The sequence below is a fragment of the Notamacropus eugenii genome, chromosome 1 (assembly GCF_028372415.1).
Source record: "Notamacropus eugenii isolate mMacEug1 chromosome 1, mMacEug1.pri_v2, whole genome shotgun sequence".
Classification (NCBI taxonomy): Eukaryota; Metazoa; Chordata; class Mammalia; order Diprotodontia; family Macropodidae; genus Notamacropus; species Notamacropus eugenii.
Window position 1 is genome coordinate 433087383 of NC_092872.1, and position 108253 is coordinate 433195635.

General features: G+C 40.8%; 1 pseudogene; it reads right to left on the bottom strand.

The window, feature by feature from the left end:
• Positions 1-6753: 6753 nt before the first annotated feature.
• On the bottom strand, positions 6754-68382 carry LOC140518134 (sodium-dependent lysophosphatidylcholine symporter 1-like; annotated as a pseudogene).
• Positions 68383-108253: the final 39871 nt, after the last annotated feature.

Consider the following 108253-nt stretch of genomic DNA (forward strand, 5'->3'; position numbering starts at 1 on the left):
ATAGTTAGCAAAACTATACTAGTGGGGAACCTCAACCTCTCCTTCTCAGAACTAGATAGCTATAACCACAAAATAAACAAGAAAAAGTTAAGGAGGTGAATAAAGTCTTAGAAAAGTTAGGTATGGTAGACCTCTGGAGAAAACTGAATGGGGATAGAAATGAGTGTGTCTTTTTCTTAGCAGTACATAGCACCTACACAAAAAATGACTATGTACTAAGGCATAAAAACTTCACAATCCAATGCAGAAGGGCAGAAATATTAAATGCATCCTTTTCAGATCATGGTGCAATAAAAATTACATGTAATAAAAGGTCATGGAAAGATAGACTAAAAATTAATTGGAAACTAAATAGTCTAATCCTAAAGAATGAGTGGGTCAAACAATAAATCATAGAAACAATCAATAGCCCCCTCCAAGAGAATGACAATAATGACACAACATACCAAAACTTATGGGATGCAGCTAAAGCAGTTCTTAGGGGAATTTTTAGATTGCTAATGCTTACATGAATAAAATAGAGAAAGAAGAGATCAATAAATTGTTCATGGAAATAAAAAAGCTAGAAAAAGAGCAAATTAAAAATCCCCAATTAAATTCCAAATTAGAAATTCTGAAGGTCAAAGGAGAGATTAACAAAATTGAAATTAAGAAAACTATTGAACTAATAAATAAATTTAAGATCTGGTTTTGTGAAAAAGAAACCCAATAAAATAGATAAATCTTTTGTTAATTTGATTAAAAAAAGAAAGAAAACCAAATGACCAGTGTCAAACATGAAAAATGTGAATTCATCATCAATAAAGAGGGAATTAAAACAATAATCAGGAGCTATTTTGCCAAACTATAAGCCAATCAATTTGTGAAATGGATGAATATTTACAAAAACATAAATTGCCCAGATTAAAAAGAGGAAATACTTTTCAGAAAAAGAAACTGAACAAACCATCAATGCACTCCCTAAGGAAAAATCTCCAGGGCCAGATGGATTTACAAGTGAATTCTAACTACATTTAAAGAACAATTAATTCCAATGCTATGTAAACTATTTGGAAAAATAGGCAAAGAAGGAGCCCTACCAAATTCTTTTTACGATATAAATATGATGCTGATACCTAAACCGTGAAGAGTCAAAACAGAGAAAGAAGATTACAGACCAATTTCCCTAATGAATATAGATGCAAAAAAGTTTAAATAAAATATTAGCAAAGAGATTACAGCAACTTCTCACAAGGATACTACATTATGACCAAGTGGGATTTATACCGGGAATGCAGGGCTGGTTCGATATTAGGAAAACTAATAATTGACCATATCAATAACAAAATTAACAGAAATCCTGTGATTATCTCAATAGATGCAGAAAAAGCTTTTGATAAAATACAACACCCATTCGTATAAAAAAAACCACTAGAAAGCAGAGGAATCAATGGAGTTTTCCTTAAAATGATAAATAATATCAAATGATAAGTAGCATCTATCTGAAACCATCAGCAAGCATTATATGTAATGGGGATAAAGATTAATAAGTCCATTATCACCACTGTCATTCAGTATTGTACTAGAATTGTTAGCTTTAGTTATAAGGGAAGATCAAGAAATTTAAGGAATTAGAATAGGGAATGAAGAAACAAACCTATAACTATTTGCAGATAATATGATGGTATACATAGGGAATCCTAGAGAATCAACTAAAAATTACTTGAAATAATTAACAACTTTAGCAATATAGCAGGACATAAAATAAACCCACACAAATCATTGACATTTCTATATATCACCAACAAAGTCCAGTAGCAAGAGATAGAAAGAGAAATTCTGTTTCAAGTAACTGTAGACAATATAAAGTATTTGGAAGTCTATCTGCCACGACAAACCCAGAAACTATATGAACACAGTTACAAAACACTTTTCATACAAATGAAGTCAGATCTAAATAATTGGAACAATATCAGTTGTTCATGAGTAGGCTAAGCTACTATAATAAAAATGACAATTCTACCTAAATTAAGTTACTTATTTGGTGCCATACCAATCAAACTACCAAAAAATTATATAGGTAGAAAAAATAATAACAAAATTCATCTGGAAGAACAAAAGGTCCAGAATGTCAGGGGATTAATGAAAAGAAATGCAAGGGAAGTGGCCTAGCTATACTAGCTCTAAAACTGTATTATAAAGCAGCAATCATCAAAACTACTTGGTGCTGGGTAAGAAAGGGAATGGTGGATCAGTGGAATAGGTTCAGTACACAAGAAACAGTAGTCAATGACTGTAGTAATCTGCTGTTTGATTAAACCTAAAGACTCTAGCTTCTGTGATAAGAACTCACTATTTGACAAAAACTGCTGGGAAAACCATAAATTGTATTGCAGAAACTAGGCATAAACCAACATCTTACACCATATACCAACACGATAAAGTCAAAAAAGCATAAAGAGAGAAACTATAAGCTAATTAGGAGAGTAAGGAATAGTTTACCTGTCAGATCTATGGAGAAGGGAAGAATTTATGACCAAACAAGAGAGAGAGAACATTGTGAAATGCAAAATGAATAATTTTGATTACGTTAAAGTAAAAAGCTTTTACACAAACAAAGCTAATGCAACCAAGATTACAAGGGAAGCAGAAAACTGGGAAATAATTTTTACAGCCAGTGTCTCTGATAAAGGCCTCATTTCTAAAATATATAGAGAACTGAGTCAAATTTATAAGAATACAAGTCATTGCCCAATTGATAAGTGGTTAAAGAATATGAACAAGCAGTTTTTAGATGAAGATATTAAAGCTATGTATAGTCATATGAAAAAATGCTCTGAGTCATTATTGATTAGAGAAAAGCCAGTTAAATTAACTCTGAGGTATCACATCACACCTATCAGATTGACTAATATGACAAAACAGTAAAATGATAAATGTTGGAGAAGATGTAGGAAAATTGGAACACTAATTCTTCGTTGGTGGAGTTATGAACTGATCCAAATCATTCTGGAGAATAATTTGGAATTATGCCCAAAGAGCTATAAAACTGAACATAACCTTTGATCTAGTAATGCCACTACTAGGTCATAAAAAAAGGAAAGGGACCCACATGTACAAAAATATTTAGAGCAGCTCTTTTTGTGGTGACAAAGAATTGGAAATTAAGGGGATACCCATCAATTGGGGAATGGCTGAACAAATTGTGGTATAATAAATGTAATGGAATACTATTGTTCCATGAGAAATGGTGAGTAGGTGAACTTCAAAAAAAATCCCTGGAAAGACCTATATGAACTGATGTTGAGTGAAGTGAGCAGAAGCAGGAGAACACTGTACACAGTAACAGCAATGTTGTTTGATGATCAACTTCATTAGACTTAGTTCTGAGCAATGTGATCCTGATGAATGTCTGGTCACTGGATCCAGATGGCTCAGGAGGAGAAAGTGAGGCTGGTGACCTTGCACAGGTCTCCCTCACTCAAAACAAAGTCAAGTGCAAGTCATGTCATCATTTCTCTGATGTCATGGTCTTCTTCAAAAGTGAAGGATGAGCACAACTTGTGAGTAGACCGAGCTGCCTGATTGGGGACCCAGCTAGCTGGGTAACTCAGCTCATCCTCTTCCTTCAGTCTCCCTCTCCTCTTCCTTTGGGGCCTACTAGCTAGATGTCCTTCCTTCCTTCCTTCCTTCCTTCCTTCCTTCCTTCCTTCCTTCCTTCCTTCCTTCCTTCCTTCCTTCCTTCTTTCTTTCCTTCCTTCCTCCCTCCCTCCCTTCCTTTGTTCCTTCCTTCCTTCCTACGTTGTCATTCCCAAAATCTTAAACCCAGTGCACTCTGAACTCCATAGGTTGGACAACAATAGGTGCCTACCCAAGCTCACTAAATGGCTGGCTTATAGTGATTATCAATAGTAACAGTTTCTCTTTCCCTCCCACTTTGATTTACTTATTTTTTTCTTTTGCTCATTAACAGGGTCATCCCCTGACTACTTCTTAAAGAGGCCTATTCACTCAATGGTCGTTACCTCCCTTTAAGTGAGTACCTGAAAAGGCCTAGCCTAAAAAGGCCAAGGTCTCCCACTGCATCCTGGGTCATGTCCAGTCATCCTGATGAGTATCTGGTCACTGGACCCAGGTGGCTCAGGAAGAGAAAGTGAGGCTGATTACCTTGCATAGCCCTCCCTCACTCAAAACAGTCAAGTGCAAGTCATGTCATCATTTCTCTGATGTCATGGTCCTCTTTGAAAACGAAGGATGAACAAAACAGCAACAACAATCTGAACAATGTAGTGATCTAAGACAATTCCAAAAGACTCATGATGGAAAATGCTATCTACATCCAGAGAAAGAACTATGGAGTCTGAATACAGATTGAAACATACTATTTTCTTTTTTTGTTAGTCTTTTGCTTTTTCTTTCTTGTGGTTTTTCCCTTTTGTTCTGACTTTTCTTTCACAATATAACTAATGTAGAAATATGTTTAATATGATCATACACATTTATCCTATATCAGATTACATGCCATGTTAGGTAGTGGGGAAAGGAGGGAGGGGAGAAAATTTAGAACTCAAAATCTTATAAAAATGAATGTTGAAAACTGAAAGTAAATAAATTTTTAATAAAGTTAAAGTAGTCCAAGACAGTAAAGTCTATGTTTCTCATTTGGATTAATACTTTGAATATTTATGAGGAAAAAATTGTGTTAGTGCAATAGCCCATGATAGTTGGGAAAGAATTGAGATGGGTTGGGGAGAGCAGTCTTTACCAAGCCCCTAATATGATTCCAGTCCTAGAAAGTGGATCCATGTGTACTTCAGACAAAAAGACTGTTAACATACTGTATTTTGATAGGCATAGCTCTCTAGTAGAAACTGAAAACAAGTTCTTTCTATTTTATTTTGGTGGCCAATGGATAGGAACTCACAATCCTGAAAATATGGCCTGGTTCCCAGTCCCAAAAGGCAAACAATATCCTGTGCTTCTGATTACTTTCTCAGTGGATGGCAGCAGTTTCAGAGAATGGGTCCTGGTGTGACTGTAAATGCCAGGGCAGTGCATATTCTACAGATCAGAATGTGCTTTCCAAGATGTTTTTGTCATCTCAGACCTGGTCACTCACGCCGGTAAACTAAAACTCATTCTCAGTCCACTCAGACAACTTATCAGTCTCTCAAAACAAATGCAATGCGTAGTATTCACTGTATAGGCAAACTCCTTTTCTCTGGACCTCAATTTTATCATCTGGAAAATCAAAGGGTAGAACTAGGGTCTTAGCAAATAGCAAGCTCAGTGACTGCATTTAGCCAAACAATGTAGCTAAAACTGGCTGTCCCAGTTCTGCCACTGATTACTGTATGACCTTGGGAAAGTCACTTAACATCTTGAAGCTTGTTCTCATTTGTAAAATAAAGGAATCAGGGTTAAATAATCTTTAATGTCTATCCTAGCTACTAACTCTATGTATGACTTACGAACTAATGATCTAAGGAAGCCAAGAATCTCAGTCTTGCTTTATATATACCCCCTCTTTCAAAGCTATGAACATGATATAATGGAAAAGTTACTGATAGGAGTCAAGATCTCAGCTTCTCCATTTCCTCTTTGCCCTTAGGCCTCAAGTTTCCTTATACATAAAATAAAGAATGTTGGACTAGGTCAGACCTATGATTTAGAAAAATCACTCTGGCATCTGAGTGGAAGGTGGACTGGAAGGGAGAGAGATCAGACTGGGAGACCAATTTGAAAGCTAATTCAGTAACCCAGGTGAGAGTGATTGAGCTGAGGTGGTGACTATGTGAGCTGACAGCAGGAGACATGTGGGAGAAATATGAAAGTAGAAACGATAAGATCTGGCAACAGATTGACTGTGTGGGGTGAATGAGGAGTCAAGGATGAAAATAAGGCTTTAAGTCTGGTTCTCTGGGAGGCTGATAATAAGAATATTCAGAAGACTTTGGTAAGGTCTGTTTAAGTTCCAAATCTATGATCCTCTAACTTGTTTCTTCCAGTGTTTGCATAGGTCCAATTTTTTCATCCATTCAGTTAAAATTAGATATTGTATGATTCCCTTGTCCTGATTGGCCAAGTCATTTGTCCACTCTTGGTCTGGCTGCTATGCTTGATCCTCATGGAGTCATTCCTTGGTCCCAGGAGTAGCTTTTGTGTGGATCTGTACTACTTGGAAGTTATATTAAAAACTCACAATCATGATTGGCTCTTGGGTCACCTCAGCCAGGACCACTGGTTCCAAATAATGCTTAGGCATCTCCTGGCTGCTCAATGCTTCAATTATATTAATTTTGCTATGCATTACAGAATTTAGGATTTCTTGGACTTGAGGGTGACTGTGTGGCTGATTGGCACATGTTCTTGCCTTGCATTTTTTCCCTTAGTGAGCCACTTGATTTGACCAGTAAGTAGTGAGTGTGGGTGGTTTGTTCTTTGGTTCTGTTCTGACAGTGAAGGGGAATCAGCAGGCAAATGAAATGAATCAACAGTATGACTAGGCAGGCAAAAAAGCACTAATGGAGACTTTAGGCTGCATTCGCTGTCATCTATTGTTCAGTGAAAGGGAGGTAACAATCCTGCATGCTATAATCTGCCCTGAATAGACTGAAATCTGGATTGCATCGTGTTCAGTTCTTAGTGCCACGTGTTAGGAGGGTCATTGACAAGCTGGAATGTGGTTGGAAGAGGATCAATGACCTTGTGATCTATCCCGTGAGTATTGGGTTCTCATAGGAGATTTAATGGAGAAAGGTATCACTCTATGACTGGTATCAAAACATATTTTATTCCCCACCCTTTACAAAGCCATTGTTTTGCAATTCAGAAATTAAGGTACAAAATTAACAACGTCACAGTTTAACCCGACATTAACTGAAATAAGATTTAGGATTAGCTAACCTTTCATTCAAACCAAATTACGTAGTCCACAGATTACAATTTGGGGAAGTCACATGCTGTGCTAAACAGCACCAAATGAGACAAAAATATTAATGTTGCAGTGTTTGGGAGGCCTCTTTCTAACTTGGAAAGATGTACAGAGAACTCCCCAAAACAATATGAACTATTCCTTTGCCATGGGTGTGTCTGGCACAGGAAAACAGCCTGTGTTTAAGAGTGATGCTTGCAGATGTATAAAAGCATGTTGTATTTGCCATGCACTAGAGAACCTGTAAGAAGCACAGGTAAGCTAGATGGGGTTTTTGGTCTCAACACGTAAGTGTTCCAAGATACATATAATACTGGTGTGGCAGCTCCCACCAGAAGAGATGGAACATGCTTGTGGTAAACCAGGTCATGTTTCTCTTTCATTCGAGGCTCAGCTTGGGTGTTACTTCCTTTAGGTTGCCTTCTCTGAGCCCTTCAGCTGAATCCTTTCTTCCTCAAAGCAGAGAATTCTTTCTCATAGTACTGTCTTGTTCACTTTCTATATTATATTATATCTGTGTACTTGTCTTGAAAGGCAATGTGGCTCATTGGCTTAGAATACAGGATTTTGAATTTTTAGAACTTATTTTTTTTTAAACTTTGTTACTACCTGTGTATTTTAGACTTCTGTACTTTGGGTTTTTAAACTTTACTGTTACTATCTGTGTATTTTAAACTTCTGTGCTGCAGTCTCCTTGTCTATAAGTGAATAGTGATATTAGATTTAATGATCTCTAGGTTTCCTTTTAGCTCTAACATTTTGGAATTTATTTTTCCTCCTATCCTAGAGAGGGAAGAACAATTGTCCTAAAAAAATTTCAAATTATTCCTCGACTAAACATTTAGGGGTAGAGAGAAGAGGACTAGTTGGAAGTTAGCAGATCTTTGTTCTTATTTTAGATATGTCATTTACTGGCTGTGTGCCTTTGATCAAGTCACTTCTGTTCTCTGGATTTGTTACCCTTTCTGCAAAATGAAGGATCTGAATTAGGTGGTCTCTAATCCCTTCTAGCTCTGACAGATGTTGGGGATACAGCCCCAGTTATCTAGTGGACTACTAAGTTATGCATGTGCATGTTGATGAATAGGGGAAGATCTAGAAAATGAAAGTTTTAGAGTTGCAGAACTGTGGGGTTGGAAGGAGAGAATAAAATACATGCAGTTCTCAGTTATACACAAGATTGGAGGAGAAAAGTGGTATGAATAATCCAAAAGCTAGAAGGAATCTTGGTCATAAGATCTATAGCGGAAAAGAGCTGTAGAGATTGCCTAATCTTTTTTATAGATGAGGAGGCTGGGACACAGAGAGGTTGAATCAAATTAATAGCCAGCATTCATAAAACAATTTAAAGCTTGCAAAGAGCTTTATAAAGATTGTTATTTTATCCTCACAACAGCTCTGAGGGGTAGGTGCTATTATTACCCCCATTTTACAGTTAAGGAAACTGAGGTAAACAGTTTAATGACTTGCCCAGGGTCACACAGCTAATAAATGTCTGAGGTCACATTTGAACTCAGGTCTTCTTGATTTCAGGTCCTGCACTATGGTGCCACCTAGCTGCCCAAGGTCAAAGAAGTAGGTAATAGAAAATCCGAGATTTAACCAAAGTCTCCTGACTCTGAATCCAGCATTCTTTCTATGTAGAAAGAACATAATCAAAAATTAGAGGAGTGGAAACCCAGGAAAAAAGATATACTAGAAGAATCATTTGCCAGGAAACTTAAGAGAAGGTTAGGTCTTTCAAATAATCTGGGAGTGGAAATGTTTTGAATCCTGCAACCAAGAACCTCAACTATGACACACATTTTAACTTCCCAATTTCCACAGCTTTGCTCATGTCATCTGTTCTCTGCCCCACCTAATTCCTAGCAATTCAACCTCTCCAAGAAGCTTTCTCCCTAGCTGGAAGTAATAGTGGTACATTCTGTTACTCATATAAAACCATTATATTGTGTATTTGTCTACTTAGTAAACACAGAAATACTCATAGAATGTTAGAGCTGGAAAGGCCCTTGGAATGTAAGAAATTTAACAATGTAAGAAAAAAGTGCTAAAATTGGAAGAGACCTTAGAACACAGAATGTTAGATCTAGAAGGGATTTATGTGGACCCCACTTTCCTTCTCTGTGAAATGAGGGGGTTGGATTAGATGATTATTAAAATCCTTCCAGTTTTAAATCCCATAATCCTTTGCCTTTAGAATATAGAATGTAAGAGCTAGAAGGACTCTTGTAATTTAAATTCATTTCATGTATTTTTTAATGGAGCTGGAAATCTAGAAAGTAGAACATAAAGATATCAGAACTGGAAAAGGTCCTAGAACAGAAAACAGAAGGGTAGAGTTTAGAGATCATTTAGTGTAATCCCTTCATTTTACAGATTTTATCCCCCCCTTAGTACACTGTAAATTCAGTAATAGCAGGGACCATGTGTTATTCATCTTTATATATCTGACAGTTCCCAGTGTAGGGGCTTATGCAGATTAAGTGCGCCATAAATATTTGTTAAATGACTGAATTTGATTTTGGATGATATTATGATTTTTAGGGATACAAATTTATTTTGCAAATACCTGGTAAGAGATTGTGTTACTATAAGTATGGAGGATCTAATAGACTCAGATGGTCAGGAATATGCCAATGGGCAGGACTGTACTCTTTAGTGGCAAGTAGGAGCCAAACAAGGATGAAAGGCTGCACAAAGATAATCTCTAAAATTATAATTAAGGACTGATCCTTTTAAGCTAAATCCTTCTAAGATAAATAAAAGTGATCTCCTAAAGTCTCAAGAAGGCACTGAACTGGGCATTATGATGGTTTAGCCACTGGCTAGTTGTGTGACCCTGGGTAAATTATTCCTCCTTTCAGGGCCTCAGTCCTTAATTTAGATGAAATCATCTCTAACATCTCTTTTAGCATTAGTACTATATGTTCTAATGTTCCTTCTAGCTCAAATATCCTGTGAGTCTGAGCTAGTGTAGATGACTTTTGAGGTCCCTTCCAGATTTTATTTTTCTATTAAATGTTTGCAGAAAAGAAACCAAGAATTAAATAGTTAAAATACAGAACAGGAAAAAAGCAGTTTGGAAGATGAGAGATTTGGGGGCACAAGGACCAGAGAGAGCAATAGCTATTCATGGTGATCCTTAGGCTATAAAAAACTAGAACCAGAAAGAAACTTATTTATTTCAAGTTTAGAGAGAGAGACAGCTAGGCTTGTAGCAAAGCAAGATGGAACTAGCAAATGAAATTAGTCTTTTGAGAGGATGTGATTAGAGGGAAATGTGTGTCTGGGAGGAGCTGAACTCTGTAGCCATAAGCAGTGCTATCATCTTTGAAAGCCCTCACTCTGCACTCTAAACAGCCAGTTCAATGTGAGATTTTGATAAGTAAATACTGAAAAGAGGGCAAGAAGAGGGCCAGAGAAGTCTTCCCAAAACCAAAGCCACTAAGAAAAAATCCTTTAAATAATGAAATTCATCTGGAGGAACATAAGGTCAAGAATCCCAAGGGAAATAATGAAAAGAAAAGTGGGAAAGAAGGGAGCCTAGCAGAACCAGATCTTAAACTATACTACAGAGCAGTTATTGTCAAAACTATTTAGTACTGTCCAAGAAATAGAGAAGTCAATCTATGGAACAGATTAGAAGCAAATGAACCTAGGAGAAGTGTTTGATAAATCCAAAGATACCAATTACTGGGCTAAAAACTCACTGTTCAACAAAAACTGCTAGAAAACTGGAAAGCAGCATGTCAGAAACTATATCTAGATTAACATGTCATATTTTATACTAAGATAAACCTAAATGGATACATGACCCAGACATACAGGATAACATTCTAAACAAATTTGAAAAGCAAGGAATTAATTACTTTTCAGTACCTTTCATGTCTATGGATACAGGAAGAATTCAGGACCAAATGAGGGATAGAGAGAAATACAAATGATAATATAGAATTTAAAAGTTTTTGCAGAAATAGAACCAATGCACCTAAAATTATAAGGGGAAAAAAAATCTTTGTGGAAAGTTTGTCTGATAAGGGTCTCTTATAAGATTGGGCCTGGTGGCCTTGAGGTCATCATGATGGTCTCCCCTTAAGAGAGCCTATAAGCTTATAGAACATACTCAAGGGAAAATACTGACAACAATTTTTTGGAGGTTAGCACACTTGTGTGCCCCAAATAATATTTTGTAGAGGACCAGCCTGTTTTTTTCACCTTGATAACAAACCCCGAAATATTTTGCCCTGACCCCTGATATACATACTGACCAGCTCTAAGGGGGGCACCCCAAATCAAAGTATAAGAACCCCACTCTCAGAAGAGCACTTTGGAGGACCCTCCCTCCAGCAGGAGCATACCTTCACACTGCAGCAGTCTCTGTTGAATGGTCTTATGTCTCTATGATCCCCAATGCAGCATTACCCTCATGTGAGATATTTTCTGTTAGTGTGTATGCCTTTGAAAGACTTAAAAACTGTGATCAACACAACAATCAACCAGAGTTCCAAGGAACTGATAATAAAGTTTGCTACCCACCTCCTAATACAGAGGTGATGGACTCAGTGCATATTTATATGTATATAAGTGTATGTGTGTGTGTGTGTGTGTGTATGTGTGTGTGTGTATGAAAAGGTCCTGTAGTTCTTTGAATAATGGGGATAGAAGTGACCAGCATTAAATTCTAGGAGCTCACTGTTTGCAGTGCCCCTAGAATTTTGTCACAGTGTTGTAACTGTATAGAGAGACAGCTAAGAAAATAGCTTGTTCAGTTCAGTTTTCAGTTTCTGACTCTTCATGACCCCATTTGGGATTTTCTTGGCAAAGATCCCAGAGTGGTTTGCCATTTTCTTCTCCAGCTTATTTTACAGATGAGGAAACTGAGGCAAACAGGGGTGAAGTAACTTGCCTAGTGTCACATAACCAGTAAGTGTCTAAGGCCAGATTTGAACTCATGAAGATGAGTCTTCCTGACTCCAGGCCCAGAAACTCTATCTGCTATGTCACCTGGCTGCCCCATTTTACAAATGAGGATCCCTATTAACAGATCTCTGTTTTACAGATGAAGAAACTGAGGCAAACAGAGGTTAAGTAGAAGGAGTACAAGGCTTAAAGACAGAGGACATCAAGATTTTAATCCCAGCTTTGTAACTGTGTTACTGGGCAAATCCTGTTACCCCTCTGAACCTCAGCTTACTTTGATGTCCCCAATTTTTAAGTACTAAATGAAGGTGAATCCTTTTAGAAGAGAGTGGGCTTGTAGAACTAGTCTTCTCAAAGAGATAAGCATTCAGGAAAGCTTTGGTTGTCATGGGCCTACTGGAAACAGGGCTAAAACCATGCTTGTACTCCGCTGTCTGCAACCTCTTTTATGTCAACATATTCCAAAGCCCCCGATGAGCTTAAGATTCAAGGAGAAACAATTCTGTGTCCTGGAAAGCACATAAAGTCAGACTTAGGTGCTAGTTCTGCCTGTGTGGCTTTGGATAAACTAGTCGTTCTCTCTAGGCCTTAGTTCTTTCCTCCATACATAAAAGGTTTGGATTGGATGATCTCTAAGGCTCTTTCCAGGACTGATAGCATATGTTGCTGAGGTCAGGTTTTCAAGCAGGAAGGATGCAAGGAGATATCCTGGAGTTCCTTTGAGTGTATTCTTCCCCTCTGGGTCTGGCACGTATCCACAAATGACTGACACAGCTTGATGAATGACTAAACAGGAACCTTCCCTGGAAGAGTAAGGAAAAGGCCCCACCAGATGTTTATTGTTCCTCTAGCTGCAGCACCATCTTCATGGTCATGAAAAGTGGAACTTGGGCTCCTTCTGGAACTAGCTCCTGGGATCACAACTGCTGGCATAATGGGTCCCTGTAGGAAGAAGAGTTTCCAGGGAGAGGTTAGAAGCAAATGTCATTTCAAACAGCCATCAGAGCTGGTATTATGGGGTTAACTACAAAGCTCCTTCCTTCCTAGAACTGGACTGCTCTCTGGCCCCAGGACCGTGCTCCTTTTAAACTCAGGCTCCTGGATGTCATAGATCTCTCGTCTCCATTTTCAGAACCCTGCATATTCCTGCACCAAAGCTGCCAAGCATTGCTGAAGAAAAATGTCAAAATTGTCTTGAATATACTATAAATTTGTATTATCTGACTTCACCTAGACCCTCACTTTTCCATGGCAAACCTTTTACCCATCTTTTATGGATTCTTTTTCATATCCCCCAGAGTGGTTATTTCAAGCCTTCTTTCTCTTCAAGACTCCAAGCCCATTCTCCCTACCACTAGCTGCCCACAGCAGATGATTTGGCCTCCTGCTTTACTTTGAAGATTGAGGTTATTCCACATTATCAACCTCATCCAAACCCTTCCATTCCTCTAATCTTCCATGTCCTCACTAATCCTGTCCTTCCTTCCAGTCTCAATGGAAAAGACACTCTCCTCCTTGCTAAAGCTAAAACTATACACTTAATATATACTGTAAAGTTACACATTTGATCTCATTCTGCTTTGAAATCTTGCTCTATAGATCACTTTCACCCTATGTAATTCATCTTTAGTATTTCCCTCTTTGCTGGCCTTCCCCTTCTCAAGCTACAAACATGCTTGGGTCTCCTTTTTGTGGTTGTCATTCAGTTGTCTGACTCTTCATGACCCCATTTGGGGTTTTCTTGGCAAAGATATTGGAGTGGTTTGCCATTTTTTTCTCCAGCTCATTTGACAGATGTAGAAACCGAGACAAACAGGGTGAAGTGACTTGCTCAGGGTCAAACAGCCAGTGAGTGTCTACCTGGACTGAACTCATGAAGATGAATCTTCCTGACTCTAGGCCTGGAGCTCTGTGCACTATGGCACCACCTAGCTGGGTCTCCTCTAGCCTTAAACAATGCCTTTCTTTATCTGGTCACTATTTTAATTCACTGCCTCCTCCCCCTCACCACTCTCTCCTGAACCCTCTGGAATTTGGCTTTTATCCCTCCACTCTGTGGAAACTGTTCTTTCCTTATCATCCAGTTAATGGGTACTTTTTTCCTGTTTTCATCTTACTGGACCATCAACAAACACACAAATCTTTGACCTGTGGACAACCATTGTCACTGTGGGATGCACCATCCTTCTGGATATAAATTGGCCTGCTAGTCATTTCTCAAACTCAACAATCCATCTCCCATCTCCATTCCTTTGCACAGACTTGGGAATACTACATGCCTAGAATGTGCTCCCTCTTTCAAGAATCCCTACCTTCCTTCAAGCTTCAGTTTAGGTCCCACCTCCTACTCAAACCCTAAAATTAATCTCATTGTTAAATGTGCTCTCCCTTTTTCATATATCTGGTATTTACCCATCTATATACACATTCTATCATCCCAGTAGAATGTAAGCTCCTTGAGAGTTTTTTCTTTTTTTGTTTGTATTCCTATAACCTATCTTCTTATCTCTTACTTTCCTTTCTTGGTCTCTTTTCTGGCTCCTCACTTTCCTCCTGACTGTTAAAGGTGAGCATCTCCCAAGACTCTATTCTGGGCCCTCTTTTCTCTCTACACTGTTCTCCTTGGTGATTTTATCCACTTCCACAACTGTAATTATAACCTTTATGCACATGACTTCCAAATCTATAACTCCTCCCTAAAGCTCCAATCTGACATTGGCACACTGGATAGAACACTGAGCCTGGAGTCAGGAAGATATGAATTCAAATACAGCCTTAGATACTTACTAGCTGTCTGACCCTGGGCAAGTCACTTAACATGTGTTTGCCTCAGTTTCCTCAACTGTAAAATGGGGATAACAATAACAAATATGCCCCAGGGTTGTTGTGAGGATCAAATAAGATACTATTTGCAAAGTGCTTACTTAGCACAATACTTGGTACACAGTTAGTAAGTGCTTAATAAATGCCTCTTTCTTTTCTTCCTTCAGTTGGGTAGCTCCTGCCTGAATGTTCCATTGGCATCCAAGAATGGAAACTCAATAGGACCAAATCTGAACACATCATCTCCATCTTCCAAACTTGCCCTCCCTCAATTTCTCTGATATTCACAAAGGGCCCCCACTCAGCCTTAAAATCACCCAAAATTCTAACCTTGAAGTCATCTTGACCCCTCCTGTTCTACTAATTCTTAATATCTCCTCTCATCCTGTTTTCCTTTCCTCTAGTCTTAGAAAAGTGGCAGCCCTTGAATCCAAATAGATGCCAAATTCTCTTGTTTTTCTCTCTCTACCAAATATTTTGAATCAAGTACTCCTTTCATTTTGTACTAAAATAATCTGTTACCCCCTTTTGCCTCCTATAACTGGTTCCAACTGGTCTTCCTACTTTCAGTCTCTTCCCATTCCATATTGACCTCCAATCAGTTGCCCAAGTGGTTTTCTTCTCCTACTGTAAGCCTGTCACAGCTCTATTCAGAAATCTTCAAGGGCTCTCCCTATAGCCTCCTAAATGAAGAAGGAACTCTTAAATCCTGGTATTCAAGACCCTTTACAATTTGACTTCAGCTAACCTTTTCAAGCCAGCCCCAGTACTCCTTTTCATGTATTCTGAATTCCTTATTTTAGTTCTGTCTTCTCCCATCTCTGTACCTTTGCTCACATCATATTCCATGCCTGGAATGAATTTCTCCTATCTTAATCTCCATTTTTTTTTGTACTGCTCAACTTGGATGCCAGTGCGATGAAAGCTTTCTCTGACATCCTTATTTTCTCTCTCCACTGAGATGGAAGCGTCCTTTTCCTCATCTAGTTCCTTAGAGTGCATCTGGATCTTCAACAGTACTTAATCTCCCTCTCTCTTGTATCATTACTATTTGTATACTCATCTTTCCCTGAGTGATAAGCTCCTTCAGGAGATCTTCGAGAAAACAGGATCATAGAAGTCAAGGCAAGAGAGTACATGTTATATACATGTTATGCTGGGCATAAGGTCCTGTACATAAATGATAATGAATAAATGTTTGTTGATTGAATGAATGGAGGAATAAGTTGGCTACTGTCTTGATGCCTTGTAGAAAACTTCCTCCTAAATGCTTTCTCTGAAGAAGAGGCCCCCCCTATCCTGGGAAGCCTTCTGGGATTTCTCCAGGTCATATCACTCTCTCTCTTTCTTCTCTAGACTCTTATGTCAATATTATCCAACCCAGAACTGAATTAGATGTCCTCTAGAATGGCAACTATTTGTTGCATGTGTGGTGGGACAGCATGGTGCAGAACAGAGAGCCCTCCAGCTTTGGAATTAGGAGACTCATATTTAAGACCTGACTCTGCTATTTACTAGCTATATGACCTTGGACAGGTTATTTCTGGTTCTAGAACTCAGTTTTCCCATCTCTCTTAGTCTGTACTCTGTCTCCTTGACAAGTTTTGGAGACTATAAAGTACTCTAGAAATAGAAGCTATTGTATATTGTGAATTTTATCTCCTTTTTTCCATTCTCCTAGTCCAGGGACATTCTCTTTCTACTATTCCAGGCTGTCTAGGTGAGAACAGACCCTTCCTTTTGTTTTATAGAGAACCTTGGGGACTCACTTTGCTGCCTCCATCTTTGCTCTAATCTCCTTCATCTTTTCCTCATCAATGGAGTAGAAACAGAAGATAGTCAGGTCAATGATCAAAAAGGTGATAGGAACAGGGGCCATGAGCACATAGAGAGCTGGTGTGACCATAGGGTTTGGCTCACAGCTTCCAGCTTGATAGCCTGCAAAGCTAAACACACAGTGAAGAGTTATGATATTATGCCCAAAGATATCCTTGTGGATCAACTTCCATGCTGTCTGCTGCATGACAACAATTCGGGGTGGTCAGAGTCAGAACTCATATCAACTCCTCCTTCAAAACAGGATTGAGGTTTTATAGTAATATTCCCAATATCCCAGCATTTTCCTAAAGCCCTTCTCACCTCCATGCCACTTCTGGCTACATTTTTTTGGTGACCTCTCCTTCCTTTATTTTCTCATTTGAGGATAAAAATATACAGTACAGCTTGGGTCAGACCTTGGAACCTTTAGGACTGACCTGGACCTTACTTTCCCCAAGGAACATCCTTGGGTCCTGAAATTGCCTCAGGGATACTCTAACCCCTAATAACCCCTAGTGACAGGCCCAGACCTTTCATATCCACAGTAATAACCTTCTAGGGCCATCACTGTTAAACCTTAGACCTCTCGTTTCTTCTAGGAACACCCTAGATCTTTCATCCATTATAGGGAAAGCCTTGAAACCTCACACCCAAAAGTCACAAGTGTAAGTTCCTTACAAGAGTCACTGAGGTCTTCGCGCTCCCAGGACCTGTCAAGTAAATGTAGCCATCTACCTGAGTGAGAAGCAGGATGTCAAAGCAGCTGCTTCACAGAGAGAACCAAAAATGCCCTTATTAACCAACTATAAACAAGAAAAGTAAAGCAAGTCCTACTGTAAACTCATGGTAGAGATCCCCAGGGCCAGACCACCTCCAAACTTGTTGACAAAGATGTAGAAAGAGTAGAAGAATGCTTCCAGGTTCTGGCAGCTGGGGTTCTTTAGCTGGAAATCATCCATGGCATCTGGGAGCATGGACCTATAGAAAGGAAGGCAAAGGCTAGAAATAGTGGAGATGAATTGCTTGCTGGGTAGAGTGACTTACTAGCAGGTCATTTCCCTTCTCTGGGTCTCAGTTTCATCTGCTTCAAAATGAGGTTAGAAAAGATGAGTTCTAAGGCCCTTTCTAGCTCTAAATGCTATGATACCTGCCCAACTGGTCCTGTATTTTTGACCTAGGCAGTGCCAAAGAAGTCTGGCAAGTCAGACAGTGTTACCCTGCCCCCTGCCCTTGAAGGCAGTGTGCTTTCATGGAAAGCATGGAAGACTATGATGCCAACACACATTGTTGATATGCCCTCATATTTCACCTTTCCGAGTCTCTGTTTCCCAACTTGTAAACTATTACTTAGAATCATGTAGTGTTGGCAGTGGATAGGACCCCAGAAATCACCTCCTTTAACCAACCCCTTCCTCTTACAGATGAGAAAACTATGCCTCCGAGGAGGATCACAAAGTGATTCAGTGGCAAAGCCAGAATGCAAAGCCAGATATCCTGATTCCCAGGTCAGGGCCTACTCTGGCTTGTTAGGAGGTAAGCAGCAGCCTTAATTTAGGAAGTGAGTGGTGCTAGAACGATGAAGGTCTCTTAATAGCAATAAGTGTTTCCATGGTAATAGTCTCTTCCTAGACATCTTTCCTCTTTCCAGGCCCCAAGTGTACTTCCCTTGTCTTAAGATGTCAGAACTGGTTGACTTAGTACTTGTAGAGATAGCCCTTAGCCATGACTCCCAGAGGTCAATGAGTAGGGAATCCTTCCTGATACATCTGATTCCCACACTATACAACAAGGTATTTTTGTATTGCTAAAGCTGAGACTGTGATCTGAGGCAAGTCACTCAATATCCTTGGGCCTCAGTTTCCTCCTCTTAAAGATGAGGGAGTCAGTCTAGACCAGTGGTTCTTAATATTTTCCCCTTTGATAATCTGGTGAGGTCTGCAGACCCCTTCTCAGAAGGTTTTAAATGCATAAAATAAAATATATAGGATTACAAATATCAATTATGTTAAATACAGTTATCAAAATTTTTCAAAATATTTTTCAAAACCAAGTTCATGGACTCCAGATTAAGAACCTCTGGTCTAGATGATCTCTAAGGTCTCTTTGCGTTCAATGTTTAATGCTCTAGGGCCTTTTCCAGCTCTGGTCTTCTGTTTTATATTTTTAGAGCCCTTTTCACCTCTCGTTTTTTGACCCCAGAACAATTTTAATTCAATTTCAGTGAATCCTTCCTCAATGCAGCCCTGAGCCTGACTCTGCAGTACAAAAGTCTCCTTTCCTCCTGCCATCCCACTCCCATCTCTGTTTGAAGTCTAGGAACAGTCTTGGCAGGAACCCATACTCACCATGGCAACAAGAAGAGCACGGCTGTGCTGCAGCCCACCAGGATCATGGTGAGAGCAAAGGTGAGGAAGTTGTGTGTTACTTGGATAAGAATAATGAAGGCCGGGATGATGAGCTGGAGATCAAAGCCAGTAGAGTAGGGGACAGTGAGATGGAAGGCAGCAAAGGGGGAGTTCAAAGGGACAGCACTACTGACAATGGGGAGAAGGAAGGGGAGAACTGTGTCCTTTTCTCTCCTCTGCCACCAGGTTTGGTCCCAGGCAGACTCCCTGGCAGGCAGTGTGGAACAATGGGAAGGGCAGGCGTCTAGAGGTAGAGGTTCTGAGATGGAATCTCAGCTCTGTTGCTTACTTCCTAGCTGACTTGTCTTGGCTTCAATCTCTTCCTCTGTAAAATAAGGAGGTTGAACTACGTGACCTTTGGACTCTGAATCTACTATCCTATGATATCTAAGGTGATCAGAAGACTTGGGTTTGAATCCAGGTCCTGATACGTTATTTGCTGTCTCAGCTTCAGTATCCTCAGTATCCTCACAGATAATACTGTATGTTTTAGCTGCTCCTCAGGGCTTTTATGGGGAGGTTTTTGCAAATCCTAAAGTACTACTGGGACTGTTAGATGGCACAGTGGATAGAAAGCTGAGACTTGATTGAGGAAGACCTGAGTTCAAATCCAGCTTCAGATACTAGCTGTGTGAACCCTAGGCTATGTAAGTCATTTAATCTATGCCTCTCTCCACTTCCTTATCTGTAAAATGCGAATAATAGTAACACCTTCCTTCCAGAGTGCTTGGGAAGATAAAATTAGATAGTATAAAGCATTTGGTAAACCTTAAAGTTCTTAGCCATTATATGCTAGCCATGGGTAGAGAAATGTGAATTATTGTAGCTCTTGATGCTATAACCTTATTTCCTAAACCAAGGTTTCTTTCTGTGACTAAAAGGGAAGCGAGAAGGTTCTTCTTGCTCTGTCACTTACTTTTTGTGTGACCGTGGGCAAGTTGAAGAATCTGGACTAGATAATATTTAAACCTTCCTCTAGTGCTGTTTCTCTATACCTCTGAAACTGAATAGCAGCAGTACTCCCTACAGGAAGTGTTCCTGAAGTAGTAAGATTCCAGGAATGGAGGAGCCAAAGGACTTGGTCACAGAAAGCCAGTTGAGTTTTGATTCCTTTTCCATGATCTGCATTCCCCTCCTCCCCCTTAGCTTTCCCCCCACCTCTTTGCAGGGTGTATGGCATCTTGGCCAGAAGCATCACATGAGAAGGTCAGCAGGCAAGGCCGCAGTGGAATTAAGAAAATTAGCCAGGAAAGCCCAGCAGACTTACTGGAAGCCCAACAAAAATTGCACTTTTCTTTCCAAACTTCACCAGGAGCCATTGCCAGAATGGAATGGAGAGGGAGGCTACCACCTGAGGGAGGAAGCAGAATGGGCAAGAATTAGTACTGGCCCTTAGGAACAGAACAGAATGTCAGAGCTGGAGGGGACCATAGAAAATAGGTCATCACAGATCAGGTCACACAAAGCTGGGATTAGAACTCAGGTCTCTTGGCTGTCAGTGCAACCCTTCTGAAGTGCTAGGATCATTTCAACTAGTGCCTTATTTGCCTAGAGGAGAAAAAAGGGATGGGAGACCAGCTCAGGCCTTAGCTGCCAGAAGATGGAAAACAAGAGAGGAAGAAAAAGTTGCTTCAAATAATAATGTTTCAAAGAAGGAGAAGAAGGAGATGGAAGAGGAGATAAAGGAGGAGAAGGAGATGGATGATAGATGATAGTTGGCACACCACGGCTGCTGATCCAGGTCAGTACTGGTTAGACATGGGAAGAGAAATAGAAAAGCCATGTCACAAAAACACAAGAGAGGAGAGAGGCTGTTCCTTTATTCTTTGTGGCTTTACAGCAATAGGATATTTGAGATCTATGCAGCTATTTTACAATGTTAACATTTAAAATGTTAGGTTTGTATTAAACATTGAAACATTACAGTTAATAGTTAAAAAAGAAAAGGATACAACATGATTAATGTGAAAATATGTTTAATATGAATGTATATGTAGAGTCTATATCAAATTGCACACCATCTTGGGAAGGGGGGAGAGGAGGAAAGGGGAGAAAATTTAAAACTCAAAATCTTATGGAAGTGAATATTGAAAACTAAAAATTAATTAATTAAAAAGAAAAAGAAAGGGAGGGGAGGACAAGAGTAAGGAGTGGGAGGACAGAAGGAAAAAAGAGAATATAAAGTAGAGACCAGACAGGACCTAAGTAATCCCTGGTCTAGGTGGCAAAAGGTACCAGGGCTATACTAGGCTCTTCCCTTGAAACCGAATCTACTCTGAAAAACAAAAACTTGTAGTTCCTTCAAGGCCCAGCTCAAATCCCATTTCTTTCAGGACGTCTTCTCTGACTAATCCTGCTCTCCCACAGACAATACAATAATACAAATTTGGTTACAATAAGCACAGAAGAGGCATACACAGTTCTCAGAGGTTAGATGATGGAGGGATTATTTCCAGGAGATGGAAGACTGGGTGCGATGAAAATGGAGAAAGTTTTATGGAGAAGGCAGCATGAGAGCTGGGTCTTCAAAGACAGGCAGAAAGTGAATAGAAATGTTTGTTTTTTTTTAATGATTAGTAACATTTCTGTAGCACTTTAAGGTTTACAAAACACTATTCTGACAACATGCCTGTCGGGTAGGTTCTGTATCATCTGTGTTTCATAATTGATGAAATTGAGGCCCAGAAAGAAACAGCTAATCCAGGTTCATGTATAACTAGTGTTGAAGCAAAGATCAGAACCCAGGTCTCCCAAGGTCAGATCCAGTGTCCTCTCTTTGCCCCCTCTCTGTTATGTAAAGCTTGTACTTTTTAGAAGTATATACATTAAACTCATTAGTTTCATTGACCATATCTTCCTTTGAAGTTCTTTCTGTTCTCAGAATTTAAAAGAATGCCTCAGTGATATTTTTTCTTCTTTTTTTTTCAGGCGTCACTCTCACCATTCCCCATTCTCCCTCCAAAAAAACCCCAACAACCCAAAAAACCAAAAGCAACCAAACAAACCTCTCTTACAATAAATAAGCATAAGTCAAGAAAAAAAGGCTTTTTTGAAACACATTGGCCATGTCCAAAAATATATAGCTCATTCTGCACCTCGTCACTTCTCTTGTTAGTTTGTCATTCACCCTCTTGATTCATATTTGATCTTTTATTGATTATCATTCTTAAATCTTTCAAAGTGGTTTTTTTCCTTGCAATGTTATAATCATGTATAAATGGTTCTCCTGGATCTACTCACTTCATTCTGTATTAATTCATACAAGTCTTCCAAAGTTTCTCTAATTCCACTGCTTTTGTTGTATTTTAGGGCACAATAATATCCCATTATAGTCAAAGACCATAATTTATCCACCTAGTCCCAAACTGATAGGCAATGCTCCAGTTTCCAGTTCTTTGCTACAATGGAAGGAGCTGCTAGAGATATAAATATATAAACACATTCACACATACACGTATATTATCGCCTTTCTTTTATCTCCTTGCGATATATGGCTAGTATTGGTATTACTAGGTCAAAGGGCTTAGACATTTTGGTGACTTGTGAGGCCTAGTTCTAAATTGCTTTTTGGAAGGCTGAAGCAATCCATAGCTCCATAAACAGTACATTAATCTGCCTGGTTTCCTACTCCTCTTCAACAACTGTCACTTTGCTTTTAAGTCATCTTTGAAAATCTGACAGGTGTGAGGTGGAAACTTAGAGTTGCTTTAATTTGCATTTTTCTAAGGGATCAAGATCTTAGAAGGAATTTGGTAGGATCCCTTCTTTGTCTTATTTTTACAAACAGTTTACGCAATATTGAAATTGCTCTTTGAATAGTTTATAGAATTTGCTTTTAAATCCATCTGGTCCTGGTTTTTTTTTCCCTTTGGTAGTTCATTAATAGCTTGTCCAACCTTTATAAAAACTGACACTGAGCTACTAAACGTTTCTACTTCTTGTTCTATTAATCTGGATATTTATGTTTTTGTAAATATTTCTATATTTCATTTATCAATTTTGTTGGCAATTAATATGATAAATTTATTGGCAATTAATATAATAATATAATAAAATAGTTACTAATTATTTCCTCTTCATTTGTTATGAATTCTTTTTCATTTTTGATGTGTGATTTGGTTTTCTACTCTCTCTTAAAAAATCAGATTAGCTAATATTTAACTTTTTATTAGCTTTTTAAAAAACTAAATTTATCAGTTCAGTTTTTTTGCTTTCAACTTAATATTTCTTTTACTTTCAGAATTTTTGGTTGTTTGAGTTGATTGCTTTTTAAGTTGTTTCTTTTTCTTTTTAGTTGTATGCCCAACTTTTTGATCTGTTATTTCCCTCTTTAGTTGATAAAAAACTTGTAGAGATAAATGTTTCCCTTAATGATTTTTTGGCTGCATCCTAAAAGATTTAGTATATTGTCTCATCATCATTTTCTTGGATGAAATTATCTAGTGTTTCTAGGGTATTTTTTGACTCATTGATTCTTTAGCATTAAAAATTTAGTCTCCACTTAAATTTGAATTTTTTCTTGAAAGGCTGTTTATTGATTATGATTTTATTGCATTATAATCAATGGATGTTATGTTTTATATTTTTTTGCTTTTGTGAATTTATGAGGTTTTTATGCCATAGCATAATGGCACATGGTCAGTCTTTGTAAGAGTGACATGCAGAATTAAGAAGTATATGTCTTCCTATTGTTCCTATTTAGTAATTTCCAGAAATCTATACTTTCTAAAATTCTATTAAGGTTCTTAACTTCTATCTTGTTTTCTTTTTTTGTTAGATGTATCTAAGTTTAATAATTTCATTGATTGCCCTGACTGTTACAGTTTTGCTGGCTATTTCTCCCTGCAGCTTAATTAGCTTTTTACCCAAGGACTTAGATGCTATGATATTTAGTGCTGATATATTAAGTGTTGATATTATGTATTTGTACATGGTGCCTTTAGGCATTATGGAATTTCTCTGTTTTAACCACGTATATTTTTATTGTCTTGTCCGAGATCATAATTGCTATTCCTGCTTTTTTTTTTTTTTTTGCCCTGGCACATATTAACTTTTGCTCCAGCTCTTCTTTAATGCTGTGTGAATGTTTCAAGTGTTTTTTTGCATAAAAAACATATTGTTGGATTTTGCTTCCTGACCTTATTCTACCCACTTCCAGTTTTTGGGTGAAATCATCCCATTTATGTTTATGGCTATGATTGTTAATTATATATTTCTCTTCATCACATCATCTAATGGTTTTCCCTCTCTTTGCCTCCCTACTCCTCATTACAAAGACAGTGATGAAAGAGAAGGAATATGATCAACACTAATGATCTGTAACTGAAGAGATCCACTTCCTTACTTGCACCTTTCTTTTCTTCTTCTTAGCCAGCCTTTGATAACTAATTCTTTCCCTTCCTTTCTTTCCTTTTAATCCCCTATATATGATCAGAACACCAGTGTTTAAGTTTCTTTTGCATGTAGCTATTCCTTCTTTGACTCTATCTTTTCCCATAAGTAGCATTCCCATGCCCACATCTCCCGGTCTTTGCTTATTTCTCTCTGTTGGGTTAACTCTCCTTTGTCTGACTTAGATAAGTATAAGTTCATGTGATGCCCACTTTACCCATCCCCTTCTTCCATGTTTGTATATTGTTCTTAAGAATCCTAATTATAAAAAAAGAGAAAGTTCTATTTCCGTTTCCCTCATTTCTTCCGTCGTATATTCCCTTCTCCCTCCCTTTTTTCCCCTCTCTTAAGACTATCAAAACAACACAATCACCTCCAGACCATCTGTTTTATGTAACTCCCAGTGAAGCTACTGGGGTTCTGCAAGGACACCTGTCTCGATCTGTTCTATTAGAATATAAGCATTTCATCACCATTTAGCTCCTTTCAATTATGCAAATACACTTACTTTTCTAGGTTTCTCTTGACTACTATATTTGCATTTCAAAGTATCTACTCAGCTCTGGTCTTTTCATCAGGAATGTTTAAAAGTTTTCTATTCTACTAAAACTTTTCTCCTCCATTTTTATAATTATATTCAGTCTTGTGTAAGACTCCACCCCATTCTGTACCCTTAGATGGGATGATAAGGCCCTGTTAGATCCTGACCTCAATTACCTGGGCTAGTAGCTTCTTCTGTCTTTCCCAGTATGCCTGTTCATAGAATACTGGCAAGTTTCAGGATCATCTGTGTTCAGAGTACAGAGGTTTTCAGGACCCTCTAGAACATCTTGCATAAGATATTATATACTTCCAGCTTTTCAGGGAGTCACAGTCAGAGGTCTGTGGGTTTCTGACCCGCTTGGCATTTCTCTGTTCAAGCATTCCAGGCTTCCTGTCCTCTGGTACAAAGGACTGCAGACTTTAGGGCTCTCTGGGATATTTGGTTAGAGTGGGCTTCTGCACCCACCCCTTCTTCTGCCACATCATAGTCAGAGTTCTGCCTGCTTGTGTCCCTGATCCACAGTTACAGTGATGCAGGATTCAGAGGCACTTTATGCTTTTGCAGGTAGTCATTTTAGGCTTCTTGCCTCCTGAGTAGAGTGCTACAGGCTTTAGATAGAAGGGCTATCTTACTATTAGATTTGTATTCCTCATGCTTTGCACACAGTAAGCACTTAATAAATGCTTCCTCATTCATTCAAGTGCCCCTGGAATGCGTCTGGTCAGAGTGCTTGTAAGTTTCTAACTCGTCTATTCAATCAGCGATAGTTTCCCTGGTGGAAGGCTGTCTTTTTGTATAGGGCAGGGTTGGGTAGTTTCTTTTTGGATTTCTTGATCATTATTCAGTCTTGTTCTGTTTTTATATTTTTGCTGGAGATATGAGAGAGCCAGGATGGCTGTATGACCTTTCCCGTAGCCATATGAACTTGAATTGTCCGGTATACTTTCAAAGACTGCACTGCTTCCCTAACGTGCCAAAAGTGTTTTGACAACTTTAAAGTGAAATATAAATGTCAGTTGTTATTACACTCCAGAGAGCTCCCAGGAACGACTGAAAGTAGGTCTTTTGAGAGCATGTGAATTTCCTTCTCAGCCCAGACCTGTCTGGAAATCCCTAGCTGGGATCCAGAAAATGGGGGATTAGGCCCACCCAGCTTCTCCCCAAATGATAAAACTTTGTTCCAGCAGGATGAGCACCAAGTACTGGAAGCTCCCAGCAAGCCCAGCAGCATGGGTACAAAAGAAGGCGAAGATCCGCTGGGCCATCTCTGGGAGAGAAAGGAGATCGTCTTCAGGCAGGTCCAATTACTTCCAGGGCTAGAGGAGCTAATGGAGGAAGCTAATTGTACAGGGTTGGCTAGATCTCCTCAAAGGATTTCATGGAGCCTCTGACAAGGATCTTAGAAACTGAAGTAGCAATATCATGTAGCAAAAAGGGCATAGTATTTGGACTTGGCATCAATGCCCATCTCTGACATTTGTAGCTGCTTTTCATCCTACCTCTCTGAGCTTCAGTTTCCCCAACTATAAATCAGAGAAGAAAATATACTACCTGGCAAGACTGTTTTGAGGAAAGTACTTTATTAACCTTAAACTGTTATGTAAATATTAGTTTTTATCAATATTCAGTTTAGTCCTTTGTTTCATAGAAGAAGTGATGTGTTAGTGGTGACAAAGTGAATTATTGCCTTAGCTAGGAGTAGATCTCAGGTCTCCTGGGCTTCTCTCACCACAGTACCATGAAATCCAGCTGTGGCCTGGATGGGGTGGGAAGGGCAAACAGTAAAGTAGAATTGGGATCTAGGGTTAAGTTCTAGTCCTCTCCACTCTAGGTAGGATTTATAGATGTTAGACTCTAAAGACAATCTAGTCCAACTCCCCATCTTAAAGATGTGGAATTGAGTCCCAGAGACACATCAGTGATTTGATTTAAGGTCACAAAGGTAGTAATTGGCAAAGCTGGGATTTGAACCTAGGGATTTTCTTTAGAATCCAAACCCAATGCTATTCCACGATACTAAGCTATCCGCATAAACATTTGGGGTGGATTCTTTAAATCTGTGTATCTCACATTTCTTTTGAGCTACTGCAATTCTGCTTTGCTTAGAGAGCACAGCGCCTTCTTTTATGTGGGCATGCCATACTGGGCAGCCTTTTGCCAACATCTCCCATGTCATGCCACCAATTTTAATGCTATTTGATAAAAGTTTGTTGAAATGCATTAAATTCCCTCAAGTGGGCAGTTCCTGCACAAGACCTTATCAGATGACCAAGGGGCATTAGGGGTTCAGCAAAAAAACCCTACAGAAAACCATGAACTCAGAGGCATAGTGACAGGGGGTTCTGGGCAAGACTTCCTCCTACCTCTCAACACTCCCCTTCACTAGCCTACATGGTTCTTCAAAATGCTTCCAGTCTTCTGCTGATTCATGGTTCTAGCCTCTCAGTTCCTGATTTGGGACTTTGTTCCAGGGCCAGACTTCTCCCACATTCTATACCCATGGATGGACCTGTTTGGTTCTGGCTTCAATTACCTGGGGCTCCCTGATGCATCTGTGCTCTGAATGCCAGCAGGTTTCATGAACCCTTGGCTCATCTATGTTCAAAGAAGAAGCATTTTGGCCTTTAGGGTCCACTGGAGCATCTCATGTGTGGATTTCTATTTCTTTGGTTAAAGGTTTTGATTCCTATTAGAATGCAAACTTCCCTAGATGGTTCTTAGTTACCTATCAGCGTAAGTGAATTAAGATTCTTTCTTGGGCATGCTTTTTTGAAGGAGAGACAACCTACAGTTTGAGGAGCCTGGAGGAGTGGGAGCTTGGAGAGAGAAGGAGATTTACCAAGGTGCGGAAGGCAAAGAAGCAAGGGGCAAATCTTGTGACTTTGCCTGGGTTGTCAGGCCAGTTTAGTGATCTGAAGAGACTTTGAGGTCCCCTGGTGTTCCAAAGCCCATGTCCTATGGCATATAGCAGTCAAGTGAGATATGGGGGGAAAGAACCCTGGACTGGGGTTCAGGAAACTTAGGTTTTCATAAAATCATAGAGAGGTCAGAAATAGAAGGGAACTTAGTGGTCATCTAGTCCAGCTTCCTCATTTTGCCAAGAAGGAAAAGAGGATATGACTTGTGTAGGGTCATACAGCCGAGGTTCTGCTCTTTCTAGCTGGGCCCAGCCAGATGTCCTCAGTGTTCTCACCATGCTGCTCCTTTACCCCAAGGACAAGGACTGCACAGGACAAGCAGTAGAGGGACCCAATGACCATGGCTGCTGTCAGATACGCCATTCACTACAGAATAAAGAGAGACATCTCTCAGTTTGCATTCCTCACTGCTCTTGCAGGCACCAGGGTTTATCCTTAACTCACGTTTTTTACTCATGCTGTACCCCCCGCCTGGAGTGCTTTCCACCATCTCCATTGTCATCTTTATAATCCTATCTATCCTGCAAGGCTCTTCATGTAACACTGCTTCAAATATAGCCTTCCCTGATCACCAAACCCCACCATTTCTCCCTTCTCAGCAATCCACCTATCTTATCTAATCTTTCAATGGACAGATCCAATCTGACCTCTGATAAAAAGCTTTCCCTGAGAAGCCCAGGACTGGCAGGGAACCTAAAATCTGAAATCCAAAGACCTGAGTCCTGTTCATGACAGTGTGAAAGTCACTTTTCTATCTATAAAATGGGAATACTTGTACTAGTCTATACCATACTAACTACCAAATATCATCAAAGAATCAGTAAAAGTGAGAAGAGGAAGACACCTTGAAATAATGACAGAACATGGAATGTCCAAACTATAAGGATCTTTGGAATACAGAACCTCCAGCAGAGATGCCTCGGAACATAGCGTGTAGAAAACCAGAACTGGAAAACAAAACACAGAACTTGAGAAGTGGAAGTGTTCTTAGAACACAGAGCACCGGAGGCAGAAGGGCTCTGAGAAGGAAGAATGCGAAACTAGAAGGGATCTTATCTGTATTTATCACAAACTTTTATAGATTTAGATCTATTTTATAAATGAGGAAACAGGTTCAGAATGGATAAGGAATTTTCCCTAGCACAGGGAGATGGGATGAGCTCTGGACTCACATCCAGGTCTTCTGACCCTTGGCCCAATATTCTTTCTACCTTCCCCCTCACCCATACTCAGCTTCTTTAATTATTCTCCAATGAATAAAAATAATAACGATACTAGCTAAGATTTACGTGCCAAACACTGTGTTAGGGACTTAACAATTATTATTTCTTTTGCTCCTCAGGACAACCCGGAGAAGCAGGTGCTATTATTATTTCCATTTTAAAGATGAGACAACTGAGGCAAACAGAGGCTAAATAACTTGCCTCAGGTCACACAGCCCGGTGTGCATATTACTTCCCTAGCTAGAAAGTGAGCTGTCTCCAGCGCAGAGACTGAGCCTGCTCTCCTCTGGTGAGTCTCCTGTGTTATGATGAAGTACGAAGCTGGGCACAAAACGGGGAAATCCAGAATCCCTCAGTCTCCCAGGCCCTGGGCCGATGTCTGGCTGTCAGCCATCAGAAGAGCAGAAGGGGAGAAACTGGCCAGCTCTTGCTGATGACTCTGTGGGTTTGGGTTCTGGAGGTTTCTTTAAATTTTGAATTTAGCCAACGCCAAATAAGATGAACATTTCCAAGGACGAATCAGAACAGAAAAAGAAGATACACATGCAGTCGTGAATCTGTACCACAGATGGCTTCCAAGTATAAAACAAATTCCCTGTGTTATTTTCAAAGCTACCCTGCCTGCCTGGCCTTCTTACTCACCTTCCTTCTGTTCTTTTCTGTGCATTAAAATAAATGCTTCCATGGACCTTTTTTAAATTACTTTTCTTTTTCTTTTTTTTTCATTTTGGCAACGATACTGCTTACCTCTACATTAGCCCCCTCTCCTCCCTTAACATGAAAACAGTGAAAGAAAAACAGAACTTTTATATCAAAAAGGCATAGTCAAGCAAAACACATTCCCACATCGGCAGTGCCTGAAAATATGTCTCATTCTATACTCTTGAGTTCATCTCCTCATTGTCGGGAGGCAGGTAACGTACTCACTGTGTTTTCTAAGGTGTCAGTGAGTGGGGAGGTGCTGTTGCCCATGGTTTCATTAGACAGGGATCCACTGAGTCCCTGGCAGCTCAAAGTTATGCTGGCATGATATTTGCCCACAATCAGCCCCTGGAGGCTAGTGCCAGTGAGAGTACTCAGGACCTCCATCCCCATCCCTGTGGGTAAGAGACACCAGAGTTAATGGGGCCCCAAATGGAGCTTCCTTGGTTCATCAGTCCCCTAACTTAGTCCCATTTAAGCAAATCTTCCCTTACTCCCTTCTAAGTGAGTGAGCCCCAGCCTTAGGACCTTTACTAAACCTTCTGCTTGACCTTTGTCATAATATCATCTAACTCCTACTTTCCAAATGAGAGAGAAAAACAAGGACTGCCGCCCTATTCCCTTATGACCAAAGCTTTCAGAGCATCCTCGAGGGAGGGTAGAACAGATGAAATAAGTGGGCTCTGGCAGAAGCACCAGGTCTCAGACTTGCCAGTCTGGCCCAGGGGTGGGGGGAGCAGCCACCTGGGAATCTGAAGATGGCAAAAAATGGATATATAAAGGTAGCTGTGACAGGTAGGGTTAGAGGAAGGAGGGAGCAGTGAGAGAATGTAAGAAAGTCTGATGTAGTGATACCCCAAGGTCACACAGTGATTCAGTGACAAAGGGGAGGTTGGTATCATATCCTGATACCCTGATACAGTACAGAGCATAGGCAGTACTGGACACAGACTTGTCCAGGACCGGATCTGCCTCTTACTCAGTTGTGTGACTTTTGGCAATTTTGTTGTTTTTTCAGTCTGTAAAACTGTGCTGCTAATTCTTGCTCTGTCTCTTTTCCAGGGTTATCCTGAGGATTAAAGGAGGTACATGATTTCAGTGTTTTGTGAATTGCAAAGCATTATAAAAATGTGCTATTATTATAAGATAAGGTATTATATGGTGATTATGGAGGCATGATGGATGGAGAGTTGTCTTAGAAGGAAGATGTGGGTTCAAATCCTACCTGACACAGACTGACTACATGAGTCTGGGGAGGTCATTTGACTTCTAAGTGCTCCAGTAAACCCTCTCTCTTTTAAGACAAAATATTGCTATCTTTTGGTTTTATATCACTCTATTTCCAAACAGGCCTCTTCTATTCCCTAATCAGGGAACCGTTGCCCTGTAACAAAGACTGAAAAAGAGTCATGCTGCATATGCTATGTTTCATACCCATAGTCTCCCCCCTCTGCATGAAATGGAGGCTTAGGAAACTCTGCTCGACTTTAAATTAATGAAGGAATGTTCTTAGGATGCCAGAGCTGGAGAGAGACTATGTAGGCCAAACTCTTCATTTTATAGATAATGTCCTGCACTGATCCTCCCAGCTCTGACATTCTGTGTTCTAAGGTTCCTCCCAGTTCTAATATTCTGTGTTCTAAGGGTCATCCTAGCTCTGACATTCTATGCACTATGGTCACTTCCAATTCTGACAATTCTATGTTTGAAGGGCTCTCTCAGCCCTGAAATTTCAAATTCTAAGGTCCCTTCCAGTTCTGACATTATGTGTTCTAAGGCCTCTCTCAGCTCTGACATCATGGTGCTGTAAATACAGTGCAGGCTGTGGTGTGGGTGAGGGATGAGGCTCAAAGGAGCGGCTGGTGGCTCTGGGTTGGAGGTGGGGTGTGGGGATGACATTGCCAAGCCACCAGACAGCTGGGATCTGTGGAGTGTGTGGGCTTCCATGACTCACCCTCAACTCTCTGGGGGCTGTACGGCTCCTGGCTCAGGTGAGGTAGCTGTGAGTCACTGCTGTGCTCCAGGAGTCTTCTGTGACTCAGGCTCCCACTCAAAGAATCTACACGTGGGCCTGGGACATGTGGGGGCCTTGCTCTCATCCTAAAATCTTATCTTATCCCACTTGATTCTATCCACAGACTCACAGGCTACATATAAGTCCCTTTACCTACAGACACCTCTGCAAAAAATACAAGAGACTTGGAACAGGCTCATGAACTCTATTACTTTATAGAATCTATTTCATCTAATGTAAAAAGCCCTGGGCAGGAAGTCAGGAGACCTGAGTTCTAATTGCAGCTCTGCCATTTACTTGTGTTATCTTGGATAATTAACTTTTTCCTCTCTGGGCCTCAGTTTCTCTAGCCATAAAATGAGGTGCCTAACAGCTTATTCTATATTCTAAGGCACCTTTCCACTCTACTATGTTCTTAGGTCCTTTCCAGCTCTGACATTCCATGTTCTAAAGTTCTCCAGCTTAGACACTGCTTGATGGGCCCTTTAAGATCTAAGGTTCTCTAAGTCTATAATTCTTATTCGTAGTAGTCCCTAAGTGGGGCAGAAGCCAATATTCTCATTCTAGGCAGCTGGGTGGCACAGTGGAAAGAGTATTTGGCTTGGAGTCAGGAAGATCTGAGTTCAAATTTGACTTCAGATTCTGTTGTCTACAGAACTCAAGGACATTCCCCTTCCTTTCTCAATGAGTTCAGTGCTTGGCTCATAGTCTTTCCCTCCTCCCCAGCTCCTGCCCTCATACTATAAATACCCTACCCTTAGAGTCCCTCAGGTTACTCATTTCCCATGACCACCTCCTCCACCCCATCTCAGCCACACACAAAGATGGCCAGACCTTTGATCACCCACAAATGCACCACCACTATCTTCATGAACTCTGGAATTCTCTCATCTGATCACAATCTATTGTCACTCCATCTCTCCCTCTCCCTTACTACCCCAAACCTTACTCTTCATTCATACTATGACTGTCCATCCCCTAACTCCTCAGTTCTCTCTCAGGCTATCATTCCTGCACTACCTATATTTCCCTCCCTTTCCCATCTTGAACTCTTGGTGAACCAGTTTAATTATACACTTTTTTTCTGAAGTTAATCATACCCTTATATTGTCAACTGTGCCCTGCCAAATCTGAACCTTAAATCATTCCTACCATGTGCCGCTAAACAAAGCTGGAGAGAATTATGAAAACATGCTGATTGGGTTCACTACTAATTTACATTATATAACCTCAACTGGACCCTCACTGCTGCAAGGCAATCCTTGTGTACCTTCCTAATTAACTGACTAGCCTACTCTCCATAGCAGGCTCTTAAAAAAAACCTTTTCATTCCTTCATAAACTTTACCCCTTCAGCTGAGAGCCTTGTCTCATATTTTACTGAAAAAACTGAGACCATTAACTGAGAACTCCCTCTTTTCTCCTCATCTCAAATCACTCAGATGCCTCTCCTCTGTCTCATGTGACCCCTTTTCCTTGTCAAGGCAAATCCCTCCATATGCCCAAGTGATTCCATTCCCAACAAACATTTACTTATTGGCTCACTCCTCTTGGCTTATGGACTTTCTCATCAGCATTCCTATCTGCTCTAGCATATTGCTCCCACCACAATCCCCACTCACTTTTCTTTGATTTCTCCTTCATTATTGGTTAATTCCCTACTGCTCAGAAACATGCCCATGTCTCCTCTATGCTCAAAATATACTCCCTTGATCCTTCCATCCCCACTAAATATCATCCTACATGTCTTGTGCCTTTTGTGGCTAAACTCCTTTAGAATGCCATCCCCAATAGGTGCTTCCATTTCCTCTCCTCTCACTCCAGCTCCCGACATTCTGCCTAATCCAATAGCCTCTTCTCAATCCTCATCCCTCTGGACCTCCCTGTACCTTTGACCATGTTGATCCTCTCTTCTCCTTGGTGCTCTCTTTTTTCTAGGTTTTCAGTACACTGCTCTCTCCTGGTTCTCCTGTTACCTCACTCACCGTTTCCTCTCAGCTTCCTTTGCCAGATCTTCATCCAGGTTATGTCTGCTAACTGTGGGTGTCCCACAGGACTTTATCTTGGGCCTGCTTCTCCTCTCCCTCTATACTTTTTCCCTTGGTGATCTCATCAGCCCTCATAGATTCAATTCTCATCTTTATGCTGATTATATCTCTACTTATCCAGCCCTAATTTCTCTGCTGATGTCCTCTTTGCACCTCCAACTTTCTATTAACATTTTTGAACTGGCTTTCCATTTCCAAAAATGAACTCGTTATCCTTCCCCCAAAACCTTTTCCCCTTCCAAATTTTCTTGTTATTATTAAAGGTACTGATGAGGTTCAGACTCTGGGAACTTCCTTGAACTCCCCTGGAATTTCCTCACTTAACCTGGCTTTTCATACTCAAATTGATCTCTTCCTGTATCTCCTCACAGAATCTGGCCTTTCATACACAAATCTGTGATCATTGTCTGTTATCCCTTGATTGCCCTACCTGTTTCCCACCCAAACCCTCCATTGTCTATCTCCTGATAGCCTCCAGGTGTTTCCAGTCTTTGACCCTCCTTGGACTTCTCCTCTAGACCCTTCCTAAACCCCTCCTCCCATCACCCTGGACTACCAGACCCCTCCCCCCCCCAGATCCCTCTTATACTCTTTTCTGTATTTAAGTCCCACCTTGCCTCCATGAAGGCGCTCAGATGCAATCCAGCTCAGACTGTCTAGCTGGGATTGTGTCTGGCCTGCTTGTGAATACAAGCATTACAAAAGCTTAGGCTCCTTAAGAGGCAACCCAATTAGAAGAATCCTTAATAACTTTGTTTTCTTTGGCTTTAAGAAGTCTTGAGTCGAATTCATTCGAGCATGACCCGGACTGTCAGTATTTTGGGGTTCCCCTCACCATTAACCTCATCATTTTTGGTTCCCTGACCGGGAATTGAACCCGGGCTGCGGCGGTGACAGTGCCACCACCCCTCCTTGGGGACCCTACCTCAGTCCCCAACTATGGGCCTTGCTGGTGTGCCTCCCTCTGCAGCCCCTCTCGCTGGGGCAATATTCACTCAGGCCTTAGGCTCCGCTCCCGTGGCATTCTCTGGGGCATCTCCCCTTTTGATCCCTACTCTTCCTCAGGCACCAGCAGATCTTTCCCCTTGCCAGCCAAATCCCCTGGCCCTGCAGCCTAATCCAGTTCAGCAGGCATTCCCCAACCCCTCCCTCACAAGAAGTGGGACTTCCTACCTTCCTCCACAAGCCCCTGTCTCCACTGGGCCGTCAGGGCTGTTTCCCTTGAGAGAAGTACCTACCCCACCCAGTGGGACAACCAGGATGCGTGTTCCGTTCTCTCTTTCGGATCTCCCCCAGATTAAAGAGAAACTGGGGAGATACTCAGAAGACCCCACTAGGTGCACTGAGGGTTTTAGGGACATATCCCTACAGTTTGAACTTTCTTGGAAGGATCTGCATATTCTTTTCTCTGTCTGTTGTACCTTTGAGGAGAAGGGGAGAATTTGGGAACATGCCCAAAAGTTTGGGGATCGTATGGCTAGCAATAATCCCATAAAATACCCCCCAGGAACAGCTGCTGTTCCCATGAGTGACCCCAGATGGGACTACCAAAAGAGTGAGGACAGGGAAAAGAGAGACTTTATGGTAATTTGCCTGATAGAAGGCCTAAAAACTGCATTTCAGGGGGCGGAGCCAAGATGGCGGAGTAGAAAGACGCACATACACATAGCTCTGAACCCACAACCCATAGAATGGCTACAGGGAAGTAACTCACGGCGAATTCCGCACCCAGAGGCCACGGAACATTGGAGCGAGGGAGATTTCTGTTCCAGAGAGACCTGCAAACCTCTCGCGGGGGGGTCCTTCACGCTGCGGACTGGGCGCCGGGACTGGGAGCTGAGTGCAGCCCTGCCGCGGCCGCGGCACCGAGAGGAAAAGATCCGAGCAGGCTTCACAGACAGGATCTCCAGCGGCCACGCAGGTCCCTCCACCCACAGAGGGATCTGCAAACCTCTCGCAAAAGGTCCGTCGCGCTGCAGACACAAAGCCCAGCCCAGACCTGCTGCGGCCACGGCTGCGGCACCGAGAGAAACAGATCCGAGCAGGCTTCAGGGACGGGATCTCCAGCGGCCGCACAAGTCCCTCCACCCACAGGTGACAGGGGTGGGTGAGAGAGTCTCTTTGGCGGGTCGAGAGGGGAGTGGGGTGCCCCCATAATTCAGGCCCCCCCCCCCCCCCCCCGAGGTAGAAGCTGAGAGGCGGCTGCAGACAGGGGCTCCCCAAGCGGGCGGGAGCCTGAATCTGAATCTATTGCGGAAGGTCTGCGCATAAACCCCCTGAGGGAACTGAGCCTGAGAGGTGGCCCTGCCCCATCTCAGCACCAGATCATAATCTCATACTGAATAGCAGCCCTGCCCCCGCCAAAAGCCCTGAGGCTGGAAGCAGCATTTGAATCTCAGACCACAAACACGGGCTGGGAGGATCAGGAGGTGAGGTGGGTGTGAGGAAAATATTCAGAGGTCAAGTCACTGGCTGGGAAAATGCCCAGAAAAGGGAAAAGAAATAAGACTATAGAAGGTTACTTTCTTGGCGAACAGGCATTTCCTCCCTTCCTTTCTGATGAGGAAGAACAATGCTTACCATCAGGCAAAGACACAGAAATCAAGGCTTCTGTGTCCCAGCCCACCCAATGGGCTCAGGCCATGGAAGAGCTCAAAAAGAATTTTGAAAATCAAGTTAGAGAGGTGGAGGAAAAGCTGGGAAGAGAAATGAGAGACATGAAGTCAAAGCATGAACAGCAGATCAGCTCCCTGCTAAGGGAGACCCAAAAAAATGTTGAAGAAATTAACACCTTGAAAACTAGCCTAACTCAATTGGCAAAAGAGGTTCAAAAAGCCAATGAGGAGAAGAATGCTTTCAAAAGCAGAATTAGCCAAATGGAAAAGGAGATTCAAAAGCTCACTGAAGAAAATAGTTCTTTCAAAATTAGAATGGCACAGATGGAGGCTAATGACTTTATGCAAAACCAAGAAATCACAGAACAAAGAGAGAAGAATGGAAAAATGGAAGATAATATGAAATATCTCATTGGAAAAACAACAGACCTGGAAAATAGATCCAGGAGAGACAATTTAAAAATTATGGGACTACCTGAAAGCCATGATCAAAAGAAGAGCCTAGACATCATCTTTCATGAAATTATCAAGGAAAACTGCCCTGAGATTCTAGAACCAGAGGGCAAAATAAATATTCAAGGAATCCACAGAACACCGCCTGAAAGAGATCCAAAAAGAGAAACTCCTAGGAACATTGTGGCCAAATTCCAGAGTTCCCAGGTCAAGGAGAAAATACTGCAGGCAGCTAGAAAGAAACAATTCAAGTACTGTGGAAATACAATCAGGATAACACAAGATCTAGCAGCCTCTACATTAAGGGATCGAAGGGCATGGAACAGTATATTCCAGAAGTCAAAGGAACTAGGACTAAAACCAAGAATCACCTACCCAGCAAAACTGACTATAATACTTCAGGGGAAAAATGGTCTTTCAATGAAATAGAGGATTTTCAAGTATTCTTGATGAAAAGACCAGAGCTGAAAAGAAAATTTGACTTTCAAACACAAGAATGAAGAGAACCATGAAAAGGTGAACAGCAAAGTGAAGTCATAAGGGACTTACTAAAGCTGAACTGTTTACATTCCTACATGGAAAGACAATATTTGTAACTCTTGAAACATTTCAGTATCTGGGTACTGGGTGGGATTACACATGCACACACGCTCACATACATAGAGACAGAGTGCACAGTGAATTGAATAGGATGGGATCATATCTTTAAAACAAAATGAAATCAAGCAGTGAGAGAGAAATATATTGGGAGGAGAAAGGGAGAAATTGAATGGGGCAGGTTATCTCTCATAAAAGAGGCAATCAAAAGACTCATTAGTGGAGGGATAAAGAGGGGAGGTGAGAGAAAAACATGAAGTCTACTCTCATCACATTCCACTAAAGAAAAGAATAAAGTGCACACTCATTTTGGTAGGAAAACCTATCTCACAATACAGGAAAGTGGGGGATAAGGGGACAAGCAGGGTGGGGGGGATGATAGAAGGGAGGGCATGGGGAGGAGAGTGCAATTCGAGGTCGACACTCATGGGGAGGGATAGGATCAAAAGAGAATAGAAGTAATGGGGGACAGGATAGGATGGAGGGAAATATAGTTAGTCCTATACAACACAACTATTATGGAAGTCATTTGCAAAACTACACAGATATGGCCTATATTGAATTGCTTGCCTTCCAAAGGGAAGGGGTGGGGAGGGAGGGAGGAAGAGAAGTTGGAACTCAAAGTGTTAGGATCAACTGTCGAGTAATGTTCTTGCCACTAGGAAATAAGAAAAACAGGTAAAGGGGTATAGAAAGCTATCTGCCCCTACGGGACAAAAGAGAAGATAGAGACAAGGGCAGTGAGGGATGATAGAAGAGAGAGCAAATTGGTCATAGGGGCAATTAGAATGCTTGGTGTTTGGGGGGGGAGGGGATAAAAGGGGAGAAAATAAAAAAAAAAATAAAAACTGCATTTCAAAAACAAGTAAATTTTCAAAAAATTAGGGAAATTACTCACGAAGAAAAGGAAAACCCAGCCCTTTTTCAAAACCAGCTAGTAGAAGCTATTAAAAAGCATACAAATTTGGATCCTGACTCTGTGGAAGGGGCAATGATCCTTAGCATGTATTTTATTAATCAGTCTGCCCCAGATATGAGGAGGAAACTGAAGAAATTGCCAATGGAACCCCAAACACCTCAGGCCCAGTTACTGGAGATGGCCTTTGGAGTCTTTAACAACAGAGACCTTGTTGCAGCAGAGGAAAGAGAACGAAGGACAAGGGCCAGGGCCAGGGAGCATACTCAATTCCTGGCTGCTGCCTTGGCCAGGAAGAGACCCAGGGAGCACCCCTCCAGGGCACCCCCTTGGAGGAAGGCTGGCTACTTGGGCAGTGGGGAAACCTGCTTTCGTTGCCACAAGGAGGGTCACTGGTCCAAGGAGTGCCCCTCCAGGGCGCCCCCCAAGAGGGAGCCCCAGGAACCAATGCCTGTGGAACTGTGCCCATGTGACCAGGAGGGACACTGGAGGAAGGATTGTCCCCAAGGTTGGAAAAGTGGTGGAGCCGCCCCCCAGTACCCCATCCTCCAGTCTTCTCAAGACTTGGAACGACAGGAAAACCTGGGTGCTGGTAGTGCTCCCACTTTCTCTACCTCTCTCACCAAGCCCTGGGCAAAAACGAAGGCTGAAGGTAAGGTTACCCACTTTAACATGGCTAAATTCTCTGCTTTAACCAGTCACTCTGGCTCTACCTGTCCCTTGACCCCTCAGGTCATAGGCATTGAAGGGGAAACTAAGGAATGTCTCCAGACATATCCCCTCCCCAGCCTGCTTGAGAATCTGTTGTTTAAACGCTCCTCCCTTATGCCCTCTTCTGACCCTGCCCCCTTGTTGGGAAGGGACCTGATGGTGAAATTGGGAAGTGAATTTTCTCTAGTTAAACCTCCCATCTCCCTTTTGCCGATGTTCACTATATCTTCCCGGGTTTGCTTGAGAGTGTGGGAGACAGTCAGGCCAAATATTTGGGACCCTGGAATTCCAGAGAGAGCTACTTCTGCCACCCCAGCCATTGTTAGTCTCGCAGACGCTAAAGTGCTCCCCCATCTCAGCCAGTATCTGATTAAGCCTGAGACCTGGGAAGGACTACACCTTTAATTGAAAAATTCCTTAAGTATAAAATCCTTGTTCCTTGTTTATGTCCATGCAACACTGCAACCCGTCCCACAAAAAGGGCTAATGGAGAATACTCACAATTTATTTTTGCTTTTGAATGTACTTTTCCTGGGGAATCGAGTCCATATAGGCTGGCACGGACTGTTTTGCCCCAAGGCTTTCGAGATAACCCTCATTTGTTTGGCCAGGCTTTGGGAAGGGATTTAAGGCGCCCAAAACTAGCAGGCAGTAGCTTAATTCAGTATGTGCATGATGTTCTTATTTGTAGCCCCACCCAGGCAGGTTCTTTGGCTGCTGCCACGGAAGCCCTTAATTTCTTAGACATTCGAGGCTATAGGGTCTCTTCGAACAAAGTGCAGATAGCATGCCAGTCCATAAGGTATCTGGGCCATGAACTCACACCCACCTCTCTCTCCTTAACCTCTGAGAGAAAAAGGACAATCCTGTCTATCCCTGTTCCAGCTACTAAGAAACAAGTTCAAGTGTTTTTGGAAATGACTGCATTTTGTAGACTCTGGATTCCTAATTTTGGTTTTATTGCTAAACCCCTTTATGACCCTCCTCAGGGCATTGACTCAGACCAGGCTAAAGTTTTTGAGACTCTGAAAACTAATTTGACCACCACCTCAACACTAGACCTACCCAATCTGGGAAAACCTTTCACTCTGTACATTGATGAAAGGAGAGGACAGGCTCTGGAAGTCTTAACACACTCCTTAGAACCTGATCCCAGGCCAGTTGATGTTTTTATTTACTCAAAATATGCTTTCCTTGTTCTACATACCTATGGAGCAATTTGGAAAGAAAGGGGATATCTAACAGCAAAAAATTCCCCTATCAAACATGCCCTTCTATGTTTTGGCCTTGCCACAGTCATCTTTAATTCTCTCCAGAGAAATTATCTTTTATGCCAGGGAAGTTGTCTTTTCTTTATACTCCTTTTGTACCTGTTTGGTGTGTGTTTGCCTAACCTCTTTGCCAGGTTTCTCTTTTCCAGAGTGCAAGCCATCAACTTCCAGATGACAGCCCAGGCTGTCTGAATCCTAGGTCTCCAGCCCACTGGACCCGGCACCACCCAGATTCTGAAGTCTGACCCCTTGAACAGGACCCATCGAGGCAGGGACAGCTCTACGCCCCTTGCCAGCAGGAAGAAGTTTCAGAAACTGAGACCTTCGCCCCTTACCCCAAAAGAATTTGGGTTCAATCTGTGTGAGGGGGGAATGATGAGGTTCAGTCTCTGGGAACTTCCTTGAACTCCCCTGGAATTTCCTCACTAACCTGGCTTTTCATACTCAAATTGATCTCTTCCTGTATCTCCTCACAGAATCTGGCCTTTCATACACAAATCTGTGATCATTGTCTGTTATCCCTTGATTGCCCTACCTGTTTCCCACTCAAACCCTCCATTGTCTATCTCCTGATAGCCTCCAGGTGTTTCCAGTCTTTGACCCTCCTTGGACTTCTCCTCTGGACCCTTCCTAAACCCCTCCTCCCATCACCCTGGACTACCAGACCCACCCCCCCCCCCCAGATCCCTCTTATACTCTTTTCTGTATTTAAGTCCCACCTTGCCTCCATGAAGGCGCTCAGATGCAATCCAGCTCAGACTGTCTAGCTGGGATTGTGTCTGGCCTGCTTGTGAATACAAGCGTTACAAAAGCTTAGGCTCCTTAAGAGGCAACCCAATTAGAAGAATCCTTAATAACTTTGTTTTCTTTGGCTTTAAGAAGGCTTGAGTCGAATTCATTCGCGCACGACCCGGACCGTCGGTATTTTGGGGTTCCCCTCACCATTAACCTCATCAGTACCACCATCCTCTCAAATCACCAAGGCTCACAACCTAGGTGTCATCCATGACTTCTCATTACCTCTAACATCCCCACCCTCCATTTCCAATCTGTTGTTAAGGCCTATTGATTTTATTTTTGTGACATCTCTTGTATGTGCCACTCTCCCCTTTCCTCTGACACTTCCATCATCTTAGCACAGGCCCTCATTCCTCATGCCTGGACCATCATGATAGCCAGCTGGCTGGTTTGCCTGCCACAAGCTTCTCCCCACTCCTTCATTTAGTTAACAAAGTGATTTTCCTAAAGCACAAATCTAACCGTGTGGCCCATGACCCTAGGAAGAACACTTAACCTCTCTGGGCCTCTGTTTTTCCTTGTAAAATGAGGATAATGGTCATGACCATGCCAAGGAGTTGATAAGATTAAGTTAGATAATGTCTGTAGCACGTGTAAATGTTAAAGTCCTATGTAAACGAGTGCCATTATTATGCTCCAAGTAGCAGGGCTTCAAATCAAACATGTTTAATAACTATTGGGAGAATTGTAAGGAGCCGTCCTAGGTTTACTTGGCTTTGGGACTTCTCTCAGATGATTCGGAATAGAGGTAGGCTATAAAGGGATGGGAATAAAGGCAGCAGTGTCTAGCCTTACTACATGCATATAATTTAGGGAATAATACTCAGTTTTTAAAGATATGTTGTTTCATGTGTAGTTAATACTGTACTGTTCTCAGATTTATACGGCTTATTCCTTACAACCCTGGGAGGCAGATAGGACGAACAGCATCCTACACCATTTGACAGATGAGGAAACAGAGGTTTATCAAGATGGAGTGATTTGCTCAAGAACAAAAAGACTCTGAAGGTATGTGGTTTAAGTATCATTATCACCATTTTACAGAAGGGAAAACAGGTTGGGAGAGGAAGAACAATTGAAGGTCACATAGCCAGTGAATGTGACAGCATGGATTTGAACCCAACTCTCCTGATTTCAGTACCAGTGATGAAAAATGGAGATCTGCTTGTTGATTTTTTCAACAAAGGTTGCAGTAAAATTCTATGTAAATTTAAGAGGCAGCCACTATAGTCTGTGGGGCCACTGGGGGAGAAGGTATAATAAAGGTGGAACATTGTGAGGTTCTCAGTCAGTATGTATTTGGGGGATGCCCAGGGCCATCCTAGATCTAGAAAAATGCACCCCCACCCCTTTCTGGGGATCTTGACACTTACTGTAGGCAGTGGCAGAGTCTTGGTCACTCTGGCTTCCTCCCAGGAACATGGTCATTGAAGTGTATGGCACATGGTAGCACTGCAGAGGCAAGGTCCCATGGGTACTAAGGTCTTGTAACTCTGCCATATGCCCTTTGCACCGTTCCCCTTCCCCTGGGGCCCACAGCACACAGGTAGTAATAAACACTTCTGGACACAAAACAGATGTGCTTCCTGATTCTTGTTGGGATGCTCTGCCAAGAGAGGACCCCAGATTGCTAGTGTACATACAGTTAATGAGCACAGACAACTCCATTAGCCAGTAGTAGTTTGCTCATTTTGCTTTTTGTCCCAATGGCCTTTTCCTCTCCACTTTCCCATCCTCATCTTGCCTCCCTTCACTTAAAAATCTGCCCTTTATCTCAGAATGGTGGAGCTGGAAGGAACCTTAGATACCATCTAATTAAAATCTTCCATCCTTCGTGACCTCTGTAACATTTGACCCTCTCCTTTAGGATACATATGATTTTTTTTTGTGACACTTGGTTCTCCCATCCATCTGAAGTCTCCTTAGTCTCTATTCCTGGATCATCCGTCTAACTATCCATCCATCCATCATCCACCCATCATCCATCCAATGATGAATATTCTCCAAAACTCTGTTTTGGGTGCTTTTCTCTTCTTACTACATTTCTGGGGGCCTCCTCAACTACCATAATTTAATTATCATCTTTATATAAATGGCTTTCACTTCTACATATCCAACTTTGGATTCTGTCTGGGCTCCAGTCCTACATCGCTAACTGCCTTTGGGACATTTCAAACTGAAATGTCCCATAGCTATTTCAAACTCAACATATCCAGAATGGAACTCATTATTTTTTCTCTCCCAAACACACCTCTGTTCTAAATTTTCATGCCTTCTGTCCAGGGTACCACAGTCCTTCCAGGCCCACTGAGGCATTCCTTGGGTTCTCTTGTGGGTCTCTTGGACTCACATATCTAATCAGTTACCAAGTCTTTTCAGTTCTACATCTACAACATTACTTGTCTGACCCCTTCTCGTCAGTCATATGGTCACCACCTGAAGACATGCCCTCATTATCTTTTGCTCAATCTGTTGCAATAGCTTCCTCATTGGTCTCCCTGTCCCATCTCTCTCATCTCCAATCCACCCTCTAACACAGCTGCCAAAGTGAGAATCTGGAAGCACAGGTCTGACCATGTTGGTTTCCTGCTTAAGAAACTCCAGAGGTTCCCAGTTTCCTCTAGGATCAAAAACAAATTCCTCTGTTTGACACTTGAAGTCCTTTACAATCTGGCTCCAACCCAGGCTTATTACAATTACTCCCCTTCAGTTCCTCTTTGGTCCAGTCTTGCTGTTCCTTCACACACCACATTCCAGCTCTGTGTCCTTGCCTTCTCCTAGCCTGGCCCCTCATATCTGGAATATACTCTCTCTTCACCTCTGCCTCTTAAAATTCCTTCATGTGTCACCCCTTATATAAGATCATTCTTGATTCCCCTAGCTGCTAGCACCTCCCCTCCAAAATCACCCTGTAGTTTACTTTTTTATATTTATCTGGTTAAAACATATATGCACATGTTGTTTCTCCAGATAGAATGTAAATTCCTTCAGGACAGAAATTGTTGTATGTTTTCTTTGAATCCCCAGCATCTAGCACATGGCAGGTGATTTAATAAATGTCTCTTGATTGACTGATTATAGATGAAGGGACCCGGGTCCCAAAAAGTGTAAGTGACTTGTTCAAGGTCACATAGTAAATCAGTGGCAGAAATGGGACTGGAATCTAGACCTCCTGACTCTCACTCTTGCATCCATTATGGTGCTCTTAGAACGAAGACTATCATACTCCGTGCTCTGAATCTCCCTCTCCCTCTCTCCACCCCAGCCCCAGTTCATACTTTAGTCCAAATTTTGCATCCCCAAGATCCCAAGTGATGCCCAAGCCCTAGAGCTCTTGGAACTACCTTACACTCAGACATGTCTGGAAGAAACAGTAGGTGGTCAGGTACCAGAAGAACTTCCAGGAGGTGGGTAGGGTGTCAGAGGGGGTGAACCAGAGGAGGCAGTAGAGCAAGATGGCAAAGGGGGTAGAGCCCCAAACCCTATGAAACAGAGAAAGAATGGGGGGGGCGCCCCATGAGGCAAGGCACAGAGGTCATGTTCAGAACCCCACACCAGGAGCAAGAGACCTAAGTTCTTGTCCTGGCACAGAAAATAACTTGCTGTGTGACCCTGGACAAATCATTTCTCCTCTCTGAGCCTCATTCTCATCCTCTGTAAAACATACTTCTCCTAGCACTTAGTACAATCCTTTACACACAGTAGCTATTTAATTTTGTTGATTTGTTGTTTTTATTTGATTTAAAAGAAGAAGTTGGATGATTTCTAAGATACCTCTCATCGCACATATTCTACTATCTAAGGTCCCTTCCAGGTCTGACAGTCTATGTTTTATATTTCAAGGTCCCTATCAGCTATATCATTCTATGTTCTAAGGGATCTCCTGGTTCTTACACTGTGTTCTGTGATCTGAAGTGGGAGGAAATCTGATGATACAACTGACTTCCATTTGTTCATCGTAGAATGAGTGGGTGTTTTGGGGACACAGCCTGGTACCTCATTTAACTAGAATCCAACTAAATGGCAGCTCAAATAACTGAAATTTTCTTCAATTTAAGGATTTAAAAAAAATAAGTCACTACAAAGTATTCCATTGTCTGGGATTTACTAAAACACACCAACTTCTGGAGATTTCCACCACTCTCACTCCTGAATCCCTGAAGGGAGCTCATAAACTGCGAGATCCAAGTAACATTAGCATCCTGTCCATAATAAATTAGAAATATAAAATTTGACATTTCTGAGAACTTTGGATGGGCAAAACCAGAAGAGCTGCCTCTCAGGCATTCTTCCAAATGCTGTGTACAAGCCCCCTACCCCTCTGCGCCCCCTAAACAAGACTTGAATGTTCCAGATCATCGTCCTTAAAGCTAGAAGAGACAAGAGGTTATGGGTCCAGGTCCCTGCCTTAGGGGCAGATAAGACACAGTTATCCTCGTTTTGTAATTATGATTACAATCTTAGCACTAGACTGTGCTCCAAGCTCTGAATCTTACAATCATTAGATTGTGAGCTCCTTGAGGACAAGGAATGTCTTTTGCCTCTTTTTGTATCTCCAGTGCTTAGCACAATGCCTGGCACCTAGAAAGTGGGGAATAAATGCTGACTGACTGTAGGTGAGGCAGCTGAAGTTCAGAGGAGGGAAGCAGCCTGCCCCAGATGCCACAACTTTGAGCACAAAGCTCCTCAGGTCCAGAGCTGGCTTTATGAAGATGCTATCCTTGGTCAGGGGACTTTGAGAGTTCTAATATTAGAACATCTCTTGGAATTTGGCCAGAAACATACCCTTCATGAAAACCCCACTGGGATTTTAACTTACACTTACATTTCTGTGGTTTTAAAATGCTCTGACTATTGTGTTCCTCACAACAGTCCTTCAAGGTGAGCAGGATTATTATCCCCAATTTACAGGCCAGAAAACTGAGACCCAAAGAAAGGCTATCTGACCTGGTAGGGATCTCAAAGCTCATTTAGTTTAACCCCCTCATTATTAATAATAGCTAGTATTATGTAGCACTTTAAAATATATTATCTCATTTGATCACCACAATAACCCTATTAAGTAGCTACCATAATTATTCCTATTTTACAAATGAGGAAACTGAGAAAAGTTAAGCGACTTGCCCGGGGTCCACAGCTAACAAGTGACTGAGACAGAATTTGAATTCAGATTTTGGTGACTCTAAGTTCAGAATTCTAGCAACTATACCACCTAGGTGCCTCAATTTATAGAGAGGGAAACTGAGGCCCAGTTTCAATTTAAGTCCACTTCAAATACTACCACTTCCATGAAATCTTCTTTGATCTCTTTAATCAGGAATAGGCTTTCTTTTCAGACCTCACGATACACTTTGCTTTGTACCTTTCCAATGCAGTTATCATGTAATACTCTCTGGACTTATCTCACAGTCCTTCCCTACCTATACCCTGGGTTCTAGTGAAACCGTACTGCTGTATTTATCCTTCTTGAAGCTGTAATGACCCTGTGTCCTATGTAAACCTGTATCATCTCTTAGAACCCTGGTGTGTTTGGCCTATGGCAGATGATTAATAAATATTAATTGAATCAAGGAATAAAGTAATGATGAGAACTCATTTCTCCTGACTCCTAAGCCAAAGTGAATCAATCAAGAATATGAAGGGACAAAAGGGGCCCAATTTAAGCATGCAGCTTCAGCCTGCCATGTCCCTGTTCGGTGAAATGGCTTATTCTGGGGAAAGTTTGAGTCTCTCTCCTGTGGTTGAAGAGTAACCTGGGTCCAGCCCAGAGAAGGCATCCTTGATTACACACCTCAATTAGGAGGACCTCTGAATGTGACACGCCATCTCCTCATCCCCAACCACGGCACAAGCTGGTCTTCCATCCTCACCTCTGCCTCTTAGAATCCTTAGCCTTTTTCATGACTCAACTCATGGATCACACTTTCCTGATCACACTAACTGTAAAATGTTCTCCCGCCTTAATTCATCTTGTATTTATATATCTGCTTCCATGTTACATCCTCCAAAAAGAATATAAGCATCTTGAGGAAAGGTGCTATGTTCAGTCTTTGCTTTGTAGTCCCATCACCTAGGACAGGAACTTGAACATAGGCATTTAATAAATGTTTGTTTAATTGAGTTTTTTGAAATAGTGTCAAAACTGAACTCAAAATCCTTTACTGTTTTTCTTCTGTTTACTGATTAAAGCTCAAACTCCTTTGCCTGGTATTCAAAGATGTAAGTTCAAACTCATTTGCCTGGCATTCAAGGCCTTCCACAAATTGATTCCACACCCTATCATTATGTGTTATCTCATAGCATTCCCTTAACCACACTCTATGTCCCAGCTGAACTCTCTGCCCCTATATACACCCTCTGCTCTTCAACCTTTGTTTGGGTTTCCATTCTGCTTAGAATATGCTCCTTTTCCACTTTGCCTACTTAATTTTTCTTTTTCCTTTAAATCCCAACTCAAATGCCAGCTCTTGTGAGAAGTCCTCCCTAATCCTTCTGGTCAATAATTGTAGCAATATGTCGAGATCCTTTCTAACTCACTTAACATGTCTTATTATGTTTATTTTTAATCCCTCTTAGACAGGGCGTAAATCTCATCTAAAATTTTTATATCAACTAAGGGCCTGCTTAGTGTCCTCCCACATGGTTGGTGCTTAATAAATGTTTGCTGAATGACTCAGTCTTTGCAGGGAAGGACCTGAAATCCTGCTTTTCCCAATCCACAGGACCCAGTTCACTCACCATGGAATCAGTTTGCTACACTTTCTCTGGGGGCTCCTGCTCACCAGGAAGCCAACAACGGGGTCAGAGACTGAGTCCCATGCTCAGCCAATGAAGATAACAGAGGAGGCCCAAAAGGGATCCAGCTGGAATGAAATGAAGAGATACCAGGGTTGGGTCACTGGGGGACAACCAACATAGTTTAGAATAGACAAGAGAGCTGGCCTGGATTGCTGAGTGGTCATGGACAGATCACTTCAGTTGTCTGAGCCTCAGTCTCCCCATCTTTAAAATGGAGATGACAACCTACTTTTTTTTCTCTCGTGAGTGAAAGTGTTCTGGAAAGCTCTGTCATACAAATGTTATAGAAATTAGAGGGATGAGATATGGGAAGGAGAGGAGATGGGAGAAGGGAAAGGTCAAGTTTCTATTCCTGGCTGTCACTGACTTTCTAGTTGACTTTTGTCTCCTAGATTCACTTTGTCTCTCCAGCCTCAGTTTTCCCATCTGTAAAAGGACAGGATTGGACTAGCGAGTTCTTTTCTGCTCTCACATTCTAAGGCAAAAGTCCTTCCAGCTTTGACAGTTTGTTCTGTATTCTAAGGTTCCTTCCAAGTGGATGAGATAGAAGAAGCTGAACTAGCTCTAAAAATTACAATTCTGTGATTAAGCATAAGTAGACTGTGCTGCTGTTGGAGGTGTGTGTGGTAGAGGATGAAGCTGTTAGAATAAAAAAATAGCAGTCAGTTTGGAAGGAACTCCTTATCCTGGAAAAATCTACAAAGTGGGAAAAATTCCTCTGGATGATGGGGAGTTGGGTGTATTAAGTAAAGTTGTAGTCATACAGAGGCCATGGAAATTACTTGATCAGAGAGGGAAAAAGGGAGAGAGGAGGACAGGGAAAGGGAGGGAGAAATGAGAAAAAGAGAAGAAAAGAAGATAGAAAAGGAAAGGGAGGTAAGAGAAGAAATAACAAAGAAGTGGAAAAAGGAAATATAGAGGACCATGGGAGGGAGAGAGGACATAAGGGATACAGCAGGAGTTTTATCCTGTGATTCATAAATAGATTTCTAGGACTGGTATGAGGATAAAAATTGCAGCTTTATTTTCACTAACCTCTAAATGAATTTTAGCGTTTTCAACTATTTTTTAAGAACAACTTTTGGGAGGCGACCCGAGGGGCCCGAGAGTGGCGGGCGAGACCAGCGGAGCAGGAGATAAGCCAGGCCGAGCCAACGATATCAGCGCAACAGCCTTTGAAATCTTCAGCCTAAAGACGGGACTTCAGTGGGTCACTACTTGAACATCCAGAAGCTGGGATGCCGGAGTGATCAGTAAGTGCTCTCCCCTCCCCCCCGATGACCGTGAGGGAACCATAAAATTCTTCCCCAGATTGATCCTGGATCAGTGGGAGCAGCAGAAAGGGGCGAGTGGTCTCGTAACACCAGAGGCTGGAGAGGTGGCAAAGGGGGATTCTTCCTACCGTGGTGGAGGCTATCTGGAGGGACAGACGACCCAGGGCAGAGAAAAATTCGCACTGAGACCCAAGCAAGCCTCAGCCCGGGAGACGAGCCCCAGGAGGGGCGGGAACACGCATTAGCCTCTAGGCGTGCCCCAGCCCTCCAGGGGAAAAGGGAAGACAATAGGGAAGCTGGGATCACCATCCCCCCCCCCCCCCCCCCCCCCCCCGGACCTTGCCTTTGCCTCAGGCCAGCTGAGGAGATAGCCTGAGACCAGACCACACCTCCCACACACCTATCAAGCTAAACCCAGGGTTGATCTGGGAAACAACAACAACAACAAAAAAAAAAAGCCTGCTTTTAGCCTAGACAAACATCAACTCAACTTAAAAGATCTGTATCTTCTGACTGAAAGAACCAAAAGCTACAACACTCAGCCAACATCATGAATCGGAAAAAGCAGACGAAAAGTGAAAAAACCATAGAATCTTTCTATGGGGATAAGGACCAAAACACAAACACCAAAGAGGTCAGAGCTGAGACTGTACTTCCATCTGAAACCTCAGATGGGACTATGAATTTCTCGCAAGCACAACTAGATTACCTGGAACGTCTGAAGAAGGATATAAAAGAAAAACTGGCCAATGATTTTAAAACCATAAAAAAAGAATTCACTGATGAGAACATCAATCTGAAAAAGAAAATTGAAGAAATGGAAAAGGAAGTTCAAAAATTAACTGGAGAGAATAATTCCCTAAAAGGAAGAGTTAATCAAACGGAAAAGGAAACTCAAAACCTAATAGGGAAAATTGATCAGATGGAAAAGGAAACCCAAAACCTAACTGGGAAAATTGGTCGAATGGAAAAAGAAGTACAAAAATTAAATGGAGAAAATAGCTCCTTAAAGGGAAAAATTGGCCAGATGGAAAAGGAGATGCGAAAGCTAACTGAAGAAAACAATACGATCAAGATTAGAATTGGGCAAGTAGAAACTAATGACTCAATGAGGCAACAAGAGTCAGTCAAACAAAATCTAAAGAATGAAAAGATGGAAGAAAATCTAAAATATTTAATTGGAAAAACAACTGACCTGGAAAATAGATCCAGGAGAGAAAATCTAAGAATTATTGGCCTGCCAGAAACCCATGATGAAGAAAAGAGTCTGGACAATATCTTCCAGGAAATCATCAAGGAAAACTGCCCAGAAGTACTAGACTCAGAGGGCAAAATAGTCATCGAAAGAATCCACCGTTCCCCACCGGAAAGGGATCCCAAACTCAAAACCCCAAGAAATATAGTTGCCAAATTCCAGAGCTATCAAGTGAAGGAGAAAATACTACAAGCAGCCAGAAAGAAACAATTTAAATATCAAGGTCACACAGTCAGGATCACACAGGACCTTGCAGCTTCTACATTAAAAGATCGAAAGAATTGGAACCCAATATTCCGTAAGGCAAAGGAGTTGGGACTCCAACCGAGGATCAACTACCCAGCAAAGTTCAGCATAACATTTCAGGCAAGGAGAAAGTCATTCAACGAAATAAGGGATTTCCAGAGCTTCCTGACCAAAACACCAGAACTCAATAGACAATTTGATCTTCAAATGCAGGTCTCCAGAGAATCATAAAAAGGTAAACAGAGGGGAAAAAACAAAAACAAAAACTTGCAACTCAATTAGGGCAATCTGTTTACCTCCCTGTAAGGGAAGATGATACCTGTTAATCTTGAGAACTGTGCAGCTATTATGATAAAAGGGATATATGTAGAGGGAACGGGCATAAAGTAAATGATGTCATGGCAAAAATATGATTTAAGTATGAGAAGGGAATGTAATAGGAGGTGTGGAAAGGGGGAAGCAGAAAATGGCAAATTATATCACAGGAAGAAGTACAAAACCATAGTAGAGGGAAGGAGGGGAGGGAGATGAGCATTGTTTGAGAGGTACTCTCATCTGATTTGTTCAAAGGAGGGAACAATAACCTTAAGCAGATAATCCTAACTAGCTCTATAGGTAGTAGGAGGGGAAGGGGGAAGAAAGGGGAGGGTGGCTAAAAGGGAGGAAAGAAGCAATAAGAGTAAAGGGGACTAAAAGGGAGGGGGGCTAAAAGAAGGAGGGGAAGGCTGCAGGAGGAGGGGGAGAAAAGTGAATACTATTGAGGAGGGGAAGGGAGACGGGAGAGTTAAAAGCACAAATGGTGGGAAAGAGGTTGGAGGGAAATACACAGATTGTAATCATAACTGTGAATGTGAATGGGATGAACTCTCCCATAAAACGGAGACGGATAGCAGAATGGATTAAAAGCCATAATCCAACAATATGCTGCTTACAAGAAACACATTTGAAACGGGGGGATACACATAGGATAAAGGTCAAAGGATGGAGCAGAATATATTGTGCTTCAGCTCATGTAAGAAAGGCAGGAGTAGCAATCCTAATCTCAGACAAAGCAAAAGCAGAAATAGATCTAATCAAAAGGGATAAGGATGGAAACTATATCCTACTAAAAGGCACCATAGACAATGAAGCAATATCATTACTAAACATGTATGCTCCAAGTGGTATAGCATCCAGATTCTTAGAGGAGAGGTTGGGGGAGTTGAAGGAAGAAATTGATAGCAAAACTATACTAGTGGGGGACCTCAACCTCCCCCTCTCTGAACTCGATAAATCCAACCTTAAAATAAACAAGAAAGAGGTTAAGGAGGTAAATAAAACTCTGGATAAGGTAGATATGATAGATCTTTGGAGAAAATTAAATGGGAATAGAAAGGAATATACCTTTTTCTCAGCGGTACATGGAACATTTACAAAAATTGACCATGTACTAGGACATAAAAATCTCACAATCCAGTGCAGAAAGGTAGAGATAATCAATGCATCCTTTTCAGATCATAATGCATTAAAAATTACATGTAATAAAAGGCCATGGAAAGAGAAACCAAAAATCAATTGGAAACTAAATAATCTAATTCTAAAGAAGGATTGGGTTAAAGAAGAAATCATAGAAACAATCAACAACTTCATTCAAGAGAATGACAATAGTGAGACAACGTACCAAAACTTATGGGACACTGCAAAAGCAGTTATTAGGGGAAGTTTTATATCTCTGAATGCTTACATAAATAAAATAGAGAAAGAGGAGATCAATGACTTAGGCTTGCAGTTGAAAAAGCTAGAAAAAGAACAAATTGAAAATCCCCAAGTAAATACCAAATTAGAAATACTGAAAACCAAAGGAGAGATTAATAAAATTGAAATAAAGAAAACTATTGAATTAATAAATAAAACCAATAGTTGGTTTTATGAAAAAACTAATAAAATTGATAAACCTTTGGTTAATCTGATCAAAAAAAAGAAAGAAGAAAACCAAATTACTAACATTAAAAATGAAAGGGGTGAACTCACCTCCAATGAGGAGGAAATTAAAACAATAATTAGAAACTACTTTGCCCAACTTTATGCCCACAAATTCGATAATCTAAACGAGATGGATGAATATTTTAAAAAATACAAATTGCCCAGATTAACAGAAGAGGAAGTTGAATACTTAAACAACCCCATCTCAGAAAAAGAAATTGAACAAGCCATCAATGAACTCCCTAGGAAAAAATCTCCAGGGCCAGATGGATTCACAAGTGAATTCTATCAAACATTTAAAGAACAGTTAATTCCAATACTACATACACTATTCTTGAAAATTGGGGAAGAAGGAGTCCTCCCAAATTCTTTCTATGATACAAATATGGTTTTGATACCCAAACCAGGAAGAGACAAAACAGAGAAAGAAAATTATAGACCAATTTCCCTAATGAATATAGATGCAAAAATTTTAAATAAGATTTTAGCAAAACGAATACAGCATCTAATCACGAGATTAATACATTATGATCAGGTAGGATTCATACCAGGACTACAGGGCTGGTTCAATATTAGGAAAACTATTAGCATTATCGACCACATCAACAACAAAGCTAACAAAAACCACATGATTATCTCAATAGATGCAGAAAAAGCTTTTGACAAAATACAACATCCATTCCTACTAAAAACATTGGAGAACGTAGGAATAAAGGGAACTTTCCATAAAATAATAAGCAGTATCTATCTAAAACCTTCAGCAAGCATTATATGCAATGGGGATAAGCTAGATGCATTCCCAATAAGATCAGGGGTGAAACAAGGTTGTCCATGATCACCACTATTATTCAATATGGTACTAGAAATGTTAGCTGTAGCAATTAGACAAGATAAAGATATTCAAGGAATTAGAATAGCCAAAGAAGAAACTAAGTTATCACTCTTTGCAGATGATATGATGATTTACCTAGAGAATCCCAGAGATTCAAGTAAAAAATTACTTGAATTAATAAACAACTTTGGCAAAGTTGCAGGGTACAAAATAAACCCACACAAATCCTCTGCATTCCTATATATTAGCAACAAAGTTCAACAGCAAGAGATAGAAAGAGAAATCCCATTTAAAGTTAGGGTAGACAGTATAAAATACTTAGGAGTCTACCTGCCAAAACAAACCCAGGGACTATATGAACACAATTACAAGACACTTTTTGCACAAATAAAGTCAGATTTAAGTAAGTGGAAAAACATTAGTTGCTCATGGGTAGGCCGTGCTAATATAATAAAAATGACAATTCTACCCAAATTAATATACTTATTTAGTGCCATACCAATTAAACTATCAGACAATTACTTTCTAGAGCTGGATAAAATAATATCAAAATTCATTTGGAAAAACAAAAGGTCCAGAATATCAAAGGGACTAATGAAAAGAAATGCTTGGGAAGGTGGCCTAGCGCTACCAGACCTTAAACTGTACTATAAAGCAGCAATTATCAAAACCACTTGGTATTGGCTAAGAAACAGAGAGGTAGACAAGTGGAATAGACTTGGCACTCAAGATGCAGTAGGCAAGGAATATAGCAACCTTCTGTTTGATAAACCCAAGGACCCCAGCTTCTGGGATAAGAACTCATTGTTTGACAAAAATTGCTGGGAAAACTGGATAACAGTGTGGCGGAAATTAGGCATAGACCCATACCTGACACCATACACAAGAATAAAGTCCAATGGGTACATGATTTAGGTATAAAGATTGATACCATGAATAAACTGGAGAAGCAAGGAATAGTGTATTTATCAGATCTATGGAGAAGGGAAGAATTCTTTACTAAAGAAGAGATAGAATGCATTATGAAATGCAAAATGGATAACTTTGAGTACATTAAACTGAGAAGTTTTTGCACAACCAAACCCAATGCAACCAAAATCCGGAGGGATGTAGTAAATTGGGAAAAAATTTTTACAGCTAAGCTCGGGGATAAAGGCCTCATTTCTAGAATATATAGAGAACTGACCCAAATGTATAATCATACAAGTCATTCCCCAATTGATAAATGGTCAAAGGATATGAACAGGCAATTTTCAGAGGAAGAAATTAAAGCTATCTATAATCATATGAAAAAATGCTCTAAATCACTATTGGTTAGAGAGATGCAAATCAAAACAACTCTGAGGTACCACATCACACCTATAAGATTGGCAAACATGACAGAACAAGAAAATGATAAATGCTGGAGAGGATGTGGGAGAGTTGGAACACTAATTCATTGTTGGTGGAGCTGTGAGCGCATCCAACCATTCTGGAGAGCAATTTGGAACTATGCCCAAAGGGCTACAAAAATGTGCATACCCTTTGACCCAGCAATATCGCTACTAGGACTATATCCCCAAGAGATCATAAAAATGGGAAAGGGTCCCACATGTACAAAAATATTTATAGCAGCACTCTATGTAGTTGCCCAAAACTGGAAGTCAAGGGGATGTCCATCAATTGGGGAATGGCTGAATAAATTATGGTATATGAATGTAATGGAGTACTATTGTGCCATAAGAAATGATGAACAAGAAGACTTCAGAGAGGCCTGGAAGGACTTATATGACCTGATGCTGAGTGAAAGGAGCAGAACCAGGAGAACTTTATGCACAGCAACAACCACAGTGTGTGAGAGTTTTTTCTGGTAGACTTAGATTTTTGTAATAACACAAGAACTTCTGAAAAAAAAAAAAAATCCCAATGGTGGACCTCAAGGCAAAAAGCCTTCCACACTCAGAGAGAGAAATATGGAAGTCACTCACATAATGTAGCAGATCATGTTTGTGTATGTGTATCTGTTTGTGTATCATGTTCTGATTTGTTATACGGATTCTTTCATTTATCTTAGTCTGACTACACAGCATGACGATAGTGAAAATATACTCAATAGGAAAGTTTATGTAGAATCTATACAGAATTGTATGCAGTCGTGGGGAGGGAGGGAGGTAGTGGGGGGTGGGTGGGGAGGGATAAAATCGCAATTGTATGGCAGTGATTGTTAAACATTAAAAAAAATAAAAAAATTAATAAAAAAAAAAAAAAAAAGAACAACTTTTACTGAAGATTTTCATCTTTGAAAACAAAACATTGGTGTACAGTGACTCTCAGTGGTCTTATCACAAAGACACAGTCCTTTCTCCTTTTGATCTAGATTTTCCTTTTCCTTTTTGTACATAATTTCAAATCAGCCTAGCCTTGTAATTTATATAGCATATTCTTCTGCTTGTGAGATTCCAATTTTGTTGCCAAGTAGAAATAGTGATTACTTTTACCTACTGTAGTATGAGTTTGCAGTGGGCTTTGAGGTCAGAATTATAAGTCACATGTTTTAGAAATTGTTTGTACCTTATATGAATTTAATGGACAGAATTAAATACACTACATCAGTCCCTGAAGTTTGGGATATTTCCCTCCTCTCCAAAATTTCCCTGAGATACTGTGATATCTTCTACTAACAGTTAAGGGGATAATGGACTACAGTATATCTATCTATCTATATCTCTATATCTAGATATAGAGATATAGATATATATAGATATAGATATATAAATCTATCTCTCTATATATAGATATGTAGGTATGTGTGTATATATGTAACGAACTCTGCTAGTATGGTAAAGGAGAAATTAGTCTACTTGAATATTAATGAAAAGTATATCTTTGAGTCAGGAGTGCCAAAAAAAAAAATATCAGTAGAACAACTAAAACATAAAAACTCTTATTTTAACTGTACCCATAACTTACATACAAGATAAAATAAAACTCACAGAAATTTACAAGTCTGAGGCTAGTATCTGATTGTCATAGTAATTTGAAGAATTTCCAAGAAAGCTGTCTCTATTCCGCAGCTTTCTCTGTGTATATAGCTACATTATTTCCACAAAAAATTTTAATTTTTAAAATTTAGATTTAAAACCAGTTCTTGCTATGTTCAGACTTTCATCTAAGATGTTACTAAGATCATGATTAGGAATGATCTTTGGCAGTTAGCATATTCCAATCTAGTAGCAACACATAGATACTAATAAATTCAAGGACATTAAATTAGTGTTATTGAGATTAAGGACCCAAAGCTTTGAGTGTTTAAGAGAAATTACAGCAAATTCTATATTCTTTGTCCTTCTTTTCTCTGACTGAACTTAAGTCAAGGAGAAAAGATTCACCATCTAGCACTTTCACCTATTTTAAAATATGATTCTGAGGTGGAGTGCATAGGTTTCACTATACTTCCAAAGGGGTTTAAGAAATGCTGGGACAAAGGAAGGAGGGGAGGGGAAAAGGGAAGAAAGAGCAAGCATGAGAAAAAGAGTAGGGAAAGGAAAATGGTAGAGGGAAAGGAGGAGAGAAGAGGAGGATGGAGAAAAGAAGAGGGAAGGGGAAAGAAGAGAAGGGGATAATTATGGAAATGAAGAGGTGGGAAAGGAGGAAAGAGAAAGGAGGAGAAGTGGGAATGAAGCGGAAAAGACAGAAAGGGAAGGGGAAAATAAGGAAATGTGGACACTAGTTGGTGTCCATGGAAGCCATCACTCCATCAGGGTATAGTGTAAGAACAAGAATGAAAATTTTTTGCTTGCTAGAGAAGGAACTAAACAGATCTCAAAAGCCCCTGAGAAAGCATAGGTCCTTGCTCAACCAGGGAAGGCTTGGGACTGTAGACTGTGCCAGTGGTCTGGAAGCTACACGGATGGAGATGACAGTCTATGTATTGTTTCTGGGTGGTGATAAACTTTTGAGGGGCTCCTCAGTGATCAGAAACGAAAAAAGTCCCAGCAGAATTTTGCTAGGTTCACATCCACACCCTTCTCCTCCTCCTCCTATCATTCAGTAACCTTTCCTCCTTTGGGGTTCACTCAATCCATATCTACCACCTAATCAAAACTGGTTAATGACCTTCTGACCTCATCATCCACTGACCCCCTAAGACATTCCCCATCTTTCCTCAATGAGTTCAATGCTTGGCTTTTCATTTTTCTTTCCCCCTCAACTCCTGTCCTCATAATATGGGACCTTGATGCACACACTAATACTCCTTCAAACATTCTCATCTCAGAGCTTTTCATAATATAGGATAGTTCATCACACCTACAAACACCCTAACCTCAGAGTCCCTCATCTCACATAACCTACTCCTCCATCCTAACTCAGTCCATACAAAGATGGTCATATCTTTGATCTTGTCATCACCCACAAATGCACCACTTCCATGTTCATGAACTCTGAATTCTCTTCTTTGATCACAATCTATTATCATTCCATTGCTCCTTCTCTTTCGCAACCCCAAACCCCATTCTTCGTCTATGCTATCACTGCCAATCCTTTGACCCCTCAGTTCTCATACAGGCCATCACTCCTGCACTAGCTACACTCTCCTCTCTTCCCATCTTGACTCCTCAGTGACATGCTTTCCTTTTTTCTTAAGTCTGCTGCTGCCTTACCATACATTGGGTCTTGCCCTGTCAAACCTTAGCTTTGGCTCATTCCCACCACGTGCTGCCTTTGTTCCTAGACACGTTGCTAAACAAAGCTGAAGAAAATCACGAAACTGTGCTGACTGAGCCCACTAGAAATTTCTTATATAACCTCAACTAGGCTCTCACTACTGTAAGGCAATTCTTTTACATCTCCCTGACTCACTTTATCACTCACCAGCAACTCTTCCAAACCTTTTTTTCATCCTTCTTCAAACCTCCCATGGTTCCCGTCTCCCACCCTTTCAGCTCAGAACACTGCCCCACATTTTACTAAAAAACTGAGTCCATTTGCTAAGTGGTCCCTCTACCCCCTTCCTCCTCATCTCATTTCCCCCAGATACCTTCTGCCACTATCTCCTCCTTCATTTCCATCTCACATGAAGAGGTGGTTCCTTTCTTTGTTAAGGCAAAGCCCACTCACTACGTAGGCAAGTAACCCCATCTACTCTAGCAGATTGCCCCCCTCTATCTTCTCTACTCTCTCACTTGTCTTCAATCTTTTACTGTCTGCTGGCTCCTTCCCTACTGTTTACAAACACACTCATGTCTCTGCTATCTTCAAAAAATCCTCGCTGGATCCATCCATCCCTGCTAGCTATTATCCCATTTCTCTCCTGATCTTTTGGGCTACACTCTTTAAATGGTTGTCTATAATGGGTGTTTCCAATTCCCTTTCCCCGTGGCAGCTAGGTGGCACAGTAGATAGGGCACCAAGCCTGAAGGCAGGAAGACTCATCTTTCTGAGTTCAGATCTGGCCTCTGCCACTTTCTAATTGTGCGACCCTGAGCAAGTCATTTAACCCTGTTTGCCTCAGTTTCCTCATCTATAACATGAGCTGGAAAAGGAAACAGCAAACCACTCCAGTATCTTTGTCAAGAGAGTTGGGTGTTTCTATTTCCCTTTCACTCTCTTTTTAATGTTCTACAATCTGGCTTCTAACCTCATCATTCAACTGAAATCGCTTCCTCCAAAGTTATTAACAGTCTTTTAATGGCCAAATCTAATGCCCTTTCCTAAATCCTCATCCTTCTTGACCTCTTTTCAGCCTTAGTCAATCACCTTTTTCTCCTTGATACTCTCTTCTCTCCTCATTTTTAGGATACTACTTTCTCCTGGTTCTTCTCCCACCTATCTGACCACTCCTTCTGAATCTCCTGGATCTTGATCCAGGTCACATCCACTAATCATGGGTGTCCTGTAGGGTTCTGTCCTGGGATCTCTTCCCCTGTATACCATTTCACTTGGTGATCTCATCAACTCCCAGGGACTCAATTATCATCTCTGTGCTGATGATCCTCAAATCCAACCTGTCTGCTGACTTCCAGAGTCACATCTCCAACTGCCTATTATGTCTAATGTCTATTAGACGTTTCCAACTGGATGTCCGGCAGACATCTTAAACTCATCATGTTCAAAGCTGAACTCATTATTTTCCCCCTAAAACCTGCCCCTCTTCCTAACTTCCCTTTTAATACTGAGGGCATCATCATCTTCCCAGTCACCTAGGCTCACAACCTAGGAGTCATCCTGAACTCTTCACTTTCTCTCCCCTCCTCTTCCTCCCCCCATATCCAGTCTGTTCCAAACACCTATCCATTTTACCTTTGTAACATTTCTTAAATAAACCCCTTTCTCCTCTGACACCGCCACCTCCCTGATGCAGGTTCTTATCACTTTATGCCTGGACTATTGCAATAACCTGCTTGTTGGTCTGCCTGACACAAGTCTCTCCTAACTCCATCCATCCTCCATTCAGCTGTCAAATGGATTCTCCTAAAGTGCAGATCTGGCTATCTCACTCCCGCTCCCCCCCACTTCCATGCCACCCTCAACTCAATAAACTCCAGTGGCTCCCTGTCATCTCTAGGATCAAATATAAAATTCTCTGTCAATCAAAGCCCATCATAACCTGAGTCCTCCTCCCTCATCTTCCATTCTTCTTACACTTTTCACCCTTCCTACCTCCCTATATTCCTCGATAAAGTGATACTGGCCAATTTGTTGCTTCTCCTACAAAATACTCCATCTTTTGACTCTAGGTGTTTTCTCTGGCTGTCTCTCATGCCTGGACTATTCTCCACCCTCATCTTTACTTCCTGGCTTCCTTGACTTCCTTCAAGCACCAGCTAAAATCCTACTTTCTACAGGAAGCCTTTCTCAATCCCCCTTAATTCTAGTGTCTTCCCTCTGTTGATTATTTCCAGTTGATCTTGTATATAGTTTGTTTGTTTGTAATTGTTTGCATGTTTCCCTCATTAGACTGTGAGCTCCTCAAGGAGCATAGACTTTTCACTTTTGTTTTTGTAATAAATGCTTTCTGATTGGTTGACTCTTTGAGTAACCTTGGGCAAGTTATTTCCTTTTCCCAGGCCTCAGTTTCCTCATCTGTAAAATGGGGAGAGGTGGTGGAACTGGATGATCTCTAAGGTTCCTGGTACGTCTAACAGTCTGTGACTGAATGTGAACCGGGCTTCATCACAATGGCAGTTACAATACTACTTAAAGACAAGAGCCACATCCATCTCGTCCACTCTCCAGTTGCATCTACAACCAAATTAAAAGTTCTATATGACTGATTCATAGCTTACCTCTTTCACCAGAGAAGTCACAGAAACACAGAACTTCAAAGCTGGAAAAGACCTCTGAACACACAATATATGAAAAGGAGGAGACCTTTGAACACAGAATGTCTGAGCTGGCATGGACCTTAAAATAAAAAATGCTGGCAATGAGAGTTCTTAGAGTTCATTGAGATTCATGGAGAGATTTCAAGGAGTTTGTGAACTTAGAACTTTAATATCTTAATAGTTATGTTTCAATAGAATTGGTTTTCTTTGTAATCTTATATATTTATGCATTAAAAAAAATTATTCTGAGAAGGCATCTATAGGTGTTACCAGATTGTCAAAGGTGTCCACGAGGCAAAAATAGTACACAGAATGTCAAAGCTGGGAGGGTCTTTGGAACACAGAACGTAGAATTTAAAGGTGGGGAAAATGAGACCCAGAGAAGGGTAAAGATCTGTGTAAGATTACACAGTGAGTCAGTGCCAGTGTTGGGACCTGAATCCAGGTCTCTAGATCCCCAGTCCAGGACTCTACATTTCTGCATACCTGGAAACCCATCACAAGATGCCAATACTCGACATCCTCAATATATAGAGTGCCAAAGGGAAGGCAGGGGACATTTATTCACATCCTTCCTCCCCTTTGGGAACCTCACTTGTACTATGTCCAAGAGGAAGATCTGCAAAAAGAAGGAAATGGCATTGCCAGTCAGCTGGTATGGGGCTCCTCCTAGAGCATAGCAGATCTTTCTGGATGTGGGTAGCCTTGGTTTCCCCTGGCACAGACATGAAGATCAGTGAACACAGGCATTTGCCACCCACCAATATTGCTTTTCCTCACCCCATGCCTCCCAAAGACTACTGCTCTCTGTTGTTGTTTCCTCTCCCCTCCCTAGACCTGTTTGAGCCACCTGGCACCACCTCAGTATTTCTTTCTTTCAACCAAACTTCTAATTTGAGAACCACAAGGCATGGGAAAAGGAATCTGATCATCAACTTGCCCCTTACCTTGGAGATGCCCTTCAGATTGGAGCCAGTAGTCTCTCTTATCCTCAGAAGGAAATGAGTAAGACTGAGCTAAGAGTAAGGAGACCTGATTTCTAGTCTAAGTTCCACCACTTACTGTGTCATTCTGGATAATTCATATCTCTTTCCTGAGTCTCAGTTTCATATCTGTACAGTAGGGATGATACTTGTACTACCAACATAGCCTTGTTGATTTTGAGGATACAAACCCAAGAGAAAAACAGGTCTAGAGAAGTGACCTGCCCAAGATCACACAGATTGCATGTGGCAGAGCCATGGTAGAGATTTAGTTCCTGTGACTGTGAATTCAATGTTCTTTCCACCCTGCTTTCAATGCAAGGCTATCATGAGGACAGCACTGTGTACCACAAAGTATGGTAGGTATGTAAGCTACTGTGATAACCATTCCTCCAACCCCAAATTTAGCTAAAATGTTGAGAAAAAAAGTTGATTCCCGTGGAGGGTAACAAAGGTGTGTGCCCAGGAAACCTGTTCCTATGACTACTTGTTCCAGCAGGCCAGGTCACCTTCTTGTCCTTAGCTCCCAATATGTACTTTCCTGCCTTCTAGACTTTAATTATGGGGCTGAAGTATCCCTTTATCCCAACTCTTTTTCTAAGAATCAGTTAGTCTCCATCCCCTCCAGAAAGCTTTCCTGGATCCATCTACCTCAGAAGGATCCTTCCTTCCTGTCTGCCTCATACAATCCACCCTTAATTATCTGTATGTCTCCCCTTAAGGTCTGGTGTTTCTAATGGTCTTTGTCTGAATGTGTCTTCTATTTCCACAGCCAGACTATAATGTCCAGTGGCCAGCAAGGTACCCAACAAGAGATAGGGTAGTCTGTGGAAGGAGCAGTTTGGCATCAGCAGACCTTGTTTTGACTTCTGGTCCTGGTCAGAAGCCGTCTGGAGGACTGATCATTTCTGAAGGTCACATTTTCAAAGGAAGACTGACAAGCTGGGGTACATTCAGAGGAAGGTGAGAAGGAGGGGAAAATGTGACAAGGAACGATGTCACAAATCTGTGGAAGAAACTGGGGATGTTCAGCCTGGAGAAGAGAGGATGAGGGAGAATGTGTGGAAGTGGGGATATGTCCTAACTTCCCAAATAAAATATAATCCCCACTTCCCAGCTCCAGGGATTAAAACCAAAGGGGAAAGAGCAGAGTATAATGAAGGAAGCTCTGGCTCTGGAAACTGAGGACTTTGGTTCAAATTCTACCTTGGGTGTTCATTATCTATGTGATCTTGAGGAAGTCTGGTAACCTATATGGTTCTCAGTTTCTTCATCCTTAAAATTAAGGTGTTGGACTAAATGGCTTTTGAAGTTCCTTTGGCTCTAATTCTGTGGTCCTAGAGGCAGCAAGGTGCTGCATTGGATAGAGTACTGTACCTGGCATCAGGAAGCCCTCAGTTGAAATCCAGCCTCAGATACTTACTAGCTGTGTGATCCTGGGTAAGTCACTTAAACCTTTTTTACCTCAGTTTCCTCATCTGTAAAATGGGCTAGAGAAGGAAATGGCAAGCCACTCCAATGTCTTTGCCAAGAAAACCCTAAATGGGATCGTGAAGAGTAAGACATGATTGAAATGGCTGAACAACCAAGCTAAGTTAGAAGAAAGCAAACTGACTCAATGCAAAGAATTTCTGAACCTCAGAGATGTCCCAACAGGGGAACTGGCTGCCTCCTGAATGCTCTGTCTTTGGAGTGTTCGAGTAGAGTCTGTATGACGCTGGCCAGGGCTGAAGTGGAGGGGAGTCCTGCTTTAGTGGGGGGTTAAAGTCACTCTCTAGAGCTGGAAGGACTCTCTCAAGTCTCTTCTAACTAGAAGATTCTATGACTACCAGTTACTGTGTGACCTTGGGAATATGACTTGTACTTTCTAGGCTTTAGTTTTGTCTTCTGTAAAAGGGGAATCATAATTCCAGCTCTGCTTCCCTCCCACACAGGGGTGCAAAGGGGAAGGGCTCCATAAGAGAGAGTGTATGGGGAGGTACTTTGGAACCATAACCTCTGTGGTAAATATGAACAGTTCTTAATATTATTGGTATATCCTGGCTGTACTGAAGAGGTTCAGTCAGCCAGTGAACAGATTATCTCTTAAGCACCTTTGATGGGCCAGGCACTAAGGGGAAATAACATAACTACGTGTACAAATAAACTGTAGACAAGATAAATTGGAAAAAACCAGGAATATAGCAGTAGGATTATGGGGAATCAGGAAATGAAAGGCTTCCTGTATGAGAAGGGATTTTGTCTGGGACTTGAAGGAAATCAGGGAAGTCAAGGGGTAGAGGCTCTTTCCTGGTAGGAGGCAACGGCTCAGTGACAGGGAGAGCTCCAGCCAACTCAGGGGACAGTGTCCCCTTCCTGGAGGACAAGCCACACCCCAGCCCTTTTAAGGCTCACTTTATGAGGCCACAGCATAGGGACAGGGTGAGCTGCCTGGCATCACACAGGATGGGAGTCCCCCTGCTGCTCTGGTTTCCTGGGTGTGTGGGCATGTGTCTTATTCCTTCTCTCCACCCCATCTGGCACCCCAGCCAATTTCCCTGAGGTGGCCCAGTTTCATAAGGAGGGAGATATAGGCCTGAATCAGCTACCTCCACTCCAACCTCTTCTTACTCACACACACAGACATGTGGCTGAGAAGACTCCTGTGTCTTGTATATCTGTTCTATTACCCAATCCTGGCTCATCCTGTCAGGCTGGCCTATATATATGCATGCTCACACACATCTACACAGGGCCCCAGATATGCACGGGCATATACTTGAAAGCACTCATAGACAGAGCCAGCTCAGTGTTATAGAAAACACATGTGCCCCAATTGATAAATGGTCAAAGGATATGAACAGGCAATTTTCAGAAGAAGAAATTAAAGCTATCTATAATCATATGAAAAAATGCTCTAAATCACTATTGGTTAGAGAGATGCAAATCAAAACAACTCTGAGGTACCACATCACAACTATAAGATTGGCAAACATGACAGAACAAGAAAATGATAAATGCTGGAGAGGATGTGGGAGAGTTGGAACACTATTTCATTGTTGGTGGAGCTGCGAGCGCATCCAACCATTCTGGAGAGCAATTTGGAACTATGCCCAAAGGGCTACAAAAATGTGCATACCCTTTGACCCAGCCATATCGCTACTAGGACTATATCCCCAAGAGATCATAAAAATGGGAAAGGGTCCCACATGTACAAAAATATTTATAGCAGCACTCTATGTAGTTGCCAAAAACTGGAAGTCAAGGGGATGTCCATCAATTGGGGAATGGCTGAATAAATTATGGTATATGAATGTAATGGAGTACTATTGTGCCATAAGAAATGATGAACAAGAAGACTTCAGAGAGGCCTGGAAGGACTTATATGACCTGATGCTGAGTGAAAGGAGCAGAACCAGGAGAACTTTATGCACAGCAATGACCACAGTGTGTGAGAGTTTTTTCTGGTAGACTTAGATTTTTGTAATAACACAAGAACTTCTTACAAAAAAAAAAAAATCCCAATGGTGGTTCTCAAGGCAAAATGCCTTCCACACTCAGAGAGAGAAATATGGAAGTCACTCACATAATGTAACAGATCATGTTTGTGTATGTGTATGTGTTTGTGTATCATGTTCTGATTTGTTATACGATTTCTTTCATTTATCTTAGTCTGACTACATAGCATGACTATAGTGAAAATATACTCAATAGGAAAGTATATGTAGAATCTATACAGAATTGTATGCAGTCGTGGGGAGGGAAGGGGGGAGCGGGGGGTAGGTGGGGGGGATAAAATCACAATTGTATGGCAGTGATTGTTAAACATTAAAAAATAAAAAAATAAAAAAAAAAAAGATTACCAATTATAAAAAAAAAAAGAAAAGAAAAGAAAAGAAAACACATGTGGATTCACCCGGGCTTAAATCCCAGTTCTCCCATTTATTGTATGGCCATGGTAAAGGTCAACCTTTTTAGCCTCAATTTCCTCACCTATAAAATGAAGTAGGTGGACTAGATGATCTCTAACGTCCCTTCTAGCTTAGAATATAGAATATATATGTATATACACACATTTATGATAATGATATATATTACGTGTATATAAACACAAACATAGAATCAAATGGACACAGAATCATCCTGTTTGTGTTTGGAAAGAACTTTTAGAGAATTGTAAATGTTCACTGAATTATATCTGATCAGCCTCTTCACTTCACAGATGGTAGAACTGAGGCTTAGAGAAATGATTTGCCAAAGGCCATCCAAGGAACCTAGTGGAGGGATTAGAACTCAGCTCTTCTGACTTCCCATCTACTCGGGGAATTTGTAGACATGGTGTTGTTAGCTTTAGAAGATGGACTCAAATCCCACCTCAAACTAGCTGCCAAAGTCAATCTCTTTAAGCCTCAGTTTCTCCATTTGCAAAACAAGGATCATAATACCTACCTGTCACCATTACTGTGAGGATTAAATGATACATACAATTAACATGGGGCAGCTAGGTGACTCAGATAAAGCACTGGGTCTGGAGTGAGGAAGACCATAGTTCAAATCTGGCCTCAGATACTTACTAATTGTATGACCTGATCAAGTCATTTAACCGTTTGCCTCAGTTTCCTCATCCGTGAAATGAGCTGGACAAGGAAATGATAAACCATTCCAGTATCTTTGCCAAGAAAACCCCAAATGGGCTCACAGAGAATTGGATACAACTGAAATGACTGAACAACAAAAACAAATTTAATGTAAAAGATCTTACAAACCTTATAGTGCTATATAAATGTAATTTGTTACTCCGCATCCTCTTCCTCTTTCCACTCTACTGTGTAGCCTCCTCCATACAGACATAAAAACACATAAACGCATACTTAGATATACATGCATGGACACCCATATACAACAAGGACAATGGGATATACACACAGGACACAAACATAGACACACACAGTATATATCTTCATGTTCTGATGTACTTTGATGCACATACACAGTTAATTGATTGTACTGGAATATACACAAACTTCCCTGCAGCAATGTTAAACAGACAGTGAGGAAGACATTTATCGACAACATTTATTGACCCATTATGTTATAATAGGCTAAATATTACAATATTATATATTCAAATAAATTAAATACATAACACATATTTAGGCTAAATATTGTAAGCCTGGTGAGTCCCTTGTCCTATGATGGAGACTGTAGGAAGCTGGGAGAGGGGAGACAAAGGAAAGAAGAAATCAAGCCCCAGTTTTGGAGAAGCTATTAGTGTTACAGGTCAGGCAGTACGGCCCCGGGTGATTTCATAAGCCAAGAAAGGATGGGAAAGGAGAAGTCCTAAAAGGCTTTGGCCTTAGTCTGAGGGGGCTTCCTGGAGGGGGTGAGATAGGACTGTTTTCAAAGGCATCAAGGGAAGAATGAGCAGAGTAGACAGAAAGGAGGATCAGGATGGAAAGGGATAATGGGGAGATCCATGTCCTCTGCTTCATTTCACTTCCCTTCAGGTCCAGGCCTTCTTTGGGGGCTACAGTCCCTTGAGAAGCCTATTCCAGGGATCTCTTTGGGGAGAGGCTGCACTATCCATCTGGAGACCTGAGCTGGAGTATCCGCTTTGCTCCCTCTCCTTGCGTGAACTTGGCTACTTACCCTCCTTGGGTATCTTCTATAAAGTACAGATAATTAATTTCTCATAGGACAGTTTTAGAGGCTATGGAAATGTTCATTATTATTGGCAGGAGTGGTAGACAATCTTTGTCTTGTTGGTCTGCCTGCCAACTAATGTTAGGGATGGGGAGAGGGTGGAGGGAAGCATAGGAACAATTCCTTTGGCCAACAATGGTCCTGTGCCCATTTTGGAATTCCCATTTCGGATTTTGTGGAACCGAAGCCTGATCAGATAAGAAATTTACCCCATTGAGTCAGCAATGGGAGTGCGTCCTGGGTCTCAGTCTCCACCACTGCCTCTCCTTCCCTTTCAAATGTAGCTGGGGAAGGAACTCAACAAGGGGGCTTAGATCTTCTCCAGGTCGGTATGGGGTAAGCCACAAACGGAGCAGGTTTTTAACTCCTAGGAGCTGGCAAAGGTGGATGTTATTGGCAGCGTCCCTAGTGACACCTTCCCCAGGGCTGGGTTAGGATTCTGTCCCCCACCTCTCATCCTGCTACTACTGCCCAGGAAAGACAAATACTGCCAGTCCATCCTAAGGGATCCCATTCCTTCCTTCCCTTTCCACCCCTCCCCTGGGGAGGGTATCTCAAGGCTTCCTGCTCCTCTGGGCACCAGCCCCCTGGGGTCCCTTTCTGCGAACCTCGCGCCTCGTCTCAGAGCCCCTGGGGATGGGATGCTAAGGTTCAAAGAAGACATTCTCTGGGTACTCTGGGCCCCAGATCTTGCCGTCCTCCGGACCCCCCTCCCCTCCTCCAAACACGATGGGGCTGGAGGAGACTCGCTCCCCATCTTCCCAATGCTGAGAGGCGCGAGGATGGGGGGAGGACGCCTCTGTGTCCCAATCTTACCTGGCGGCCCCCCGAGTCCGGCCCCGCGGGGCTGCGTCCGTTCGGCAGGCTGGCTGCATACTCCCCGCCCCCGGGGAGGTGAGGAGGGAGAGGCTGAGGGGGCCGGGCAGGCAGGGGCAGCACGGAGGGCATCCCGAGCGGCCGCGGAGCTCCGGGCGCGGGATGGGGCGGGACCAGCCTGCGGTGCAGGGCGCCGGCACCAACCACTATCCCGGGCCTCAGGCTCGGGGAGGAGCGGGAGCCCCCGCCCCAGCTCCCCGGCCCCAGCTGTGCCCCAGCCCGCCCCTCCTCCCCCGGTTTCAGTTTCCGCCTGGGGCTGCTCCGGTCAACACCCCGAGCTGCTGCTGCCCCGGCATCCCCAGGGGGCCGAGAGGGCCGGGGCCGGGGCGGGGCTGGTGGGGGACTAGGACTGTCTGTCTCTAATGTAGCTGGCTTGGCTCGGCCCTCCCTGAATCTCGGAAGACCCGGGAAGGTGCCGGAGGGGGCATGCCGAAGGGGCCGTACAGGGAGAGGGAAGGCACTGGGGCGGGGTGGTAAGGAGTGGAAGATGAGATGGACAGAGAGGAACAGACGTGATGAACTGGGAGGGGTGGGGGTGGGGGCCGAGGGAGGTTGCAGTAGAGGAGGGGTTCTGAGAACTGGAAGCAAGAAAGTGATAGGTAAAACTTTGGAGTAGGCACCTTGGATCACCTGGGCGGATCTTTCAGGAACTTTTCCTACCTGGCTTCTCATCCTACAACAAGAGAAAATGGAGAGGGGGCAGCATTCACCCTGGGCGCAGTGGGCACTGGGGATAACGTTGCCCCAGCAAGGGTTGTAGAGGCTCTCAGTCATTCCTGGGTCCCATCCCCAACCTCCACTCTGGACGGATCCCAGGGGTGTAGGTAGTGTTGACCTGAAAACTTGGTTAAAGAAAAGGCAACAGGCTAAAGGCATACATTTTATGATTTAATTAATTGATCAATTCCCTATTAAAGAAAATGGCAACATAATGCATTATGAAGCCAGAAAAATGTTCTGGCTACCCAGTACAGAAATCTTCTGGCTTATGTACATTTTGCCTTGAGAAAGGAGTTCTCTTTGATAAGCATACTGTAAACAAAGTAGCGACAGTTGGGTTTTATGATCCCAAGCTATGGGCATCTTCTTTCGTAGCATGTCTCTGTGATTTAAGATAAGGAAAAAGTCCCCATCACCCAGATGACAGATATCCTGTCCTAAACAGGCCTTTGAAGCTGTGGTATCTTAACAGAGTTGACAAAGCTGAAGTTATAACTCAAGGTATCAGTGTTTTTCCTTATCACTAAGATGCCAGAAGAAGGGTCTGGTAAGGAGGTCCCATTTGTTTGCCTGACATCAAAAGGTGTCCTCTAAGTTAAACAAAGGGGACTGTTAGGTCCAGGCTCTTCTTAATTCAAACTTTGGCCCTTATTAAAGTCTAAAATTTATATTAAATATTATCATTAGGAAACATTCTCCTCACGTCCCTATCCAAGTTCAAAGACTTCAGAGACCTAGTCCTTGAAGCCTGAGCTGGGGAGACCTGAATATTCCGTCAGGGCAAACAAGGAGTCCTTCCAAGGTCTAAAACTCGGACAGAGCGCTAGACCTGGGGTCAGGAAGCTCTGAGATCAAACCCAGCCTCAGACAGTTATTAGCTGTGTGATCCTTGGCAAATCACTTTAGCCTCTGTTTGCTTTAGTTTCCTGATCTGTAAAATGGGGATAATAATAGCCCCTACCTCCCAGGGTTCTTGTGAGGATCAAATGAGATAATGGTTGTAAAGCACTTTGCACAATTCCTGGTACAGAGTAAGTGCTATAGAAGTGTTAGCTGTTTTTGTTATGCTTAATGCCTTCCTTAGGACTTTTCTCAGGCCTTCTGAGAGATTCAAGGGCCCGATTCCTGTATCTGAGAAAACAGGGAGAAAAACACTTCAGTTTTCAAAGGGATATGTACCTTGAATGCAAAGCAATATCACTGTGCTGAATAATACTTAGAGACTATTACCATGATGAATATGGAGAAACACAGACATCTATAAACAGAGTGAAGTAAGTAGAACCAAGAAAACAATACATACAGTGACTAAACAGTGTAAATGAAAAGAATTTCAGCCACACAAATATTCAAAAGTGTATGTTGTGAAGAAATTACAAAGAGTAAGCATGGCCTCAAAGAAGACGTAGGAAAAGGCACAATCCCTGCTTTGTCCTTCCTTGGCTGAGGTGTGGAACATTGCATATAATATTCAGATTTCCTTCAATGCTTTAGTGGTTGTAGTAAAATAGTAGTAGTAGTAAAAATCAGGATTAGGTCCACTGGAGTCCCAACACAACAAAGGTTAAATGAGCTGTCTGGTAGAGGACAGTGGGCCCCACTCTTTGGAACCTGATAGGTCAGATGTTCTTCATGGATTTCCTGGTCACATCAATGCTGTCTCTGTCATCTTATTTCTCTAGGATTTGTCCTGGTTCATCCTTCACTGAGCTTAACTTGGGCTGTAGTGGCAGTGGCAGCCACAGTAAGTAGCAAATAACAAGCCCGTAGCAGCCAGCAGGGTGTCCTACCTCCCTGGAAGCATGATAATGATGGGATAGAACACCATACTGGAAGGGCAAAAGAATACGAATGATGGGGGAGGGGTGGGAAATGGGATGGGGGGGGTGTACATTTGCTTGTGTCCCTGTCTTCCCCCATTGATTTACTAATTTATTCTCCCTAGTCATAACTTTCATGAGGAGGTGGAACAGTGAGGAGCTCTTGCTATACCGGGCTACCTAGCAGAGTTTGCAGAGTATCTTGCATCCGTTACTTTATTTTATTTTCATAACTCAATGAGAGGTAGGGAAGGAGGCAGCATGGTAATAGAAAGAACACTGGACCTAAAGAGACCTGGGTTCAGACCCTGACCATCCCTTGTAAACTCTGTAACCACAGGCAGATCACTTTCTTCTAAAATGAGAGCATTGCAATAGATGCTTTCTAAGATCCCTTCCTGCTCTTGTAAGGTCTGTAAAAGTTTATTATTATGCCCAATTTACAGATGAAGGATTTGAGGCTTCTAAAGGGACTTGCCTAAGGTCTTACAGGTAAGTTGAAAAGCTTGGACTCAAACCTTAGTCTTCTGACTTGAGCGTTATTTCCGTTGTATAATTGCTATCTTTTGGTGTAAGGCACCCTCTTGCCCCAAATACGATTCATATTACCTGTTACACTGCCTTGAATTCAACCACTAAAGTTTCATTTCTTTGGGTCTAGAACAGGTTTGTTTTAAGTGTACCTTGGTAGATTGGAATCCAAACTTTGTACTTATTTTTTAAATTTATTTTAAAAAAATTTTGAGTTATAAATTCTCTCCGTTTAGCCCCTCCCCTCCCCACTAAGAAGGCAAGCAGTATGACATCAGTTTTGCAGATGTAATCATGTAATATGGAAATGTAACACATTTCCATATTAGTCATGTCACTAAACAAAAAAAAGTAAGGAAAGTGAGAAAATTATACTTCAATTTGCCCTTAGAAGAATAGGGGCTTCTAACTTTCTTTATGTTATAGATCTCTTTGGCAGTCTGGTGAAGCTTATGGATCCCTCTAGATAATGTTTTTTAAATGCATAAAATAAAATACATGGGATTTTACAGGAAATTAATTATATTAAAATAAAGATGTGAGTTTTTTCCATCCAATTTTATGGGCCCCCTGAAATCTATTCATGAGTCCTTGGTTAAGAATCTCTGGACTAAACAGTTTTGCAAATTCCTCTGAAAAGTAGTAGAGCCCATATTGATGGGATTCAGACTCTGGCAGCCTCCTTGAGCGCCTCTTGAATCTTCCCACTTAAACTGGCCTTTCTTACTCAAATCTAATTTTCCCATTTGTTCCGGCAGTCTCAGGAAGCCCATGGGTTTTTCATTATCATTTCAGGTCTCTGTTGCACCCTCCACCCTTGATCTCATCAAAACCCCATACCCCAGACTGCCGACCACTCCCTTCAAGATCTGTATCCATCCACATACTGCCCCTATCTAGGTCTCTGGATTGCCCCGCCTGCTTCCCACCCAAATGCTCCATGGTCGGATATCTCCTGATAGCCTCCAGCTATTCCCAGCCTTTGACCCTCCTTGGACTTCTCCTTAAGACCCTTCCTAAACCCCTCCTCCCATCACCCTGGACTACCAGACCCCCCCCCCCCCCCCCCCAGATCCCTCCTATACTCTTTTCTGTATTTAAGTTCCATCTTGCCTCCATGAAGGCGCTCAGATCCAATCCAGCTCAGACTCTGTCTAGCTGAGATTCTATCTGGCCCGCTTGTGAATACAAGTGTTACAAAAGCTTAGGCTGCTTAAGAGGCAACCCAATTAGGGGAATCCTTAATAAACTTTGTTTTCTTTGGCTCTAAGAAGGCTCGAGTCGAATTCATTCGAGCACGACCCGGACCGTCGGTATTCTGGGGTCCCTATCACCCCTCAACCTCTTCAATATTACAGAATCATGAAAGGTCAATGGTGGAGATGATGCAGTTTGAGGTACTGGGAACCCCAAAATGTAAGGGTACAGGATAAGTCTGCTTGGAAGGAATTTGACCACTCAAATCTTCTTTCAAAGTAGCAAAGTTTATTATAATGCCCATAGGATCAGGCAGAGATTTCTAGTGAGTCTGAAATTTAATGGGGGGTGAGATTGGTCCTTATATACAAAAAAAGACCATGAGAAGATATGGATGGGACTAAGGAGGGGTAAATAGCCTGGGGTGAGCCAGGGGAAATAGTGAAAATATCTAGATAGGATGACCTGGGGTGGGCTAGGTGCAGACAACAAAGGGGAGCCACTGTTTATTGAGTACCCAGGCTGGGCTGGGCCAAATGCCTCTGATGAAACACCAGTGACCTGGGCTACTGAAATGTGTGGGAAAGTTCAGGGACTTGACTGCTTTCAAAGACATGGTCTTTTGCTTTTAGGGGTCCAGGTTCCATCACCCTATCAGAGGGAATCTAAGAAACTACCATAGAATGTCAGAGTTGAAAGATACCTTAGAACCTGAATCAGAGAATGTTAGAGTTGAAAAGAATTTGAGACCATTTAATGCAGCACTATTCCAGAAAAAGAAACTGAGTCCTAGAGAGGTAAATAAATATCTTACTGAAGATCACACAGCTAGTTAGCCCTTATCAGCTAATGTTTTGGGAGAATATTTCTCCATTAGATCAGTTTTCATCTGTGACAGACACTGATAGTTGGAATGGGTAAGAGTTTTGGTGTGGGACTGACCTCTGTAGCATTGCATATCTGATAGAACATTGGGAATTAGGAAGAAGTGGGTTGAAATCTCACCTCAGAAACTTATTTCTGTATTTCCTTGGGCAAGCTATTCAGTTTCTTTGGGTCTCACTTGCCTTATTTGTAAAAATGAAGAGGCTGTATTTGACCATTTCAAAGGTTTGTTCAAGCTCAAATCCTATGATCTTGTCATGAGGACAATAGCCTCTAGGGCAGGGTTGGGGCATCTGCTGCCTGGAGTCCACATGTGGCCCTCTAGGTCCTCAAGTGCCACCCTCAATCCAAACTTGGCCACATTTGAGGACCTAGAGGATCACATGTCACCTCTAGGCTGCAGGTGCCCCACCCTTGCTTTAGCCTCAGGCACTTATGGGCTGTATGACCCTAGACAAGTCACTTGATCACTATCTGCCTTAGTTTTCTCATTTGTAAAATGAAGGTGATAATAGCCTCTACTTCCCAGGGTTGTTGTGAGGATCAAATGAAATAATAATTGTAAATAAATTTGATGGAAGGTCTTTTGTTTTTATACCACAATCATTTCCCAATATGATCCCTCTTTGAACCTTCTTTTGTAATAAAGAAAAAATGGTTGAACAACAGTTAAGTCTGACCAAACCTATCTGGGATGAATGTGAAGTTTCATCTCTGTGGTACTCCAGTATTTATCATAATGATGACAGATATCCAGTTGGAAAGGACCCCCTTGCCATCTGAATCAACCCACTCATTTTACCTAGAGAGGGAAATGGGCTCAGACAAGGTTAAATGACTTGCCTAAGGTCATAAAGGTAGAAATCATCGGAGGTGGGACTTGATGTGCAATAGGCTCATAATCTAATGATCCTTCCAAGGTTCAGCTCAAGTATCATCTCTTATGAGAGGTGTTAGTTGCTTCCATCTATTGCAAGAACTCCTTTCACAAAATTATTTTTTTACAGTATTTTGAATATATATTTTGTATCTACTTTTTAATGTAAATGTTGTTTCGCTTTAGTAACATGTAACATACAAAGAGACAGGAACTGTACACACAATACAGTTGTATCCTAAGTGTCAGCACAGTGCATGGCACGTAGTAGGTAGGTGTTTAATAAAATACTTGTTAAATCTGGCTTTTGTGCTGGGGACAAAAGAGGTTTCACTCTCTATTATGCCCACCACAAAACTTAACTGTTTCCCAGTTCTTTTCCCTATTAAAGAATTTGGAACCATGAAAAATTACATATGATTTCCCTTGAATATCTATGAATGTACATGATAAGCAGCATAAATTGACACAAAAACATATTGACGTCCTAGGTCATCACCTCAACTACATAGCACAATGTACAGGTAGGCCCCTTATTTGTGTCATTCACGTTAGAATTTAATGCAGCTAGTGTTAGCACAGCACATATTCTATAACATACACTGTGAAATATATGACACAAAGCATAATAAAACAGAAAATTTTAGTGATCAGGTACATAAGTCACAACAACTATGCATAAAGCAACAGAACTTTCATATCATAGCAGCTAAGGGTTGGAGGAAGTAAAATATTTGACTTGGAGACAGCAAAACTTGAGTTTGAATGCTGCCTTAGATATGTTGCTAGAGGTGTAACCCTGGGCAAGTCACTCAACCTCTCTTAGCCTGTTTCCTCATCTGTAAAATGGGGATATTAGTAGCATTTGCTTCGCAAGGTTGTTGTGAGGCTTAAATGAGATTTTACACACACACACATACACACACACTGCTTTGCAAATCTTTAAGTACTATATAAGTGCTGGCTATTAATACTACATTGTTATACCCTGGTGTGAATATGTAGCAAGGTAGCATAACACATGACAAGAGAAGCATCTGTATAGCAAGGTGTAGATTTTGCATAACATCAAACAACCCAAGTTGTGGTTATATACAGAGGACCCCTTACAAAAATGAGAATCAGCTTAATACATGGGTAACAATTTTTCCTATTTTTCCTGAAGCATCATAAGTAATCTCAGTAATAGCTAACAAATATGGCACTTAACAAAAAAATTTTTTTATGGATTTTATTGAGTCACAGAACCATCTTGTAGTTGGGACTTCATTAATTATCCCTGTCAATCCACTTCTGAAAAACAGAACTCTTCCAAATATATAGAACAAATGAACAAGCCTTGGCTTATGGACGTCAAGTCTTTAAGGGAACCCGCATCTCTTTTCAGGTAGTCCCTTCCATGTCTTTTCTTTGCTTTTTCTAGACCCCCCTATTTTTTTCTTTTTACTAAGTTGGCTTTATTTTTTAATTTTCCCCCCAAATTTATTAATTTATTTGTTTTCAGTTTTCAACATTCACTTCCATAAGCTTTAAATTTTCTCCCCCTCCCTCCACACTCCATCCTCAAGAAGGCATGCAATCTCATATGGTCTCTACACATACATTTCTATTAAATACATTTACACATCAGTCATGTTGCATAGAAGAATTATAATGAATGGGAGAAACCATGAGAAAAAAAAAACAAAAAAGAATGAAACATAGCAAAAAAGAAAATAGTCTGCTTCATTCTGCATTCTCACTCCATAGTTCTTTCTCTGGATGTGGATGACATTTTGCCTCAAGAGTCCTTTGGGAATGTTTTAGGTCCTTGCATTACTGTGAAAGGCTAAGTCTATCAAATCAGTCCTCCAACACTGTGGCTGTTACTGTGTATAATGTTCTCCTGGTTCTGTTCCTTTCACTCAGTATCAGTTCATACAGGTCCTTTCCAGCCTCTCTGAAGTCTTCCTGTTCATCATTTCTTATAGCACAATAGTATTCCATTACATTCATATACCACAACTTGTTCAGTCATTCCCCAATTGATGGGCATCCCCTTGATTTCCAGCTTTTGGCCACCACAAAGAGAGCTGCTATAAATATTTTTGTACATGTGGGACCCTTTCCCATTTTTATGATCTCTTTGGGATACAGTCCTAGAAGCAATATTGCTGGGTCAAAGGGTATGCACATTTTTGTAGCCCTTTGGGCATAGTTCCAGATTGCTCTCCAGAATGGTTGGATCAGCTCACAGCTCTACCAACAATGAATTAGTGTTCCAACTCTCCCATACCTTCTTCAACATTTATCATCTTCCTGTTTTGTCATGTTAGCCAATCTGATAGGTGTGATGTGGTACCTCAGAGCTGTTTTGATTTGCATCTCTCTAATCAATAGTGATTTAGAGCATTTTTTCATATGACTATATATAGCTTTAATTTTTTCTTCTGTTAACTGCCTGTTCATATCCTTTGACCATTTATTAATTGGAGAATAACTTGTATTCTTGTAAATTGGACTCAGTTCTCTATATATTTTAGAAATGAGTCCTTTATCAGAGATATTGATTGTAAAAATTCTTTCCCAGTTTTCTGCTTCCCTCCTAATCTTGGTTGCATTGGCTTTATTTGTGCAGAAACTTTTCAATTTAATGTTATCAAAATTATCCATTTTGCTTTTCATAATGTTCTGTATATCATGTTTGGTAACAAATTCCTCCATTCTCTACAAATCTGAGAGAGAAACTATTCTTTGCTCCCCTAATTTGTTTATAGTATCAGCCTTTATACCTAGGTCATATATCCATTTGAACTTTATTGTGGTATACTGTGTCAGATGTTGGTCTATGCCCAGTTTTTGCTACACTATTTTCCAGTTTTCCCAGCAGTTTTTGTCAAACAGTGAGTTCTTATCACAGAAGCTGGGGTTCTTGACTACTGTGTCTTGTGTACCTAACCTATTCCACTGATCTACCCCTTCATTTCTTAGGCAGTACCAAGTGGTTTTGATGATAGTTGCTTTATAATAAAATTTAAGAGCTGGGATTAGACCCCCTATTTTTAAAGGCACTTCTTGGGTTCATAGATAATCTTAACTGGCTATCAGCATCCACAGACTTCTAGTCTGTTTTCTGAGCTATGATGTAGTTCTGATAGTCTTGCTGCAACTGGTAAGCAGTCTCTTTACCATCGCTCCTTTTCCTCTTACTAGGGAGTCTGATGGATTCTCTAGAACAGAGGTTCCCAAACTTATTTGGCCTACTGCCCCCCTTTCAAAAAAAAAAACTACTTAGTGCCCCTCTAAAATTCTATTTTCTTTAGCCCTCTTAATTTTTCTAAAATTTGTGTCATTTTAAAAAAATAATTTTTTTTTTAAAAAAATGACACATCTTAAGTTTAATAATTTTTTTGTAAATTTGTGGTTTTTTTCCTGCATTGACTCTTTGGTGATACAATGTTGCATCTTGTAACTGTATAGTACTGTATTGTAAACAAGTCATTACATGTACATATTCCTCTTCACGCATGCTGGACTTCCTGACAATGTGTGACACACTCACCTGCCAACACTTGCTTGTTAAGACCTGTTGTCAGACTTAACCACTGATCAGTTATAACTTCCATTTTATGTGCTTATTTGCAAAACAATGTAATCACTACAATTTTAATTCTGTTACACACTAGATGGAACATGTACAAATGATTTTTCAAAAATTTCTTCTCTTCTTTCTTTATGCTTCCGTGGTCCCCTTATTTTTATCCAGCACCTCCCAATTGCAACCAAGGCTCCTACCATCCCCCTAAATCATTCCAGCACCCTCCTCAGAGGAAGGTATCACCCACTTTAAGAACCTATTCAATAGGTAGTTGTGATATGTTATCTTTGTAAGATCTTAACCATTCTCCCAGACTATTTTGGAGACTCTCAAGTTGCTTTCCTTTAGTCCTCTCTTCTCTGTTTATTGCACCCCAAGATTTCTTAGCAGAATTCTATTGCCTTGCCAATGATTTTGACAACAAGTATGAGCTCCAAACTATTGCTTGTTTCTATCAGAACTTTTCTGAGCTAAGACCATGGTTAGGCTTCCTTCAGCAGTTGTCTTAGCCAAGAGGCAAAGAAGTTGTAAGTCTCTCTGTTTCCTACATCTCTTCAGGCTCCCTAAGTGTAAGTCAATAGTTAACATGACTTTCTTCCAAATATCAGTAGGTCAATCAGTCAAGTAACATTTATTAAGTTTCTACCCTATGCCAGTCACTGTGCTAAGCACTGGGGATACAAAAAAAGCAAAACAAACAAACAAAACAAACCAACCCAGTCCCTGCTTTTAAGGATCTTACAATCTAATGGGAGAGGCAACTTATAAAGAGTGATGTACAAACAACAAACAGATGGGAAAACTGAGGGTCACTTCAGGGGGAAGGCACCAAGATAAAGGAGGACTGGGAAAGGCTTCTTGCAGATAGAGGGACGTTAGCTGAAACCTGAAGGAAGTAAAGGAAACCAGAAAGAGATGAAGAGAGAGATCATTCTGTTGACCCTCCCAACCTTTCAAAACTCACAAGGTCCCATCTTCACCCATTCTATCTCCAATATTCTTTAGCCTAAGAGCAGGAAAGAAAGAGGCAAAGAAGAGAGGAGCCATGTTCATGGTCATGTGTCATTCCCAGATGGGGAGAAGAGCAGTCAGGTAGTGAGCCACTGCTACTCCCTCCTCTCCACCCAAAAGATGACATCAGTGTCCTTGCCTCACTCTGATTCAACAAGGAGATAGAGATCGTGTTGAGCCCATGACTGTTTTTCATGTACATCCAGTTTTGGCTCAGCAGCCAATAAAAAAGACATGTAGTAAATAGACTGAAAACAATTCTAGAATACCCGTTCAGATTCTAAAGTGGAGAGCAGGTCCCTCCATTTCATATGCCAAGAAGCAGGTTCATCAAACATCTACATGCCTGCTACTGGGACTGGCTCATGAAAGACACTTTGTTGGGAAGGATACTTGAAAGCTGCATCTTAATCTTCTGAGCCAAATGTTTACTTTATTTATTAATTAATATAGAGGCTGAGTCAAGGTAGCAGAAGAATAAATAGGAAGCAATGTAGTAAGTTCCTCTCCACTAACTTTTCCTAACAGAACTAGATGATGCACCAGGTAGAATCTTGATCAGGAAATCTAGAAAAATTACAGTGAATTCTTTGTCCAGCCCAGCTAGCCATAGTGAGACAGATAGGGAGGTCTTCAGACAATGGAGATGGGATCAATCAGGACCACATTGAACTTGAAGCACTCAAAGCTGGGAGCACTCTAGTGCCCAAAGAAACCAGCGCAAGGGGAGGTCCTAGACGTTTACTAGAGCATCCCTAGGTGATGGCAATTCATGAACTGGCAGCTTTGTTGCCCACTACCTAGTTCTGGACCACAGATCCAGTAAGTTAGTAAATAACATTTATTAAGCACCTACTATGTGCCAAACACTGTGCTAAACTCTGGGGATACAAATACAAATAAAAACAAAGACAGCCCCTGTCCTCAAGGAGCTTACAATCTGATAGGAGAAGATAACACATAAAAAGAAGCTGAAAGGGGGAGTGGAATGAAGGGAGTGGTGAGAAGGTATACCACATGGGGCCATGATAGAGAAGTATGAACAAATCCAAGAGCAGTGTAACTAGTGGAAAATGGGGAAAAGATAATACTGAGGACCTGGAGCTCACAGCTGTGCCCTCAAGTCAGAGGATCCAATCAGAGGCAGAAGGTCCTGATGAGATGTGAGTAGCAGGCAGATTTGCTCTTCCAGATTAATGAAATTTCTCAGTTATGATTTTCCTGGGGAAGCAAGGCATGATGGAGTAGTCTGGAGTAGTGCAAAAGCAGTTGTTGTATGTGCTTTGTCCTTGAAGAGGACCAATGACATCACAAGGGTGACATCTTGACTCAAGAGGGAATTAGATTTAAGTGAGGAAGTTACTCAAAAAGATTGTGTTGAGCCTCTTTCTTAAATGGAGGTGCTGGGATTCATTCCAGGCTCCGCCCTCCAGTCAGAAGTGTAACAGCATTTGGAGGTGGTATTCCAGGAAGGAGAGGGGCAGTTAGGTGGTGCAATGGATAGAGGGCTGGGCCTAAAGTCAAGAAGACCTGAGTTCAAATGCAGCCTCAGACTATCAGACTATTTACTATCTGTGTGACTCTGGGCAAGTCATTTCATTCTGGTTGCCTCAGTTTCCTCATATGTAAAGTGAGCTGGAGAAGGAAATGGCAAGCCACACTAGTATCTTAGCTGAGAAAACCCCTAATGAGGTCACCAAGAGTTGGATACTACTGAAGCAACTGAACAAGATTCCAGAAAGGCAGGTTCTGGGCAGTGTAATGAAAAAATGAGGAAGTTCAGAAGCTGGTAGCAGCAGCAGTAACAACACCACTGATGTGGCTCAGATCCTAGGCACAGAACAGGGTCTTATTTCTAGTATCTTGCCTAGTCTGGAGAGGAACTATAATCAGACTAAACTATGAATCATACTAAAAGAGATCTTACAATTCTGCCACTCTGAAATTTAAGGTATATCACAGAAAAACAACATCGACAGCTAGAGCAACAACTGACCTGGAGAGCAGAGCTTTCTAGCTAGTTTATAGGGTGGAGTCCAGTAGCAATCCACTCTAGCTCAGACCCAAACCCAGGTCAGAGACTTGCAAAGCCCAAACCAGGAGGTTTAGTTCTGGATCAGACCACTTAGGATGCACTGAAAGCTGGCAGGTCCTCAGTCTGTCTCTGCAATCCTGGAATAACACAACACTCAATACCCCACGAAAGGAGCAATAGGACCAGCCTTGATCTTCCCTCCAGAAGTATAGCAGAGCTCAACCCTAACATCAAGTTCAAATTCAGGAATAGATTGGAAGAATGGGCAAACAAACAAAAAAAAAGAATCCCGCCATGCTGAGCAATTAATGTTCTGGTGGCAGGGGTGTTTAAGATACAAACACAAAAAAAGAATGACTCCAAAACATCTACAATCAATGACTCAGAGAAAAATACAGCTTGGGCACAAACTCAACTAGAATTCCTGGAAGAGATGAAGCAAGACTTTGAAAAAAGAGTTTAAGCATGATTGTATAAATGTTATGAGAGTTCTTGGGGAATAAATTGGAAAAGAAATGAGAGAAATGGAAAAAAATAATTAGGAAGAAACTAACTGGCACAAGAGATGTGAGACCCCTGCACAAGCAACAAATTCCCTGAAAATTAAAATGGACCAAATAGAAGCCAATGATTTCATGATGCAGCAAGAAATACTAAAACAAAATCAAAAGGCTCAAAAAATAGAAGAAAATAGAAGGCATCTCACAGCAAAATGAACCAACTTGGAAAAATGATTAGAAAAAACTTAAGAATCATTGGACTATACCTTTTGAATAATAGATTCTATTACTGGACTTACACCCCAAGGAAGCAATCAATTAGAATAAGGTCCCAATATATGCCAAAATATTTATAGCATTTTTGTGATAGCACAAAATTGGAAACAAAGTAGACATCCGTCAATTGGGAAATGACTACACAAATTGTGGTACATGAATGTAATGGAATATATTGTGCTATAAGAAATTATGTGTGTGATGAATACAGAGAATCATAGAAAGATCTACATAAAATGATGCAGGATGAAGTAAGCAAAATAAAAAAACTCCTCAATATATACAATAATTACAACAATGGAAATGGAAATAACAGTACAAACCAAATAATCAAAAGTGAATGTAACAAAATTTTTAAAGATAAAGCAAGACTGAATGAAAAGATAAGAAAGGGCAACCCCAATCCACCCCTCTGTGGAGGTAGGAAGTGTTCTAGGTGCACATGTTTTTGGACTTTTTCAGTGTATTGATCAGTTGTGCTGATTGTTTTTATCTCTAAAAATACTATTTGTTATACGAGATGGCTCTCTGGGAGGAGAAAAGGAAGAAATATTTGGGAAAACAATAAATGATGTAAGAAAGAGAAGATATCAATAAGAACTTATTTTTTAAACATTATTGTCTTCTGAATTAGTGTCTTAGTCTTCTCTGCCACCATAGTAGCTTTTTACAGTCAAGTTCTTTTTTGTTATTTGCTCATTTTTCCTCGACCTTGAGCTTTATGTTAAAATTGGATTCTGCCATTTCTCAGTTGACAAATGGTCAAAGGATATGAGCAGGCAGTTTTCAGTAAAAGTAATCAAAGCTGTCTATAGTTATATGAAAAAATGCTCTAAATCATTATTGATTAGAGAAATACAATATAAAACAACTCTGAGCTACCACCGCACACCCATCACATTGGCTAATATGACAGAAAAGGAAAATCACAAATGTTGAAAGGAATGTGGGAAAATTAAAACACTGGATTGAAGCAGACTATTTTCTCTTCTTTTGTGTTTGGTTTGGTTTGGTTTTTCTCGTGGTTTCTCCCATTTGTTTTAATTCTTCTATGCAATATGACTAATGTGAAAATGTGTTTAATAAGAATGTATATGTGGAGACCATATAAGATTGTATGTCATCTTAGAGAGAGAGAGGGAAAAATTTGGTACTTGTGGAAGTGATTATTGAAAATTGAAAACAGATTAATATATTTGGGAAAAAAAAGAAAATTAAAACACTGTTGCATTGTTGATAAAGTTGTATATTGATCCAACCATTCTGAAGAACAATTTTGAACTATGCCCAAAGAACTATAAAACTATGCATAACCTTTGATGAAGTAATACCAAACCCTCAGGGTATAGGGTGTGTTCAGGGAGGACCAGTACCAGTACCTTTGGTGTGATGGCTGCCTAGCACTTTTTGGGGCTCTTTCCACCTTTGGTGTCCACCTGTTCCACCTAACTCTCACCTGTGGCTCCAAGAAGCTGCAGCATGTGCAGCGGCCACACCCCAATAAACTGTTTTGGCAGACAGGCCAAACCAGGTTGAGGGTAACCAAGGGTTCTCAAACACACTGGTGAGTTAAGGGGGTGTCTACCCCAAGCATGTGGAGACCTCATCTGGTGAAATAGGCGGATGAGAACAATTTGTTCCAATGGCCACAAAGGCAGATGAAGCAGGTGATGTGGAGTGCTTAGAGCTGGTTATACACTGAAGACGCCAAGGTCATCCACTGCATGCTGAGCCATTGTCAGTCATCTTGACTCTGTTCTGCCACTGGACTATGATGACTCTGGAGGAGAGAGTGACTCTGACGACTTCATGCAACTCTGCCTCACTTAAATCCAATATAGGCATGAATCAAAAGACATCACCCATACCATTTCACTATTATGTCTCAAAGTATTGTGGTGATAGGCAAATGATGAAGCAGCAGGTGTGGATACACTGGGGGCTGTAGTCACAACCCTGCACACAGGCAGCCCAGACCACAGGGTCGTTTGTCACTGGAAGCAGCAGTGGGACTCAGCAGCCCCCTGGGTGTCTGAGCAGCCTTTTAAGGAACGCGCTGTTCACCTCCTGGTATGAGGAAGGAGGCTAGAAAAGGTGCCCTAAACATTGCCTGCTTATCCAACCCTGGCCTGATTATCATGGCAGTCAACTGCCACTATGCAGTTGAAACACAAAAAAATTTTACGAAAACATCTGCAAAGATGATCCCACTCACCATCAGCACATGGAATATGCGCACACTAATTGACAACACAAAATCCAATAGACCTGAAAGAAGAACTGCTCTTGTTGCAAGAGAGCTCAACAGGTATCGTATCCAAATAGCAGCCCTGAGTGAAACAAGGTTGGCAAATGAAGGCAAGCCTACTGAAGTTGGAGCTGGATACACCTTTTTCTGGCGTGGGCACAGTGAAGGGGAGTGCCATGAACCTGGCATGGGTTTTGCAGTCAAAACCAATCTAATCAACAAGCTAGCATGCCTGCCAAAAGGAGTGAATGACAGGCTCATGACAATGTGATTGCTGCTCGCAGGAAAACTCTATGCCACAATCATCAGTGCCTATGCTCCCACTATGACAAAGCCTGATGAAGTCAAAGACAAATTTTATGAAGACCTAGAGACCCTTATCATCAATGTGCCAAAGAGGACAAGCATATAATTCTGGGTGACTTTAATGCTAGAGTAGGCTCAGACTACCAGACTTGACAGGGAGTCCTAGGGAGGAATGGAACAGCAACAGTCATGGTCATTTATTGCTGAAAACTTGTGCATCGCATGACCTTCTCATCACCAACACTGTTTTCCATTTACCTAAACACAATAAAACTTCATGGATGCACCCTCACAACAAACACTGGTATCTAATAGATTATGTGATTGTAAGGAGAAGAGATACACAAGATGTGAGAGTGACAAAGGCAATATGTGGTGCAGAGTGCTGGACTGATCATAGACTTATCCTTTCCATACTAAATATTCGCATTCATCAAAAGCACCGACCCCAAGGCAAAATGACTACCAGAAGAATTAATGTCAACAGATTAGAGCTCTTCTCTGAACGTGAACAGTTTGCTGCAGACTTGGAGGGAAAGTTGAGCCAACACATGGTTGGCAACAGTGGAGTAGAAAAGGAGTGGGCAGCACTCAGAGATTTGGTGTACAGCACTGCATTTGCTCATCTGGGTCAGAACACTTGCAAACACCAAGACTGGTTTGATGAAGATGATGGGGAAATTCAGAAGCTGCTAAATGAAAAATGAGAACTCCACAGGATTTAACAGCAGGATAGTTCATCCACCTCTAAGAAGGCAGAATATAATTTCATCCAAAGCAAAGTACAAGCAAAGCTTAGAGAGATGCAGAATTCCTGGCTCAGTAAGAAGACAGATGAAATTCAGTTTTATGCTGATAGATAATCCAAAGTGCTTTATGATTCCCTGAAAGCTATTTATGGACCAAAAACCTATGGTGCATCACAACTACTCAGCGCTGATGGAGCCACATTGATTAGTGATAAGGACATGATCCTAGAGAAATGGGCTGAACACTTCCATAGTGTTTTCAACAGACCATCATGAATCAATGCTGAGACCCCTGACCGTTTACCTCAGGTTGAAGTCAATCTCTCCTTAGCTGAACTTTCAACTAAAGAAGAGGTTATATGGCAAGAGGAAGTTATCCCCCAAAAGTTCAAGGGTGCCTCCATTGTCTATCTCTATAAGGATAAAGGGAATAGATTGTCCTGCAACAATCACAAGGGGATCTCTCTTAGTCATTGCTGGCAAAATTCTTGCTAGAGTCCTTAATAGGCTGATCCTTCACCGGGAATATGGTCATATAACTGAGAGCTAGTGTGACTTTAGAAAGGGCCGAGGAACAGTCGATAATGGTGTTTGCTTCCTGACAACTCCAGAAGAAATGCCAGGAGCAGAACAGAGGCCTGTACACAACGTTTATAGATCTGACCAAGGCCTTTGACATTGTTAGTCGTGAGGGCTTATAGAAAATTATGTCAAAATTTGATTGCCCGGAGAAATTCATCAATATTGTATATCAATTTCATGACAGCATGTTTGCCCAGGTTCTGGATAATGGACAAAGCTCTCATGCCTTCCCAGTTACCAATGGAGTGAAACAGGGCTGTATGTTTGTTCCCATGCTTTTTAGCATGTTGTTTTTAGCCATGTTGACAAATGCTTTCAATGAGGATGAACATGACATCAAGGTCAACTACTGCACTGATGGTAAGTTCTTCAGTTTGAAAAGGCTACAAGCCAAGACCAAAGTGGAGGGAATATTGGTGCATGATTTTCTGTTTGCAGATGATTGTGCACTCAATCAGCCTCTGAAGCTGAGATGCAACAAAGTATGGATCAATTCTCTGCTGCCTGTGCTTATTTTGGCCTAATAATTAACACCAAAAAAACACAGGTGCTCCATCAGCCACTGCCACACCATCCATATGTGGAACTATTGGTTATTACAAATGGAGAAGTTTTGAATGCTGTGGATAAGTTCACTTACCTTGGTAGCGTACTTTCCAGGGATGTACATACTGACAATGAGGTTGACGAACGCACTGCCAGAGCTAGCTCAGTGTTTGGGAGGCTCCGAAGAAAAGTTTGGGAGAGAAGAGGTATTAGACTGACTACCAAATTGAAGGTCTACAGAGCTATTATGCTGACCTCATTGTTGTATGTCTGTGAAACATGGACAGTCTAGTAGCGCCATGCCAGGAAACTGAATCATTTCCATTTGAACTGTCTTAGGAAGATTCTAAGGATCATCTGGCAGGATAAGGTACTAGACACTAAAGTCCTTGCTTGAGCTGAACTGCCAAATATTCAAACTATGCTTCAGAGCACGCAACTCCGATGGGCTGGGCATATTGTTTGAATGCAAAATGTACACTTGCCAAAAAGACTATTTTATGGAAATCTTGCATGGGACAGGCAATCACATGGAGGCCAGAAGAAATGATACGAGGACACCCTTAAGGTCTCTCTCAGGAACTTTGGATTTGACTGTGCAACATGGGAGACACTGGAACAGGATCGCTCAGCATGGTGTGCTCACATAAGAAAATGTGCTGTGTTCTTTTAGCAAAGCAGAATTGAGACAGCACAAAGTAAATGCAGGATGTGCAAATTTGGGATATTCACCCCGAATATTCACATGAACTATCCATGCCCAACCTGTGGTAGAGAATTCTGAGTTTGTATTGATCTGATCAGCCACAGTTGGACACACTGAAATTTCACTTTACAATGGTGATGTCATTTTGGTCCCTTTCGAAGATGAAGGACAACAACCAACCAACCAGCCAAACCCTCCCTCACTCAAATTAAAGTCAACTGCAAGTCATGTCATCATTTCCCTGATGTCATGGTGTAATGGTGATTTAAACGGGAAGATCTTTCCCATCCATTAGTAGGCCCATGTGATCTCCCGAGTCACATGGAAGTCTGAATCACATGGAGCCTGTGGTGGGAGGAGTTTGCTGATCAGGTGGAGCAGGAAGGGATGGAGCAGGAAATGAGTCAGAGTAGTCAGAACTGGGAAAGAGAGGCAGCAACTAGCATGATTGGAAAAGCTTGTTTGCGATAAGTTTAAGGGAGCTGGTTTGTGGGAAGCCTAACAGAGGGAATGTTTGGGGATGATAGTGCCCCCTGCATTGATATTATGTATAAATTTCTTTGTTGCTATGATGGATTTGATTTCTGGTGCTGGGATTTGGCTTTCTGGTATTGGAATAAATGTTTTAGTTCTGTCTTCCATGTGGAGAGTCTGTTATATTTTGCAGTTCAGAACTATGCTGGCCTATTCATAGCCACCGTAGGTGCTATGAATATTGCATTGGTACTACACATGTTCCTCTTTGAAATGGACAAACACAACAACAACCACTACTAGGTCTGTATCCCAAAGAGATAAAAAGCAAAAAAGGAAAAGGACCTATTTGTACAAAAATATTTACAGCAGTTCTTTTAATAGTGGCAAAGAATCGGAGACTGAGGAGATATCCATTAACTGGGGAATGGCTGAATAAGTTGTTGCATATGTTTGCAATGGAATACTATTGTGCTATAAGAAATGATGAGTAGGATGCTTTCAGAAAAACCTGGAAAGATTTACATGTATTGATGGAAAGCAAAATGAGCAGAACCAGGAGAACACTGTATACAGTAACAGCAAAATTGTATGATGCTCTACTGTGAATAATTTAGCTGTTCTTGGTAATACAATGATCCAAGACAATTCTGAAGGACTTATGATGAAAGGTGCTGTCCATTGCCAGAGAAAGAACCAGTAAAGCCACAATACAGATTGAAGACATTTTTTTTTTTTTTTGCCCACAGCAACCACGTCTGACAGAATATGCAATACTCCACAGCCTCTGAACCCTATTTCATATTGTGATTGATATCTTGTTCTGTTTACTCATGTTCTAAACTTCAATTTTTGGTTTGGGACTTTGTGCCAGGGCCCTTCTAACACTCCTGGATTTTTTGAGTAGGCTCTGTTTGGTGCTCTCCCCTATATATTCTGGCTGCTGCTATTACTGCCATGCTAAATGATGTGGCTGGTACTAAGCTCTATCCTCTGCCTTAATCCCTGATTTTTGCCACAGCCTCCTGATGATCCACTGTCAGCGATGTTCTTGGTCACTCTGACTGTAGCTCTGATAGGCTTGAGTTGAAGAGATCAGTTGGTCTCAGACCTCCTGAAAGGCTCTACTCCAGTGGTGACTCCCAGTGCTCTGAGGAGTAGACAGTCCTGCCGTATGTCCCTGCTCTGTCTTCTCCACTTCTGTTCTGACAAGTCAGGGCTGGTGTCTGGCTTCAAATCTGATCACCAGTGCTTTTGGTGGCTTAAGATCTCCCCCTGGAGGGGTTTTGTTTAGAGTTCTGCCGGCTGCAGGCCCAATAACAGGGGTTATGTTGGCTTTCCTGATGTGACTGACCCCTCTTCTAACTTCCACTGGCTTCTGGTCATCTTATTTTGTAAAGTTCTGAACTGGATGGAGGAATTTATTTCTGCTTTTCAGTTTTCTTTTTCATTGCTCTATCTGGGGTCTATTTTAGGTATTTCCTGGGTTGAGTCAGTCAGCCAATTATTAGCTACTACTATACTATGTGCCAATTACTGGGGGTACAAAGAAAGGCAAAGGACAGTCCCTGCCCTTGAGAAGCCCATAGTCTAATGGGGGAGCTGAGCTCTGTCTGGGAGAGATCTCTTCTGTAATCTGTAATCTTAATTACAGGTTAATCTGTAATCTTTCACATTATCATCTTAAACTGAAGTCCCTTCTCTTCCACTTCTCTACTAAGAGAAGGGAGTTGTCTTTCATTATCTGTTCTCTGGGGCACAGAATGATCATTGCATCCAATAATTCTTTGGTAATGAAGAAGCAATAAACACAACAGGTTCTTTTACTCTGTATACATTCATGTGACTGAAAAGATGTAGTCTGCACTAGAAAACCTTGTGCAAAAGTGTATGTATTCCCTTCTCATATTTTCATCAATGCATGTATAGCTCAATCTCATGAAGATTTTTAGAGATGAGAAATAAGTCATAATCTCTGTTTTGAATGCATCCCTCACAGACGCTATAGAAACTATGACTGTCTCTTTAAGAGCAAAGAAAAACCAAATACAGTGTGGGGAAAAGCAGTTTGAGCTGGTAGTTTGGAGGCCACTTGAGACATGCCTGACTATTAAATGCTTCTCTCTATGGAGTTAGGGAGAAGGTGCTTATTTTGTCTGGGAGCTAAGAAGAATCTGTGGAGAAGATGGATGTAGGTTAGGAGAAATATTTTCCTTGTTGGACCTGTTTTGAATGTGGTCTTATAAAGAAATTATATAGAGAGTCTGCGAAGAACTGGCCAGTGGAATATATTTTGGAAAGATTGTTTCTGACTACACAAGCTATTTTTCTGGAAAGACTGAATTTAACTAATTTTTCTTTATTTTTATTTTCAGTTCCAATTTCTCTCCCTCTTTCTCCCCTACCCATTTAGAAGGCAAGAAATATGATACCCATTATACATATGAGGTCATGCAAAATATATTTCCACATTAGCCTTGTTGCCAAAAAACCCAAGAGAAATAAAGAGAAAAAAATGTTTCAATCTGTACTCAGAGTTCATCGGCTCTTGATCTGGAAATAGAAAGCATTTTTCAACATGACTCCTTCCAAATTGTAATAGATAATTTAAACTTAAGATTCTTAAGAGACTTTAATCAGTATGTTGAATGAACTGAATGCTGTGAGAGTGAGTTTCCAGGTAAGAGGAGAGCAGTCATCCGCTGTTGTGTTGAGGGCTTGACATGACTCAGGGTACACCCAAAATATTATAAGCAGTTATGTATGTTGTTGCTTTATTATATTTTCATTTATTAATAAATTATATGTATTTACTGGGGCAGCTAGGTGGTGCAGTGGATAGAGCACCAGTGCAGGAGTCAGGAGGACCTGAGTTCAAATCTCACCTCAGACACTTGACACTCACTAACTGTGTGACCTTGGGCAAGTCACTTAACCCCAATTGCCTCATCCTGGGTCATCTCCAGTCATCCTGATGAATATCTGGTCACTGGATTCAGATGACTGGAGGAGAAGTGAGGCTGGTGACCTGCACAGCCCTTCCTCACTCAAAACAAAGTCAAGTGCAAAACATGTTATTATTTCTCAGATGGCATGGTCTTCTTCAGCAACAAAGGACAAATACACATATGTATTTACTAATTTTAATATTTGATTACAGTTAAGAGTGACATCTATTGAGATAGAATGCTTCTCTAGTTCATCAAATAATTATTTTTTAATTAACTGAGGAGAAAGAGATTTCAAGTTTATTAATGAGGAAGAATATATCCATAGAGTACTTGAGAACTTGGTAGGATATAAGTTAAATGAAAGAACCAGGGGCAGGTTACAAATGACTAATAAGGGAGTATGTGGTCAGACTCCAGACCCTATTACTTTGTTGTATAAAGGTGAAAGCTGATATCTTTAACTGCCTTTTATTGGGGGGGGGGGCAGCAATGATTCTGCCTATAATTTTTCCTCATTGATTTAATTACTTATCTCTTTTTTCAAATACCTTAAAAATAGATTCTTTTGAACTTTCAAAATTAAATCACCTTCAGAACAGATTTTTTTTTGTGTGTGCTTAGTCTAGTCTAGTTGCTTTTCCTGACTTTGTCTTTTTAATTCATCTTTTTTATTGTTATTTCTGTTTCCTCATATAGGATACTAAGTATCAGAGTTGAAATATGGTAGCTCCACTGTTATTGATGAAGAAATAGATCTTTATGTAAATATCAACAAATATTTTGCATTTTCTTTCTGTGTGATGTCCTCCTCTGTTTTATTCATAAATTCTATTGGGATAATATGAAATAGTCAGGTCTCCTATCAAGCTTTCTGTAACTAATTTTCTGTAGAAAATGTCCTGAAACTCTACTACCTTTAGTTGGTTTCTGAGATGATACTGCTCATAATCACCCACAATCCTCCTCTTTGACATTTTACAAAATAAATTTGTATTCTAAACTGGTATTGCCTTTGGCTGCCATGTCTTTCCACTTGGGAAAGCAATAATTTATTTTGTCAACTAAAGTAGTTTCTAGACTATTTTTGCATAATTGTTGTAGTGATTGCTTTTATACTGGTTAAATTTTTGTAAGAAATGGTGATATTAAAAAAGTGTCATTTTTTGGAGTAAACACTTCCTTTGAATAGACCAGGTTGGAGCTTTATGGATGTGTTTGCAGTGTCTTCTTATTTTTATCCCTTCTTTTAAATGGGTGTTGATCTTGACCTTTGGTCTGAATCTACACAGAAAGGTGATTCAGAAATGACTCCCTCGGCAGTCACCATTTTTTTGCCTGCTTATTATATTCAGCACGTTGGCACTTTTCAGTTGTCTTCTTGAAGGAAATTTGGAGCTTATAAGTAATCTGTAAGCCTTTGACTTTCTTCAGTTCTTAATCAACCAAGGATTAAGTTGTCCCAAGAGAGCTTTTATGAATTCCTCCCAGGTCACTTTGCATTGAAGCTAATCAGCATCAGTATATCTATATTCACACATATATATATATATACATACATATATATATATATATAGAGAGAGAGACACTTAACTTTGAAAGATCTTGCCAAATTTTTCATAACTTATTTTACTTTTTCATAACTTATTTTACTTTTTCATCCGCTGCAACATAAAGTGGCACACACAGTTTAATTATTTTCATAGTATTCATTTTGCTTATGTTCATCTCTATTGTACAAAATGACTACCTATCACATTAAGTGAATGTATTGAAAAACTCTGGGAATCCTTATTATACCAACCCCAGCTCCATTGGCTGGTTGAGTTCCCACAGTAAGGTTACTGTTTTCCCTCAAAGTTCTAGGGGTGACATTGAGGGGTTGGGGATATCTTTCTAATGATATCACCTTGAGTCCTCATTCCAGTGTGTTTGCTTAATATCAATCATTAGTTAATATCTCTTTAATAACAACAAACTAACATTAGTTAGCTTTTATAGAAGAATATTTGCTGAAAGATAGAGCAAGAACCTAAATAAATAAACATCTCTCCAGAATCAAGGACACATTCAGTCTTCTACCGCCTTAATGTCTGATGATGGTGGGTTCAAACTTAAAGTGGTTGCAACAGATTATTCATCCCACCAAGTTCAATTCCAAATATGACAAAACCAGTGGAATGAATTGCTCCCTTGATTTTAAAATGTAGTGTCTTGGCTGCCTTCAGTCCATTACTGGGCTGTGTCCTGATGGTCTCTCCTTCCTGCACTTGAATGCTGGCAAACTCTGTTATGGATTCCAATTTGTTGACTTTTTGTGATCTCATAAGGCTTGTCTATCAAAGTAAACACAAATAAGAGGTGGTCTTATGCTGGACACAGACTTGCTTAGGAAATCATGCATGTACCAGCTGACCCACTGGGGTGAAGGGCATCTCTGAGATAACCCTCTAGAGCTCAGAGGGTTGTCCTTATTAACTTGAGACCAGAGGGAAGGAAAGATATAATCTTTTTCTACTCTTAGTTGCAGATCAGCAGATAATCAGAAAATCATTTATTCACTGTGCAGTAAGCAGACAGGAAACAATCAGAGAATATTTGTGCATCCACATTATCATGAACTTCCAGAAGTAGGCTTGCCAATCATTCACATGGGTCCTAATGCATATACTTCCAGGTCTGGGCTCTCATTGGACAGTGCTATATTACAGATATTACAGATATTTCTTCTTGCATTTGGATAAATAATGAAATCAACTGTATTAATTGAGAAAGGATGTATGAGACAGTGGAAAGTGCCCTGGATAATGAGTCAGAGGACCTTAGTTCAGATCGTTGCATGGTCACTTGACAGCTATGTAGTATTTAACCTTTCTGAGTCATGGTACCCTCAGGCTGACCCTTTCTCCTCTCTCCCCTTGCCCTACCTGCTTTAGATCTCATGCAGGAAATAAATTATTCTTCCTCCCAGTGGGATTTGCATCTTAAAAGAATTGCTGAAAGAGGACAAGGTATAACCAAAAGGATTGAAGAATTAATTGGGATGTGGCAACTGAGTCAGAGATCTATGCCTGAGTGCATAGAGGGCTCCTTGAATTGCCACCATAAGTCAGGCAAATCCTAAAGCTTTTTTTTCCTTGTTAAATAGCTGTTTGTTGGAAGAAGTGAGCAAGGAGGGAGTCACTCTTTTACCAAAGAGCAACAATACTACACAAGTTAGGAGTGGTGGGGGAGGTCAACACAAGGCTCTGGGATCTCAAATTCTTTCTGGACTATGAGGGATGTCTGGAATGTTAGGGTTTTCCCAGATAGAAGGCCTTGTCTTAGTCTTACTTCGCAAATATAAGGGCTAGAGTAGAGGAGGAAGAGAGGAGGATTTAATGTTCTGTTTCAGAAGCCACAGAAATCTGACAAGAGCTCAGATCAGGTTCATCCATAAATCAAGCTCTGCTGGACTCCTTCCCTTTAATGAAGCTCCATCTGTGTCACAGGGAGGATGGAGAGCCTGCTGCTTCTGTCTTAGAATGTCTCCTTAACTGAAATTTGAAATTACTCTTTTGTCTTTCCTTCCTTAGGTTGAAGCATTGCTTTGTATGCTCTCTCTCTCTCTCTCTCTCTCTCTCTCTCTCTCTCTCTCTCTCTCTCTCTCTCTCTCTCTCTCTCTTTCCCTCTCTGTCTGTCTGTCTCTCTCAAATACTTATATCCCTGAAAAGGGAAGCCCATCAGGAGGGTGGGACTAGTTTGATTAACATTGAACTGAAGAACATGGGATAATGGAAGAAGAATTACAGAAGAAAGGAAAATGGGAAAATACGTGGTAAAAAACAAGCTCCTCTCACTGACTAGAAACTAGGGAATCTAGCAACTCCTCCAAGCTATGCCACCAACTCACTGAGCGACTAGGCAAGTCATTTTCCCTCTCTTGGCTTGTTTCCTTCATTGTAAAATAAGTGGGCTGGTTATGGTCCCTACTCGTTCTATGAAATTATTGGGGTGAAAGCAGTGTGCTGGTAATTGTTTAACAACCTACTCCCTGGGGGAAATATGTACATACAAAAATATGTAAGTACATATATATACTTTTAATCTGAATTATTAACATTTTCTCCATCACTCTCTTAGGCCTAAACAATCAACAAAACAATAAATCAAGGCCTGATTTATAATGTTGGTCACCCTGATTTTGCTGATTTCCTAGGTGTAGATGATCACATTGAGAATTTAACAATTGGCTCCTGTAAGTCAGTTCAAGCTGCTTTTGCACACCCCTAGTTGAAGGTGACAGGGAAGATTGGGGATGAGAATTGCCTGGGACTTTCAAAGTCCTTGAATAGCTCTTGAATTATAGAATGAGAGAGTTGGAAAGGGTGATTGAGTCCATTTCATGCCTGAAGAGAAAACTCTTCTACACCATTTCCTAGAGGTTGTTATCCAGCCTTTCCTTGAAGACCTAATGTGACAGAGAGGTCACTATCACCTGTTTCCTGTTAGACAACACGTTAGGAAATTCTTTCTTATGGGATGTGAAATCGGGATCCTCATAACTTGTATACACTAGTCTTAGTTCTCCCCTCTGAGACAGAGCTTTTGCTTTTTTCTATATTTGGTGTTATAGTCCTGGGAAAAGGTGGCACAGGGCTAGTGGTGCTGAATTAATGAGGGGTACTTCATGTGCCTCCCTCCCACTGATAGAATTATGGAGGAACAACAACCACTGGAGCTGGAGAAGACCTTAAAGATCATCTGGGCCAACTCTTCTCATTTTATTGATGAAAAAACTGAGGCCCAGGGAAATTAAATGACTTACCTAAGCATACATAGGTAGTAACCATCAGAGCTAGGATCAGAACACAGTCTTCTAATTCATAGATCTAGAGGGATCTCAGAAGCTATCTAATCTATTTTGCAGATGAGAAAACAGGCAGTAAGCATCAGAAGCAGGCTTTGAATCCATTATCCTGACTCTACATCTAGTGCTTTCCATGAACATCAAACTGTATGGCACTGTACAAATAATAGAAGTAGATAATTTAATCATCCTGGGTTTGCCTGCCTAGAATATCCTGCTTTCCTCTAAGGACCTAGGAAACTAGAATTATTTTGTCACATTTTCCAGAGTGAGGAGCTATCTCAGGACACGGTAAGCATCATGGTGCAGTAGAAAGAGCACTGGACTGGGAGTCAGGAGACCTGAGTTCCATTCCTAGATTGGCCATTTTTAAGCCATGTGAACCCTCATTTCCTTTTTCTAAACCTCAGTTTCTCTGTCTGTAAAATGGAGATAATACTTTAATTATTCATCTTCTGGGGGTGTTTCAATGGAAGCTCTTAGCAAAAAACTATAAAACACCACAGGAATGTGAAAGGTTGTTATTAATGAAGTCTGGGGAAGGACACTGTGTCCTTCTGTCCCTGGGCTGCAATGCTAGAAATCAGATCAAGAAATCAGAAAGGTAAATTTAATTGATGCTCCAGAGGGCTATGAAAGGTCAGGACCTTCACAAAGTAAAATGTCTCATAAAACTGAGCTAAGGAGTAGAAAGGGTGTAGCCAAGGTGTCAGAATCACAGGAAGTCCAGCCACACTCCTCCAACACAACCTCTCCACAAAGATCTAGAAAGTGCACCCGACTAAGTCCTGATAGGGAAATCCAAGGAAAAAAATCACTCTGATTTATTTATTCCAGCCAAGGTTGGCATGCAGAGACAGAAGCAGAGGTCTGTGGATTCTGGGGATGAGGTCTGGCCAGGAGCACAGTCCTGCAGAGCATTCTAATGCCCTGGGACTGAGAGAGGACCAAGCTGAGTACTGAGGCAGGAAGAGGTCCCGAGGGATCCCCAATGAAGCACATGAGCACATGTGGCAGGTCTGTCACTCACCACTTTGTTGTAGGTCACAGATCTAGGGCAGATTGAGGAGGGGACATCTACGTGGGACTTGGTACCCTGGAGTGAAGAGCAGTTATTGGCCTTAAGCTATATACTGAATGAGGAAGCAATTTAGAAGCAAACAAAAGCATGTGTCTTTGAACCCCAAGAGCAGAGCAAGGAGCATCATACATGATTTAGCAGTCACCATTGCAAAAGAGAACTCAATAGAACCCTGGAAGGGGAAAAAATATATCTTTAATGAAAAAAAGAATTCCTATGCATTCCTGTAGAAAAGAGTAGGACGGCATAGAAATTTTGAAATACAAACACAAGAGGCAAGAGAAAAATTAAAAGGTAAATATGAGGAACTAAACAATGTTAAATTATTTATATTCTAATATGAAGAGATAGCACATGTATTCCATCAGGACTCTATCAGTCTCAGGGATTAGAGAGGGGCCTGGAAGTGGTTCTCTTATGTTTTGATGATCTTAAGAGAAGAATGGAAGTGGAAGGGAAAAGGTCTATCCTGAAGGGTGAGAGAGGGAGAGGAAGGATGGGAAAAATTATTTGACATAATTGGGATGTGGAAGTTGAAGTCTATATAAGGAGGAGAAATACACAGTAAAACTATAATAGTGGACCTCAATTTACCCCTCTCAGACCCGGATAGATCAATCTAACCACAAAATAAACAAAAAAGAAAGACCAGAATAGAATTTTAGAAAAGTTAGATATGATAGACCTCTAGGTATTACTGAATGAGAATAGAAAGGTATGCGCTTATTTCTCAGTTGTGTATGGCACTTTTATAAACACTGATCATGTAACACAGCATAAAAGCTCCACATGCTTCCTTCTTTCACAGCATGACTAATACAGAAATTTGTTTTGCAACCTATATCAAATTGTTTACTGTCTCAGGGAGGGAGGAGGTGAAAGAGGAAGGGAGAAAATGTAAAAATAAAAAAAATTCTAAAAAGCGCTTAAAATTGTCTTAATGTGTAATTGGGAAAAAGAAAATGCTATGAAAATATATGCAACTGCAGAAAAACAGAAATATCAAGAACATCTTTTATGAACCATAATGTAATCAAAATTATAAATAATAAAGGGCCTTTGAAGCAAAGATTAAAATTCATTAGAAACTAAATAATTTAATTAGAAAGAATGAGTGGATCAAAAAACAAACCATACAACTAATCAGTAATTTCATTAAAGATGACAATAATGAGACAACATACAACTATTGGGGTAAGAATTCACTATTCAACAAAACTATTAGGAAAACTGGAAGCAACCTGGCAGAAACTAGATATAGACTAACAGCTTACAATATAGATTAAAGTAAGCTCCAAATGGGTATATGACAACATATACAGGTAAAATTAGAAAAGGAGCAGGTAAATGGGGGGACAAATCTTTGCAGCAAGTTTCTCTGATAAAGTTATTTCTAATATATAGGGAATGGATTCAAATTTATAAGAGTGAGAGTTATTTCTCAATTGATATGTGGTCAAAGGATATGAATAGGCAGTTTTCAGAGGAAAAAAATGCATGTTATAAAGAACCATATGAATCACTAATGGTTAGAAAATCACTAATCACTAATGATTAGAAAAATGCAAATTAAACAACTCTGAGCTGCCACCTCACACCAATCAGACTAAGTTGACAAATGACAAATGTGAGAGGGGCTGTAGGAAAACAGGTACATTAATGCATTGTTAGTAGAACTGTGAATTGATCATTCTGGAAAACAATTTGGAACTATGCCCCAAAAGCTATTAAACTGACCCAGTGCTATTGCTACTAGGTCTGTGCCCCAAAGAGAGCAAAGAAAAAGGAAACGCACACCTATGTACAAAAATATATATAGCAACTCTTCTTGTGGTGGCAAAGAACTGGAAACCAAGGGAGTCCCCATCAATTGAGGAATGACTAAATAAGTTATATTATTTAAGTGTGATGGAATACTGATGTGCTACAAGAAATGATGAAAAGATGGTTTCTGAGAAACTTGGGAAGACTCGTATGAACTCTGAGGCAAAGTGAAATGAGCAGAATCAGAACGCTTTATACAATAACAATACCACAAAGACAAACAACCTTGAAAGACTTAAGGACTTTGATCAACACACCAAGCAACCACAATTCCAGAGGTGTGGATTCAAACTGAAACTGCACAAACACACACATGAGCGTGGGCACACACACAGAATTAATATGGGAATTTATACGTTTTTCTTGGATTTATTTTTTGGCTTTCTTAAAAGGGAGGAGGAAGAGAATGTGAAACTGAAAATAAAATAAGACTGAATTAAAGACAAACAAACAGGCCAAGGAGCCCCATTTGCCGGCCCCAAGCCAGGCTTGAAACTTATACCCCTTGCAGGCTATTCACAGGAAGTTTTGAGCCTTCACTGTGACATGTAATAAAAATCAAACTCAATGTACCTTGGAGGGCCGGGTTTTCTAGCATTAATATTATGTGCATTTGCAAAAAGCCACATTCACACACTCCTTGTTGTTACATCCTTATCAACTTCCCACCTTGTATTCTCTTACTGTTCGGTGGTTTCAGTCCTGTCTGACTCTTTGTGACCCCATTTGATATTTTCTTGGCAAAGATACTCTAGTGGTTTGCCATTTCCTTCTCCAGCTCATTTTACAGATGAAGAAACTGAGGCAAATAGGGCTCAATGACTTATCCAGGGTCATGTAGCTAGTAAGTGTCTGAGGCTACTTTTGAACTCGGATCTTCCTGACTCCAGACCCACTTTGCCACCTAGTTACCCTCTGTATTCCTTTATCTTTGTTCTATGAGAACATTGTTTTAATCCAAAAAGATTCTGCAAATAACACCAGGGACAATGAGTTTTCCCTTCATTTCAACCAATTTGTTGCAGCATGGACAGCAGCCTTGTGCAGTGGAAAGTACCCTGGTTTGGGAAGAAGGAAAGCAAGGTTTCCTAGCTTCATAATTTGTTTCATATGTTGACTTCATGTGAAGTCACTTAAAAAAATCTCTGAATCTTTACTTCCCTGTATGTAAAATGGTGATAATGCCTTCTCTGCTTTTGTCACAGAATGGCTACAATATTACATGACACCAAACTTGGGGAAGTTTAGTGCTTTAGAGTAGGGGATTATTTTAACCCCATCATGGATCGACTAGCCACCTTGAAACTTTCCATTACTCAACCTGAATCAACTAAGGAAATGAAAGAGCTGAGTTTTCCTCCCACACGTGTACCTGTTTTTAGACTGTCTTTGTCTCTACACCTACCATATACACCAACAACAAGTAAGAAGCTATGAAAATTACTAAAAGAGATGTCATGTGGGGCAGTGGAAAGAGGACAGGAGTGGGTTGGAGGTGGCCTTGGGGGCGAATCACTTTGCTTCTCAGAATCTTGGTTTCTTCATTTAGAAGTTAAGGGGCTTCTAAAATGATTTCAAGGTCCCGTTTAACTTCAATATTTTCTATTCTGAGGCTACTTCCACATGTGACAGTCTGTGATTATGACTTCAGTGTGCCAAGAGTTTGAAGCCAGTGATAGAAATATTGCTTGAGAATGATGCCACCTTGTGGTTCAACAAGGAATAAGCTACTTCTGTCTTGAACTGTTCTTGAAGAATGAGCTCCTTGGCACTGGGGAGGTTCAATAGATGCCTGCAGACTGGGGGAAAACCCATTTTTTCTACCTTTACCAGACATAATCGCTTGCTCCCACCATGCGGTACTTTAGTGAACCACAGAGGTGATACGCAGACTGTGCCTGCAGCATCTTGATGTGCTACTTTTAAGAATTCTGTCAGGCCTGGAAGATGGGGGAACAAACGAGTAACAGGGATGGAAATACAGATAAATCTGTTCAGATTTCGCTTTAAAAACTTCATTAGCTCACAGCAACACGTACGCAGGTCTGTGCATGGCAAAGCGCCCTGGAACACATACTGGAGACCCTGGATGATCTGGGGTAAGGCCTAGCCGTTTTCTTACTTGGTAAAGTAGGTCAGGAATCGTTAAACTCCAAGGTTTCTTTCAGCACTTATGTTCTACGAACTGCTCTCTACCTGTTCCATGAAGGGTTTAGGAGACACCTCGCCTGTGTGCTAATGATGCTGTGTTGTTTGATTCCTTCTATTTGTTTAATGGCTCCCCTTTCCATTTGTGTGTCATTCACTGTTACTTGGCAGCCTACAGCCCAAATGGAGAAGAGACAGCACCTTATCACACACCTTTTTTTAAATTAATTTTTTTAATCATCAAAAGTCTATTTTCCCTTTCTTCCCTGTCCTCACGCAAATTGATGAAGAAAGCAAAACAAAATCCCTCTTACAAACATGTATAACCAAGCATAGCAAATTTCCTCACTGGCCATGTCTCCTCCTCTCCCCACCCAAGAAGTCTCTTTCTACTCTCTTAGTCTTTCACCTCTCTCTCAGAAATAGGTGACATGTTTAGTCATTAGTCCTCTAGAATCATGACTGGTCATTTACTTGATCAGCCTTTATAAGTCTTTCGTAACTCTTTGCTTCTAGAATATTGTTATTATTGTATAACTTGGTCTCCTGATTGTGCTTCCTTTACTCTATCAGTTCATATAGGTCTTCCCAGATTTTTCTGAAATCACTTCCTCCATTATTTCTTACAGGGCAATAGTGTTCTATCACATTTATATGCCATATTTGTCCAGCCATTCTCTAATCTTCAGTTTCTAATTCTGACACTGCAAAAGGAACTATATTTTTGTATATTCTTAGAGCTTGTTTTGCTGAAGACCTTCCTCAATCTCAATCTTCTCTTCCTCAATCTATTCTCTAATTCCTCCTTCCTTTTCCTGTTTTCCCTCCTATTTCCCTGTTGAATGAAATATATTTCTGTATCCAGCTGTGTGTTTGTATTTTTTATTTCCTTTAACCGGTTCAGATGAGGCTGAGGTTCAAGTGTCAGTTGCAATTTCCACCCCTTCCTCCTTGTTGTATAAATCTACTTCCATGCCCTGATTACGTAAGAATTTTCCCCATCCCTAAGCTCAGTATAATTCTTCCTTTTCCTTCCTGTTCTTTTAAGATTATCAAGACATACTATTCCAAAGCCTTAGACTCCCTCCTGATGATGGTAGGATTCAAAGGGGCAAATATGTCACCTCATATTAGAGTAAGTCATTTATCCTTGTTTAGTCCTTTATACTTGTTCATTCATGATTAGTTTTTAATGTTTCTTCTCTTGACTTCTGTGTTTGTACTTTTAAGTTTCTACTTATCTGTTTTTTTTTTTTTTTATGATTTATGCTTGGAAATTCGCATCAAAGATCCATTTCTCCCTGTATTTTACTGAGTTTTGTTGGACAAATTATTTTTGGTTGTAAGCATATTCTGACCTTTTTCTTTTTTTTTTTTTTATAACAGTGGCTGGTAAATTGTGTGTGATCTTGATGGTGGCTAATCAGCACTTGAATTCTTTCTGCTTGTAGTATTATTTCTTTGGCTTAGAAGGTCTGGATTTTAGTTATACTGATCCTGGGAGTTTTACTTTTGGTATTTCTTTCAGGAGATGATTCAGTGGATTCTTTGCTCTCTGGTACTAAGAATTCTAGGGATTTTTTTTTATGATTTCTTGGAAAAGGATATCTAGGCTCCTTTTTTTGGGGGGGGCCACATGGTTTTTAGGTAGTCCAATGATTGTCATATTTTCTCTCAATGTTTTCCAGGTAATTTCTTGTTATAACTTAATTTTCTTTTCTTTTTTTTCCTCCAAATGTTTGACTTGGTTTTAATATTTCTTATTGTCTCATGGAGTCATTGTCTTCTATTTGGCTCATTCAAATTTTCAGGGAGTTATTTTCTTGCGCCAACCTGTTTATTCCCTTTCTAGATCTTTCTTTCATAACTCCAATTTCCCAAATTTTCCTCTATTACTTTAATTTCAATCATTAAAAAAATTTTTTTTAAACTTAAAAGAAACTCTTTATGTCTTCCCAGAGTTCTAGTTGAATTTGTGCCTAGACTGTGTTTTCCTTTAAGACTTTGCTTATAAGTTGTTTGAGTCATTCTTTTCTTCTGGTTTCATGTCTTGAGCATCCCTGTCACAATAGCTTTTTATGGTATTCTTTTCTTGTTTTCCCATCCTTCCAGTCTACTTCCTAACTTGATTAGGGCCAGTCTGCACAGTTCTGTAAGGGAGGTCTGGGTTGGCCCTGTTGCTGCTTTCCAGGGGTATTGAATATTATGTTATTCCAATATTTCAGAAACAGCTCTGAATGGGGACTTTGAGCATTCCCAAAGAGGCCTGATCTGGTGAAGTTTGACTGCTGCCTCCCTGGTCTGAGTTCTGCAAGTTCCTGGGTTTGGATCTGAGTAACAGTGGATTTTCCCTGGACCTAGTCATTATTAGCCAGCTGGAAAGCTCTACTGGTTCAGAGTGACAGAACTGCAGGCTCCCCTTTGGTTTGGGATTACTGCCAGTTATTCCTTTTCAAGCTTCAGACTGGACTAGAAGCTAGAACTGACACTGCTGTCTGCTGAAGTCTGAGTCACTAAGATGCTGGCTTCTGAACTTGTTCTTTGCTCTCAATTCATAGCCCTTGACCCCTTCTCACTATAGAATATCACTTGTAGGTGTAGTTATCCTCAGTTCACCCTGGATCTCTGACCTAGAATTGGGTAGTGAGCAACAGAATTGGCACCTACTTCTGCATTTTATACAAGTTTAGGTTCCTAAATGTTGGATCTGGGACCTTTTCTTGCGGTATACAGGCTCCTCCTGTGCTAGAGCATACCTAGTCCCTGGTGTCCACACATCTCTGTCCCCCTATGTCAATCTCGACTGAAAAAAAAATATTATTTTTTTCCTTGGATTTCCTAACGAGGACTTATTTTGGTGTATTTTCCAGATCTGTTTAGAGGAGTTTGAAAAGAATATGAGATATAGGAGCTTGTACTTTCTGCTGTTTTTTCCATCTTGGCTAACATTTGAAGTCTCTAAACACTTCTGAGTCTGATTAAAAATAACTTTTTTAAGAGCCTTCAGACTTTTTTTTTTTGCTTTACATAGAACGCTGTCTAAACAGGAAAATAAATAAATAAATAAATCACTCTGGTAGGGGCAGGAGCCTCAGGGTTGTTGTTTCAAGGAGAAACAGTTACTGTTGACATTTGCTCTGAGCCAGGAGGGTCCAAGAAACAGCCACTGAGTGGAGCTTGGGCAGGGACCCATAGTTGGTCAATCTATGGTCTTCAGAGTGCACTGGGCCTGAGGTTTTGGGGAAGACAGGAAAGAAGGAGAGAAAGAAAGAAAGGAAGGAAGGAAGGAAGGAAGGAAGGAAGGAAGGAAGGAAGAAAGGAAGAAAGAAAAAGAAAGGAAGAAAGAAAAAGAAAGGAAGGAAGAAAGGAAGGAAGAGAAAGAAAGAGGAGAGAGAAAGAAAGAGGGAAAAAAAGGAAGGAAAGAAAGAAGCCCATTCACTGAATGGGCATTACCTCACTTTAAGTGAGAGCCTGAAAAGGCCTTAGCCTAAAAGGCCATGGTCTCCCACTGCATCCTGGGCCTTCTCCAGTCATCCTGATGAATGTCTGGTCATTGGATCCAGATGGCTCAGGAGGAGAAAGTGAGGCTGGTGACTGGCATAGCCCTCCCTCACGCAAAACAAACTCAAGTGCAAGTCATGTCATCATTTCTCTGATGTCATGGTCCTCTTCAAAAGTAAAGGATGAACACAAACTTCCGTCCACACGCCTTTTAAGACTGCCTATGGAAAGCAACCTGAGAAATACTACGTATAGATCAAATTCTCAAATCATATATCAATAAGCTCCAAATTGATATGTGAATTAGATGTAGAGGGTGATATCATAAATAAATTAGAGGGGAAAGAAGAAATTACCTGACAGTTCTATGGAGAGGGGAAAGTTCATGACCAAACAAGGGATAGAAAGAATAAAAAAGATAAATGGTCAATTTTGATTACATATAAAAAGTTTTTGCACAAACAAAACTGAAGCAGCTAAAAGTTAGAAAGGAAGCAGGTAATTGGGAAAAAAGCAAACATTTCACAGCAAATATTTCTGATAAGGGTCTCGTTTCTAAGAAATCCAAGGAGTTGATTAAAATTTATAAAAAATAAATGACATTCAGATTGATATGTAAATGATCAAAGGATAAGGAAAGGCAGTTTTCAGAGAAAGAAATCCAACCCATATGAATAAATGCTATAAATCACTAATAATAAAGAGAAACGCTGGTTCAAACAAGTCTGAGGTACCTCCTCACATCCTTCAGTACAGCAAAGCTGGCAGACAAAACAAGGAAAGAACAAATGTTGGAGGGACTATGGGAAAATTGGTACATTAATGTATTATTGGTGTTGCTGATCCAGTCATTCTGGAATCCGGAACTATGCCTCCGAAGTTACTAAACTCTGTGTACCCTTTGGTCTAGTGATAGTAGTATTAGGCCTATGTTACAAAGAGATTAAAAGAAAGAGGAAAAGGACTTATATACACAAAAATATTTATAGCAACTCTTTTTATGGAGGCAAAGATCTGGAAACTAATGGGATGTCCATGAACTGGGAATGGCTGGCCAAATTATAGTATATAAATATAATGTAAGAATATTTTGGTATAAGAAATAGTGATAAAGATGGTTAGAGAAATCTGGGAAGACTTGTATGAATTGATGCAGAGTGAAGTGAGCACGAGCAGAATAATTTATACAATAAAAACAGCATGCTAAAGACAAGTAACTTCAAAGCTTAAGAACTATGATCAATGCAATTGACTCCTCACAACCAGAGGGGAGATGATGAGAAATGCTGCCCATCTCCTGACAGAGGGGATTTAGACATATAATTTTTGTACATGGCCAGTATAGGATTTTTTTTTTTTCTTGACCATGCACATTTATTACAAGGATTTTTTTTTCCAGTGGGGGGGTAGTGGTGGGAAAGAAAACTGATTTTTAATTAAAAAAACATTTTTTTTTTAAAAAAAAAATGCCTACCACTGAAGGACTAAATAGTCTCAGGAAGCCTGAATTAAAATTCCAGCTATTCCCATTATTAGCTATGGGAACCACAGAGAAATCATGTCTCCTCTGTGACCTTATTTTTTCACCCACTAGCTAAAAATGAGAATAATGTTTACAGTACCTATCTCATAGGGTAATTATGAGAAAAGGACTTTTTAAACAGCACTATGTAAATGTTAGTGATTAATGATCACAAGAAATATGGTTTTCTTAGAAATTAAATTATTTATACTAAAACTGTACAGTACTGTGGAAATAGTACTACATAGAACCAAGAGAGGGGTTCTAGTCTTGATTTTATAACTCACTATTCATTCCCCCCCTCTATCCCTTAGTTTTCTCATTTGTAAAATGGGGTTTGGTTATTTGTTCTTGATGCTTCCTTGAAGCTTTCACATTATAATTCTGTAAAATGCCATGCAAAATGATTTCACTTCTATTACCATATAATTTTATAGTTGGAAGTCATCTACTTTAACCCATACAAGAAAATGAATCAACCTGACAAGATACACAAATAGCCAATTTGCTCCCTTCAATGAGGAACTGAGGCAGTCTATTCTGCTTTTGAAAAACTCTATTAGTGAAAAATTCCTTTTATCAAGCCTACGTTTAATCCAGTACTCCTATTTCTGCCTTCTGGGCCCAAACAGTTCATAGCTAATGCTTCTCCTAAGTGACTTACCTTCAAAATACTTGAAGATACATATTTTGCTCACTTTAAGTCTTTTCCAGGCTAAAGAGCCTCAGTTCTTTCAGTTGACCCTCGTGTGACATCATCTTGAGGTCTTTCATAATTCTAGTTCTCTTCTGGGACTTCCCAGTCTATCAACATCCTTTCTAAACTGTAGCAACCAGAAATGAACAAAACACTCCATTTGTGGTCTGACTAGGGCAGAGCATAGTGTGACTATCACCTCTGAATTTCCAAAACACAGTATTTCTTAACGAAACCTAGAATTGTGCTTTTGTTTTGGCTGCCACATTATACAATTAGCTCACATTGAGCCTGCAATCTACTAACCCCATGCAACATTCCCCTCCCAATTTTTTCTGTCTATTCATGTCTCTTCTCTCTTGTACTTGTGAATTAATTTTAACCCAAATATAAAATTTTACATTTACCCCTATTAAATTCACCTTATTTTGCCCAGTTACTCTAGCTGGTTAAGCTCTTTTAAAATTTTGTCACAAAATGCTTTAGCTACCCTCTTGGCATTTGTTAACCTGTAAATCTGATAAACATGCCAATTCTACCGTTATCCAAATCACTGTTAAAAATATTAAATAGCAGAGGGCCAAGTACAGATCCCTGGGGGCACTCCACTGGAGATCTTCTTCCAAGCTGATATTGAATATTGTTGTTCTGTTGTCTTAACACCCATCTCTCCATCTTGTTCAGATGAATAGCATGAGAATTTGTCGAAGGCTTTGCTAAAATTTAAGCAAACTATCATGTACAGCAATGTACACTGAACTATCAGTTTAGTAATCTTGTCAATAATGAGAGTAGGTTCATTTGGCATGGCTTACTTTTGATGAAGTTATACTAGATCTTTTTGATCATCACTTTTTTTGGTAGATGTTCACCAAGCACTCATTCTATAATTCATTCTAGAATCTTGTCAGGAATCAAAATCAAGATTAAAGACTTATAGTTTTGTGGATGGCCTATTACTCTCTTTTGCGAAATCTGGATGTTTTCTCCAAACCTGAAAAACCTCTCTTATTTTTTGCAGCCTTTGATATCACTAACACTGGCTTAACAGTTCCACTTGCCAATTCTTTCAGTACTTAAGAAAATGTTCATTTGGTGACTTGGACTTATCCAGAGTAGCTAGATGCTTCATTATTATCCCTCAAATTATTTTGGGTCTCAACTTTCTATTTGCCATATTTGTGTGTTCTTTCCATTACACATTCTTGGCACAGAAAAAAACAAAGAATTCAGCAGTTTTGCCTTCTCATTGTGGTCAGGTCTCATCCACACTTAGCAGTTATCCTATTTTCTTTTCCATCTAGAGTGAATAATATCTCTTTATAATGCCACCTGTCTGTGTTTTCATCTTCTGTATCTTTTTTAAAATCTAAATTGGCCAAGTACCCTGTACGTCCAGTCTCTTATATACTCCTTATTATTCTTCCTGGCAATGGTTTCCGTGTCATCTTAACTTTTACTCTTCAGAGATTCCTTGCCGATGTCTTTAAAATTGTTCTCCCCAAACCAAGACCAGATGTCAGACTTGACTTCCATTTCTTCTATTGTTTATTTGGGGATGGAAACCCTCAATGTTCTCATTTTCACCTCAACAGTTACTCCTAATTGATGAGAATTTGATTCCAAACAGAATTTCCCCCTTTTGGACTTATTAGTCTTTTAAATAGTGAAAGCAAGTCTATCTTTAAGATATTCTGCATTTAGTAAAGCAAGAAATTCAGCAGCTGTCTTGAAAATCAAAGACCCTGATCAATACATCACAACTCAGTGCTACGTTCATATTCTCTTTCTGAAGAGGTACGGTCTATATTGCTGATGACAAAGTTGTTTCTTTCTCCCTTGATTTTATCTCACAGGCTCACATTCTTTTCCTGAAGAGGTGGATGGTCCATATTGCTGATGACAAAATTGTTTTTCTCCCTTGATCTTCACTCAAATGTCCTACACCGTAGTTTCCTCTCATTCTTTGATTCCTTCACACACCTTAATATACATTGCCTCACTGTACTTTCATCTTTTTAATTTTGAATGATGGCAATCCAGTCATATTTGTTATGCATCTCATCCAACCAAGTCCTAGTTATACCTATGAAGTCAAATTTGCTTCCTTGGATTAGGATCTGACTTCTCTTGCTTGCCATCCATACTTAGTCCATCTTTATACAAAATCCTAAGGGGATAGGCTTTATTACTGACTCTTTTCTTTAAGTCTCACAGTCTATTAAGTGGCATAATATTACTATTTTTCAGATTAGAAAACTGAAGCGCAGATAGGAAACTGATAGGACCAACCTACTTGTAGCCAAGTTGCGAGTAAGCAGAAGTTAGGATTCAAACCCAGGGCTCCTC